Here is a 132,641-nt window from a genome sequence, read left to right as displayed (position 1 = left end):
TAAAATGTCTTGAACAATTGGAGTAACATAAATAGTTATCCCCTTCGAATGCTTATTTCTCTTCACCATTATGCATATTAAAACAATTCAGACAAACTGAACCAACGAATTGTGTTTTTTTCTCAAATACACTTTGTTTACTTTCGCTATATAACATTCAAAAGTGTCTGGGTTATCTGAAAAGTTCGAGTTTTATTCTGAGAATGTGTGTCATTTAAGTAAGTTTGATCGAATGGCTTGTAATTACTCGCAACGAAACATGGACTTGTGGAACTTGGACATTTCGTACCATGAAACTTTATTACCCAGAGATAGTGTGGACGTTGTTTACGAATCATACCAATATATTTTGGACAATTCGCACAATGATCGCACATTATTCATCAGCATATATGATGGAACATTTAAGGACCTCTGAAAATATGTCAATTGTATTGACATATTGCGAACTGACCCTCCAGGCAACATCTTGTTGCAGTACTGAAAGTACTTTGATTAAGTTTGCAAACAGTTTGCAATTGTTGCATTATTATGCAACAAACAATACATTCAAAAAATGTACTTTTCAAAAGACATTCCGGCTGGTGCTAGCTGCATCAGTCATGATTAATAATACTTTTTGTAACAAGTCAAAGTCCCATGAAGTTGGGCGTATATTGAAGTCCTTTTGGACAATTAGATATTACATACACAACATTTTTTAAATAATTTACAAACATATATGGACAGGCAAAGAGGAGGTGGAGTGGTCTCGTGGGAAAATCGACAGCGAGTTTGCGATGGGCTGTCAGAGTGGGTTTGGAAATAAGAAAGACCGTTATGAGCAGGTTCCGTTGCGCTGCGGCTCTCTTACACTGATTTATAGCGCAAACAGAAGCCAAACACTGTTTTGCCTCTCTGCCTGTCCATGACCTATGTAAAAATACAAAAGTGAATAGAATAAATCAATTAATTTGGCATATAAATTATGTTTTATATTTGCGCTCTCATATGCCTATGGGCCAGCGTATTTGATTAAAAAGGAATAGTATTTATTATGCTTGTAGTAATTCTAAAAAAACAACATTCTCTTCTTTTGTAAATATCTCAAATGTATGTAATGTTATTATTTTGTCTAACTGAGGTCGACCTCACGACCTCAGCAATATTTGTGATGTCAAGGTCGACCTCAGTGATGTTTGTGATGTCAAGGTCAACCTCAGTGATGTTTGTGACGTCAAGGTTAACCTCAGTAATGTTTGTGACGTCAAGGTGAGCCTCAGTTATGTTTGTGACGTCAAGGTGAGCCTCAGTAATGTGAAAAATGTCAAGATAAATTTCAGTAACGTTTATGAGGTCAAGGTCAACCTCAGAAATGTTTGTGATGTCAAGATCAACCTCAATAATGTTTGTGATGTCAAGGTCAACCTCAGCGATGATTCTGATGTCAAGGTCAACCTCAGTGATGATTCTGAAGTCAAGATCAACCTCAGTGATGATTGTGAAGTCAAGGTCAACCTCTGTGATGATTGTGAAGTCATGGTCAACCTCAGTGATTATTGTGAAGTCAAAGTCAACCTCTGTGATAATTGTGAAGTCAATGTCAACCTCTGTGATGATTGTGAAGTCAAGGTCAACCTCTGTGATAATTGCGAAGTCAAGGTCAACCTCAGTGATGATTCTGAAGTCAAGATCAACCTCTGTGATGATTGTGAAGTCAAGGTCAACCTCAGTGATGATTCTGAAGTCAAGATCAATCTCAGTGATGATTGTGAAGTCAAGGTCAACCTCAGTGATGATTGTGAAGTCATGGTCAACCTCAGTGATGATTGTGAAGTCAAGGTCAACCTCTGTGATGATTGTGAAGTCAAGGTCAACCTCAGTGATGATCGTGAGGTCAAGGTCAACCTCTGTGATGATTGTGAAGTCATGGTCAACCTCTGTGATGATTGTGAAGTCAAGGTCAACCTCAGTAATGTTTTTGATGTCAAGGTTAACCTCTGTGATGATTGAGAAGTCAAGGTCATTACACGCCCGTATGGACGCGTATATGGTATATACTGAGGATGTGATCATGAAGTCATCTTGATTTGTTTACGTCGACTTTGTGAGTTATATGTTGACCTCTTTCACTTATTAACTGGATATGATAACATTAGTGTTGTCGACAAATAAGGTTAAACTGTGCTATTGAGTCACTTACAAGGTTGTTCAATACATGTGGTTATACATTTGAGTTATTGCTTCTATGGTCAATGTTTGTTTTCTATGACTATACGGGAACTCATATATGAATGTAATATATGGTGGTGAAAAATTAGGGGTTATTTGCTCAACAATGTGTGTTTAACTTGATGAATGTCTCTTGTGAACAGACATAAAGTCATATGTGATAAGGTTGAAATATTATCCAGTAAGAGCCTGGCAATGGTCATGTCCATATAGGGTTCCCTTCAGCTAAAATGAACTGGTCGACCTGTACCAATACAACTGCAATCTGGAATAATTTAGCTACAGATTATAATAAGTTTTATTGTAAATTGAGATTTATTGTATTCGTATAGCCAAAAAATAATTCACTTTACCGTTAGATGACATGTTTCCATATGATAGTATAGTCTTATTTGTTTAAGAACACAGTTATTAAGTATTCGGCATACATCTGTTTCATTAATACCTATACTTTGTAAGTTTGATCCGTGATGTATCAAATGTAAAGGTTTTCAATGTGAGTTGTCTTGTTCACACCACAAAGCATTACAACGAGCTGAAATTGTTCATACAATACCTACAACATTATTTTATAAAACGTCTTTTAAGGGCAATTTTCTATATTCTAAGATAATATCGTTTGCAAGTCAGTTTTACAAACTACCTATTTTATAGGGGAATGTAAGTGTATAATTAAACATGTGTCTAAAATATTTAAAAACAGTTTGGTAAGTACATGCTGTTAATTTCAAGTGTTTAAATCAACAGTGATACAGAAAGCTTCCCTAGACAACATGTGACCCATAACAGAATGAAATCATCCGAAATATTGGCTTTAATCGCCGGATGCACGGAAACATTATTCAGCAAACTCCGCACAACTTTAAATAATGGAACGTAGTTAATCTCTTTTAATACCACTTTTAGGCATAAAATTGTTTTACAATGTAACGTCGCATGCTCACTCGATGAAATATATTGCGATCTAAAACAAACGATTATCTCCTCGTGTGTGTCCGAGGTTAGTTTAGTTTGGTTTAGTCCGTTTGATGAATCATTTCAATATGCTGTTTACAGGATTCGCCAGCCTAATTCTCCGAATGAAAGAAGGCACTTAGGACACCCCAGTCAAGTGCAAAGTAATGACAATGATGACAGCTCAACAAATTTCATATGATTCAAGTTCGGGTGAGAAGACAGTTCAAGCTGAAATCAATAATTTTACCACATAATAACATGAACGATTTAACTATTAAAAAAAAACCTTAGATACTCACGCTGCAATGTCTCCAAATACTCACACTACAATGCCTCCAAATACTCACACTCCAATGCCTCCAAATACTCACGCAGCAATGCCTCCAAATAATCACACTCCAAGGCCTCCAAATACTCACACTGCAATGCCTCCAAATACTCACACTCCAATCCCTCCAAATACTCACGCTGCAATGCCTCCAAATACTCACGCTGCAATGTCTCCAAACACTCAAACTTCAATGCCTTCAAATACTTACGCTGCAATTCCTCCAAATACTCACACTGCGATGCCTCCAAATACTCACACTGCAATACCTCCAAATACTAACACTGCAATGCCTCCAAATTCTCAGGCTGCAATGCATCCAAATACTCACGCTGTAATGCCTCCAAATACTCACACTGCAATGCCTCCAAATACACACACTGCAATGCCTCCAAATATTCATACTACAATGCCACCAAATAATCACTGCAATGCCTCCAAATACTCACACTGCAATGCCTCCAAATACTCACACTGCAATGCCTCCAACTATTCACACTGCAATGCCTCCAAATACTCACACTGCAATGCCTCCAAATACTCACACTGCAATGCCTCCAAATACTCACACTGCAATGTCTCCAAACACTCAAACTTCAATGCCTCCAAAAACTCACACTGCAATGCCTCCAAATACTCACACTCCAATGCCTCCAAACACTCAAATTTCTATCCCTTCATATACTCAGGCTGCATTTCCTCCAAATACTCACATTGCAATGCCTCCAAACACATTAACTTCAATCCCTTCATATACTCACTCTGCAATGCCTCCAAATACTCACGCTTCAATGCCTCGAAATACTCACACTGCAATGCCTCGAAATACTCACACTGCAATGCCTCCAAATACTCACACTGCAATGCCTCCAAATACTCACACTGCAATATCTCCAAATACTCACACTCCAAGGCCTCCAAACACTCACACTGTAATGTCTCCAAATACTCACGCTGCAATGCCTCCAAATACTCACAATGCATTGCCTCCTAATACTCACACTGCAATGTCTCCAAAAACTCACAGTCCAATGCCTCTTTATACTCTAACATCAATGCATCCGAACACTCACAGTCCAATGCCTCCTAATAATCAAACATCAATGCCTCCAAACACTCACAGTCCAATGCCTCCAAATACTCACAGTCCAATGCCTCCTAATACTTAAACACCAATGCCTTCAAACACTCACAGTAGAATGCCTCTTAATACTCAAACATCGATGCCTCCAAACACTCACAGTCTAATGCCTCCTAATACTCTAACATTAATGCCTCCAAACACTCCAGTCCAATGCCTCCTAATACTCAAACATCAATGCCTTCAAATACTTACACTTCAATGCCTCCTAATACTCAAACATCAATGCCTCCAAATGCTTACACTTCAATGCCTCCAAACCCTCACACTGCAATGCCCCCAAATACTAACACTTCAATGCCTCCAAACACTCACATCGCAATGCCTCCAAATACTTACACTGCAATGCCTCCAAATACTCAAACTGCAATGTCTCCAAATACTCACACTGCAATGCCTCCAAATATTCACACTGCAATGCTTCCAAATACTCACACTGCAATGTCTCCAAATACTCACGCTGCATTGACTCCAAATATTCACAGTCCAATGCCTACTAATACTCAAACATCAATGCCTCCAAACACTCACAGTACAATGCCTCCAAATAATCACAGTCCAATGCCTCCTAATACTCAAACATCGATGCCTCCAAACACTTACAGTCCAATGCCTCCAAATACTCAAACATCAATGCCTCCAAATACTCACAGTCCAATGCCTCCAAACATTCACAGTCCAATGCCTCCTAATACTCAAACATCAATGCCTCCAAATACTCACAGTCCAATGCCTCCTAATACTCAAACATCAATGCCTCCAAATACTCACAGTCCAATGCCTCCAAACATTCACAGTCCAATTACTCCTAATACTCAAACATCAATACCTCCAAATACTCACAGTCCAATGCCTCCTAATACTCAAACATCAATGCCTCCAAATAATCACAGTCCAATGCCTCCTAATACTCAAAAATCGATGCCTCCAAACACTCACAGTCCAATGCCTCCAAATACTCAAACATCAATGCCTCCAAATACTTACAGTCCAATGCCTCCTAATACTCAAACATCAATGCCTCCTAACACTCACAGACCAATGCCTCCAAATAATCACAGTCCAATGCCTCCTAATACTCAAACATCGATGCCTCCAAACACTCACAGTCCAATGCCTCCAAATACTCAAACATCAATGCCTCCAAATACTCACAGTCCAATGCCCCCTAATACTCAAACATAAATGCCTCCAAATACTCACAGTCCAATGCCTCCTAATACTCAAACAACAATCCCTTCAAATACTCACAATCCAATGCCTCCTAATACTCAAACATCAATGCCTCCAAACACTCACAGTCCAATGCCTCAAAATACTCAAACATCAATGCCTCCAAATACTCACAGTCCAATGCCTCCAAATAATCACAGTCCAATGCCTCCAAATACTCAAACATCAATGCCTCAAAACACTCACAGTCCAATGCCTCCAAATAATCACAGTCCAATGCCAATTAATACTCAAACATCGATGCCTCCAAACACTCACAGTCCAATGCCTCCAAACACTCAAATATTAATGTCTCCAAATACTCACGTTGCATTGCCTCCAAGTATTCACAGTCCAATGCCTCCTAATACCCAAACATCAATGCCTCCAAACACTCACCGTCCAGTGCCTCCAAATACTCAAACATCAATGCCTCCAAATACTCACAGTCCAATGCCTCTTAATACTCAAACATCAATGCCTCCAAACACTCACAGTCCAATGCCTCAAAATAATCACATTCCAATGCCTCCTAATACTCAAACATCGATGCCTCCAAACACTCACAGTCCAATGCCTCCTATTACTCAAACATCAATGTCTCCAAACACTCACAGTCCAATGCCTCCAAATATTCACAGTCCAATGCCTCCTAATACTCAAACATCAATGCATCCAAATACTCACAGTTCAATGCCTCCTTATACTCAACCATCAATGCCTCCAAACACTCACAGTCCAATTACTCCTAATACTCAAACATCAATGCCTCCAAACACTCACAGTACAATTACTCCTAATACTAAAACATCAATGCCTCCAAATAATCACAATCCAATGCCTCCAAATACTCAAACATCGATGCCTACAAACATTCACAGTCCAATGCCTCCTAATACTCAAACATCAATGCCTCCAAATACTCACAGTCCAATGCCTCCTAATACTCAAACATCAATGCCTCCAAACACTCACAGTCCAAAGCCTCCTCATACTCAAACATCAATGCCTCCAAACACTCACAGTCCAATGTCTTAAAATACTCAAACATCAATGCCTCCAAACACTCACAGTCCAATGTCTCAAAATACTCAAACATCAATGCCTCCAAACACTCACAGTCCAATGCCTCCTAATAATCACAGTCCAATGCCTCCTAATACTCAAACATCAATGCATCCAAACACTCACAGTCCAATGCCTCCTAATACTCAAACATCAATGCTTTCAAATACTTACACTTCAATGCCTCCTAATACTCAAACATCAATGCCTCAGACACTCACAGTCCAATGCCTCCTAATACTCAAACATCAATGCCTCCAAATACTCACAGTCCAATGCCTCCTAATACTCAAACATCAATGCCTCCAAACACTCACAGTCCAATGCCTCCTTATAATCACAGTCCAATGCCTCCTAATACTCAAACATCGATGCCTCCAAACAATCACAGTCCAATGCCTCCTAATAATCACAGTCCAATGCCTCCAAATACTCAAACATCAATGCATCCAAACACTCACAGTACAATGCCTCCAAACACTCACAGTCCAATTACTCCTTATACTCAAACATCGATGCCTCCAAACACTCACAGTCCAATGCCTCCAAACACTCACAGTCCAATGCCTCCAAATAATCACAGTCCAATGCCTCCTTATACTCAAGCATCAATGCAACCAAACACTCACAGTCCAATGCCTCCAAATACTCACAGTCCAATGCCTCCTAATACTCAAACATCAATGTCTCCAAACAATCACAGTCCAAAGCCTCATAATACTCAAACATCAATTCCTCCAAATACTCACACTTCAATGCCACCTAATACTCACACTGCAATGCCTCCAAATACTCACGCTGCAATGCCTCCAAATACTCACACTACAATGCCTCCAAATACTCACACTGCAATGTCTCCAAATACTCACACTGCAATGCCTCCAAACACTCAAACTTCAATCCCTTCAAATACTCACTTAGCTGTCGCCAAACACGCACACTTCAATGCCCCATAATGCCTACACTTTAATGCCTAAAAATACTCACGCTTCAATGCCGCCAAATACTCATACATCTGTGCCTCCAATAGCTCACATTTCAATGCCTCTAAATTCCCGAACTTCAATGACTCAAAAACTTAACCTTAAATGCCTCCAACTTCTTTCACACTTCTATTCAGCAAATATAGTACTCACGCTGCATATCTCCAAAAAATTACACATTACTGCCTCAGAATACCCACACTTCAATGCCTCCTAATACTCACACTTCGATGCCTCCTAACACTCACACTTCAATGCCTTCAAACACTGGAACTTCAATGCCTCAAAATACGCTTCAATGCTGTCAAATATTCAAACTTCAATCCCTCAAAATCTCACATTTTGATGCCTCAAAATTCTTAAACTTAAATGCCTCCAATACTCTCACACTTCTATTAAGCAAAATATGGAATGCCACCAAATGCTCAAACTTCAATGCCTCAAAATAACCACTCTTCAACGCCTCAAAATTTTCAAACTTCAATTCATCAAAATGAACAAACTTTGCTGCCTCAGAATACACATGCTTTAATGCCTCCAAATGTGCACACTTCAATTTCTCAAAACATCAGAAGCCTCAAAATCATTTCTCTTCAATGCATAAAAATACTCACACTTCAATGCCTCAAAACGTCTCCCTAATCAATGCCTCAAAATACTCACACTTCAAAAACTTAATATACACACAGTTCAATGCCTAAAAATACTCACACTACAATGACTCAAAATACTCATTTTCCAATGCCGTCAAATACTTCATTTTTCCAAACATTCAGTGCCTCCGAATGCCCACACTTCAATGTCGCAAAATATCCAATGCCTCCACACGTCAATACTTCAAAAACCTTTCACTAGTTGCCTCAGAATAGTCATACTTAAATGACTCCAAATACTCACACTTCAATGCCTTCGAATACTCACACTCCAATGCCTAAAAGTACTCACACCTCAATGCTCAGAATACGTACACATCAATGCCTCAAAAAACTCAGTAGGCTCAAAAGTCCCCCTCTTTAATGCAACTAAATACTCACACTTCAATCACTCAAAATTCTCTCTCTATAGTGCCTCAAAACACTCACACTACAAGAACTAAAAAACTCACACTTCAGTGCCTCCAAATGCTCACGCTTCAATGCCGCCAAACACTCACATTTCAGTCCCTTCAAATGCTCATTCTGCAATGCCTCCAAATACTCATACGTCTGTGCCTTCAAATACTCACGCTGCAATGCATTCAAATACTCACACTTAACTGCTGTCAACCACCCTCACTTCAATGCTCCAAATACTCACACTTTTCTGCGGCCGAACACTCACACTTCAAAACCGCAAAATGCTCACACTTAAATGCCTCCAAAACCTCACATTTCAAAATGCTCAAACCTCAATGGCCCAAATACTCACACTTCAATGCCGCAAAATACTCACACGTCAATGCCGCAAATAAAACACTTCAATGCCGCCAAATACTCACACTTCAATGCCGCAAATACTCACATTTCATTGCCGCAAATACTCACACTTCAATGTAGCAAAATACTCACACGTCAATGCCGCAAATACTCACACTTCAATGCCACAAAATACTCACACGTCAATGCCGCAAATACTCACACTTCAATGCCGCAAAATACTCACACTTCAATGCCGCCAATAGTTACACTTCAATGCCGCAAATACTCACACTTCATTGCCGCAAATACTCACACTTCAATGTTGCAAAATACTCCCACGTCAATGCCTCCAAAAAACTCACACTACCATGCCGCAAACACTCACACGTCAATGCCGCAAATACAACACTTCAATGCCGCAAATAATTACACTTCAATGCCGCGAATACTCACATTAGTAAAGTACATGTAGACGATAGCGAGTCGTTTTTGTTCGCCGCTTCCACGTAAACGCTCTGTAGACTCATAGTCTAGTCCTAGTCAATCAGTTGCTTTTTCTGTAAGTGGAAACACAAACAGATTGAAACTAAACTTTCGTTCGGAAAGGAATTAGTATAAGCAATTACATTGCTTGTTTTCCGGTCCATTTCATCATACTATTGCTGTACTGTTATTTTTGTATATATGAACTGAATAAAATATGTTTAAACTAAACTTTCGTTCGAGATAAGACTTTTTCCTACATAAGACAGAGCTTTTGATATTTGAAAAAGAGCAATTTCGACGTTTTTATGCGTTGAATTTTTATTTGTTTTGACAATGTTTTAATTTAATAACAAAATGTATACTCAATTACATGGTCTCAAAGATCATTGACATGGTCCGTTGATGACTGTTTTACTATTTAAGAGGATCTGTCAGTAGGAGTAGGTGGAACGTCGTTGTATCGCTTGCATGCATTTAACTAATGCGAGTACTTAAGATTGCCTATCTGCAATTTTATTGGCTAAAAATGTAAGCTGTATTCTAGTGAAGAATACTATCCTAATATAATCTACTAGCATTTACTGTACATATTGTGATAGATTTGAATGTAAGAAAACTCACTTCTTCGATAAAGAAAGATCCCATTGTCATAAAGATTACAGTTCCGGGTTGTGTATATATAGTGCAACTTTCAGTGAATTTAGGACGAGGGACTGGGGTCTTAAATACCATATTATGTTCTTCATATCAAAATAACCATATGAGTCTCTAGAATCTCAGCTAGTGTGTGGTTGATTAAAAAGAAAACCATTACTAACGGTCATACGACTTCCTTGTCAGCCAAAGCGTTATGAAATTATGACCAAACCAAGCTATCGATTAGTATTAACAACACTATAACGATAGGTTTTTTTAAAGCTACTGCTATGCAGTTTAAGCTGTCAACATTATAGGATACCCAACGAGAAGGCAGAATTTCGTTTTCAAATCAATCAGTAACCAGCCGATATGATTTTAATCAAGTTAAAGCGGTAGATATAAAACAGTGGCTGGCCCAGCCTGTGCTTAGTTCAAAAATATAATGTATACCACTAAATAACATAAAAAAAATATGTACTAATACAATACTGAATGGAATTTGCGAGCAGAACATTAACAACTCAATGACTGCTTAGAAGGACTCGTTCACTGACGTTTTTGCAGGGCCAGATATCGGCGAAAATAAATTTGTGTGAAACGTGCGAAATATGTTTGGTTCATTAATGAAATGATAACAAAAGTTTAAATTGAAGTTCCACTATTATTTAAAAAAATGAAAATGTGATAAAATATTCTCTTTTTTGCCGAAAAGTGTTAGTAATGGGCAATAACGCTATTGAAAATTGACATCGATTTTAGACTTGACTTTACGAAATTCTGTTCAGTTAGATATGTGCCAGTTGCCGTCTGCTCAAATAAACAAGTAAAATATCTCAATTTCAACAAAATTTGAAACAAATCGTTGCAAATATCAAATCTGTCAACGAGTCCTTTTGAAGGGGCACACTATAGGTTATACTTGACTTGTTGTTGTTGTTGTTGGTGGTGGTGGTGGTTGTGTCGGTGGTGATTGTGGTGGTGGTGGTGATGATTACACTTGATAGATGCAAACACCCCAAAGATTTTTGTTTTTACCATTAAAGCCAAATGGGTTAAAGATCACAATGCATTCAAATCATAAAAACATACATGTGACAAGTGTAAACCTATATCTGTCCCCCTTTGTCCTTTATCGACATGATGGCAACCAACCTATATCTGTCCCCCTTTGTCCTTTATCGACATGATGGCAACCAACCTATATCTGTCCCCCTTTGTCCTTTATCGACATGATGGCAACCAACCTATATCTGCCCCCCTTTGTCCTTTATCGACATGATGGCAACCAACCTATATCTGTCCCCCTTTGTCCTTTATCGACATGATGGCAACCAACCTATATCTGTCCCCCTTTGTCCTTTATCGACATGATGGCAACCAACCTATATCTGTCCCCCTTTGTCCTTTATCGACATGATGGCAACCAACCTATATCTGTCCCCCTTTGTCCTTTATCGACATGATGGCAACCAACCTATATCTGCCCCCCTTTGTCCTTTATCGACATGATGGCAACCAACCTATATCTGTCCCCCTTTGTCCTTTATCGACATGATGGCAACCAACCTATATCTGTCCCCCTTTGTCCTTTATCGACATGATGGCAACCAACCTATATCTGTCCCCCTTTGTCCTTTATCGACATGATGGCAACCAACCTATATCTGCCCCCCTTTGTCCTTTATCGACATGATGGCAACCAACCTATATCTGCCCCCCTTTGTCCTTTATCGACATGATGGCAACCAACCTATATCTGCCCCCCTTTGTCCTTTATCGACATGATGGCAACCAACCTATATCTGTCCCCCTTTGTCCTTTATCGACATGATGGCAACCAACCTATATCTGCCCCCCTTTGTCCTTTATCGACATGATGGCAACCAACCTATATCTGTCCCCCTTTGTCCTTTATCGACATGATGGCAACCAAGCTATATCTGTCCCCCTTTGTCCTTTATCGACATGATGGCAACCAACCTATATCTGTCCCCCTTTGTCCTTTATCGACATGATGGCAACCAACCTATATCTGTCCCCCTTTGTCCTTTATCGACATGATGGCAACCAACCTATATCTGTCCCCCTTTGTCCTTTATCGACATGATGGCAACCAACCTATATCTGTCCCCCTTTTTCCTTTATCGACATGATGGCAACCAACCTATATCTGTCCCCCTTTTTCCTTTATCGACATGATGGCAACCAACCTATATCTGTCCCCCTTTGTCCTTTATCGACATGATGGCAACCAACCTATATCTGTCCCCCTTTTTCCTTTATCGACATGATGGCAACCAACCTATATCTGTCCCCCTTTGTCCTTTATCGACATGATGGCAACCAACCTATATCTGTCCCCCTTTGTCCTTTATCGACATGATGGCAACCAACCTATATCTGTCCCTCTTTGTCCTTTATCGACATGATGGCAACCAACCTATATCTGTCCCCCTTTGTCCTTTATCGACATGATGGCAACCAACCTATATCTGCCCCCCTTTGTCCTTTATCGACATGATGGCAACCAACCTATATCTGCCCCCCTTTGTCCTTTATCGACATGATGGCAACCAACCTATATCTGCCCCCCTTTGTCCTTTATCGACATGATGGCAACCAACCTATATCTGTCCCCCTTTGTCCTTTATCGACATGATGGCAACCAACCTATATCTGTCCCCCTTTGTCCTTTATCGACATGATGGCAACCAACCTATATCTGCCCCCCTTTGTCCTTTATCGACATGATGGCAACCAACCTATATCTGCCCCCCTTTGTCCTTTATCGACATGATGGCAACCAACCTATATCTGTCCCCCTTTGTCCTTTATCGACATGATGGCAACCAACCTATATCTGCCCCCCTTTGTCCTTTATCGACATGATGGCAACCAACCTATATCTGCCCCCCTTTGTCCTTTATCGACATGATGGCAACCAACCTATATCTGCCCCCCTTTGTCCTTTATCGACATGATGGCAACCAACCTATATCTGCCCCCCTTTGTCCTTTATCGACATGATGGCAACCAACCTATATCTGCCCCCTTTGTCCTTTATCGACATGATGGCAACCAACCTATATCTGCCCCCCCTTTGTCCTTTATCGACATGATGGCAACCAATCTATATCTGTCCCCCTTTGTCCTTTATCGACATGATGGCAACCAACCTATATCTGCCCCCCTTTGTCCTTTATCGACATGATGGCAACCAACCTATATCTGTCCCCCTTTGTCCTTTATCGACATGATGGCAACCAACCTATATCTGCCCCCCTTTGTCCTTTATCGACATGATGGCAACCAACCTATATCTGCCCCCCTTTGTCCTTTATCGACATGATGGCAACCAACCTATATCTGCCCCCTTTGTCCTTTATCGACATGATGGCAACCAACCTATATCTGCCCCCCTTTGTCCTTTATCGACATGATGGCAAACAACCTATATTTGTCCCCCTTTGTCCTTTATCGACATGATGGCAACCAACCTATATCTGTCCCCCTTTGTCCTTTATCGACATGATGGCAACCAACCTATATCTGTCCCCCTTTGTCCTTTATCGACATGATGGCAACCAAGCTATATCTGTCCCCCTTTGTCCTTTATCGACATGATGGCAACCTACCTATATCTGTCCCCCTTTGTCCTTAATCGACATGATGGCAACCAACCTATATCTGTCCCCCTTTGTCCTTAATCGACATGATGGCAACCAACCTATATCTGTCCCCCTTTGTCCTTTATTGACATGATGGCAACCTACCTATATCTGTCCCCCTTTGTCCTTAATCGACATGATGGCAACCAACCTATATCTGTCCCCCTTTGTCCTTTATCGACATGATGGCAACCAACCTATATCTGTCCCCCTTTGTCCTTTATCGACATGATGGCAACCAACCTATATCTGCCCCCCTTTGTCCTTTATCGACATGATGGCAACCAACCTATATCTGCCCCCCTTTGTCCTTTATCGACATGATGGCAACCAACCTATATCTGTCCCCCTTTGTCCTTTATCGACATGATGGCAACCAACCTATATCTGCCCCCCTTTGTCCTTTATCGACATGATGGCAACCAACCTATATCTGCCCCCCTTTGTCCTTTATCGACATGATGGCAACCAACCTATATCTGCCCCCCTTTGTCCTTTATCGACATGATGGCAACCAACCTATATCTGTCCCCCTTTGTCCTTTATCGACATGATGGCAACCAACCTATATCTGCCCCCCTTTGTCCTTTATCGACATGATGGCAACCAACCTATATCTGCCCCCCTTTGTCCTTTATCGACATGATGGCAACCAACCTATATCTGCCCCCCTTTGTCCTTTATCGACATGATGGCAACCAATCTATATCTGTCCCCCTTTGTCCTTTATCGACATGATGGCAACCAACCTATATCTGTCCCCCTTTGTCCTTTATCGACATGATGGCAACCAACCTATATCTGCCCCCCTTTGTCCTTTATCGACATGATGGCAACCAACCTATATCTGCCCCCCTTTGTCCTTTATCGACATGATGGCAACCAACCTATATCTGCCCCCCTTTGTCCTTTATCGACATGATGGCAACCAACCTATATCTGCCCCCTTTGTCCTTTATCGACATGATGGCAACCAACCTATATCTGCCCCCCTTTGTCCTTTATCGACATGATGGCAACCAACCTATATCTGTCCCCCTTTGTCCTTTATCGACATGATGGCAACCAACCTATATCTGTCCCCCTTTGTCCTTTATCGACATGATGGCAACCAACCTATATCTGTCCCCCTTTGTCCTTTATCGACATGATGGCAACCAAGCTATATCTGTCCCCCTTTGTCCTTTATTGACATGATGGCAACCTACCTATATCTCTCCCCCTTTGTCCTTTATCGACATGATGGCAACCTACCTATATCTGTCCCCCTTTGTCCTTAATCGACATGGTGGCAACCAACCTATATCTGTCCCCCTTTGTCCTTTATCGACATGGTGGCAACCAACCTATATCTGTCCCCCTTTGTCCTTTATCGACATGGTGGTAACCAAGCTATATTTGTCCCCCTTTGTCCTTTATCGACATGGTGGCAACCAACCTATATCTGTCCCCCTTTGTCCTTTATCGACATGGTGGCAACCAACCTATATCTGTCCCCCTTTGTCCTTTATCGACATGGTGGCAACCAACCTATATCTGCCCCCCTTTGTCCTTTATCGACATGATGGCAACCAACCTATATCTGCCCCCCTTTGTCCTTTATCGACATGATGGCAACCAACCTATATCTGTCCCCCTTTGTCCTTTATCGACATGATGGCAACCAACCTATATCTGTCCCCCTTTGTCCTTTATCGACATGATGGCAACCAACCTATATCTGTCCCCCTTTGTCCTTTATCGACATGGTGGCAACCAACCTATATCTGCCCCCCTTTGTCCTTTATCGACATGGTGGCAACCAACCTATATCTGCCCCCCTTTGTCCTTTATCGACATGGTGGCAACCAACCTATATCTGCCCCCCTTTGTCCTTTATCGACATGATGACAACCAACCTATATCTGCCCCCCTTTGTCCTTTATTGACATGATGACAACCAATAGCTTTGAATTGTCCTTTTATATCATTTTTGATTGGACTTGGACTTCGGAAATTGCCTGATGTTCTCATGAGAAAAGTCGGCCGATTTCGTAATAATATCACCTGATCTTGATCTTGACAGCGTTGATAAAATTGTATTGCACAATATGTCATTCATTGATAATACGTCTGCTCTCATCACATGATGGTGAACCGGTTTATAATCAGTTTCTCTTTGTGGTCATGATGGATGGCCATGCTCTTCTTGAACGACCAATTTCCAATTAAAAGCATGACAAAGTAGTTCGGAATTATTGATTACGAAAATTATATATATTCGGCTTTAAGGCCGTCTGAAATTACTATGAAATCACTATGAACTGAGTGAAATGTTTCATTGTTCATTATAAACCTTGGAACTAGAAATCCCATTAAAGGCACTGTAAAACTAGTCAAACAATATTGGAAACGAGCTCTTTAGATCTCCGATTGTTTAAACGTTGAAGAATTTAATTTCCCCGCGAACGATTTTTTCCATAAAAGTAAGACGCATTCTCTTTTAAAAGTAAACTTCACGAGTAAAACGCTAAAAATAGTTATACCCTTTGTTTTCGGACTTGATTGTTTTTGGTGTAATACAGTCCTGCTTTGTTTTTCCTCCCTTGCATTGAAACCGTCATTTCGGGTCTTACTAAAGTGCTGACCAATTAACTGACAATATAGAGTTAGAGGGATACTGCTGACCAATTGCTGACCGTAAATATAAAGAAGGAAATTCTTACTCCTGAACTGAAAGTAGTAATTTTATGTTTCATTATGTACTATAAGTTCGTGAAACATTAATTTTATAATGAGATTTTATTTAAATATATTATGAAAGTTTTAGTTGCAAGCCACAAACAAACTGGCGCACTACATTCAAGCTCGATCATTATGGTCTTAACGAATATTCTCATTATCTCAGTTCCTGTTGGTCATATAAATTGACACCTTGCAATAGATATGTTACTAGATAACATGGCGTTTCGTTACCTTTGTAGGGATGAAAATTGAAAACATTTCTGTATTGATAAAAACAAACATGGCAACATTCTGTAATACTGTATAATTATGGTTATGATATATCGTTCCTTGCAAATAGATGCACTGACTCGAGATTACCCAACAACAATTAAACCAAAAACAGTCTCTATTACATGTCGAACATTCAAACCAATCGGACACTTGTGACAGGCAATTTGGAGCTAACATTCCCCGCTAGATTAGGCAAAGTAGATGGCATGGCAATAACGTATGGAAATACTCTAACCTAAACACGCAATACGGATACAGAGTGGTGGAGGGATGGATATATATATATATATGTTGCAATAATAATATTATGTAAATTGTTCCAAGTGTAGCACTTCTATTGCTATTATATTGTAAGTGTATAATTACCTATATAGTGGACCACGCCTTGTTAATCTAGATTTTCGTTTTCGAGTTAGGTTAACTACAAGAAGTGTGTGTGTTTTGCCTTACCACCCGTACAGATCAAATTCTTTTAGTAAGTTTTTTTTATATTATCGGGTTTGTCAAATTATGCTATTCTTGATGTATGTAATAATATTATGTTTTAGACATATACATTTTCTGCACATATGCAATTCAACTCTTAGGCAAAAAAAGAGATTTTGTTAGGGTTAAATCCTTTCCAAAAACAGGTAGGGTTGGTAGAATTTGTTTGTTTTTTTGTATTAGATTTTATATAAGAACGTTATTTTCATCATTGGAGAATGTCGTTAATGTAAGCTTCTGTATATAGCATTAAATCTTTAAACTAAAACAAGAGGGCCCTGAAGGCCCTGAATCGCTCACCTGATCCAATAAAGATCATCAACAATAACATTCTGATCAAGTTCCATGAACATATTGTCATAAATGTGGCCTCTGGAGTGTTAAAATACTTTTCCTATTATTTGACCTGGTGACCTAGTTTTTGACCGCACATGACCCAGATTTAAACTTGGCCTAGAGCTAATCAATATAAACATTCTGACTAAGTTTCATGGACATACAGTCATAAATTTGACCTCTAAGATTTTGACCGCACATGACCCAGATTTAAACTTGACTTAGAGATTATTAATATAAACATTCTGACCAAATTTCATAAAGAAACATTTATAAATATGACCTCTAGAGTGTTAACAAGCTTTTCCTTAAATTTGACCTGGTGACCTAGTTTTTGACTGCACATGACCCAGATTCGGACTTTGCCTAGAGGTAATCAATATAAACATTCTGACCAAGAATCTCGATGATACAGTCATTAATGTGACCTCTAGAACAATTGACATAGATTTAAACTTGACTTAGAGATTACTAATACAAACATTCTGACCAACTGTCATTAAGATACAGTTATAAATGTGACCTCTAGAGTGTTAACAAGCTTTTCCTTAAATTTGACCTGGTGACCTAGTTTTTGACTGCACATGACCCAGATTCGAACTAGGCATAGAGCTAATTAATATGGACATTCTGACAAAGTTTCATGAACATACAGCCATAGATGTGACCTCTAGAGTGCTAACAAGCTTTTCCTATGATTTTACCTGGTGACCTAATTTTTGACCGCACATGACCCAGATTTAAACTTGACTTAAGGATTATTAATATAAACATTCTGACCAAGTTTCATGAAGATACAGTCATAAATGAGACCTCTAGAGTGTTAACAAGATTTTCCTTCAATTTAACCTGGTGACCTAGTTTTTGACAGCACATGACCCAGAAACGAACTTGGCCTAGAGAGTATTAATATTAACATTCTGACCAGGTTTCCTGAAGATACAGTCATAAATGTGACCTCTATAGTGTTAACAAGCTTTCCATTAATTTGACCTGGTGACCTAGTTTTTAACCCCAGATGACCCAATATCGAACTCATCTAAGATTTTATTGAGAGTTACATTCTGACCAAGTTTCATTAAGATAGTGCCCAAATTGTGACCTCTAGAGTGTTAACAGTCAAATTGTTGACGACGGAGGACGACGACAGACGAAGGACACAGGGCGATCACAATAGCTCACCTTGAGCACTTCGTACCAAAAGTAATACAATTGTCTTAATTTACCAAATAGGATGAATAAATATCGAAAACAATGGTTCTAATACAGAAAACTGTGTTTAGAAAGGTGATTGATTTTGAATAAGAGTGTCACTTTAAGTTAGGATCAAAAACTTAAGAAGCTTTTGTCCGCTCATCACCAAATTTAGACAATATGTCTATGGGAAGAATATCTTGATCAGGTTGATTATCTGCAACGTCGTCTGAGATATCCGAGGGTTATAACCCTCGAATAGGCAAAAACACCGGTATTTACGGTGTCCGACCTCTAAATTTGGCTAGCATACAACTAATAATCACCAAACTTGTCCTAAAAATAGGTCGGCTGTAATTTGCGACATTTGGCGCTCTTGTAACAGAATCGGCTATATTTGATACCTTTCCTTATTACTTAATATAACGCATGCACTAAACTGGACCTTGTTTTGAAAAAAAAAAATCTAAATTAGTTACCGATTTACTTAGCACTTTTTTCTGTGTAAAAACAGAACATCAAATCATATTTTATACGCTAAAAAGCTCGTTATTACAATATTGAAATATATTTATGAATCTGCTTTCGCTTTAATGCAATTTCATTGGTGTTAAATTTCACTATTTGTTTGAATGGTTTTTTTTAAGATATTACAATAGATTTTATATAACGCGCTAAGCTCTTACAAGTTGGAACAACTCGTGAAATGTTATAAAAAAACCCTCAACTGTTAAAAACTCTCCCTTTTTTGTAAAACAATACAGTCATTTGTTCAACTCATTCAACAAGTATTATTTGTAAAAAATGTATATACACCGATTGATGAACCTTAATGTGTTTTTACTCAGAGTTGATTTTTTCATGCCTTATTCCCTAATCGAGGTGTGGTACTAGCTTGATAACGATCTTATCAAGTTGAGCATGACTGATGATCAAGACATGTGAAACGTTGCATGTATATGCCCAGAAAATGTGAAGCAAAATGCATGTGAAGTCTCCTTTCTTCAGTTCGTCTCCAATGGTTATTTGGGTTCACAATGTTACATGCAGGGGAGTTCATCAATATTTTACACCGCCTACAGGAATGACATTATTAATGCCACTTCAGAAATCCAACAAGTTTTTGACAAGCATTAAAAAGGACTCCTTAACTGATGGCGTGTCGGCAGTTTTCTTCTATAATTTGTTGAATCGAGTCATTTTACACACTTTTATGAATACAAAAGACACCGTCTCACCAAAGAAACTATCTTTAGTGTGTGTGTTTTTAAAATAAAATCATTGATAACCATTTTCTTGCCCATATTTACATCTCCACCAAAACAATTACACATGTAACTGTGCATTGGATGTTCAAAACAAATCATCTATTTTTGCTCTATTTTATTATCTTACAAGTGTATTAACCAATACAAATTAAAATATATTAACCACTCAAAATGTTGGACAAGATATCAAATTATGTTACAGAAACTGTTCGGAAATATGTTACCTTTATTAATACATAACCGACTAAAGCTACGTTACAAAACTATTCATAAAATGTGCAAAGTCTGGAAAACTTTCAGTGTAGTAGGCAGAATCAATTCAACAGATACATTGAGAAATTTTCCAGCGTGGTTAAAGCTTACATGAGGTGTTGTCAGATGAAAACTGATCTTCAAAGATGTTACCTTCAGGATATTGTATAACTGACTAGTAAAACACTAAATTGATTCATAATTGTTGGCATGAATTTGGATCAATGAAGCAATCATCAAAACGATAAGTATATATGTGTGATTTGAAAATTGAACGCATACAATGTTTCTGTGGGGCTAAGGTTATTATGGTACGAAATTGCTACAGCTTCTATGTAATGTAAATACTAAAACAGAACGCGAATGAAGATCAGAACATCTGGCAAAGTGGTTGGAATGTTTTAGGACAGAATGAAAATGTCAATTTTCAGTGGTGTATGATTTTACAGAGCAGTGTAACACAAGCCAACATTTTGTGTCGAAAACAAAATTCATTACAAATATTTTATAAAATCTTGCAAGGTTAAAATCTATTAAAAGTTGGAATAAAAACGTGCACCTCAACAGTCACACAGTAGAGAAATAACGATAATTATCAATAATAGACAAAGGATATTTTCTATAACAAATCATGTGACAGACCTAAGCTATTCTAAATTAAACAATTGAAATGAAATCAGTGGGCATGTCAAAGTTGAGCGATGAAAATAGAATGAAACATAGTTTAACAAGCATTTCATTTAAAAAAATACAATATATACATCACTGAACAAATAATCCTGCCTATAGCCATGCCACATTTCTGAAGGATTTAAAACAATAAAATGAATCTTGTGTTTAAATCCTTCCATTTAGCTCTTTATGTGATTTACAATTCATCTATCACAGTTAAGTATTATTTCAACCTTTTCATCCCCGATCCAATCTCTTAAGCAGGATGGCACCAATTAGTTTCTCACTCCGTTAATAGCCCAGGCTGAACCCCGGGACCTGGGATCAAACACAGCAATGTTCACAAGCCGTGCTTCGAGCTTAACGTTCCCTTTGAGATTCGATATGTTTTTGCCGTCTACCAAATAGCTACCATCTCTCTTGAAAAGTTTTCATTGACTGCATGATCTTGTATGAAAGTAAAGTGTCTAGATGCTTATTTGAATAGCTGTGCTCAGTATGGTATAAAGCACAGTGTGTACACGGATGGTAATTGTACACTAGACTCGCATGTTGCCGATGGTATTGCAACTAACACTCGCATGTTGCCGATGGTACTGCAACTAACACTCGCATGTTGCCGATGGTACTGCAACCTATTTCACCCCCATAGGTGATAGTTATGGACATATGGACTCGCAGAAATAAACACAGTCACTTTACTCAAGCCAATTGTATGCAATCTTGATAACATTCCATCTTTCATCATCATGTACTAGCAAATGGACAGCTCAGACAAAGTCAACACACAAAACCATTGCACTCTTGTAGAAACCAGTTACAAAATTAAAATTCAATAAATTGTTTGTGTATAAAACATGTTGTAATTCCCTATTGCCAAATCAACTCAAAATGTGACAATGAGAAAAGGCTTCCCAGTCTTCATTTTTGTGACAACTTGAATACAATTTTATTAAAATACAAAATAAGCTGTGCATTTTGTGCTGGGCACAGTGTCGGTTTTTCTTGTATATACCATCTGGGCCAGCACTATCCTTGTATGAAAGTCTTTTTTCTTGGACATTTGTAAATTTACATATCTGAAAAAATACAGGGAAAATAATTCAATAATATGTTAAAATTGAAAAGCAAAGGAATATGCCTTCAATAGGTATTTTTGTGTAAATTAATATATATTCTTCGTAATAGAACATGTGATGTTTATTCTTTATTAACAAAGGGTGTCAGTGACCAAGCCCTACTTAGATTTTGAATTGTATATTCTAAATTAGATTGGAGCATGATTTAAGCAAGCAGGGAACTAAATTGTGAAATCACATCTATCAAAATGTTAAACTGCATTTCATAACAATTTAGCGAGGTACTTTTTTAAGCAAACAGACTATTTCAAGGAGTGGAAAAATAAGTGATCTTCTAACCTTTTTTATGTATCAATCTACCCATTATCAATATTTCTAGACAATTAAAAGAAGTTCATCTAAAGAGAATCTATAGCTGCTTTTATCTCAATGCATGATTTTCATGCTTAAATGTTTGTAATCCTATACAGTACATTATGTAATCCTATACAGTACATTTTTCCTGCCTCACATACCTAAAACATAACGGCCATCAATAGTATGTTTCCCTTTCTACCCAGCCTCCTGGATTGTTTCTCAATATCAACTTCCTGCACTCATCGTAGATGAAGATAACAATGCTGAACGGCAATGCGACGAACCACCAGGTGGCACGCAGGTTCTGCATTCTCAATCCCTTCTCCAGTCCTGGACAATATGTCAAAAAGGCAGCCAGGGCAGTCTCGAAGAACAGACCAAAGGTAAGGTGATGGTTCCTGGAATGTAAACATGGACAGTTAAGATTTGTTCAAAAGGTTTTTATCTATTATTTTTAATGTAGTATAGAATTTCGTGACATTCAAGTCATTTTATTATATTACAGTAGGTGATAATTGTAAATAACATTCAGCAAAGTTGTATTAAATCAGACTCCATTTGCTATTTATCAGATCAATAAAGGGGAATTCAAACTCACTTCATTCCCTGCTGGAAGAGGGAGAGTTTCCTGGTCTTACAGATGATCAGATCGGCCCACTGCACAATCACAATGGACACAAAGAAAGCTGTGTGGCATGTGAACTCCAGGCGCTTCCTCTGGGCATATGTCTGAATTGGGAAAACAAACATATTGTGATGCTACACATTTCTAAATAAACACATGCAAAAGAAAAAACACCAACTCATATCTGTGTTTGTACTGAACAGTAGCTCTAGTGCTACAAAACCTGCATCTTATCTTGCAGGGCTTGATTAAAACAATACCAGATTCTACTTTTATATCAAAGGTCTTAAATATTCTTGAAATCATAGATGTTTGAAAAATAAATTTAAAGAATTGTTATGGTTGTTTTAAAGAGAAGATGAAAATGCTTGCAATAGCTTTATACATACCCATTCTTGGCCGTAAGAGTCCTGCACATCGTTGACACCACGTGAGTCCCACTGTTCACGAAGACCCAGCAGCTTTGTTGCCCAGAACCCGCTCTCTCCCATAATTACAAAGTATGTGAAGAAACCAGCTGAGGCCTGGATCATACCGATCTGTCCGTACGCCATACTGATCAATCTGAATAGGTGAATAGTGAAGGCTTTAGTATCATCCACATATAAACTTGTACAGCAATTCCAAGAGTGATAATTATACACTTAACAGCGGTTAAAATAAGTACAAGCCCAACATTGGTAAAATTCCCCCAGACTTGATCAGTTTCTAAATCTTTAATACAGAGCAGGGCTTTTTGAATATTTTTTATACAAAGCACTAGTGTTAGAATTTAGGCCGAAACAACCAAAGTTTTGTTCATGACCATTAATCATTCCACAAGTTATTTCTTTAACACTATATTATGAAAAAGAAACAAGCCAAGTTGTAGTGTACTGGGAAAATGGTCGTACCTTTCATTTACAAGCTTGTCGTGGAGTGGGTCACGGGGCAGACGCTTCATGATGTCGTTTTCAGCCTGTTCATAAGCCAGAGAGATAGCCGGTACCATGTCAGTTCCCAAGTCAATACAGAGAATGGTGATAGTTCCCAGGGGCAGTGGAATGTCCATAAGAATGAAGAGCAAGAATGGTGAGATTTCTGGAATGTTGGATGTCAGGGTGTAGGCAATGGACTTCTTCAAGTTGTCAAAGATAAGACGGCCCTCCTCTACACCGGTTACAATGGAGGCAAAGTTGTCGTCAAGCAAGATCATGTCAGCGGCCTGTTTGCTCACGTCACTACCAGCGATTCCCATAGCAACACCTGAAATGTTGAAAGATTTTTTTTTTTAACTATTTCAAAAAAATTACTTTTCCTCAGTCAGACAAACGATTGGACCATAAATATTATTTAGCACTTGATCTTTCTAAGATCTTAATACCATTCATATCACAACTAATATTACAGATACTAGTCTATGATGAGAATTCTGAATGCCAGGACTATCAAGGTAAACTAACCAATATCAGCCTTCTTAAGTGCAGGAGAGTCATTGACACCATCACCAGTGACGGCCACAATCTGTCCCTGTCGCTGGCATCCCTCAACAATGATGAGTTTCTGCTGGGGAGAGGTACGGGCAAACACGATCTCAGCATGGTTGTTCAGGATCTCATCTATCTGGAATGGGGTCATGTCTCTCAGGTCCATGCCATGGACAACGCACGCCTTGGCTTCTCTGTAAATAAAGGAGGCAATGTCATAAGTAATTTAAATTAGCTTGTTTGATCATCTACATTTCTTACAGTCAATGGTCAATGGATACCTGGTCTAAAGTGATCTTTGATAAAAAACTTAAAACCTACATTTCTTATCACTTGACTACTGCAATATTACAAATAATGCACCTGTTTCTTACACTTCATACTTTCGCTGTATTTATGTCAAGTGCTCTCATTATTCAATAGAACTCATTACTGAGAGTTAAATACATGAGTGATGTTGATAACTTACGATGGGTCAACCTCCTCAACGGGGATTCCTCTCTGGCTAGCAATATCGTCAACTGTTAGACTTCCCTCCGAGATGATACCAACACCCTTGGCAATGGCCTTGGCTGTGATGGGGTGGTCACCCGTTACCATAATAACCTGGGCAAGAAATGAAGGGGAAATATTACAAGTATGTACAGCATTGTAAAAATTGTGTTTAAATGACAAGAAAACACAGTGTATCAATCATTTCAACTTGGCTACTAAATCTGTATTTGCTCTCAGAATTTTCAGGACAACCATATTTACAGTTCAGGGTGCAATCCAGGTTTCTAGTAATAGGCATGTTTAAGCTATTTATTTATTATTTCCCGCTTCCTACCTTGATACCAGCACTCCTGCATTTTCCGACAGCGTCAGGTACAGCGGCTCTTGGAGGGTCAATCAGGGCCATGAGTCCAATAAAGCGCAGGCCGTTAAGTGGGAAGTTGGGATCTTCAGAGTCATACTGGTAGCCTGGTGGGTACTGCTCAGTTGGCAGGACATAGTCACAGAATCCTGAAGTAAAGCATGGTTCCTTTTAAGATAAGCCTAAATTTTCTTCATATGGACCACATATTTAGCATCTATTCCATTTGTCATTTCGCCAGTGTGGACTTCATGCATATGTTCTAGATACAAATGAACACTGAACTTGGATTTTAAGATAACAAATCAATGGCTACAAAGAAATCAAGCTTTAGAAAACATAAAAAACAATTGTTGACTGAATAATTTTGCATACCAAGCACACGCTCTCCGAGCCCTCCAAGCTCCATGTATGCGATGTTGAATGCAGTCTTGAACGGTTCATCAAGGGGATACTCGCTGCCGTCCTTCATATATGTGGAACACATGTCAAGGACCCTCTCTGGGGCTCCCTTCATCACCAACACACAGCGAGGGTCGTTGGGGTCCTCAGTCTCATGGATAGACACCTTGGAATGAGAAACAGGTGTTATAATATTTATTTATACCTTCAGCTTACAGATAAAATAAAAATCATTCAAGTCTGTCAATTATTTTTTTCTGACCAATTTCGACCAAAATTTGACCAAATCTTTTGCTTAAACATCTATTTTTTCCATAAATTTCAGAAACCAGACTCCAAACAGTAAGTAGCAATTACCCACCTGGTATTTGTTGGATGAGTTGAATGGAATCTCGCAGACCTTCCTGTTTCTCTTCCTGAAGTCGGTCACATGGCCAATAGACAGCTCAACACATTTGAGCAGTGCAGACTCTGATGCATCACCGTTACATTCCCTAAAAAAATAACAGGTTCTTGTGTCTTGTTGTCATTTAATATCAGGTTGATATTTTGTTCTTGTTACAAAAACTAATACTTAAAAGCTTCATAAAGATTGTCGGCAGCACTCTCAAAGAAAACATCAACTTGATTATCTATATGAACGAGTTGGGACAATGTTTCAAAACAAAATGTTCAATTATGGTCAGGCCAGAACTGGCTATGTCATCTTCCAGTTAGTCTAACACACTAGTGAACATCTTGTAACACCTTACCTCTTGAGGACAGGGACATTTTCCTGGTCTGCCTTGAACTCTGCCCTATTACACAACATGGCACAGCGAGAGAGAGCCAGCCACGAGGGGTCAGAACGGCCATAGGTAGAGTCTGTAACAAAGAGATCATAATTATCCTCCATATATGTACCTCTGGATGTGTGGGCCTACTGACATTTAAATTTAATCGTACTTAAGATTAAATTACCTTTTATTCAAGACATAGTTCAAACAAAATAACATTTCATAAATTATAAGAAAAATACCTTTCTACAGGCAATGCAGTCATTTTAATAATGCATGTTTAAACAGTCTGGGTCAATGGGCAGTTTTGATAACTTTATAATATAAGTAATTTATGTTTTATACACAATCTTTATACCATTCGAGGTCGGTATTTTTGAGGCCAATTTTGAGACTTCAATGTTGAGATCTGTTTTTATTACCAGTCAATCACCCAACATGTTAAAATACCAAAATTCCTTAGCTTGCATAATTTCATTCTGTAAAATGATGCAATTTTCAATCTCTTTCTGAATTCAAGCACTTTTTTTTGAAGATTTGGAAATGTTTACTTCTCAATAACCATTTTCTTAAATCAAGGAAAATAACAAAATTGATTTCAGCATAGTAAGCTTTCATTTGTAAAGCTAAATGTAAATTATGAATACTGCTAAATATGAAGTGCTTATTGTAAAAGAATTTCTTCAAATTGCAGTGCAAATAATTTCTTGGAGTGCAGTTTAATAGTGAAAAGTCAACAATATTTATAACTAATATAATGAATGTGAACAATGGTGATATTTGGAGTTCACAAGATAAATATGAGGTGTATATTTAAGACACTTAACTAAATTAAGTGCAAATAAAAATATATTTTATATTCATGTCTTACCACTCACTATAGACAACACAGAAAAACAAAACATTAGTTGATTAAAACATGTAACAAATACAGGCATTGGGTTTAGAGTGTATTAATTACTATTAGGAGTAAGACTGAGAATTCTTAATAAAACCCTTCCCAAATCGATTTTGTATAATAATGATAGTAAGGCTTAAACATTCAGACCACAGATGAAATAGACAGATGACTATTTATTAAACTTGTCCATACGTCACATAACAAATATGAAAAATAATTTTCATCTGGCACCTTTTTGTGAAGCAGACGTGCAGGGATGTTAATAATTGTGGCTTAATAGACAAAAAAGAATCAAGAAACCTACTAGATTGGTCATCGCTGGTGTCAGCTTCCACAATCCTTCCATCAAACCACATGTGGGCGACAGTCATTCTGTTCTGTGTGAGGGTGCCGGTCTTGTCAGAGCAGATGGTTGAGGTAGAGCCCAGTGTCTCCACAGCTTCCAAGTTCTTCACCAGGCAGTTCTTCTTTGCCATTCGCTTAGCGGTCAGGGTCAGACACACCTGAGATGAAAATGGGTTTAGTTAATTCCAGAATACCTTCATGTGTGGGATGACATTTTGCTCAAGTATTTCAAAAAAGTTTTTCTAAGGTGGTGAAAACACTTACTGTGACAGTAGCCAGGAGACCTTCAGGTACGTTGGCTACAATGATACCGATCAAGAAGATGACAGCATCAAGCCAGAAGTAGCCAAGTATGAAGGCAATAATGAAGAACGAAACTCCAAGGAAGACAGCAACACCGGTGATCAAGTGGATGAAATGGGCAATTTCCTTGGCAATTGGCGTGTCACCAACTTCAAGTCCAGAGGCCAGGTTAGCAATTCTGCCCATCACAGTGCGGTCACCAGTCCTGATAACAATACCACGGCATGTTCCTGTAACACAAAAAACATTACCATAAATTCTCTTAAAATTCCACAAAGAAAGAAAAATAGTTTGGAAACTAGGCTATATCCTTTATATGAAACACATTTAAATAGTTAACTTTAAACTACAGACATTTCATAAGGATAATATACACACAATTTGCAGCAGTAAAGTACCTTCGACAGCATTTGTTGAGAAGAAAGCGAGATTCTTGGTTTCCAGTGGGTTTTCGTGTGTGAACTCACTGCCTCTTGAACAGGGCTCAGATTCTCCTGTGAGGGAGGAGTTGTCAACCTGTAGGAGAATGACATGTAGAATTTTGGGTGAACACATCAGTTTTATAGTTTATGATAACATCACTCAACATGAAAACATTTCTTAACCTGCTGGCGCATCGAGTCGTGATCTTGACAGGACGAGGGCAAGTAACACCAATTCGGAAGTGTTATTTTATGTAACTTTTCATGTTGAAATTGTTCGGTTGTGATATTTTGACATAGGCTATGAAAAATTTCAAACTCAAAGTCTTATTGGTGATGATTCTGATACTTAAAATTTGCACACTGGTGTCTGGGTTTAAATTATGGAATTTTTACCAGCTGCTAGATTTTGCTGTCAAAAAAGTGTCAATTCATAGAGCTGTAAAAGACATCAAATTAGCTGAAACCCACAAAATTGAGCTCTGTTTACATTAGGGCTTGAGGATTGCAACTCAAATTCAATGGCTAATAAAACTGATCACGCAATTCTTTACATATTTGTCATGATCAGAAAATATGAAAATGTTTCCAAATGAATTAAAACTATAATAATGAATGTTCAAGTTCTTTGAAAGACAGGGTTTGGACCCCTTACCTTGAATCCATGGGACGATATAACTCTGACATCAGCGGGAAGCCTGTCTCCGAACTTTACGTCAACAATGTCACCAACAACCATCTCTGAAGCCTTGATGTCCTTACTGATGCCATTACGGATCACAATACCGTACTAAAAAGGGTTAAATAATTAGTTATTTTTTATTACCAAGTTACCAGTAAAAAAGTTAGGATTAAGCAGAATCTCGAGCAATAATAACCCAGGTACCATCTATCATATATATATGTGTCCTTTAGTATATTCCTTTCTATTAATTTTTTGTCTTAAAAGAGACGGGTTCATTCCTTAATTTCTTTCTTGGCTTCGTACCTGAGGGACCATGTTCTTGAATGAGTCCATGATTCTGGAGGATTTGGCTTCCTGGTAGTAGGAGAAACAGCCTGTCACAACCACCACAGCTGTCAGCACAACGCCAAGATACAACTGAAGTACAAAACAGATGGTGATTGAAAAAAATACAAGACAAAGGGGACTGTTCCAACATCATGATTTCTATCCAAAAAACCAACACATTTCTTCACTTAAAAACACCAATTTGAAAAGACAATACAGAGAAAAACTGAAGTAATGATGGCATATATTGTCAATAGGGACATGCTCCCTTTGAAAAATGGCCAAGGACAGATAGGCTTATTGGCTTTATATTAAGTAAGGCAAAACAGTTTACATACGTTATCACCAGGGACATGTTCCATAGCAGAAGCCTGGATACTGTAGGCAATGAAACACAGGATGGCTCCAAGCCACAGCAACAAGGCGAAACCACCAAATAGCTGCTTGCAGAACTTGAGCCATTCTGGGGTCGTCTTTGGGGGCGTCAGCTCATTGGGACCATCTCTTTCTAGGACTTGAGCAGCCATTTCTGGTGTGAGACCCATGTTGGGGTCAGTGTTAAGTCTGCTGTAGAGCTCCGTGATTGGAATCTTGTGCTCGTCCATGGTCAGCTCCTGTTTGAGCTCGTCCATGTCGGCCTTGCCCTTCTTCTTGCCTTTCTTTTTACCACCCTCATCCCCCGGTGTGACTGCATACCGGTAACTGTCCTGCCGGGGTCCCTAAAATATAACATTAGTTTTAAATCAATTGTATTTTATTGTCATATTTTAAATAAACAAGTCAACATCTGTGATTTTTTTTGGTGCAATTTACTGCCTTCTAAAGGCTGTTTTCCCTTGTGAAATAATGTCCATTTTTCCCCAAAAATTTACAATTCTTTTCCCAATTTGATAAATGCAGATTATTTTGATGAATAAAAAAGCAATGAATTTCATGAAAAATAAATAAACTCTTGACAAGACTAACTCTTTCACAGCATAATGTATTTATAAAAGGGTAAAAACATTTATATTTGCAATTAAATTTGCTATTTTGTTCTGATTTTGTGATTTTCCCAATCTCAATTTTTTTCCCCAAATTGCAAGGCACAGGCAGTAAAAATATAAAAAAAAACACACACTGAACTTACAGATCAACATAAGCTGTATATATCAGTTTTCGGAAAAAAAAAAACATCATTGGCATTACAAAGAGAGTAGATGATTGTTACAATACATCTTTAAAACTTTAAAACATTCAAAATCGTTTTGCCCAATATTCTCAATAAGAACTAGCACCTTAACTCAATGGACAGTTCAAATGGCAATAAGGCCAGTTTAAATTTGTAAAAATGAATGAATTTTAAGTAGTTGTAGCTGGTCAGTTACCTAACTATTTGGAACGGTCACCAAAAACTCATTAAGACCCTTATAATCCACCAAAGCCCATGTTTCATTGTGACCATATTAATTATTTGGCATATAACTTTTTGTCAAGAAACTGTTATTTACATGTTTACCACAATAAACAACTCGGTCCAAATCTTCAAATTTCTTTAACTGGTGGGCATGCCTTTCACTGTTAAATAGCTAGAATTCTCGATTCAAACAGTTTGCCAAAAAATGATGCAAAGCACAAAGACATTGTAAATGCTAATTCTGGATTAAATTAGCAGTTTATAAAAAAAATTCATGCCAAGCACCAAGATTTGGGGAATGCCCATTTGAATTCTAATATAGTAGACTGTTTAATGGTCTCTGCTGATTCTGTTTCATCGTATCAGTTAATTAATTGTAAATATTGGAGACCACAAACTGATTCAAAATTATCCAGTGGTATTATCTAACAGTACGTTTTTTAAAAAGGAGGATTTTCTTTAGGATTAAAAAAAAATCAAAAAAGTTGAGAAATATCAAATGAGTGGATTTAAAAACTGTTGTTGAGAGACAAATTATTTTTTATTTCATTCATTTTATCTTTTGTTCATCACTTTGATTATTTTGGCAGTTGACAGGTATAAAAATAAAACATTATTTAAAGAAATGTCAACTATGTAAGACAGGACAAGTCCCTTCTCAAAGCAACTTCAAATGACATTTTTATGTTAGCATAATCAACAATGTCAACAATTGCAGACTGCAAATGTCAGATAACACTTATTTAGCCCAGTGTAAGGAGCACAGAGAGCCCCAGGTGGGACAACACTATCCAGGGGTGATAGAAGGTTATGTAATATCAGCCTTTGTGATGTAAGATTGTGACAGCATCAGCCTTTGTGATATAAGATTATGTAAGATAATGTAACATTTTTGACAGTTGTTGCAACTGCACAATGCCTGTGCCACTGGACTGTGACCTTAAAATGAAGGATTAAGTTTGTCAAACTAATCTGTTTAATTCTTCAGTTACATCATCCTATAAGAGTATTCATCCAAATAAAATATTATTGATAAAATGTATTGCAACTCTTACATTTTTTGTTCAATAATCATTGACAAAAGCAAAAAAGTTGAAGGTCATATGTCCATTGTTTTGACACAACTTTCAATGCATTTGTACAGATAATGTAGCTTATCTTATTAATTTCCTATCATTTCCTCAAAATCTAGTTTATTATTGCAATTGTATGTATTGTCACAGAATGATACATGCTTTAAAAATATAAAGACAGTATACCCTTTTGCAAATTTTACTGCTTGATTAACTTTAATCTTATTTCAAATATCAATCAGCAAGTTAAACAATCATATATTTAAGTGTTTGATTTTTTTTCTGAAATGGAAAATAGGGAAATTACCTTCAATTATATGATAAACAGTACATTGAAATATAGGTTACAAGAGTAATTCATTATAGCAAGTTGCAACAATTTTTTTTCTTTCCCAGGCAAAGAAGTGTCAGGCTCCAACATACTAACTTGTTCTCACAACTAAGAGATAACTCGGGTGTGAGAACAAATTTATATGTTGCGGTCGCTACAACAAAGTTTTGTCCAAATAATTGTACGTTGGCGGATTTTTTTTAGATTTTTGATATGGCAAATCCTTCACGTACAAATTGTTTAGTATCAAAAGTGGGTAGTTGTTCCAATCAGGATTCCGGGTTAAAGCATATAGCGTCTATAAAATATCATAAAAACAAGAAATATTATTTTATATTAGTTCCGTAAAAAAATAAAATAAATATCCAACTTATAATTATGAGTTTGACGGCTTTTTTTCCATTTCATTCTGTCAAAACATAACGATATATACATGAATGGCACCTGCAAGGCTTTAGGGCACAGTTTTAAATCGCTCAGAACATTTCAGCCATGGCCGAGTTGTTAAGATTGTATAACAAGGTCGATCTCGAAGCTTTGTCAGAGGAGGCCGAGCTATTACGATTGTATCGAGTTGTTCCCCTTCGCATAATTGTTGTCAGTGTCAGTCAACTTTCGTTTTATTGGAAAGGTAAACAACTTGTTTTAATGCACTAAATGCTTGTTTAGTGCAAAATAACATTTCACTTACATGGTAAAATATGAATATAACTCTTTATGATCAATTTCAACCATAAAATACTTTACTTAAAACAATTTCAATATTTTTAAAACACCCCAGTTTTTTGCACATTCCCGTTTAGACGTTAGGGATTGGAAGAATTCCGTATAACACGTCTATTATTTTAGACTACAACAAAGTTCTGAACATTTTTTCTATATTATTTAAATAATTTAAAAAATATATATCGTTAAAAGTATGTTTTGGACATTAAATAAATGAAAATGTTCACAATATTATTAAGATAATTGATATGAAAAGTGAGATACTTCACTAAGGATAATGACACAAGATGCTTAAAGAATACCTGCACAGTGCAATTTCAGAAAAAAATGGATCTGGAAATTGATTTATCGTAAAAAAAAATGGCCATTAACATATATTATTATCAGCCTACTATAATGTTATAACGATTTTACCAAATATATACTCTTGAGACAATTCTATACATTTCTTCCAACGAACGACATAGCGTCAGTCATCCATCTCATTTTTATTCCATTCGACCTTGCGTGTTTCAATGTCAAAAAACAAATATTCAAGTCTAGCGGATCTTCAAAAGCAAAGCCGATTTTCCGAGCACAACACGTTTAAATATAAAAAAAAGAATGAGTACTGACAACAACTTATATGTCTTAAACGTATACTTGAACTGGTATCTCATATTTTTCCGTTGGAAAAATACAGCCGGCAGGCCGCCATCTTTAATCATGAAAACATTTAATTTAAACCGAAATATTTCACTTGCAGTAATAAATAAAGCGTCAAATTCTCAAACTAAAATATATGCGATAAATCCGTGGTAATTGTATTTTAAATCGTATGAATTATTTCGTGAAATAAATGAATTACCTGTTGGGACGTTTTCACCTTGCTGGACGCCATGTTCTACACCAGTGATCGTAAAAGAGGTCGTGACGTATGTAGACTCTCTCCAGCTGTCAATCAGCTGACGTCACGCGCACCTTGCAACAAAATAAGTTGAAATTTACTAATTTTATCCGTTGAATTGCTGTAATATTGCTTTAAATGAAAACAGCGAGTTGCATACTTTACGAAATAACGTTTCAAACTAATTCATATATAACATACCTTCGAATTTCGAAATACAAGTTGACACAAATTTTCAGTGGAAGCCCCGCCCCAAGTTACCGGTCGATGATTTCGCAATGTGTCGAGAGGGGGCTGCTTCAAAAAGAAGGAAATTTTGCAACATACGGTGTTTTATACCTACATGTACATGTGAAGATTGTTATGCCTGTCAGCCTGACAGCGGCCATATATTAATGCAATTGTTTCAAGTATAGTAACAACCGGTGCTTCTTCTTTATACCAATACCGTATTATCTCTAATACTTTGCCTACTATTAGATATATGGAAATATATTGGTGTACATAATTTTATATCTCTTATTCATTAAATTGATTAAAGAAAATGATTATGAGACCATAACTTATACATATTAACGAACTTTTTAAAACAAGCGGATCAGTTTATAGACAAAATGCATGACAGTGATTTTTGTAGAAAGGCCGCGTGAACGGCAATGTTGCCGGGTTACTTGGATGCCTATATAGATGATTAATAAAAATAAGTAATAAAATAAGATTAAGATCATTATTCTTAAGGTTTGGGTATTTATTATGCTTCTATCAATTTTGTTATGTGACGCTTGAAACCCAGTATAGCCTAATTAGTCAGATATTTGGCATCCGAGCAAATACATCGGAAACTTAATTACATTCTAACGTTCGAGTGAATAATTTGAAGAACAAAAGACCGAACGCTTGTGTCGAACATAGTCATACAATCTACAAAAGTCGATTTTAAAGCTGCACTCTCACAGATTGAACGTTTTGACAACTTGTTTTAATTTTTGTCTTGGAACGAGCCAATTTATGCGAAAATGAATGGGGACCATGTATATAAGACTGCTGACAAAAAAAAGATCGCTGATTTTTATAATTAAGTTCAAAATTGATGTTTTATGCATTTTTCTTAAACCGTTAGTAAAACATTATTTTTCGAACGGAAATATGAAAATCTACGATCTGATCTATTGTCAGCAATCTTTTATCATTGGTTTGCAGATATTTACGCAAAAATTTGCTCTTTCCAATACAAAAGATAAAAAAGTTGTAAAAACGGTGTATCTGTGAGAGTGCAGCTTTAAGTCGCTAATCCTATCATTTATGTGTTAAGCTATTTTTACGAATGTGCGGTCTGTTTGTGGTATTATTAAATGCGTTTTATCTTTTGGCGGCCCTTATACTTTGTGGGGTTTACCTTATAAAGAATTGCTGATTACTGGGCTCGTTTTAAATAGTCTTTGTTTCATGGACAGGTTGCTGGAGGAAAAAAGGTCACCGAATGACACTAATATGAAATGCAACAGACATCTCTAGAAAAAAAATCGAACATGTCACAGTTATCAGTTTCGGTATCTGAAATACAGACGTGAGTTCAAATTATTTTTCGGTATAAATACTTATTTTGTGTTGACCAACTTCCGCCCGTGATGTTTTGAACATTCAGAATTATGCTTAGATCGAACATTGGTCATGATCATTTTGAAACATTTACTGATGTACGGACCTAAAACCCACAGAAATAGCCGTCGTATACTCTAAAAGAGTATTCTACATAAGTGATGTGCCGGGGTCGACATTCGGCGAAAATATCTAATACTTGAATCAGTTAGGTTGGGAAATCATGAAATAAAGTCATTGTGTTACGCCTTATCATTAGAAATCTTAGTGAATATCATGAGTGTGCAACATTTTCGATTAAAACGTTCCGAATAACTTCAGTTCTAAATCATGAATACGAGATTTAATCTAGTAAACTTAATTCGCTACAAAAATAAATTCTGTCTTCCCAAAATATCACAGAGCGTAGCCTGAAGGCTCACTTGACCTAAACTTGTCACGGCAATGACAATAAATTGTAGCTTTCACCGATGTTGTAAATCATCGCATACATACAGGTGCGTATCCCGACCGAATGTCCGGGTTTATGTAAATTCGACTCTAACGAAATTGATGGATAGTATGAACTTGTTGAAAAATGGTTAGGAAATAGGTTTTTGATATCTATAGGAAGAACTTTTATGATATAAAGTTCAAATTGGTTTACAGTTATATTGTAAATAAAATTAAATACGTCATGGAATGAAAATTTGGTGCTGCATTTCTTATTATAACTGATGATATCATTGTAATACCCTGACCCCCTACCACATAATTTCGTGACGACAAGTTACAATTATATTAAAAATACGAGAAGTAGATAGTCATATGCCGACATGCATCGCTATGAACAAAAACACAAAAAGTACACCCATGACAAAATGCGAAGCATGAGCGTTATGTTCTAAATAAAAACAACAACAAAAATAAAACAATCTGTTCAGTTCTGATCTATTTTATTCTGTTCATTAAAAGGACGCTGGTTTAATAATCTGTATATGTCGTCAATGAATAATAGGATGTAGTTGTATAATTCATTAACATTTTGCTGAACTCATCTACCAGGTGACCAGACGGAGAGAGGCTCATCGGATTCGTGTTATTTTAATCTGATGCCACATTTGCACAGTTTTATCCTCAAGTTAATGGCACGTGTCTATGCTCTATACCACGGATGTCCGTGTCTTCATATCTACCCGATCACCAATAATTTAACATGCGTTTGATGTAGATCCTATTCAAGCTGTTGCATACATTGTAACCCGAACTAGTAAATAAAAAGAGTTTTGGAGTGGAGTTGAGTTGACTACATTTATTGTGAATACACCAGACCCCAATTTCGCAAAAAAATGGTTAAGCAGTACCTTATAACAGGATCAAGCTCAACACACTATTTTTGATTTGGTATAAATTATATAATATTCTCTTTTTAAAGAGTTTTGAGCCTTTTAAAGAAAATTATGTTTGTGATGAATAATGCTCGCCATTTGTTGTTTCATTAAATCATATTTATGTTAGTAATATTGCTAAATTCAATTACGGTAAGTTACGCTTATTTTTTTCGAGAAATTGAGGGCTGTCCTTAGTAATTCATGTATGCACGTGTTCAGTTAAGAGAGAGCATGATAAATAGAACCCCGTTGCTTCCTGGTTACATGAAGTATTGTAACTGGTCGTGAACTATATTCAAGAAGTACGCTACGCCCGTGTCTACCATGAATGTGCTTTGTAGGTGACATTGGTGGCTACAGCCTTATAAGGACAAGCGCTCGTTCGTGGGATGTTCACGTGAAACAGAGATGTGACTTGAATATGAGGCTGCCTAATTAAGGTGACGGACCAACAATTGGCAAACATGGGCTGTCAAAGTGCAGACACAACTTAAGCGGTATATACCAGTATATATTTAATGCTACAGGAAATAGCAGTCGCTGACGTGCATTGTAACGCTAAGCTCTAACCATCATGTCGTATTGTGAAGATTGAATACATTATGCGGTTGATCCTGTTTAGTTCAGACATTTTACTTCAAAGTTGCGGTTTGAAAACGTAGAACATGTATCTTTAAGTTTCGAACATTTATTTGTTCAAAAATGTCTAAAAACAACTGTCTCTGAATTAGAATCTATAACATAGCTGTTAACAACAAAACTCAGTCGTTTGTTGTTCATGATAGGTATTTTAATTTTCAGTATAACCAGCATATCACGTGTATGACAACATACACATCCTTCATTCTTCATTGATTTCATTTTGAGGTTTGTAAGAAGGTTTCTGCAGTATATGTATATTTTTTCTAAGTACTTATTGAAATTCGTGAACATACATTTTTTTGCTATTCACTACGCTTCCGTGAAAGGTTCTTGTTCATGCAAGAAAGCTGTTTTCTTTATTTAGATCATAGTTTTTGTTTGGTAAAGACTCGCGCCATAAACGGGTTATTTGCTGCAATTTTTCATCATGAGAGGGAACTATCATGACTATGATTATGGGCCTATTCTAAGTTCATATATTATCAGTACTAAGATTTTAAAGCTTCTGTGTTTGAGTAAGACTTTATCAAGATCAAGATTAGGTACTTAATTATTTATGACAATTGCAAACCAAGTCGTGACAATCGAAAAAGAGATGCCGGTACACATTTCTTCATAAAATATAGGCTTTGACAAGACTGTGTAAAAAGGTGAAACATGTCTATACAATCGTATAAGACCTCCACATTGTCAGTTAACAAATTTGTCAGTTAACAAATCTGTAATTAAAATCACCAATTAGCATCACATGAACGAGTTTGGTCATCAGTTTTAATCAACCGTGGGTCTGAGACTTTCAAATTGGGTTTGTCTGATAGTTAAGGAAGTCCATAAAGACATGATAATACTAGAATAGACCCCCGATATAAAGAGTAGACGAGTCCTTTGTAAAGCACCGATAGGCGGTACACTGGACAACTTTCTGGGTTTCTGTATCTGTTCAAATATGTAGAAGGGTCACTTCTGGCATATGTATCTACGGGGGAGGGGTTCTACATGTAGTAGCGCAGCCTCCGTCGGACTGTAGATGCGCGCACAACACTGTCTTCCAGTTGGTTCCACGAACAATGAATGTGTATCTGTGTATTTCTTTTTGCTTTTATGCAGTGTTTGTTTGATTGTTTAGTCAGGTAAAGATCAGGGTCCACTGCCGGCACCATATACCCCCTGCGATATTGTAGAGCGTCATCAGTTTGTTGAATATACAGCGGTCTTGGATAGAGTTCCAGTGTGCTAAGCATTTCTGCCACACATCCTTCTTTCTTTCTCTTGTAGTTCTTTAGGATGAAGCGAGCACCTATGCGTTTTTTTTCCAGTTTATCTATATAATTTTATTCAAGTATGGGTCCCATAAAGTTGAACCGTAGTCTAATTGAGATCGTACGAGTGCGATGAAGGCGGTTTTTCCGCCATTCTAGTGGTCATTATTTCAAGTTCCGTCGGAGGAATCCAAGTGAAGTTTGCCTTTTTGCAGATTTTTGCTATGTGATTCGACCATGTTAAGACATTTGATATAAGTACTCCTAGGTAAGGGTTTGAGTTCACGTGTTTCAGTATTGTATCAGTATTGTATTGTCGAGTTCATAAAAGTGGGTTGATTCACTTTGATATTTTAAATAAAACTGTTACACTCTTTTTGCATTGAATTTCATGCCCCATATAGAAACCCAGTGCCAGACAAATCTTTCTGAAGTTTATGTGATCTGAGGTGTTCTTTATCTGTCGATACAGCAAACAATCATTAATAAAGATTCGAACCTGTGAGTTGACACTTATTGGTAGGTCATTTATATGGCAGAAAAACATCAAAGGACCTAGGACTGTTACTTGTGGTATTCCGGAGGCTACGTGTATGCTCCTTGAGTTTTCACCTTCCACAACTACATTCATGGACCGGTCTTTGAAGGAAGATGACAACCACGCCAGGAGATGGCCTTTTATCCCGCAATGCGACATCTTCTGCAGTAAGCGAGCATGGGGTACAAAATCGAAAGCCTTGCTAAAATCTGGGAGTAGGATTTGGTGCCAGCTTAAAGGAGGGTACCCAGCAACTTTTTTTCGGTAGAGAATCCAGATCTTAAAGCATGGTTAAGTGATGTCAATGACATTATGTTTTGAAAGTATTTCAATCGGTAGCGCCACTGATAATGTGTTTGATAATAGTTTACAGGTTACAGATGTTAGTTCTCATCCGCAGTGTATATGTTTGTCGTCCTTCTTGAACACAGGTGTGATATTAAAAACAAAGTTGTTTTAACCAGTTCTGTACGGAATAGTCAATATTTCCTAGTTCTACGCTCTTATACCAATCGCGAGGAAAAAATAAGGGCTTACTGGTGCTAATGTTTAACATATTTCGTCTCACCTCTGTACAGATAATCGGAAGCCGGATATCCGTAATAATTAACATTGATATTCCTTTTGTGTAAAGATATTTACGCCATTAAGAGCCCCAGATATGAAGTAATGAATGTATCTATATAAAACATGGAACAATTTCTTTGAATTTGACAGTAACCGGTAGAGCTTATTTAAGTGTAGGGGTAGTCTGTAACGGATAAGTTTACTATTGGTCAGTCTTATCTCTAATTAATACATACACATGTATAACAAGCGTAAATTATGAATGATAAACCTTTATCTACTTACTAAATAATGCATTCATGAAAAATATTAATTACTGATAACAACATTGCAAACGTGTACTTACAGTGATTTTTGGTGTAATTTGCTGCTTTCTAAAGGCTGTTTCCCCAAAATGTTATATTTTTTTCTTCCCAATTTGGTAAATGCAGATAACGTTGATGAATAAAAAAGGAATGAATTTCTTGAAATAAATAAAATATTGACAAGACTAACTCTTTCACAGCATAATGTATGCATAAAAAAGTGTTTTTTATATTTTTCCCAAAGTCAACTTTTTTCCCAATATGCAAGGCACAGGCGGTAAAATAAAATCGTTGCATGAGGTAGACATATCGTGTTTTCTGCACTTTTCTTTCAAATTAAACTCGGTATCCTTCATAAGAACTATTGTTTTCGACATTTATTCATCATTTTTATATATACTGTATATTACAAAAAAAATATTAATTTTAATAAATCTTATTTGGGAGTAAGAGTGCATCTTTAAAGAAAAAAAACACACCAATAGACAGTAGTAAACTAGGTAATTATTGGCGTTTGTCCACATGCTTTTCATAATTAACCCATTAACGATATGTTTGTACTGGCACCGGCATAACTTGTCACAGAACTCACTACGTAGGAGTGGTAACTGTTGTCTGCTCCAAATCTGGCGCGCGGAAGAGAAATGTCAAGGCGAAAATACAGCTTTTATGCGTGACATAAGACATAATATACAAGATGGGAGTCATATTTTCGAGATTTCGGGTAATTTTATACAACTGGTCATTTTGTTCTCGATTTTTTGCAATTTTTTACTAGAATCTGTAAATTTACAACTAAGTGAGTAATTCGGACAAATTTTCGGATATTGTCAATATGGGAGTAGTGCACTCCACGAAAGGTGTGAATTTTTTTCAGACCAGCTTCTCTTAGCAAAAGTCAAGAACACAATTTAAATGTCTTTTTTTATTTTAAATCCTGCAAATATGCCTTTTTGTTGTGCTTGGAGGGTGATTATGTCCTGATTTTAAAAGTTTGGTGAATGGTTGTGAATGTAGTGTCAGCTTTACAGGGCTCTTCCAACAGCCTCGCTGTTAAGCAGCTAGCTTTTATGGCAATGCGGTTGTAGTGTCAGTAGGTTGTAAGGTACGGGGTACAAACCCCTGCCTGGGCATACGCTCTTTCTTTCACAATAATGGTGTCAGAAGTAATTCGGTATCGCCTGTGAATGTAATTGGGGGGGGGGGGGTAATGGAATCTGTACAGGTCTGTACATCCAGCTTTAGGGGGTTCCGGTCCAGTCCCAAAAAAGGTTAAAAGAGGGAGGAATGAAGTGTCAGCCCTATAGGGCACTTCCAACAGCTTGCTGTTGAGCTTGCTTTTATTGCAATGCAGTTGTGGTGCATACATGCCATATTTTTTGGAGACCATTCCATGAGATTTGGTCAAAAGGCTTAAAATTTAGGGGGATTTGGAAAGTATTCCGGGGGATTTTATATCGAAAGTATAAGTTCACGAAATATCAATTTTTTGTATTTTATTCACATAATTATATAAAAATATTCATTCAATATTGCAATGACAACTGAACTAACATCAATTCATAATATATTATGCATATAACACTTCAATGTATTTATATAAAATGTTAAATAATAAAAAAAGTAAATTTTTACAAAAAGCACTACTAAAAAAAATGAATTTTTAGGCACTTCACAGAACTAAGTAAGCACTACTAAAAAAATTCATTTTTAGGCACTTCACAGCACTAGGTCCACATGACAATCAGGATAGCAAACACATGCACAATTAATTGCATGAATTGGTTGATTTATATAGCATGTCCTTGGAAGGAACAATTAAATGAGCTGCAAATGTTATGTTCATTAAACTTTACACTCAGCAGATTGTGAATTGTTTCTGAAGTCAATCTTGACCTTGAGTCTGTCTGAATTTTTCTCAATATGCTGAAACAACGCTCAGCTCAGCGTTTCAGTTTGATGGTGACTGTACTGATATGAATTTAGAATAATCCATCATTATCAGAAACACTACAGTATACCGTAACATTTTCACACGTCGGAAAATTGTCCAATAGTTGCGTGTTAACATCTTCATTTGTAATTTAATGTCAACACCCTTACAGGGTTAAAAACAAACAAACAATTAGTGACACCTGTACAAATTTATTGCGACCTTTCGATCGTATAACGCAGAGATCAAAGGCGCTATTATGGCACACTGTGTAACAATCAAAACATGTACCCTACTGATTGGCAGTTTGTGCAAGGCTGTATACACACCATCAATCGATAATCCAGATGCAAAATACAGCGCATCAAATTCCTTACCGTAAACACGCGGATCAAATCTCGGGTAATAAAACCAGTGACAACACGCTCGTAAGCGGAGGTTTAAAAAAAAAAATCTTTTTTTTTTTGGAAATTCCGGGGGATTTGCATCTCCCGCCAGGAGACCGGGGGATGGACCGAAATTCCGGGGGATTTTTTCCCCCTCCGGGGGATATGGCATGTATGGTGGTGCCAGCTTTAGGTTGTAAGGTGTTCAAACCCCCCGCTTGTGCAAACAGTCTTTCTTTCACAATAGAGCACTGTAACTAACAGTGAAATTTTAGTTATGTAGTTGTTTTAATATTAAAACAATCAGTTATGTAGCAAGGCTATTTAGAAAGATGCACTTGTGTGTCATTATCATCAGTTTGACAAGTGAAAGTAAAGTTTTGCAACAAATAAATGATAAAAGGAGAAAAATGTGGCCAAATATCTTGTATGTAAAATTCAAAATAGTCTAACTTTGCTCCTGAATTCCATCTTCAAAAAATGTTATTATTTTAATTTCTCACATGTTTCACAGTGGATATTTACTTCTTTCAGAAAAAGAAAACCACCATTCAAAAGTTGGAAGAAATTGATCAGGTATGGTTAGATAACATGTCATCCCATATGGTTATGGGTACAGATATCAAACAAAGTATAGCATACTCAGGTTTAAGGGAGAATTAAATACTGTTAATTGACGAAATGAAATATTTTTAAACATAAGTACCAAGGAAACAGTCATTGGCAATCATTGGTGTCACTAAGGAAACAATGTGCAAAAGTTCTTCATGACTCAGGCCATAAATTCTTGAGATTCTTAAGCATACAAGCTTAAATTGCTTATGTTATTAAGCTAAAAGTAAACAATCTATCATTATTATAGAGATAATTTCGTTTATAAAAGATAAATATCACACAAATTATACCAAAACAAAAAAGTGAGATTAGCATAATCTTGTTACAAAGGACTTAATATGTTGGGAGAAAGTGGAGCCAGATCTTCATGACCAAGTGAGGATCTTGTAAAGTTTCAATTTCCTAAAATCCAAGAAAACAGTGAACTTCAGTAATGTTAGTTTCTTCTAATGACAGTGCTGTGTTTGGCTCACTTGGGTGTATTTAGTTATTTTCATAATTCTTGTTATTAATCTTTACAGGAAGTAACCAGACTTGAGAAATTCAAACGACAGAATCAAGAGAGACAAAAATGGTTTATAGCCAAATTGCTGCTGTACTCAATATTGTCGTACATTGCTGCAGCCCTCGTGTTCTACTTCTACTACTTCCCAGACAAGTGGAAAGATCGACTGCTCTACTCCATTCCTCTTTTGCTGTTTCCTGCTGTGTATGTAACTTCACTGTACCCTTTAACTTACTGTGCATTCAGGACATTTTGTCTGACATTTATTTTACTTAAGCAGGCCCAAATTTCTTGGAACTTCTTGACTTCTTAAGTAACTTATTTCAATGAGCATAAATACATCCTTAAATTGTATGTTGATAAATAAAAATGGTTTATTGTGATTATGATAAAGATAATTTCTGTTTATATTCTAAAAGCTTTTAAAGAAATAGATATTAAGGAAATTGTAGACAAACAAAATAAATGATCTAGCTCAATCCTGTTATAAGGGACTGAAGTTATGAAGTTTCAAGAAATTAGGGCCATGACAATTTTATGTCAAATAGGGTATAAAAGAGTTCACACCTTATATATTTAGGGACTTCATCCAAGACTGCATCTTTAATTCACATGAATGAATGAAGCACAGAATGAGTACATTACAATACCTAGTTCATGCTCAAATTACTAGTATTTGTTGTTCTCACAATTTGCTGCCTTTTTACTATGCCCTGTCATGCCCTTTTGTTTGACAGAGCCCTCTTTAATGATATTATAATTGATATTTATTGGTCAATGTCAAGTAAAATTTTTAGAAATAAGTATAAAAATTACAAATATACATTATTTTGACACTTGTAAGGATAACAGCTTACCATAGTAGTTATTCATATCGAACTACAGTGGAAACTCACTAAACCGGATCTCCACAAAACAGGAATCCTCGGGATACCGGACTTTTTTCAGAGTCCCGGTTTTCCCCTTCTATTTTCAATGTAAAATAATCCCTACAAAATCGGAACCTCAGAATTCCGGATACCAGACAAAAAATCGAGAAAATTTGTTAGTTGTCAACGTAATTTTACCTCACAAAACCGGACATATATTTATTCAGACATGTCAAAATGATTTTGTGTATTAGGAATTCGCGAATCGCGTGTCACTTTGTTTTGACAGCCGGTGGTCGTTAAATATTGCACCTGTGATGTTGTGTTAACTTGATAATCGATAATGATGACTGCACTGTGGATTGACTGCCGCGCGATAATCAAACGATAATCAAACTTGTGAAAAGAAAATTGATTGAAACATTTATTTGTTTGTTGCAGAAATTAAAGAACTTGAAACGGTTATTAAGTTATCATTTTGGAGGGTTGTTTTATCTAAAGACTTCTATGATTGAATCAAATTAGAGCGGTGCGTTAATTAAACTATCAAACATACTTAAAACAAGCATTAAATTACGTGAGTTGTTTTATTTTAAGACTTGGAAAAAAAGATGATTATAAAAACGCAGAAATGTTTAATTATGTTTACCACTTTTGCATGTGCTTTAATCATGTCTCAACCTCCGTCTAAACGTCAACTTTCCTTTAAAGGTTAACTCAGTTAATATTTTGAGTATAAAACTTACTCCGTACATCAAATCCTCACTAAACCGGAATCCTCACTAAACCGGAAATTTTGCCCAGTCCGGACCTTGTCCAGTTTAGTGAGTTTCCACTGTATAAGTAGTTATAACAGTTACACAATATGAATTGAACATTGACCGTTACAAGTCCCCATAAAGGCTCATTCAATGCACATCAAAGTGCCCTTTCTGACCAAGCACCCTGCCCTTTTCAAATCCTGACATGAGCCCTGCTTCATATATGCTTCTATTATTCCGATGTTGTTGTGATGAAATTTGTTCAACTATCATGTATTTTTCCATTGTGTAACATTTGATTGTTTGTTTATTGATGTATCATATTATTTCAGAATATGGCTCGTGAAGAAGGTTCTACACTGGTACTTCATCAAAAGAATTGCTAAGAATGGTACTGTTTTGAATTATTTGATATTTTAAGTATTAAATAACACTTTATATTGAAGGGTATCATCTGTATTACCGGGATATTATGTAACTAAAAGCTCAGAAAGGTAGCTGTGAAAAAGGTGTTGAAATTTTTATGTTTATGAAAACCATATAAGAACAGGATTTTGGAGGAATTAGAAACTTTTGGTAGGTCATCACTAATGGTAATCATGTTTTGGGGTGATAAACACCAGAAAAGTTATAAATGAAAATTCTAACAAAATCTTGCTTTTCTCAATAAATGTGTTAGCTTAGCCATATTTTGATTAATTAAACCTGTGAAGAAATTATTGCTTGATTGTCATCCAAATTTTTGTATCATTTTTTACTTAATATTGATGGTTTTTGCTAACAAAAATCTTTTTTTTTTTCTTGATATGGTATGTCTGTTACCTGGCCATGGGTAGGGGATTTCCAAATAAGTTGAAACAAATGTTCGACATAAGAAGACAATGTGTCATGTGTTAGACCTATGTCTGGTAGGGTTTTATGAGGGAGTTATTGAAGGGTGCAACACCCTGTCCTTTTCAAATCCTGGCTCAACTCTACAGTAAAGGTCTAAAGTTCAAGGTCATACTCATTTGACTCATTGGTCAAATACACGTTGGTTTTGGTTTGTTTAAACTGCACTGTCACGCATAGCCCTCGACTACGACAATTAATTATCAGCGTCAAATAGCATTCTCTCTCCAAACTGTTCCATGATTGTAACATTGGCGGGCTCGACATTGTTGGCAATTTGCTAACAAACATTTAAGAAAGTCCATTTTTGATGACTGTTTAATGACTAATTGTTAGTAGCTCAGTAAAATCATTAATTTTGTACTAAATTATTTAAAAAACTTAGTCAATAAAGAACAGTCTATTTTACGAGAGTTTTTAGAAGTTTCATTTCTATTTCAGATATTGCATTGGAAGAATTGAGAGAAAGGAAAAAGCAGATTGTAAGTCTTCTTTCAAAGTGACTCAATCACCGCTGTCATGGAGGTGACATTTCTTTCAAAAACGGTTTAAAATGAGTGATTTCATTCTTTATAAATTAAGACCAAAGACCAAAGACCAAATAGCAACTGACACTTGTCTTAACTTATTTATTTTACAATAATTGTGATACAAGTTATAACAACGTGTAAATGAATAAGAAGTCGTAAATGCCAGCCTAAAATCTTTCAATTTTCATCTTTGTTGCTTTATATGCTTCTCACCATCTGAAAACATTTTCTGAGACAAACAAAAAATATGGAGTTTGTTCACATAACAATATAAATAAACATACAAAATTTATTATTTCTATGTCCAAAAGAGTTTCTTTAAGAAAAGTTCAGTTCTGTTTATAACAATGTGTATAAGGCGCACAATTTTATGTAAGAAGTCTGCCTCTCACTCCAGAGATCTGGTGTTCAGACCCTCGACAGGGTTTTGTTTTTTTGGGTTCTAAAAATGGAAACTGACTACTTGTTTCTACCCTAGCCTGCGTTTCAATGAAGATGGGAAAGCTTAAGATGGTAAATTTCCAGGCTTAACCTTGATTTATGGCTTAAACTGCTTCAATAAAAATATCAACAGAAAATTTATCATATAAATATAGATTATTCACATAACTTCACGAGTATAAGAGCTCTCATAAACAGCAAAAGGTTTCAGACTAAGAAATCTTATTGAAACCGGGTCCCAGGAGGAGACTGGTACAAGTGTGATTGAAGGTTTTATAAGCCATTTCAACAAATCAACATAACATCATAAATAACATATGCAATCTCTTTTATTAAAGACAAACGATTGTATTCAAATGTAGACCAGTATAGATTACTCTGACTGGTTTATTTTGTCTACTGACGAGGGATTTATTCCCCTTACATTGTAATATCGACTAAGATGGGATTTTTTTGCCCAATCATTTGATAGGGATGAACTCCTGCTTTGGATTAAACATACTTATTTCATGAAAATATACAAGTGACAACATATATTACATTCTAAATATTTAAGACTCCTGCTTTGGTGTCATATAACCTGAAATACTGTTTAGTGAAAACTCTGTTATATTAATATGATATATATAAATAAATATATATATATATATGTTATAATATCGAAAGGCCTACCGGTATCTATTTAGGCCTTTTGAGATTTTCTGACATTTTTAAACTGTAGTAATGCATTGTTATTTTATGCTAGATCCTTGGTAGGAGTGACCCCTTTGATAAATCTGAAGAAAATAGTAAATAATTTTAGGTTAAATGCCACTAAATGTATTTAAGGTCGTAAGACACCAAAGCAGGAATTGATTCCTATCAAATGACTGTGATTTTTTGGGCTGTAGGCAGACAGAGTGAGAAACCAGTATCTGATTTTTTTACTCAAACCATGGATGTGTCTCAATACTTTGACAGGAAAAACAAACTTGTCCAATCGGGCCCATGGTAACGAGTGAAGACCCGGACACAGAAAAACTCTCTTAATAAATTGCAAAGAATCATCTATATCATTGCATCATTTCAAAGAGTTATAATATTCAGCGAAATTTGTCAACTTAATTAAAAGGAAATTACAATTAAATGAAGATTTGCATGATTGTTTGCCACTTGGGTCTCTTCTAATAGTTGAGCAGTTTTATACACAAATAAAATATGAAGACTGCATGAGTCTTCAAATCAGAACTCAAAATGTTAGTGACTATGGGCCCAAGAACCTTTATATGTGAAAAATCATGCCTATGATATGATACAATTCACAAGACATTATATTTTGTGAACAGGAAATGGTTGGTAGCTTGACAAAAGATAAAAAAAACTTTTATTCAAAACATATGCCTATAAATGGGTTGTTTTAATAGGGAATTTCTCATAGACAAAGATAAATGTATCAATATAATAATTTTAATTGTTGTTTTTTATAAAGGTTTCTTTCACCTTGCAAATTTAATTTAAATCATGGTTAGACCTCAGGCATTTTAATTTCAATTGGATGTTCAACATTTTCAGGAAAACCATGATTTCAAAGTAATTTTCAGATGAGAAGATTTCTCTATTTTGATGTATTAGGTTGAAATCATGCTGTCATGTCATGTCAAGCTAAAATGCTTGGGTCTTTTTTAATTCAGTTGGAAGACGTGATGGAGAAAGAGACGTACAAGAAGGCTAAGGAAATACTTGAGAGATTTGACCCTGTCAGGTTTAAAGAGCTAGAGGTGGGTTGGCGAGGTTTTGAACTGTGTTTAGAATGTAAACCTTTGTATAAGATAGTGAATTAAATGGCTGTGTAATGGATTTTACCAGGCAGGCTACAGTGTGAAAAACTTGTGTGAAATAGAGCTACAAATAAGGGTTGTACTAGATATGCTTTTAAAGGAGCCAGTTACGATATATAATCATACATCTGTTTTAATCATACATCTGTTTTTATTAGTCATATACAAATTGTTATAAAGGTGTACAGTAACTATGATCAATTAATGAATGTTTCGGAACAATCATTAAGACCTAATCAAAGTGATTTCCCTTATCTAGCATTGCTTTTTTATCACGTAGAGGGAAGTAAGTTCTGTACGGTGTAAATAATCGATTAAGTTCTTCTATTAGGAGCCTTTCATGTTTTAAAATCACCATTGCACATAAATTAATGAAACCAAATATATGGGTGTACAATGCACTTAAAAAGTTATCTATAGTCCTTGTGAAATGTCGGCCGCTGTTGACACGCAAATGACATAAGGTGTCTTTAGTATCGTCATGTATCATAAATGAAAAAAGATGGAAAAAAACTACTGAGGTTTTATTGTTATAAATGTTAAAAAGTAGCTTTGTAAAGAAAAACTATCCATATTTCATCTTTAATATATCTAACATATGTAACCTATTCTTCTTGTCGTATTTTCACAGATGCCCAAGGTGACTCCTCCTCAAGTAGGTGTCACACCTGGTACAGGTCTGTATCCATGGCAACAGTATTATAATGGTGTTTGTATGGGCATTAACCAGGGCAATATTGCCTCATATCTCTGACATGTATTATACAGTTTTTCTGTTCATTTTTAAGCGTTTTAAATCTCATGTCTGAATAATGCTGGCGAATGAAAGGGAACATTTAAGATTTTTTTCTTTAAAAATCATGAGATTTGTGCCTGATTATCTTGCATACAATTAATTATAAAAGGCATGCCAACTGTACCTTATACTGACATTAGATCTTTGAGCTTGACTGTTTATCAGAAATAAAGTCACTGTATTGTAATAGTCCCCTAATGAGTGTTGGCCTTCATTCCAGGGCATTTTTGTGGGCACTCTTCCTTAGCCTGTCTGATCTGGGGCGTTATTCATGAAAACATCGTATAAGCATGTGTCTATTTTGAACTACATGTAATTGGACAGAATCCTTTTCAGTTCGGTGTTATTTGCTATTTTAGTATACTTCTTAGAATATGCTTAGTTTCAGATTATTTTCTTTTGAATATTATCAACAACACTTATTTTATTTGTGTGAATTTAATTTCCCTCCCAGAGATGAGCAACTTATGATGCCCTTGAAAAATTGGTAGGCCTTCTCATTTTGTAGTCTTGAACTCATTTATGCATGGTATATGGTATGTGCCACCCCTATCTATAGAAGTGTATGAGCCAGAGGTTTTGGTTAAGGTTTTGCGTGTAAGCACACATAGGTTAATGTCTCAGCAACTACATGAGGTATTGCATTGAGACTTTATACAATGGTAGTCAACCATCCAACCTACTTAATTAACCAAGTAAGATAACTCTAGTTTGCATTTAATGCAAAATAATTGCCCTTTAATATTCAACTTAGAAATTCTTGTTAAGGTTTTGCATGTAACCACATTTAAGTCAATATCTCAGCAAATATATCATGTATTGCATTGAAACATTAGATATGTATTCCCAGATAACACTTTTTTGAATATAATGCAAATTATGGGCCTTTATTATTTGACTTAGAAATTTAGGTTAAGGTTTTGCATGTAAGCACACATAGGTTAATATCTCAGCAATTACTTGATGGATTGCATTGAGACTTTATACAATGGTACTCAACCATCCAATCTACTTAAATAACCAAGTAAGATACCTCCAGTTTGCATTTAATTAAAATAATGGCCCCTTTTTTATTTGACATAGAAATTCTGGTTAAGGTTTTGCATGTAACCACTTTTAAGTCAATACCTCCGCGAATACATCATGTATTGCATTGAAACTTTACACACAGGCTCCAATCTATTTAACCTTCTAATTAATCAAGTAAGATAACTCTTATCTTTTTTATAATATATAATTTTTGCCCCTTTATTATGTGACTTAGAAATTCTGGTTAAGGTCTTGCATGTTAGCACACATATAATAATATGTCAGCAACTATTTGATGTATTGCATTGAGACTTTATACAATGGTATTTAACCACCCAACTTAATTGAATAACCAAGTTAGATAACTCTTTTTTGCAAATAATGGCCCTTTATTATTCAGGGATGTGATTTGTCCGCGGATTCGCGGAAATCCGCGGATCTTATTATTTTTTATTTTTTTTGGCTGATTAAAAAAGTTACGAGAGTGCTTTTGGTTGTAAGAGTTGATATTCCTGTGTGCATTAAATTTCAAGTCAGAAGAACCCTCAAAAGAGCATCTAAAAAGCCAGTTTTTCTTCTAAGGCAGTGTGCTTTTGACATCAAAAGTGCCATAAGAACCCATGGCCGAAATGGTTTCAGCCCTTCAGCTGCCAGGTCAATCACATCACTGATTATTAGAATTCTCGTTAATATTTTGCATAGAACCACATTATGATAAAATCTCAACACACCATGTATTGCATTGAAATCTAATCTAACAGTGATCCATGCATGTTTCTCCAAAACTTTTCAATCCTTACATTGAAAAGTGGCGGAATAGTCGAGCGCGCTGTCTCTGTGACAGCTCTTGTTCTTTTAATTGTTCTCAATTACTCGACAGTGTGATTTTTGGTAATGCCTTTTTATCCCGGTACCCTTTTTTTTTGCAAAACTGGTGTTCAATTTTGATACATCTTATATTGTACTGGAGTCTTAGAAACCATGGTGGCCTCATTGTTGGAGAACAGTTCAACTGAAGGGTTTTTTTTCTAATTCATATTTATTCATGACTATATGAGAAATATTACGTTATAAATCTTATCTATTTATGAGTAAAATTTTATGCCCCTTTAAAAGTTATTACCTTTTCCGCGAAGCATGTTTGATTTATTTTACATTATGTGAAAGGGTTTTCAAATATCATGTCATTATTAAAATGTTTTATGCAGTTTCTCCATATTAATAATTAATATGTTACTAAAATGGAATTTAATTTGAAAAAAATGGCTTAAAACATCAGCTACAGAAAGCTCATACAAAGTAACATTTGTTTTGATTTTTAGCTCACCTGAGCACTAAGTTCTCAAGGTGAACTATTGTGGTCGCCCTGTGTCTGTCTTCCCTCGTAGTCGTCGTCCGTCGTCAACAATTAGACTGTTAACACTCTAGAGGTCACAATTTGGGCACAATCTTAATGAAACTTGGTCAGAATGTTACCCTCTATTAAATCTTGGACAAGTTCGATATTGGGTCATCTGGGGTTAAAAACTAGGTCACCAGGTCAAATTAAAGGAAAAGCTTGTTAACACTATAGAGGTCACATTTATGACTGTATGTTCATGGAACTTGATCAGAATGTTATTCTTGAGGTAGAGTATGAAACTGGTTAATCAGAGGTCAAAAACCAGGCCACTAGGTCAAATCATAGAAAAACTTTGTAAACACTGTAGAGGTTACATTGTCTCTTTGATCACCATGAAACTATGTCAGAATGTTTGTGTTTATGAAGTCTATGTCAAGTTTGAAACTGGGTAACCTGAGTTCAAAAACTAGGTCACAAAGTCAAATCATAGAAAACATTGTTAAAACACTGTTGAGGACATATTTTCTACTTTATCTATATGAAACCTGGTCAGAATGTACTTATTACAGCAAGGTAATTGAATTGGATCAGGTGAGGGATACAGGGCCTTCAGGGCCCTCTTGTTTTTTTAAATGCTTTCATTTCCATGGTGTCTGTTTATAGTGTGAACACTAATTTCTTGAACGTTGACCAAACTCAAAATTGGTTCAAGGTACACATATACACACAAGGAAAGCAAGACCCATAACTGAAATAATTGTACAGTTATTCCCCTTTCTTCAACAGTGGCATTCTTTCAGTGGCACTCGTTTTTTTTTATTTTGCCTCATATTTGCTCCCTATTTTTTTCTGCCCAAATCCATACAAAAAAATATATACTAGTGTGGCCTAACTGTATGATCAAAATGTTATATCTTTTTCTCTAGAATTGCGACAGAGACATGTCCCTCAGCAGCGATCTCCCCCAGGATCCCAGCTACGCCCCATGACTCCTGGGCACCCTGCCATGACACCTATGAGGCCCCAACAGGGGGGCCAGCTGAGACCAGGAATGACCCCATTTGGGCCTCGTAGTGGGAGTATCCAGGGAATGCAGCCCCGTAACCTGTTAAATACTCCACGACAACCAACAAATGGTTTGTTTGCAAGGCGTTATAAGTTGTACATTGATTATTTAATCTTTTAGGTGTCATAAACAGACATAAATATTTTTTATTATAATAAACGAAACACTCGTCTAATTAAAAAGAAATCTATTAACTATTGTGGATAAATTATGACAGTAGCTTAATACTCAAGTGTACAGTTCAGGGATTTTTTCTGTTCTTGTACTAAAATATTAAAAAAAGAAAAATTTACTTACTTGAAGTATAATTATAAAAACAGGTCCTTTTTAAATAGCAATTCAACATTTTGGAATAATAATTGTGGATTATTCTTAGAAAAATAAATATTTTCATTAATCTTCTGTTGAAATTTCATTAACTTGCTTGTATGATACATTGCATTTTTAACCAGGTTTTTCTTCATTACAAGCTGATGTGTCACATGTGACAACTGTCATGGTTACATTTAAGGCTCATTGGTTAAAAATCTTTGTATTTTGGCTTGTCCAATTAGTAATGTTGCCATAAATTGTGGGATATTAAAACTACTTATCACAAAAGTTCACCTTGACACAACGGTGTGTGTGTCACTTTCAAATTCCATGTTTATAGGTCAAAGATCAAGGTTACATTTAAGGGGTCATTTGTCAAGGTCACATTAAAGATCATCTGTCAAAAATGTTTATAATTTGGCCTGTCTGGGCTATAATTTGTCCATGTTTTGTGAGATCATAAAATGAACCTGGTATTAATGGTCACCAATGAAAGCTGACATGTTACATGGGAAAACCATGATAGTAGGTCAAAGGTCAACAGGGGCCGACACTTAACTATATATGGAAGCTTCAATTGCAAATCAAGTATCCCTACCTGAAGTCTGGTGCCCCTGTAAATTTGTTTATGTACTATGTGTATGGGCTTTCATATACATGATTTATGGAGTTTCATGTGATGTGTGGTCAAAAAGGGCTCTTAAATATTTTAGTTATTTAAAAGTTTATATATAAAGCTGCTTTAAGCATTTTTTTCACAAGACAGTTCATTCAAAGATATGGATGAAATGCTGGTACAAATCCTGTGTATGGAACATAATGAGTATGCAACAGTTGTGGTGTCATTGTTGGTAATTTCTGGTGATTTCATCTTTATTTTGCATGCTTGAGAGGTTAAAATCTAGTGTATGCAGATCTGTTTTATTCCGAAATATAAGAAGCGATCTCATCTATGAACGAAAATGAAACCTGAAGTTGACTATCAAAACCAATTGTGTGCACTTAATTACCTCATGCACTAAATAATCTGAAAATATATTGCTTTTCAAGTTTTAACATGTATTTAAGGTTTCTATCTAACTTACTGCAAAACATTATGGTATCCTGTTCAGACACCTACCTAGCAGGTTCTGGAGTCCCGGCATGAAATTTAGTGTCCTTGTGATCCCAGGACACAGTTAGTGTGAAAAGGCTGGGTCAAGGTTACATTCAATAGTCATTGATTAAAATCGATGTATTTTGGCTATTCCTGACTGTAGCTTTGCCGTGATATTCGGAGCTTTTAAGATTACTTTGCACCAATTTTACCTGTGAGAAGCTGGTGTGTCAAGGTCAAGACCCATGTCAATAGGTAAAAGGTCAAGGTCACACAAAGGTCATTTGTCTAAATTCTGTAATTTGGCCTGTCCTGGCTTTATATTGGCCATGCTTGTTATATTTTTGAAATACCTTGGCACAAATCTTGGCACCAAATGCCATGCCTGCCACCTGAACTAAGCCAATAAAACATGTATATATAACAACACATATTTTATTCATGATATTTATTCAGCACTTTACTTGTAAACAATTTGAATGGCATATGGTAAAATTTCAGACAAATTTAATGAGATCATTGAGCAATGCACTACGAATTCCTAAGCCACCTGAACCAATTGTCTTGATATTTTACTTTTGGGGGAAAAAAATGAAATTTCAGTCAGCAGATTAGAGCGTAAATCACATGTAAATAGTACTTGTTGGCAGGTTCATTTTATTTTTACCAGGTGTGTGGTCTTATAAATCACCTGTATTCCATGCCACATGGTGGGAAGGGTAAATAGAAATGACCTTGCTGGCCAGTCCTTTCAATTGTCAGCTTGTCTGTTTTTTTCAAAGAAAAGAAGTCAGTTTATTTTCATAGCCTTTGTGCCTGTGGTTAGGCCAAAAAAAATAAAAAAAAATGTTTAGGGTAACCTTCCCAAATTTTCTAGGTAGGGTAGGTAGGGATTTTTTTAAAATTTTTTTTTCTCAAAATCTCATAAGTTCAGAGTGTTTTCTTGCACATGGCAGTCTTTCGTACATTACTGTCATTGCCTGACTTTGTTTTATCATATAAACAATAATTCTGATTAAAATCTGCATTTATCCGCCCTATGTAACTCTCTATTCGCTAACGAATATTTTTTTTGCTCAGAAACGGAAAAAAATAGTTAGGGTCGGCGCATTTTTATAGGTAGGGTCGGGTTACCCAAAACGGACATATTTTTTTTTTAGGCCTTATAACTTAACACTTGTTCAAAATATTTAAATGAATGTTGGTACACATGGTGCCAGAGACATGTATAGCAAGGCATAGTAAAATTGTTGAGCTACGTGCCTTTATAGACTGAAATACATCAGGCAAGTGTTGGCATTGGCTTATCTGGCCCCAATTTCTCGATACTTCTAAAGTCCCTTATAACAGGATTAAGCTAATCTCACTATTTTTGTTGTTCTATAAAATGTTTTATATCTACTTTTTCAAGAATTTTTAGAAATTATGTAGGAATAATCTCTATGATTATCAGAATAAAACACTTATCAAAATCCATTTTCAGTATGTATTTTGGCTAATTGAAATAAGCGACTTAAGCATGTTAAGCTTAAGAAGTTTCGAGAAATTAGGGCCAGCGCTCTAGTTTTAAGTATGTTGGTCAAATTTATCAACATATCTAACAACTAGCGTAAGATATTGAAGGAACTTGAAGAAGGTCTAATGTTCTGCTCTCAAAGTGACATGCAGAATACTGGTTGGATGTATACTGTATATTACATTAAGAATGCTGATTGTCTTCCTTTTTTACACAAGTTCCTGTGTGATTTTTTATGTGACTTTAAATAATTGACTTTTCTTATGTTATTATGTACAGTTCACATAAATAAAATTCCGATAATCGTGCCAACAAACATGATTATGAAAATAATTAATTAATTTGTTTCAAGAATTTTTGTAAAATAAATCATTTTAAACCTTAATTCTCACCATGCAGTGTCTAACATTATGATTTTGTTCCAGGTTCATTGCAAGGCCCACCATTGCCACGCCCGATTTTACCCCGGGAGAGAAGCACAATGGACCGCATGTTGGAATACCTTGTAGGCGACGGCCCACAGAACCGATACGCCCTCATCTGCCAAAACTGCTTCTCGCATAACGGCATGGCCATGAAGGAGGAGTTTGAATATATAAGTGTGTCGTTTATGGCTCATCTGTTAATTTAAGACAAAAAAATTGAGGTCATTGATGGAGGCATCATCAAAGGGCAAAAATCTAACCTCGCCCATTAACTCAAAAAACAATGAAACTTGGTACACATTCTGCCAGAGACAGCATACACATGTTAACAAAGCCCATAAATATTGCTTGAATAATAATTGAGTCATGCCATTGTTTACTAAAAAAAGAATATGTTATGAAATTGGGTTGTCAGAGTTTAGAAACAAAGTTCAATGTTTTATACTTTAGTATCGCTGTACATCTCATGAAGGTAAAACACAACTCTGCCCAATGAACAAAAGCCAACAGTTATAATAAGTTCGGCAGAAGGCAGAGGCTTACATTCATTAGCAGCTCTGAGTATCTGAGTAATCATAGTTTTTTATTTAACAAGGTTTTAACATAGTGAACATTTCACTGACTTGCTTGTAAAATCCATAGCATTTTTAACCATGTGTTTCTAGAATAAGGTACATTGTTGTTCAGGTGGGTGGATACTGGTGGGTAGGCAGGCTGGCAGTTGGACGGGTGGTTTTAAACTGAGTAGCTTTAGTTAGGGTTGACATATCTTGACCAAACATTATATATAGGAAGAGATGATGGAGACCTTTCATGGGATTGCCTTTGGGGCATCTAGGGTCAAGGTCACTGTTACTTAAAATCGAAAAAACTGAATAACTTTTAGTTTAGTTAGAGTTGACATATCTTGACTGAAGTTGGCATAAAGGCAGAGTTTATGGTGGCTGTTCATAGGATAACATTTAGGGCCCCTTGGGTCAAGGTCAATGTTACTAAAGTTGTAAAACATTAAGAACTGAATAACTTAAGATGGGATTGACATATGTTGAAAAACTTATATTAAGGAAGAGTTTTTAGAGACCTTCCATGGCATGGGGTTGAGTTTGGGAAGTTTGACCTAGATAAGATCAGTACAACCAGAGTTATTGTCCATTAAACGATGAAATACTATGTTTGTCCTTTTAAACTTTGTTTCTACTGAATATAAATTTATGAAGCTAATATCCATCCAAAGTCTTGACCTGTTTTGTTCTTTAACTATGTAACTCAAACCCTTGTTCTTTTGCAGCATTCTGATGCTGTTACTGTAATACGAGAAATCCCTCATAAAAAAATGTTCACCTTCAACGAAATTAATTCTTTTAATTTGCTTGCAGCTTTTAGATGCTGTTACTGCTATACACCTAATCCTGCACGGAAAAAGCGTCCTTTTGCTCCAAGAATCGAGCCCATAGCAAAAACTTCTACTCAGGGTTGGTGATATTTTCAATTATGGTATTAAATAACCTGTTAAATATCAAACTATTTGTTTATGTCCAATTTTCTATGTCAGGGTTGTAACTTTGTCACGCAGGAAGGAATTATAAAATAACTGGCACATGTATTAAGTACATGAAGGCTGTGTGCAAGATCCACATCCCTATTGTAAAGTTCAAGGTCACACTAAGAGCTTAACCATTATTGAATGCTGCATAGATGCACATATAAAGAGTATATTCGGTCGTGGGCTGTAGCTTTGTTATTCACGTAGATACTTGAAAATCATTTTGATAATGTGTTTGGTACATAAAGATGAAGTGAAAGATAAATGTTCCTACATCTTTTGCATCACCCCTCCACACTTGTCGTCAACCATCATAAGGTTGGCACATGTGTCTGGTACATAAAGGAGACGTGTCTGGAGCAAGACTGATGTCAATACTCCTTAATGCATCACTCCTTTGCACTTGATGGGCATATGCTTACAGTTTATGATATCTCTTCCTGAATGTAAGCACTTGGTGTCAATCATCATTGGGGACCTCATATGCTTATAGTTTATGATGCCTCTTCTTAAATGTAAGCACTTGGTGTCAATCATCATTGGGGACCTCATATGCTTATAGTTTATGATACCTCTGCTTGAATGTAAGCACTTGGTGTCAATCATCATTGGGGACCTCATATGCTTATAGTTTATGATGCCTCTTCCTGAATGTAAGCACTTGGTGTCAATCATCATTGGGGACCTCATATGCTTATAGTTTATGATGCCTCTTCTTAAATGTAAGCACTTGGTGTCAATCATCATTGGGGACCTCATATGCTTATAGTTTATGATACCTCTGCTTGAATGTAAGCACTTGGTGTCAATCATCATTGGGGACCTCATATGCTTATAGTTTATGATGCCTCTTCTTAAATGTAAGCACTTGGTGTCAATCATCATTGGGGACCTCATATGCTTATAGTTTATGATGCCTCTTCCTGAATGTAAGCACTTGGTGTCAATCATCATTGGTGACCTCATATGCTTATAGTTTATGATGCCTCTTCTTAAATGTAAGCACTTGGTGTCAATCATCATTGGGGACCTCATGTGCTTATAGTTTATGATACCTCTGCTTGAATGTAAGCACTTGGTGTCAATCATCATTGGGGACCTCATATGCTTATAGTTTATGATACCTCTTCCTGAATGTAAGCACTTGGTGTCAATCATCATTGGTGACCTCATATGCTTATAGTTTATGATGCCTCTTCCTGAATGTAAGCACTTGGTGTCAATCATCATTGGTGACCTCATATGCTTACAGTTTATGATGCCTCTTCCTGAATGTAAGCACTTGGTGTCAATCATCATTGGTGACCTCATATGCTTATAGTTTATGATGCCTCTTCCTGAATGTAAGCACTTGGTGTCAATCATCATTGGTGACCTCATATGCTTACAGTTTATGATGCCTCTTCCTGAATGTAAGCACTTGGTGTCAATCATCATTGGGGACCTCATATGCTTATAGTTTATGATGCCTCTTCCTGAATGTAAGCACTTGGTGTCAATCATCATTGGTGACCTCATATGCTTATAGTTTATGATACCTCTGCTTGAATGTAAGCACTTGGTGTCAATCATCATTGGGGACCTCATATGCTTATAGTTTATGATGCCTCTTCCTGAATGTAAGCACTTGGTGTCAATCATCATTGGTGACCTCATATGCTTATAGTTTATGATGCCTCTTCCTGAATGTAAGCACTTGGTGTCAATCATCATTGGTGACCTCATATGCTTATAGTTTATGATACCTCTTCCTGAATGTAAGCACTTGGTGTCAATCATCATTGGTGACCTCATATGCTTATAGTTTATGATGCCTCTTCCTGAATGTAAGCACTTGGTGTCAATCATCATTGGGGACCTCATATGCTTATAGTTTATGATACCTCTTCCTGAATGTAAGCACTTGGTGTCAATCATCATTGGTGACCTCATATGCTTATAGTTTATGATACCTCTTCCTGAATGTAAGCACTTGGTGTCAATCATCATTGGTGACCTCATATGCTTATAGTTTATGATACCTCTTCCTGAATGTAAGCACTTGGTGTCAATCATCATTGGGGACCTCATATGCTTATAGTTTATGATACCTCTTCTTGAATTGCATTAATCACTTACTTTGACAGCTTTTTTTATAATGATTTTAAAATTACCTAGTGGGGACTTGTGTTTACACTGCTTTCAATAGCTATTAGAGGTAGACCCAATTTCTTGCAACTTCGAGTATATGTATTTGTTAAATATTTCAGATGAAGAAAGCAAATCCGAAGAAGAAGATGAAGAGGAGGAGGGGAGCAGTGAGGGTTCACAGGGCGCAGAGGAGGGGCCAGGAGGGGCTCCACAAAGGGAGAGAGATGCGGCCCAAGCTGGGCCCCCACAAGGGGCAAGTGGAGAGGGAGAGAAAGGTGGAGAGGAGGAGATGGAGGTGCAAGAGGGGGGAGATGAGGTGCCACAGGGGGAAACTGAGGGGGGTAATAAAGGTTAGAAGGGAAGGAGATTCTACAGTTGAAAACTGAGAACAGAAATAGGGGGGAGGTAGTACTACATATGTGTTTAGTCATGTAATCAGCAGAAAGTCTGGATAAAAGTATTAAAACACTAAACTTGGAGCATCAGGGTTTTATTTAGAGGGATTAAATTTGATGTGTGGGGATTGAGGGTGGGGGAATTAGACATGGCATGGAACACAATCATATCTGGTTAGTTTTTTTCAAGGGAGGGTATTGAATATTGATAAAGTGTACATAGTAAATGTATTGAGTCCATTCCATGGTAGTTTTGTTGATTTAAAGGGTTAGGCATTTACAGATATATAGATTACATTGAAGGATAAAATTGTTGATTCGTAGAATAATTATGTTTCATACTTTGTGTTTAGTATGTATAAGACATGTACGGTGTGTTATTTATTTATTCATTGTGATGTAACACTATTGAAGCATTGCAATTTATTGTTATTTTATTTTTTTCTGTTTGAAGCCAATGACTTTAGTTTAATGTAATTAATACATTGTGTTATATGATATTTATATGTTTTGATATTTGGCATTTCAATTGAAGCTATAATCAATGTTTTAAGTCCCAGAAGAAAATCAGACTCATCCCTGGCAATAATGCTCTTAATTGGAAACAAGAATCAACTCAGATTATGGTCAGTTATCATCCAGATTCTAATATGGACTGTCCTTGTATCTTACTTGTATCTTACTTGTATCTTACTGACATACGTTCTGTAATGTTGATCCTACCTTGTCAGTTTATGTCTAGCAAATTTTAGAATTTACTTTGATACCTGGGGCGGTATTCATAGAACATCTTAAGTCATTTGTCATTCCTTAACTTAAGTCATTTTTTAAACTTTTCATAGTCAAATTAAAACAATGGTATAAAGGTTTTTAAAATAGATATTATGTATATTAAGTAAAATCAATGACAGTAAAGAATTTCTGATATTATTTAGGAATTTTATGATATGATCATTGAGATACATAACTTAAGAAAAGTCTTAAGAGTGGAAATGACTAAAGATTTTTTATGAATACGGCCCCTGTTTTCATTTGTCTCTGTTCTTTTATTCAATTGTCTTAGTAATAAGTATTTGTTGGCTTTATTTGATTAAGTTGTTTGTTGGGTGATGGATTAATTTAAAGTCAATGGGTCATTTTTTCATAACTTTGTTAAGTCAACAATGTTGTTAACTGCATCGTTGTCAATTTTAAAAAGTGGAACTATTTTTTAACTTTCTCATATATTAAGATAAATCAAGTTCCGCTGAAATAGTTTTCTTGGACATTGTTATGCACCAGTCAATTGTAACCACGCCCCCCCCCCCCCCCAGGTCCGGGGAATAGCGGGGACTTTGACTTTCGGTCAATCCAACCCCGGCTAAAATCCCCGCCCTGTGGGGATGAACAGATGGTAAAATCCCCGCAAAATGCCCCTGCAACCCAGGGACCCTAGGTAAGGTCCATTCCCCGCTATATTTAAAGCGAAGACAAAACCACCGCATTCACCTTGCACTGCGGGGCCACCTGAAAGGTAAAAACACGGCCCATTTCCCCGGCTATCCCCGGTATACCCCCGGACCTGGGGGGGCCGTGGTTACAATTGACTGGTGCATTACAGATACTGCAGATCACAAATGTGTCCTTTCAGTATCAGAGCAATCAAGATCTGAAAGTTAACAACAGTGACCTGAACAACAGTGTTAACGTTAACAAAGTGCTCATTAATGAACCCATGGTTTATTTGTTTAATTTTTATATTCATCTCTAATTGATTAACTTATATTGGCAATACTTGTATAATCAAAAACAATTAGCATTGTTTTATTAGAACATACCAAAACAGTCACACTTAAACATAAAATAATAAGAATAAGTGAAAGAGAAGTAATGTTTATTTGATAGATATTGAAGACTTCCATAATTGGTATCATGTGAACAGTTTGCTCAAGATAATTTAGAATTACCAAACACTGATGACAGAATTACCAAACACTGGTGACAGAATTACCAAACACTGGTGACAGAATTACCAAGCACTGGCGATAGAATAATTAAACACTTTTGACTTACATTTATCACCCTATGATGGAACAAACCTATAATAACCCATGTTGCATGTTATCTTGAGTGAACAGTGCATTGGAATTATAATCGAAGTAAAAATTGGCATCATTGTATATAACTTAACAACAAAAGGTGTACATACATTGATAAGAATAAGATAATAGTACATATATAGGAAATATATTAAATTGTGATTTTTACGTATACATGTATTATCAAAGACTGCATGAGATCCATTGTGATAATGTCCCTAGAATAATATAGTGATAGCCCCTCTGATTTTCATAGCCTTGGTGTTGATGTCGCCTTCTTGTCATCATTTTTAGCTCGACTATTCGAAGAATAGGTGGGCTATACTACTCGCCCCAGCGTCGGCGTCGGCGTCTGGTTAAAGTTTTAGGGCAAGTTGGGATTTTCACTTATAAGTCCAATACCCTACATTTAATTGACTTAATACTTCACACAGTTGTTAAGGGCCATCACATGATGAGGTTAGATAACTCCATATTATTCTTTACACAGATTATAACCCCTGATTGACTATGGAACTTGGGTTAAAGTTTTAGGGCAAGTTGGAATATTTATTAATAACTTCTATATCCTTTGTTCAATTGACTTAATACTTCACACAGTTGTTCAGGACCATCACACAATGAGGTTACATAACTCCATAGTATCCTAAATACAAGTTATGGCCCCTGATTGACTTAGGTTAAAGTTTTAGGGCAGGTTAAAGTTTTAGGGCAAGTTGGGATTTTCACTTAAAACTCCAATACCATTCATTCAATTGACTTAATACTTCACACAGATGTTCAGAGCCATCACATAATGAGGTTAGATAACTCCATATTATCTTTTATACAAATTATGGCCCCTGATTGACTATGGAACTAAGGTTAAAGTTTTAGGGCAGGTTGGGATATTGTTTAATAACTTCTATACCCTTCATTCAATTGACTTAATACTTCACACAATTGTTCAGGACCATCACCCAATGAGGTTACATAACTCCATATCCTTAATACAAGTTATGGCCCCTGATTGACTTAGGTTAAAGTTTTAGGCAAGTAAAAGTTAAGGGCAAGTTGGGATTTTAATAAAAAAAACTTCTATACCGTTCATTAAATGCACATAATAAAATTCAAAATTATTTGCGACCAACTTACAAGAAACATAAGTCTGTTTTAAGCCTAAATACAAATTATGGCCCATGAATTTTTTTCTTTTTTTTTTAAATTTCCTTTGAAAGGCATATTTGTATATTCTAAACCACATTTTCATAATGGGAAATCAAGTTATTGCGTCATTGTTTGGGCGGGCTGGTGGGAGAGCAGCATCAAAGTCACCTTATGTATTGAATAATTTTAGTTAGGTTTGACATAAAGAGACCAAACTTGGTATTATTACATCGTTATTGTATTCTAAGTCAAAGCGGCGTAGTCTAGCGCGCTGTCTTAAGACGGCTCTTGTTATCTTTAACCCTGGTCATAATTTTTTTTTCTAAAAATTCAAATAAAACTCGGTACACATGCTGCGAGAGAAGAATATGCACAATTATAGCAAGGGACATAACCCAGGTTTTAATTTATAAGTGAGTTATGCCCCTTGTTTTGCAGAGAATAAAATCAACAGTCGAGCGTAAGCTCTCACTCTTCACGCTCCTGTTTGCATGTATACTGCATGTCAGAATCAAAACTATTCCCCTCATGAATGTTTAATCCTCGGGCTTGCTTTTCACTTACATACGTGTCTGCAACTCTGTTAGTAGAACATTTTTTTTTACATATATTTTTTTTTGTTAATCTTGGCTTTTGCAAGTATTGCTGTTTTTTTATACAAAACTATGGATATATTGTTACTATATATTTCTAATAATGCTCAGAAAAGCTTGCCACTGAAGGTAATTGGATTCTGACATATTGCCTGTTTTCTTACGAAACTCTGAAATTGTCTTGATGGCCATCCTTAAAAAATACTTATTTGCGGTTACCCAACCAGCTCAGTATAATCCTGATAACTATTTTTGTTACCGTCTGCAGTGTCAATTTATTTTGTCTATTTTGTACAGAGGGATGTAAGTAGCCAAAAGTTACATCGTTCTGGGAAAATGAAATTATTAAAAAAAACACAAAGAAAACCTTACTTCCTGCCCACTCCCAGCATTCACTGCAAGCAGCCATTGTTTCAGTTGTGATCCAGCCATAATATTGTGTGACAGATGTGTACTGGTAGTCATCCCACTAAGTTATTGTAGCACTTCAGCCAGTCTAGTGTACACGTAAATCATTCAGGGTGTTGTGGTGGAGGGAAAATAATTCACTGTATGTTTTACAGTTTGCACCATATTTTACAGATTGTTACAAAGTCGTTATATGTTTCACTGTAAAACACCAGGCCCCAATATCATGAAAATACTTAAGTCAAATCTCAACCTCAAACTCGACTCATTTTACCACATAAAAGCATAGTAGGTATTGTTCAAAATCTTGCATGCTTTCTGAAAACATATTTTCTCATAGAATGTGTAATTGAAAGATATTTTGCAATATTTTAAAGAAAACTTATTTTAAAGCAAAGAATATACTTGAGTAATTGTTAAAAGGCAATGAATTGTACTCAAGTACATTTTGGGCTGTATAATATTTTTCCATTGGAATCTAGACCAAAGTTTTCAATCAACATATTCAATGATAGAATGTGGTTTAATAAAATATATTTTTTCAATATATTTTTATGTTATATGGTAAAATTAGTTGAGATTGAGTTTGAGATTTGACTTAAGTATTTTCGCTATATTGGGGCCAGAAGTCATTAATAGTTCAGTGCAATAAGCATGGATAACTTATTTAAGTAAAATAAGCTGATTCTGCTTTGCTTTAAGTGGTGAATGTAAGTTGTCAATGCAAGTGGTCAGTGTCAGTAGTCAATGCAAGTGGTCAGTGTCAGTAGTCAATGCAAGTGGTCAATGTCAGTAGTCAATGCAAGCGGTCAGTGTCAGTAGTCAATGCAAGTGGTCAATGTCAGTAGTCAATGCAAGTGGCCAGTGTCAGTAGCCAATGCAAGTGGTCATTGCAAGTGGTCAGTGTCAGTAATGAATGCAAGTGGTCAGTGTCAGTAGTGAATGCAAGTGGTCAGTGTCAGTAGCCAATGCAAGTGGTCAGTGTCAGTAGTCAATGCAAGTGGTCAGTGTCAGTAGTCAATGCAAGTGGTCAGTGTCAGTAGTCAATGCAAGTGGTCAGTGTCAGTAGTCAATGCAAGTGGTCAGTGTCAATAGTCAATGCAAGTGGTCAGTGTCAGTAGTCAATGCAAGTGGTCAGTGTCAGTAGTCAATGCAAGTGGTCAGTGTCAGTAGCCAATGTAAGTAGCCAATGCAAAAGCGGTCAGTGTCCATAGTCAATTCAAGTGGTCAGTGTAAGATGTCAGTGTAAGCAGTCAATGTAAGTGATCATTGCAAAGTGTCAATGTAAGTAGTCATTGAAAGGTGTCAATGTAAGTTTTCTATATAAGTGTTCAGTGTCAGTAGTCAATGCAGGTGGTCAATGAAAACAGTCATTGAAAGAGGTCAATGTAAGTAGTCAGTGAAAATAACCATTCTACGAGGTTAATATAAGTAGGCAATGTAAGTGATCAATATGAGTGGTCAATGTAAGTTGGCAATGTAAGTAGTCAATATAAGTGGTCAATGGAAGTGATCAATATGAGTGGTCAATGTAAGTGGTCAATGTAAGTAGTCAATATAAGTGGTCAATGGAAGTGATCAATATGAGTGGTCAATGTAAGTGGTCAATGTAAGTAGTCAATATAAGTGGTCAATGGAAGTGATCAATATGAGTGGTCAATGTAAGTAGTCAATATAAGTGGTCAATGGAAGTGATCAATATGAGTGGTCAGTGTAAGTGGTCAATGTTACTGGTCAATTCTAACATTCATGCAAGTATCAAGGTATCTGAGTTAAATCATTTCAGACAAGTCTTTATTTAGCCAGTCATGTGCCTTTTCTGGAATACAAATTACATCATAAAATGAGCATACCACCCCCCCCACCCCCCCCCCCCCCCCCAACACACACTAGAAAACAAGGTTTGATTTGATTTCGTGTACCCTCTCATAGCTTTAGAGCCTACATAGGGTGTGAATATACTGTTAAACTTTAGACATCCATATTCTCTTTGTCACTACCCAGTACATTTGTTTATTAAGATAAGCAACCTCAATTTATAACATTTCAACTAGCTTATGTTGAAAAAATGCATACATGTTAACATGTAAATTTTTAAAGCAGTTTTAAGGAACAGATATTACTTGGACCAATGTTAACTGTCAGTATTGTTGATATATGTGGTGTCTTGTATTTGTTTACCGAGCTTCATGAGTGCTTTCTGTATATTTTTATATGAATTTGACATGTATATATTCTTTGATTATTTAATGAAATATATTGTAAATTTCAATTGTTCATATCACACTTCATGTACATTTCTATAAATCCTTGTGCCTTAAATGTGTAACTCTTGCTTAGTGAACTTACTGCCATTTAAGAGAATATTTTTTGTGCTAGTTTATACATTTATATTATCAAATGTTAAATGGATTTAAAGGATATTTTAGGTAAGGCCACAATGAAAAAACAGTTAGTTTGGCTTTATCTGACTTGTTCTTAAATTACTGACGACAGCCATTTTGTTTTCTTAACTTCTCCAGTGGGTATATTGTTTTTCTGTGTATTTTTTTTTCAATGGGTTGTTTAAACCAAAAAAACACACCCTACCTACCCATTCTTTAAAATGTGGGTCAGGAGGGGTGCACCTAGGCAAACCTAAGTATACTCGGGTATACAAGTCAAGTTTGGTTCCCAAGAAAAGTAAAGTGCTGAACAATCAAAATCATGGAATAAAAATTGAAGGCTAAGTGGGTATATGTAAATGCAAAGTTTAATTGGTTGCAGTTTATTGCAATTTCTAAATGTTGGGTGTTCAGAAAACTTAAACATCTTTATTTATAACTGTAGTTTCCCAATGGATGGGGACACTCCTCCAGCTTCAACCGATATAACATTTTCTGACCACACCATTGAAAAACCTTGAAAAATTCATGGCTGACTCAATTATACAGGGGTACAATTCAAAATGCTTCAGGTATGCCTCTGGTCAGGTGAGGCTTCAGGTATGCACCTGGTCAGATGAGGCTTCAGGTATGCACCTGGTCAGGTGAAGCTTCAGGTATCCACCTGGTCAGGTGAGGCTTCAGGTATGCCTCTGGTCAGGTGAGGCTTCAGGTATGCACCTGGTCAGATGAGGCTTCAGGTATGCACCTGGTCAGGTGAAGCTTCAGGTATCCACCTGGTCAGGTGAGGCTTCAGGTATGCACCTGGTCAGGTGAGGCTTCAGGTATGCCCCTGTCAGGTGAAGCTTCAGGTATGCCCCTGTCAGGTGAGGCTTCAGGTATGCACCTGGTCGGGTGAGGCTTCAGGTATGCACCTGGTCAGGTGAAGCTTCAGGTATGCCCCTGTCAGGTGAGGCTTCAGGTATCCACCTGGTCAGGTGAGGCTTCATGTATGCACCTGGTCAGGTGAAGCTTCAGGTATCCACCTGGTCAGGTGAGGCTTCAGGTATGCACCTGGTCAGGTGAGGCTTCAGGTATGCCCCTGTCAGGTGAAGCTTCAGGTATGCCCCTGTCAGGTGAGGCTTCAGGTATGCACCTGGTCGGGTGAGGCTTCAGGTATGCACCTGGTCAGGTGAAGCTTCAGGTATGCCCCTGTCAGGTGAGGCTTCAGGTATCCACCTGGTCAGGTGAGGCTTCAGGTATGCACCTGGTCAGGTGAGGCTTCAGGTATGCACCTGGTCAGGTGAGGCTTCAGGTATGCACCTGGTCAGGTGAAGCTTCAGGTATGCACCTGGTCAGGTGAGGCTTCAGGTATGCACCAGGTCAGGTGAGGCTTCAGGTATGCCTCTGGTCAGGTGAGGCTTCAGGTATGCACCTGGTCAGATGAGGCTTCAGGTATGCACCTGGTCAGGTGAAGCTTCAGGTATCCACCTGGTCAGGTGAGGCTTCAGGTATGCACCTGGTCAGGTGAGGCTTCAGGTATGCCCCTGTCAGGTGAAGCTTCAGGTATGCCCCTGTCAGGTGAGGCTTCAGGTATGCACCTGGTCGGGTGAGGCTTCAGGTATGCACCTGGTCAGGTGAAGCTTCAGGTATGCCCCTGTCAGGTGAGGCTTCAGGTATCCACCTGGTCAGGTGAGGCTTCAGGTATGCACCTGGTCAGGTGAAGCTTCAGGTATCCACCTGGTCAGGTGAGGCTTCAGGTATGCACCTGGTCAGGTGAGGCTTCAGGTATGCCCCTGTCAGGTGAAGCTTCAGGTATGCCCCTGTCAGGTGAGGCTTCAGGTATGCACCTGGTCGGGTGAGGCTTCAGGTATGCACCTGGTCAGGTGAAGCTTCAGGTATGCCCCTGTCAGGTGAGGCTTCAGGTATCCACCTGGTCAGGTGAGGCTTCAGGTATGCACCTGGTCAGGTGAGGCTTCAGGTATGCACCTGGTCAGGTGAGGCTTCAGGTATGCACCTGGTCAGGTGAAGCTTCAGGTATGCACCTGGTCAGGTGAGGCTTCAGGTATGCACCAGGTCAGGTGAGGCTTCAGGTATGCACCTGGTCAGGTGAGGCTTCAGGTATGCACCTGGTCAGGTGAAGCTTCAGGTATCCACCAGGTCAGGTGAGGCTTCAGGTATGCACCTGGTCAGGTGAGGCTTCAGGTATGCACCTGGTCAGGTGACGCTTCAGGTATGCACCTGGTCAGGTGAGGCTTCAGGTATCCACCAGGTCAGGTGAGGCTTCAGGTATGCCCCTGTCAGGTGAGGCTTCAGGTATGCACCTGGTCGGGTGAGGCTTCAGGTATGCACCTGGTCGGGTGAAGCTTCAGGTATGCCCCTGGTCGGGTGAAGCTTCAGGTATGCACCTGGTCGGGTGAGGCTTCAGGTATGCACCTGGTCGGGTGAAGCTTCAGGTATGCCCCTGTCAGGTGAGGCTTCAGGTATGCACCTGGTCGGGTGAGGCTTCAGGTATGCACCTGGTCGGGTGAGGCTTCAGGTATGCACCTGGTCAGGTGAGGCTTCAGGTATGCCCCTGTCAGGTGAGGCTTCAGTTATGCACCTGGTCGGGTGAGGCTTTAGGTAAACCCCTGGTTGGGTGAGGCCATTTAAAACAATTAATTATTGTGACCTTATGAAATTGTTCTATTTTGACTTTAATAGAATTGTTTGAAATCTAATAAAAGTATCTTATGGCTTCTAGTCTTCTAATAATAAGTAAATTAGATTTGCCTTGTTTTATAATAATGTGTAAGCTGTCAAGTAACTGAATTGTTATAGAAGTAACTATTGATGTAGTTGTCTGAGGCTTAACTGTAAGGATTAGCTGTAAGGATTAGCTACAATTTAAAATTTGGGTTAAAAGACAATAAGTACAAAGTATTTCAAAGTCAAGGTTTTATGTCATTTTAAGGTTCAGCTTTCACAAGTTTATTATTAACGTTCTTTAAGGCAATGTCAGGTGTTTAAAAGAGCTTTGCAAATATTATGAAAGAAGATTTTTATCAAATTTGCCTCAAAAACTCTTTGCAATTTTTAAATATAAGTGTTACAGATATGAATTGGTTCCAGGTGCAAAAAATATTATATTTTCACTATATCATCAACAATGTTTTGTGGCTGCTTTGAGGTGACTAGCTGCTTCAACTTGAATAGAGAGATTTGCATTTTATTTCCAGGAAATTGAATTTCGGACACTTTTCAATATGATATTAATGATTTTTATTATTTGAAATGGTATCATCATAAAGCCACAAGGCATTGCTGTTCAGACAGTCAGGAACATTTTTACAAAAAAAAACAACATTTATAATATTGTAGGAAGACTTTTCCAGAAAAAGGCAACAGAGTTCAACAATTATTTGAAAAATTATTCCCGTGTAAAATTTGCTCAACTCCTCATTACACTAAACAAGTTGTAAAAGAAGTACCACAAAAAAACATAATTATTAATAATGACATTTTCAATGAATGGCCTTCCTCACCAACATTGGTATTGTGGAAGGCCCTGAAGGATTTACATATAAAATTAAATACATATAACCTATATAATGCATTAGTCAGGCTTGAATTTCTCAAAGCTTGCGATTCTGGTGTTTCAATTATTTAAATTATATTTTCCTCTGTAAGAGTTTTTAAACTTTATTATTATCACAATAAACCATTTTTCATTTATCAAAATCAAATTTAAGTATGTATTTATGCTAATTTAATTTAACTTCTCTAATCAGTTATGTTTAGGAAGTATTGAGAAATTGGGGCCTGTAGATTAAGTTTAAACAAAATATTCTGACACTCGTTTAAATGATATGTTCCAAGTGTGTTTTCTAGAGCAAATATTTATGGCTTCGGTGTTTACTTTCAAGAGCAGCCAGTATCTCCTCAGGGCACATCCAGGCCAAACTCAGTGGTCAATTATATCAATTAAATTTCAATTTATATCCTGTAACCTGTCATTGACCTGTCATAAAGTCCCCACTTCAGGGTCACATGTATGTGCATGCTTCTTGCTTACAGCATTATTTCAATTATAGTTTACAATATACACTTGCTACAGTCGATGTGCTAAATCTGTACCATTTTTATATGTATTGATGTTGACATGTTCTTTCTTATAAACTACATGTATCTTTTTTTGAAGGAAAAATGTATTGTCAATAACTTGGTGTCTGTGTTGGCGTTGTTGTCCTGGAGCCAATGATAGTGGCCATAATTTTATAAAAATTTCAAGGTATGAAACTTGATAATCACAATACAGCCCAACCCTGTTGGCTCGAACTCACAGGGACCGAACTCACAGGGACCAGTGAAAAAACCACGAGCCTCGGAGAATTCGAGCCAAGCTGTATTGTTTACCTTCAGTATGAAGAAATTGGTCCTATACATCTAGTTGAGTCAACAAGGTGTTTGAGTCAAGCTGGTTCGGCTGTATATATATTGGCAATATGTATCATGTGCCATTTGTCAGCTTGAAATATACATGCTGATTAATTCAGGAAAATGGACGAGCAGTAATGACCACTTGGTGTGCTCTTGCTTTCTAGTGGTTGGCACTCTGTCTAAAAAGTGTGTTTAAGATGACATTTGAGATTGTTTAGTGTTCTAGTCTGTTTGATATGGTATTGTTGTTTGCCAATCTGTGACTGCTGGTGTTAATTCTGTTCAAAGTTTTAAAAAACTCAACCAAAAAGAAATGTAACAATATATTTCTGTAATATAAGAAATATGTTTTATTTCAACCAAAATATTGTATGTTTTTGTTCACCTATTTCTCTCAAAATGCTTTGTTCATTCCAAACGGTTCTCAAATATATGATTTTTGTGACATACATGTATGTACAAGCTTAAGTATTAAGTTATGGTGCACAACTGCTTCTATGCAAAATACATGCATTCTTAGTAACATGTTGTCTGCCGCCGCTGGCTCACAGTGCTAAAGGATTATATGACATTGTGTTGCCATAGGTCACATGTTTGATTGAATGTTTAATAATTTATACATTATGTTGGTTTGTTGTCTTGACCATGTCTACAAAATATTAAATTATTTGCTACTCATTGGTTTTCATTTTATTTTACCACCAGGAATAATTTGAACACTTAATAAATATTTCATGGCACTTAACGCAACATGTACACTTTTAATGTGCCTTTGTCCAAAGGAAACTAAGCTAAGTTATTTATTGCTTTGAATACGTTTGAAGTGTTCATTTCATTAATAAATTGGAGTAAGTTGACCGGTTAAATTGTTTGACCTATGTCTGAAACAAATATAAAGACTTCACCCTTATCAGAATGATTTCACGTGGAAACTAACGTTAGAGATGTGAATAGATTTACTTTGACAAATATAAAATATTATTCTTGAATAATTCTTGTCAGCCCATTTGAAAATAATTAACACATTATGCTGTATATCTCAGCCAAGTACATTAGCCAGTCGGTCCCGGGTTATTCTTATTCTATACTCACAATTCTTAGTTATGTGTGCGTTGGCTACGACAAGTCGTTGCAACGAGGACTTGTAAGGCAAACAACATCTTACGGAACGTAAAAACATTTCGAAAGAAACACAAGACATGTTGCCAGTAATGAGCGATTTTATTGTTGTAATGTGAATACACAATGACGATGATACATGGAAGTGACCAAACTCCGCCGCCATCCGACTTAGCCTGTAAATAGAAAAAAAAATACATTGTGTAATGATTAAGATCAAGATTTTTATACTGGACAGTTGTGCATCTAACCTAACAATGTCTTGCCCTTTAACCCCGAGGTGTCTGCCATAAAGTGACTGGTTCCAGCACTGGTGCGCCCGCCACCATGGATTTATTTTCTGTTTTTGATGCCTGGTAAACCGACGACCGATAACACGCACCCATAAACCCATCCACCCCCTTGATTTTGACAGTTTTCTCTGATTTTGGATTTACCGCAACATGCCTACTCTTGCAGATGTATGACGTTTTTTTAAAAAATTACAAGTCGAAGGGCCTTAATTAATATGGCTACAATAATTTTTAACATGAGTTATATACATACAGCATTAATTGGTACTCGAATTTACCACTTGCCAAATACTCTTCACCAGGGAATATGTTCTATAAACGTTCAGATTGAGATATTTGGAATACATTGCCTGATGTAGTTTGTATAAACATAATAACTTGGTAAGTTACTTACCAGCGTTGCCAACACCAGTGAGGTTGATCGTGTTTGTGTTGTTGCGATTGAGGTTCAGCACTGCGAACAGAACCACCAACGTGCCGATGAGGACCAGGACTGGAACACGGAAATATAAGACATCAATATTTGGTATAACTGTTAACTGTTTTGAAACATTTTGGTGTTCAAGTATTCAAGTAAAAGTAAGTGATTTGGCTAGTTACAATTGAAAGGCTCAAGATTTTTCAAGAAACTGGATAGAGGGCAGAGCAGTATTAAAACATCTTGAAAACATGTTGTTTTGGAGACAAAATGCAATGATGTTGTTCATCTAGACACGGTCGTTCTTGGCCTAAATATGCGTCTCAAGTTAATGATGCTCGCTCGACATGTTTACAATGTATATTCTATCATGACCATACGGTGATTTACTTCTCCGACACTGCATTACTGTTTCATTTTCATCTCTTTGTATACTATGCTGGTGTAAAATGATGTTTTGGTACCAATAAATGCATTGCTATGAGAATTGACCAATGACCGTTATATCTAGTTTATACCACCGTGCAATAACAGCAACAACAACAACAAAATAAGCAAAAAAGCCCCAATCCAAGCAAAGTAACGTACACATGTTGTTGTCGATACCAGCTCCACCAGCGCCATATTGGGGCACGGCAACATAGCCTCCTCCGTAGCCATAGCTGGAACCATATCCGGAGCCGAAATAGTCGGCTACCGCCACGGACACCAGACAGCACAGGGCAAGGGCGAGAACTACGCTACACTTCATGGTCTGCAAAGAAAAGGGATCGTGAAAATAATAGGCTGAAATGTACTTGTATTGCTACCAAAATGATGTTAGTGAACTATTTCAAATATAAACAAATACTCCTCAAAAGGTATTTATGATAAACCTGGACGTTTCATGAATGAAAAACTGATACATTGAACGCCCTTACCCTATAATTTGTTGGAATAAATGCATTTGCATGTTGACCCAGTTGAAATGAACACGTAACAGCTTGGGCGTTTTTGTTCTCAAGAAACACAAGTTCTTAAGCTTAGACCGAAAGTCTCGCTTTAATCTAATTTCCATGATATTCGCAATCATATATTTAAAGTTTATTAAGTTTATTTCATTTGTGGAACAAGATATATACTACTCTTAAAATAGCACATTTACAGAAATATTACATGTTATTGTTGTACTATAGTACAGTTTGAGATGAATTACAGTTCTTATGAATAACGGTGTGTTTCTCCATCAGATAAAGAACGTATAATTAATGATGCGCTTTCTAAACTTAATATTTTTTTATTCATTCCCATTTTGAAGAAGTTCTCTTTACGACCGTTATCAAATTGAATTAAAAGTTCTATAGTACATATATCATTTCATGGCAGACTAAAGAACATATTATTATTTTTAATACAATAAAATGTTGTATTGAAATTTTATCTTTAGTATCACTAGAATACCAAGTACAATGAATAATTTTAATATACCCCCCTCCCCCCGTAAAACTTGCTAAATCAAATTAAAATCAACTTACCAGAGTGAATTCAGGTATACAGATGCGATAGAATGAAGAAAATCTTCGCATTTATTGAATACCCGGGTCAGTTAGACAGGAAACGTCATGTTAAACTGTATAGTGGTTTGCGTAACGGACGTTCGTACCCGCATAACGTTAACGTAATAACCGCGGAAGGCGACATAACGTTCAAGGCGTTCTGACCGTATACACGTTAACGTACACGTTAACCGTCAGATGTTATGGTTTCGATTGATTCTAAAAATATGATTTAATTTTGTTATCATTTAACCAAAAGAAAGAAGATTTTATAAGGGGATACGATGGACCATTTGTCATTGTATTGTTATATAATTGTTACCCATTTAACTTTTATTCAACACATTTTTTCATACTTAACATTTTTGCAACAGTTTTTTAGAGGTTTTTGTTTTTTTTGTAACTAACAAATAAGAATATATTTAACATACTTTAAGCCTCAGCCATATTTAGATTTAATACATATTAGTAAATTTAGAATCGCTTTAGCAAAATTACGAGTTTCCTCACATAGACTATGTATAGAGACTGGAAGATGAGCTAGACCTGTATCAATACCCGTTCATAAGAGAAAATGTATCGAATGTAATATTTTAAAAGACGAATACCATTTTGTTATTGAATGTCCATTGTATAATGATATTCGAAACTCTTTATTGTCATCCTACTATTTACGACATCATAGTATGCACAAAATTATAGAGTTAATTAACACTACAAATGAAGGAACATTGAAAAATTTGAGTGTATTTGTTTACAAAGATTTTCACATTATGTCAAATAGACATTTTGTAACAGTCTAATACTATAGCCATTGTCATAAAATTTATTAGTTAATAACTTAATATGTTACCGCACAAGTACATATTATTTATATTTGTCACCATTGCGCACTTTATGCCTCATGGGTCTGCGACCTTCTGGTTTATTATAAATAAAACTTAAAACTTAAAACTTGAAACTTGAAACTATATTCTGTATTCTCACTGATGATATGTCAGAGTTGCTTGGCTACAAATAGTTAATTTACAATCAATAATTTCTTCAATGTTTTTGGTTAGGGAGTTTTGTTTCATTATTATTAGTAATTGAGTAAATGTTTGGCCATGATTTACCATCATATTTAAATGGATTTTTGCCCATTCAATTGTAGTACGCATATAATTACCCCTGATTATTATATACTTCAGTGCAACATCATTGTTATGTGATAGTTTTTATTTATTTTCTGTTTGTAACATATTCCTTATATGCGTTTGTGTATTTGATCTCAAATGCATACGGTAGCTCTATTTAAGTTAAATGAGAAGAACAACTCCAAACTTTGATATACTATATATAATAATGCATTATATATAATGTATACAATATAATTGTAGATTAGTGTGTATATACTAAATAAATTGCCAACAGCATGCAGCAGAACTGCTTGTTATTTAAAATGGGGTGAAAGACTTCCACGTTTCATTAACATATATGAAAAAACGTTTCCCTTTCACTCCTAGTATGTTTCACTTATTCATTATGTAAACTTTAACTTCAACGTCTCCGGCAATAAAACTTAAAGCCCGTAGAGGCAGCGTTTTAGTTCATATTATTACATAGTATTATGACGCTCGCTTTCTGGTTGAACATGTTCAACGTAAGCGCGCGTAGCATGGGGTGACCGTTGTCAACTAGAAATCATATATCTTCCGTCAATGTAAGCGAGTGTAGCATGAGTGACCGTGGCGTCTGAAAGTCATACATCCTTTGTAAAAATGAGACTTTAACCCTTTGCATGCTGGGTAAATTGTCGTCTGCTCAAAAATGTCGTCTGGTTTATTCTAAATTTCTTTCAATTTACTTAAAACTTTGGGGATATATTGACTGAGTGGCAAACAGCTTGGAACCTGACCAGGCGCCGAGTTACTCGGCGTCTGGTCTGGTTCCAAGCTGTTTGCAAAGCCTTTAAAATCGCCATCAGCAGCTTAAGGGTTAATAACAACAACACGGTCAGGTGACCAGGGCGTCTTTGCCGACTTTGCTATGTGACTTTAGTTGCATTTTTGTGAAACCAATGCCTGTTTCTTCTATATTTTCTATAATACAAGGCCAGCTCGTTAGCCTCGGAGCTACCTAGCCATCCCGTAAGGAGCGCCGCCTAGCCAGCCCGTTAAGAGCAACGGCTATCCAGCCCGCTAGAAGCGCCGCCTGATCAGCCCGTTAGGAGCGCCGCCTCACCAGCCCGATAGGAGCCCCGCCTAACCAGCCCGATAGGAGCGCCGCCTAGCGAGCCCGTTTGGAGCGCCGCCTAAAGAGCCCGTCAGGAGCAACTTCTTTCCAGCCGGCTAGAAGCGCGGCCTAGCCAGCCCGTTAGGAGCGCCGCCTCACCAGCCCGATAGGAGCACCGCCTAACCAGCCCGATAGGAGCGCCGCCTATCGAGCCTGTTTCTTCCGTTTATGCGTTGATTTTCAACGCATTAACAGGGCGACCACGTTTATGCGGCGACGTTCAACGCATATAGCCGAAATTGCTTATATGTGGCGCAACTGTGCCTTTTCGCCACATAAAGAGTATTAACTAAACCATTTATTATAAAGCTAAAAATAGAGTTCTCATATGATGATGATGATGCTGCTGCTGCTGATGATGATGATGTCCGTCCGTCCCGAAATCTTGTGATATGGGAGTCTCCAGAGTCACTTACATTTATTCATAGGTGTGTGAAGCTGTGTACTTGCATTAAAAAAAATGTTCCAGTAACGACTTAATTATGGCCCTTGATTCTGTCAAAATTGAGATATTCTTTTCAGAATAATTTTAGTTCTCGTATAGCTCCTTACCTACCACACATAGAGTCACCAAACTTTACGTCATACGACGATTCAATTTTCTGATTGTCCCAAATGACGGTGTTGTGCGTTGTCGTAACATATATTCCCGCCTTTAGTCGGGCCAAACGTCATTTCAAACGTTTTCGCAGAAAGATCAATTGGTTTGGTTCAAATTTAAACCGATCTTACTAAATCTTTGTCAGAATTTACGTTTCTAAAAGTCTAGTTCAAAGCTTAGTTAAATGGAAACAAAAAACTCCGTCCGATCTTGATCAAACTTTATCAACCACTATTGTACTAGTATGTGTTTTAATTGTTTTTGTTTTATGCGGCGTAAGTGTGCCTTTTTGCCACATAAGAAAGTCCTGTTTATGCGTTGAAAATCACCGCATAAACGTGGTCAATTTTGTTTATGCGGCGATGCTGTTATGCGCCGTTACATGGCATACATACAATACAATATCACTACGGTGGCATACAGACCATGTCATTACGGTGGCATACAGTCCATGTCATTACGGTGGCATACAGGCCATGTCATTACGGTGGCATACAGACCATGTCATTACGGTGACATACAGACCATGTCACTACGGTTGCATACAGGCCATGTGACTACGGTGACATATAGACCATGTCATTACGGTGGCATACAGGCCATGTCACTACGGTGGCATACAGACCATGTCATTACGGTGACATACAGACCATGTCACTACGGTGGCATACAGGCCATGTGACTACGGTGACATATAGACCATGTCATTACGGTGGCATACAGACCATGTCACTACGGTGGCATACAGGCCATGTGACTACGGTGACATATAGACCATGTCATTACGGTGGCATACAGGCCATGTGACTACGGTGACATACAAACCATGTCATTACGGTGACATACAGACCATGTCATTACGGTGGCATACAGGCCATGTCATTACGGTGGCATACAGACAATGTCACTACGGTGGCATACAGACCATGTCATTACGGTGGCATACAGGCCATGTGACTACGGTGACATATACCATGTCATTACGGTGGCATACAGGCCATGTCACTACGGTGGTATACAGACCATGTCATTACGGTGGCATACAGACCATGTCATTACGGTGGCAAAAAGACCATGTCATTACGGTGGCATACAGGCCATGTGACTACGGTGACATATAGACCATGTCATTACGGTGGCATACAGGCCATGTCACTACGGTGGCATACAGACCATGTCATTACGGTGGCATACAGGCCATGTCATTACGGTGGCATACAGACCATGTCATTACGGTGGCATACAGGCCATGTGACTACGGTGACATATAGACCATGTCATTACGGTGGCATACAGGCCATGTCACTACGGTGGCATACAGACCATGTCATTACGGTGGCATACAGGCCATGTCATTACGGTGGCATACAGATCATGTCATTACGGTGGCATACAGACTATAGGATATTGGACATAGGGATTATAATAAGTTAGTACGGTGATTACAATAGTTAATACAGTTCATCCTTTTTTTCTTTTCAGTTGATGATCATTGTTATGATTGAACAGTATAAAATAGATCATTCAACAAAAGGACTTGAGTTCTGATTTACAGACCATGTCATTACGGTGGCATACAGGCCATGTGACTACGGTGACATATAGACCATGTCATTACGGTGGCATACAGACCAAGTCATGACGGTGGCATACAGACCATGTCTCTACGGTGGCAAACCGACCATGTCACTACGGTGGCATACAGACCATGTCATTACGGTGGCAAACAGACCATGTCATTACGGTGGCATACAGGCCATGTGACTACGGTGACATATAGACCATGTCATTACGATGGCATACAGACCATGTCACTACGGTGGCATACATACCATGTCTCTACGGTGGCAAACAGACCATGTCACTACGGTGGCATACAGACCATGTCATTACGGTGGCATACAGACCATGTCACTACGGTGGCATACAGACCATGTCATTACGGTGGCATACAGGCCATGTGATTACGGTGACATATAGACCATGTGATTACGGTGGCATACAGACCAAGTCATTACGGTGGCATACAGACCGTGTCTCTACTGTGGCAAACAGACCATGTCACTACGGTGGCATACAGACCATGTCATTACGGTGGCATACAGACCATGTCACTACGGTGGCATACAGACCATGTCATTACGGTGGCATACAGACCATGTCATTACGGTGGCATACAGACCATGTCACTACGGTGGCATACAGACCATGTCATTACGGTGGCATACAGACCATGTCACTACGGTGGCATACAGTTGGCATGTGGGATTTTATTTTATCTCGTGGCCACGACTTAATATCTCGTTCCCACGACTTGATATATCGCGTTCACGACTTATATTCTCGTTCACATGACTTAGTTAAATTCAAGTCGCTGCCACGACACACTAAATCTTTTGAACGAGTAAGGTAGTCGTAGCCACACCATAGTTTTAGGAACGAGAAAGTAAGTCGTTGGCACAAGACTAAAAACAACCCACCCACCTGCCACCTCTTGACAACCGTAGGTCACTGATATTTTCAAAACAATTTATCTAATTAAGCGGCTTTATCATACAGCCTTTAAAAAACAACCTGCATATTTCACATTAATGCATTATCATCTTTAACTGATTTGATTTTCACGATAGAAAACAACACATACATATGATTTATATTTTCTTAAATAAATAGCTACGTGGCCACAAAACTCACTTAAACATCGCTAAAAATGTTTTTATCTCTACTTAAATCGTATGCTTTTTTATCATTTAAGTCAAATGAGTTAAATACGATAATGCAGTGAAATTTGTGTTATATTGTGCGCCTTTAAACTAGTGTCAGTAGTAAAAGGTAGCATATACTTGGTGTTTGCATTTTTGTGTGGGCCAATGACAATCGAAGATTCCCGGTCAGTAATTTTAAGTAGATCGATTCTGACGAATGCAACAACAAACACCAAATAATAAGAGTCCAATTCGATCTTCAGAAAACAGAGCGGGCTATTAATCACGTTTCGAAGATTAAATAAGTTTTAAAACAATCTAAGATTTTCTGTTTTGTGAAATTCAGATTTATTTCATGGAAGGATTACACAGCTTTAAGCAGTATACTTAAACCATTGTTATTTTTTCACAAACCATTTAATACTTTTTTCCTTAAATGTTCGTTTGTTCTTCAAAAAATACTAAGTTGATACAAAAGGGCATTATATATATCAGATATAGACCCCAAAATAGAACGTTTTAAATTCCTTCGACCGATCTCAGTTTTCTTTTTCCATATAATTTCATTCCTGTCGACACTATGCTGTTTAACTTAAATCACCCATTCGAGGTCGCCTAGACTTGATTAAATTAATCAGACAATAACAATAGAAACAACACCTGGGGTATGTTCCTTTTATGTAAATCATAGTTGCACAAATTACATTTTCAAACAAATTGTATTTATATTTTCAACATTAAATAACACAACGAAAACAGGAAAGAGTAAAATACAAAGAAAGTAATATGCACACGACCTCATCTTGCCTTGCCGCAGCGTAGAACACGAATCACAAAATAGACCTGAAAGACAAAACAAAAACATGAGCGCATTGTAATTGTATTACATATGGAGGGCTAAAGGCAAGACTGTTGTATCGCTTTCTATTTAAATGTTTAGTTTCAACCGTCTTGCACACAGCCCGCGTGTTGTGACAGGTCAAAGAGTAAGTGAGTTTTCCGGGTCTGCTAGATGTGAGTTATCCGGGTCGAATAGATGCGACTTATACGGGTCGGCTATATGTGAGTATTCCGGGTCGGCTGTATTCGAGTTATCCGGGTCGGCTATATGTCAGTTATGTGAGTTATCCGGGTCGACTCGATGTGATTTATGCGGGTTGGCTAGATTAATCCGGGTCGGCTAGATGTGACTTATGCGGATTGGCTAGAGTAATCATGGTCGGCTAGGTGTGAGTTATCCTGGTCGGCTAGATGTGCGTAATTCGAGTCGGCTAGATGTGACTTATGCAGGTAGGCTAGAGTAATTCGGGTCGGCAAGATGTGACTTATGCAGGTTGGCTAGAGCAGTCCGGGTCGGCTAGATGTGACTTATGCGGGTTGGCTAGAGTAATCCGAGTAGGCTAGATATGAGTTATGCGGGTTGGATAGAGCAGTCCGGGTCGGCTAGATGTGACTTATGCTGGTTGGCTAGAGTAATCCGGATCGGCTAGATGTGACTTATGCGGGTTGGCTAGAGCAATCCGGGTCGGCTAGGTGTGAGTTATCCGGGTCGGCTAGATGTGCGTAATTCGGGTCGGCTAGATGTGACTTATGCGGGTTGGCTAGAGTAATCCGGGTCGGCTAGATGTGACTTATGCGGGTTGGCTAGAGCAACCCGGGTCGGCTAGGTGTGAGTTATGCGGGTTGGCTAGAGCAACCCGGGTCGGCTAGGTGTGACTTATGCGGGTTGGCTAGAGCAACCCGGGTCGGCTAGGTGTGACTAATGCGGGTTGGCTAGAGCAACCCGGGTCGGCTAGATGTGACTTATGCGGGTTGGCTAGAGCAACCCGGGTCGGCTAGGTGTGAGTTATGCGGGTTGGATAGAGCAATCCGGGTCGGCTAGGTGTGCCTTATGCGGGTTGGCTAGAGCAACCCGGGTCGGCTAGGTGTGCCTTATGCGGGTTGGCTAGAGCAACCCGGGTCGGCTAGGTGTGACTTATGAGGGTTGGCTAGAGCAACCCGGGTCGGCTAGGTGTGACTTATGAGGGTTGGCTAGAGCAACCCGGGTCGGCTAGGTGTGACTTATGAGGGTTGGCTAGAGCAACCCGGGTCGGCTAGGTGTGACTTATGAGGGTTGGCTAGAGCAACCCGGGTCGGCTAGGTGTGACTTATGAGGGTTGGCTAGAGCAACCCGGGTCGGCTAGGTGTGACTTATGAGGGTTGGCTAGAGCAACCCGGGTCGGCTAGGTGTGACTTATGAGGGTTGGCTAGAGCAACCCGGGTCGGCTAGGTGTGAGTTATGAGGGTTGGCTAGAGCAATCCGGGTAGGTTAGATGTGAGTTATCCAGGTCGGATAGATGTGAGTTCTCCAGGTCGGCTAGATCGTTTGGTAGAACGCCTTACTTGCATGCAGTGGGTGCGGGGTTTTAACCCCTTAAGAGTGACATGGATAACTCTACGGTAAATGAATGCTTAAGGAGTCGTCTCTTACCAAATATACACGTCACAAATATGTAACTTATTTCTAAGGCCAATCTCATTCTTTGAAAATACTAACTGGATTTTTCAGCAAAGTGTAACGAGTGTTTGTTCGTTAAGATTTTTTATCTAGAAGCCAGTTGCCATGCTTGTAAAAGAATATTAAAAAGATGAAAACACCCTCAAAATCAATATCAATATACAATGCAATGTATTTGCAGACGCTAACTACATTATTGTGACATATTGCACAAAATAACCCTTCAATATAACATGATATTTTAAAAGATCAAAAGTTATTGGCGTTTTAAATTGCCCTCATTCGTTCATTTAGCAGTCTTGGAGTTAACCGTTTTTATCTTTAATACCTTATATGGAGAAAATGGGCCTATTGTTCAGAACTTAGTTAAAGTTCTGAACAATCGAGCCATTGTTTTGTCATTTATGCTGTTAATACATCCAATGATTTTTTTTCGTCCGTTATGGATCCTGTTAAAAAGATAGAACATATAAGGTTTGCTGATTGAAGATCTAGTCCATATAAACAGCCGCTTCAGAGTAATTGACGATTTTGATCTGGCGACTCTACGCGTGGATATCCAACTTGTGGTTTTCCTAACCAAGAATGACAGAACCCTGCGCTTAGTATGTTGAGCGGAAATATATCTGCACCTGCTATAGATGGTTTCAAAATGGCAATGCTTTATTGACAGAATTCTTCCTAATTAAACTTATTATTTGTGCTTCATTACACACTTAAGTGTAATAAGTAAAAGGTATTGGCTAAAATAATTTAAGTACACCATTTGTGTTTTTATTTAACAGTGAAGAGTTAAGTATTGTGGAGTAATAGTTGAAGAATATATTTTGCATTGGTATGGATCAGTCGACTTGTGGCGTTTAGGGAACAAAATGTTTATCCAAATGCTAAAAAAATGCTAAAAAAGTTCCTTAAATGCGCATAATTGTTGCTAATTGAAGATCCTGCACCCACTGTTCCTGTCACCTGACAGTCTCATGCACGCCGATATTGTATTTTTCATACGTTGAACGTTTTATTTGCACACAAAAACTATTCCTGCTTGCTTCTAGAACATTTGCCCGAAATAGGAACTCTGTAATTTAGTCATCTTTATTGCATAAAACAATCACAGCAAGGAAAGGCTCTTAAGTGTATGTGGGTGTCTTGTTACACAAATGAGACTATCTACGAGCGGAACGCACTCAGTGACTTTTCTATTTCGATGAACCGTTCCAGGGATCCATAGGTCGCAATATAAAACAAGTATGCGTATATGCAAGCATATGATATTACTTATATCATTTATTTTACAAGGAGCGAGAAGAAAGTTACAGATGTGCCAAGTAACTTGGCAAGATGTTTTGGGAGTGCATGGTCTTGAGACGACATTTTTTTTCTTAGCCATAAAGCCGTGTTAAATTTATATCACGAAATATTTTTACAGAAAATTCGTGATTTAAACAGTGTGTTGATGCAAAGTATGATGTTTACTAAAATACCAGCGTGAGCATTACTCAGCACAGAATATCCCTGAGCGATAGCCTTAAATGTTCTGTTAGCCTGTTAGGACCTCATGTGAGTCTGTAAATCTGTGAGAAATGTTTCTTACCACTGCGTCTGTATGGCCATTCCACTTATTTTCTGGTACTGAACCCAGACTGGTTAACGATGTTAATTCTGGAGCGTGTGTCCAGTCCGAACAGGATGAACATTAAAAACAGGAACCCGATCAGCGCTAACACTGAAATTTTAAGGATAAAAGATATTTTCAGTTACAATTTCCATATTCATTAACGGCATATGTCTCAGTGTTGTCCGTATTGCAATGTACATAAATTTTAGTGTGTCCTTTCGCGCTGGATTTACACAATTTTTTAACTGCACGCATACCTGACGTTGCGCTAAAATTATATACAAATAGTAAAATATACCCACATATTGCTGACGTAACACACCAAAAGTAGTCCTCGCATATACGTATACATCCTTTGATAAAAATCAGGATAATGGATGTAAAAGTAAGTTAGTAAAACAGATGTTTTGTAATAAGGTTGGAACTACTTACATCCCCCGCTGGACCCGCCGGTGTTTTGATCGTAATAAGGGTAGTAGTAACTCGAGTAATCGGAGTACGTGCACATGACGAACGTCAGACTGGCCACGGTCATTACAGCCACGCACAGAATGTTGGACAACCTCATCTTGCCGTCCTGTAATATTGGTTACCATTAACACAATACTGGTATATTATATTGGCTTTAAATCTCAAGAATTTTGGGTGCCAAATATATAACTAAAATACAAAAAAAAAAAAATATACTTAATATTTTACGTCTTTGTTTGTCTTTTACCTTTCAGAGACAAACCTACTAATGCAACACGAACCATACAAGACACACAACAAATCATATAGCAATCGAGTTATCATTTGTGTTTTGTGTATATTTCTTGTTTGTTTTATACGTTACATTTTTGAAGGTAAAAACAGTTACTTCGATAATACATGTACTGCCAAGAATAAGGACATTAGGTCGGAATATATCAATTTTTATATCAAGTTTGTCTGAATATGGAATTCTATCCAAATTTTAAAACAGGCCATTTTGTCTGGGTCAGCTTTAACTAATGCGCCCTTTAAAAATAGTTCCTTTATGCGTTTTTTCCGGTGCAATAAACTACCGAAATATGAAAAGAGTAATTAGCGGGCTGATCAAATTTAGCCGGTGGCAAATACTAAACAAATAAAGTCGGTTGCAAAAATAGGGTCGGATGCAAAAAAGGGTCGAGAGAGAAAGCGGAACTAATTTTTGTTACGCCAGTTTTTATTGTTTTGGCTACGAGTCATGTAGGGTCATTAATAGTTAGTTTAAGAATTGTCCGAAGAAAATTGAAATTATATGTTCTCTGTCAGGTTGATATTATGTCGTTGTGTTTAGAGTCTGGCCCCATTTTCTCGAAATTTCTTAAGCTTTTTTCATCAATCAGCCAAAATACTTTTATTGAATTTTGTTATGAAAAATGGTTTCTTGTAATTATTATAATGATAGTTCATATCTTAAGTATAAAAAACCTCTTAATGAAGTAAATATAACGCACATTATTGAAACACAAAAATAGCGAGCTTATCTTTATCCTCTTATACGAGATATATAATAAGTTTCGAGAACACGGGGCCTGCTGGGCCTAAACCGTGCGTCTTTAAACAGGGCAAGTCCACACTTCCCTTTTCCAGTGGGCATTGAAATGGTTTTTTTTTTAACTTCCAAACGCTTTAATTAAAAATTATATGACCACCGAATACTCTTTAAAAAACAGGTGCGGTTAGTTTAGTCAGGTGATTGAGAAACGCAAATACAGACTTAAATTAATTGTGTTACCATCGCTATATTTCCCGATACTGGGCTCGTGTATTTTATTGTATTACTATCAAAGTGACTTACTAAAGTAATCAAATGAAACTATGGTAACAGCTGGAAAAACGAAACATTAATTTCCAAGGATTATAAAATAAACAAGAAGGTGGACAATCTTTGAGTACTTAGACCACAATTACTAATGTATTACTAATTAACACCACAAGAAACATCAGCCGCTTGACAAACATACTTGTTATAGTATTGTTATTTTCTTCATAAATTTGTCTAGATAAAAAAACACAACAGGTTTAGCAATTTAATTCGTAATGCAAAAGTAATCTGCAAATTTGCTCCAAACAGGAACATAAACAATACTTACCAGACAGATTACCAAAGTAAAGAAAGAACAATATTCCTCTTATTTTAACGAACCTGCTTTGTAAAAAACTCACCTCCCGTCCCGTGTTTTTGCAAAATTTATACTGACATGAGATTAATTCACACACATATGAAAAGCCAAATTACAAATATATGGAACGTAAATAATTTTAATTCACAATTAATTCACAATTAAAAACTCTATTTAACGGGCTCATGAATTTGTGCTCATAGCAGAAGTATATCAATACTCCAGCCTGCCTTACCTTGTGACAAAGTTGACCTGCGAAGCACAAGTGACGGCTCTCACATTAAAACCTCGTCCGGCCGCCTCGTGGACGGGCCGCCCAGAGCACCGGAACTTCGTATTGTGACAGTTACTGCGCTCACGTGGTGCGCCGCGGTTTGCCCGGAAGTGATGGACATGACAAAGAAACTGATAAGTTATGAAAACGAAAGATCCATACTGAAGTCATTAATTCTGTGGTTTAGTGATAATATCCTTGAACGACCATGTGAGTGTTATATTTTGCTACCGAGCTACAGATTATACGCTGGCTATAGGTGATAACATGGCTCGGAGATGTGTTGATGTAACCATTTACAGTTTCTCATAATTATATAAATAATTATTATGTATACAATGGTATGTTAAACATATATCTTCACCATTTCTGACTCACAGCCCGACCAATGACCCTGACCATGTATTGGCTTCATTAATAGTTCTTGCAAGAAGACCAATGCGATCCATCTGTGTTCTTTTGTAATCAAAACACATCATTGAGTTATTTTTCAGACAAAAATCTGAGTAATGGCTCTCAACGTTGATGAAACAGTGGTACGATTAACGTACAGTGCTGTTGATGACCAAACAATCTGCCACACGTGCCCAAACTTACATTAAATACACGTATATGTTGATTTTGCTTAAACATACAGAGTCTGAATATCGACTAAAGTCAAAACCTTTTCAGCACCCCCTCTAATTCGCAAAATGATAAGGGTTTTGCAGATTTCGTTTCGTAACTTTTTCCGCTACATAGCTGCCTCTGAAGCAATAAACATATTTTCGTTAAAAGTTTGATTCATGGTATTAACTCGCTTTAAAGTTAACGGTTTCTTTTACCTGAACTATCGACTGTTTGTCCATTTTAATGTTTGTGCCTACAAGGGACTTGACTGACGCATTTAAATAACCCTCATAGCGAAGGTAATAGGAAATCAACATTTAATTAATCTACGACCCAGGATCAGTTTGGTTAAAGTTTGTTTTATTTTAAAATAAAGTAAACACACGTAAGTGCGTATCTTTCCAAAAATAATGAAGTGAATTTCAGCTCCATGTTTATATCATGTTTTTAATTGTCTTCCCATCTTAGATAAGAAAGTTGCTATCGGCTTGTCAAATAAGATAAGAAAATTGCTGCACTACATGCATTTAATCGGCGTGTCATTTTATATAAGAAAGTTGTTGCACTACATGCATTTAATCGGCGTGTCATTTTAGATAAGAAAGTTGCTGCAATACATGCATTTAATCGGCGTGTCATGTTAGATAAGAAAGTTGCTGCAATACATGCATTTAATCGGCTTGTCATTTAAGACAAGAAAGTTGCTGCAATACATGCATTTAATTGGCGTGTCATTTTAGACAAGAAAGTTGCTGCGGTACATGCATTTAATCGGCGTGTCATATTAGATAAAAAAGTTGCTGCGCTACATGCATTTAATCGGCGTGTCATTTAAGATAAGAAAGTTGCTGCAATACATGCATTTAATAGGCGTGTTATATTAGATAAGAAAGTTGGTGCGCTACATGCATTCAATCGGCGTGTCATTTTAGATAAGAAAGTTGCTGCGCAACATGCATTTAATCGGCGTGTCATTTTAGATAGGAAATTGCTGCGCTACATGCATTTAATCGGCGTGTCATATTAGATAAGAAAGTTGATGCGCTACATGCATTTAATCGGCGTGTCATTTAAGATAAGAAAGTTGCTGCAATACATGCATTTAATCGGCGTGTTATATAAGATAAGAAAGTTGCTGCAATACATGCATTTAATCGGCGTGTCATATTAGATAAGAAAGTTGCTGTGCAACATGCATTTAATTGGCGTGTCATATAAGATAAGAAAGTTGCCTCGCTACATGCATTTAATCGGCGTGTCATATTAGATAATAAAGTTGCTGCGCTATATCATTTACTCGGCGTGTCATTTAAGATAAGAAAGTTGCTGCGCTACATGCATTTAATCGGCATGTCATATTAGATAAAAAAAGTTGCTGCAATACATGCATTTAATCGGCGTGTCATATTAGATAAGAAAGTTGCTGCGCTACATGCATTTAATCGGCGTGTCATTTTAGTTAAGAAAGTTGCTGCACTACATGCATTTAATCGGCGTGTCATTTTAGATATGAAAGTTGCTGCACCACATGCATTTAATCGGCGTGTCATTTTAGATAAGAAAGTTGCTGCACCACATGCATTTAATCGGCGTGTCATTTTAGACAAGAAAGTTGCTGCAATACATGCATTTAATCGGCGTGTCATTTTAGACAAGAAAGTTGCTGCGGTACATGCATTTAATCGGCGTGTCATTTTATATAAGAAAGTTGTTGCACTACATGCATTTAATCGGCGTGTCATTTTAGATAAGAAAGTTGCTGCAATACATGCATTTAATCGGCGTGTCATGTTAGATAAGAAAGTTGCTGCAATACATGCATTTAATCGGCTTGTCATTTAAGACAAGAAAGTTGCTGCAATACATGCATTTAATCGGCGTGTCATTTTAGACAAGAAAGTTGCTGCGGTACATGCATTTAATCGGCGTGTCATATTAGATAAAAAAGTTGCTGCGCTACATGCATTTAATCGGCGTGTCATTTAAGATAAGAAAGTTGCTGCAATACATGCATTTAATAGGCGTGTTATATTAGATAAGAAAGTTGGTGCGCTACATGCATTCAATCGGCGTGTCATTTTAGATAAGAAAGTTGCTGCGCAACATGCATTTAATCGGCGTGTCATTTTAGATAGGAAATTGCTGCGCTACATGCATTTAATCGGCGTGTCATATTAGATAAGAAAGTTGATGCGCTACATGCATTTAATCGGCGTGTCATTTAAGATAAGAAAGTTGCTGCAATACATGCATTTAATCGGCGTGTTATATAAGATAAGAAAGTTGCTGCAATACATGCATTTAATCGGCGTGTCATATTAGATAAGAAAGTTGCTGTGCAACATGCATTTAATTGGCGTGTCATATAAGATAAGAAAGTTGCTGCGCTACATGCATTTAATCGGCGTGTCATATTAGATAATAAAGTTGCTGCGCTATATCATTTACTCGGCGTGTCATTTAAGATAAGAAAGTTGCTGCGCTACATGCATTTAATCGGCATGTCATATTAGATAAAAAAAGTTGCTGCAATACATGCATTTAATCGGCGTGTCATATTAGATAAGAAAGTTGCTGCGCTACATGCATTTAATCGGCGTGTCATTTTAGTTAAGAAAGTTGCTGCACTACATGCATTTAATCGGCGTGTCATTTTAGATATGAAAGTTGCTGCACCACATGCATTTAATCGGCGTGTCATTTTAGATAAGAAAGTTGCTGCACCACATGCATTTAATCGGCGTGTCATTTTAGACAAGAAAGTTGCTGCAATACATGCATTTAATCGGCGTGTCATTTTAGACAAGAAAGTTGCTGCGGTACATGCATTTAACCGGCGTGTCATTTTAGACAAGAAAGTTGCTGCACTACATGCATTTAACCGGCGTGTCATTTTAGATGAGAAAGTTGCTGCACTACATGCATTTATTCGGCGTGTCATTTAAGACAAGAAAGTTGCTGCAATACATGCATTTATTCGGCGTGTCATACTAGATAAGAAAGTTGCTAAGCTACATGCATTTATTCGGCGTGTCATACTAGATAAGAAAGTTGCTGCGCTACATGCATTTAATCGGCGTGTTTTATTAGACAAGAATGTTGCTGCGCTACATGCATTTAATCGGCGTGTCATTTTATATAAGAAAGTTGCTACGCTACATGCATTTAATCGGCGTGTCATATTAGATAAGAAAGTTGCTGCGCTACATGCATTTAATCGGCGTGTCATATTAGATAAGAAAGTTGCTGCACTACATGTATTTAATCGGCGTGTCATATGAGATAAGAATGTTGCTACGCTACATGCATTTAATCGGCGTGTCATTTTAGATAAGAATGTTGCTGCGCTACATGCATTTAATTGGCGTGTCATATAAGATAAGAAAGTTGCTACGCTACATGCATTTAATCGGCGTGTCATATTAGATAAGAAAGTTGCTGCGCTACATGCATTTAATCGGCGTGTCATATTAGATAAGAATGTTGCTACGCTACATGCATTTAATCGGCGTGTCATTTTAGATAAGAATGTTGCTGCGCTACATGCATTATTCGGCGTGTCATTTTAGATAAGAAAGTTGCTACGCTACATGCATTTAATCGGTGTGTCATATTAGATAAGAAAGTTGCTGCGCTACATGCATTTAATCGGCGTGTCATATTAGATAAGAAAGTTGCTGCACTACATGTATTAAATTGGTTTTCCGTCTTAGATAAGCAAGTTGATGCGCTGCATGTACGTAATTGGCTTGTCATATTAGATCACAATGTAGCTGCAGTTTTGGAAATGGTGGCCTTCAAAGACAATATTTGAGCATACATCAACATTTGTTGAAGGATTCCAGCTGTCAGTATCTTAGTTTTTAACACTCACGATGATTTAAAACACTTTATTTCATATTTAAAAAAAAAAAGTAATCCGTTAAAAGTGCATTTAACAAACCACCAGAGAGTACCTTTAAATGAATCACCTGGGGCCCGTTTCAAAAAAGATCTTAGTCAATGTTTGTCGTGAAATAAAATCATACTAATATTATTTTTATTACTATTTTGCTAGATGTTTGTGTACATTAAGCTTAAAACAGTAACAGAAATGAACAATTGGGAAATAATTATTTCTTTAATAATTTTGCCATTGTATACGATCAAATGGACTTCAGATTATTGAAGTACATACGACATTCTTTAATAAAAATATACACCTGACCCCAATTTCTCAAACTAACTTTTTTAAAACAGGATCAAGCTAAGGCCACGATGTAAGTTCTGCTATAACTTTTGTAATATTCTCATTTTGAAGAGTTCTAATAGAAATTATCTTTATAAAAGCAGTTCCTTTATAGTCGTATATGAAACAGTTCACTAACTATTTTGTGTATATTTATGTAGTATTTTGTACTTGTCATCTGTATACTTGTGTACTCCTCATTGTACTAGAATATGTTTTTCTACAATGGTTTTTGTATTGCGGTATTGACAATACGACTTGTAAACATATGGCCCAAATGTATTTATATACCAGGATATACCAGGTATCCTTAAAATACTTAATACTTTCTACAAGAAATTACTCTACTGCATGAAAAAAATGCAACATCAGGCCATTGTATAAAGGAAATTTTCCAAATAAATCATCTAACCACAAGGGATAACGATATTATATCATATCTATCAAAAAACATTTTTAAATGAAAGACTCCAAAAAATATTTGTCACTAATGACAAAATAAATAGATCTCTAATTGGTGTTCAACCCAAAACAAGAACAACTGACCTCATGTTTGGTTAAGAACCCTTGTCGAAAATAATTAAATAATGGAAGAATGTTTTTTGCATGTTTTGCAGATTTTGTTTAGGCGCTCGACACGGTAATTTATTCAATACTTTTCAACATATAATGTAGGAATAAGTTGTCCTTTCTAAAACATTATAAAAAGACATGAACACTAATAACTATATGCATGTTAATTTGGTGATAGCCTCACTAAAAAATATTTTCAAAACTATTTCTTAACAATTTACCACAGCATGACATAGATGACCAGATTTCCATTAATAATTTTAACTTTTGTTCACTTTTTGCCGATGACCTAATCCTATTTATTTTCTATGTGATGTCTTTTGTGATTCACATGCCATACTTCAAGTGACCCATGATTTGAAATTAAATTCATCTTATCTTATAACATGGACTTTGTTTAAAGGAAGTTTTAGTAATTTAACTAAAACCTTGTTACGCCGAACAATTTTCGAGAAATTGGAACAGAAGTAGCGCTTTTAGCCATTAAACATCAATTTTCGAATGCGATCGTGATTTTTTCAGCCGTCTTAGATCACTATTTTCCAGACGTTTACGCAAAAACTAGCTCATTCAAGGACATAAAATGTTGTTTATCTGAGTGTGCAGCTTTAAGATGTAAAATGATTACTCACGGCGACACATAGAATATGTACAAAAAGCAACATTGAAACAAATTAAACATGTGCTGTGTGGCAGACTACAAATAATCGCACTTCATTGCTGTCTTGAGACTTGACATTGCAACTTTACTGCACTCCGTGTGTTTAATTTGCAAAAGCGTTTTTCTTTGACAATACTTAACATGTTGCGTTTGCTTGTCAGTACACAGCAGCAGTACGTGCACGTTTTTATACTGATCTAAACATGGTATTTCGTCAGAACCGACTTAGCTTTAAAAGATACGGCCATTTTCAGAGATTTTGTTTCAGGAAGCAATTCCATACAGTATGAAGACTGTAATAAATTGCTGTTATGCAAGCTCAGATTTCGTTATGAGCAAGATGCATTCACTGCGTATATACAATACTTGTGTTTGAATAATACTGAAACTTTGGCATTTGTGCATGCATTACCTTAGCTAATTATGTTTATATTACATGATCATGCAATCGTCGTTACTTTGTCAGACTTGAACCCATGGTGTACGTTTATGTATTATTCACATGTTACTTTATGAATGAAATACTTATGTGAAAAACTACAGAAACAAGCTCAGAAGCAAAAAGTTTAAACATAAACCCGGTTTAATGGCACTGGGTAAACGCCAAAGACATAGAACACAAAAACAATACATCACAAACAAGAAACATGGAAGAACAGCACAAAAGAAAGACTATTTCTTCCAACTTGTATAATCATGCTCATATATATCATATTGCGTTCAAATCTTCCTTGCAGTATATATATTAAAATAAATGCAATACATTTATGTATATTGTTTTATTTATATAGCAAATTATCCGTCTATTTGGTAGAATTATTTAAACAATAGAAATTACACCAGAGTTTAAATTGAATGCACGTGACGAAACAAAAACACGATTTTGATAATTCAGTACGAAGAAACAACGCCAGAATAATTGAGATACGGGAAAAATAACGCCAAACAATGGAGTTTTGGGACAGATTCCTCGTGCAGAATTGTCCAAGCAGCACAGAAAATCATGCGAGAATTAACCTCGAACCTTTGACTCATTTTGATACTATTTCTCTGTCTGCCTTTGGCCAAATACTGACTGCCAACAAATTGGAAATTTCATCTGAGAACAAACTAATATCTCGAACAGACTTAAGTCCCTTATTACAGGTCTATTTTTGTATAACATGTGCTATTTTCCCCACATGCAGAGTTATGAGACTGGAGACGAAACGCAATAAGGTTTATGATAACCACGATATGCGATGTTAAGATAAGTCATTTTGCTAAATGAAGTAAGCAGGCGTAGGCTTCAAAGGCGGTAATACCATCGTTCAGCAGTAAAGCTATTTTGATACGTGTGTGGACTGTCTGTAATGTTTGTACGTTAGAGTTTGGTGTCGTTTTGGTCCTTATCTTGTGCCTTTGAACAGTATTGTATATGTTTTACTACTGGGCTTGTCCCTTGTATTTTTACTTGCATTATTAAGAGTTTCGAGAAATGAGGACCAGTTTATTAACACTAAGCACGCAAATGGTGATGATTTAAACCGTGTTTTTTCCCTGGTGCTGATTATTCTAGGGGAAATAAATTAATAATTTATTACGCTCGGTATTCAATTGATATTAAATGTTACTATGATTACTCAGAGCTGCATATATTTATTAGGCTCCACCTACTGTCTTATGTTATTCTTATTACTGCTGCAGGCTTTTGTACATAGCAGAGTTGTTTTTACTATCATGAGATGTATATCGTTATTAAAGTACAAAACATTGAATTGTGTTTATATACACTGACCACCCTATTTCATAACATGGTGTCAGAAGTGATATTCACTGCCATTCAGAATGGGTATAATTAGATAAAAAAAATGTATTATATTCAGTACTAATAAACTTGCTTTTTTCTGCACCAACGAATTAAACTTTCACGAATTACAAAATGAACAAGTTTCATCCGCCGGATAATTTTGAATTTTCATCACCGACTTAATGGGAAGATTGGAGAGACGGTTTTATACGTTATAGGACAGTTACCAAATTGCACAAAAAAGAAGAGGTGCAAATTTCATGTTTAATCTACTCCATGGGAAAAGACGCTGAACATTTATTTTAAAGTTTTGGACGTTCGGCAGATGATCAAAAGTAATTTGATACCGTGTTTGAAAAAGTCACGGACATTTCACACCGAAAAGGAACATTAACTCTTGAAACAGCAAAGTTTTATTCTCGAAAACAAACAAAAGAAGAATTGTTCGAATCTTTCACCGGGAGTCTTTACGAGTTGGTTGAGAGCTGCGAGTTCAACGCTACCATAACATCAAAACAAATCCGTGATGGCATAGTAGTCGAAATTTCGACAAAGAGTTGTCAGAGAAAATGCAGTTAGATGGCAATCTAACATTGGAAAAAGCCGTCTTAACGGAAATACAGAGTGACAAAACGTGTAAAGGGACGGGTTCGAGCACAGGTGACTGGGCCTGCCGAATTGGATGAGCTTAAAGGAGCAAAGTATAAGTCTGGTGGCGGGCGTGGCCTGCCGAAATCCAAACAATGTTTTCGACGTCAACGAAGTGATGAAGCTTTCACAATACCACAGTGTTCTCGGTGCAACCGTAGGCACGGTTCGTCGGGGAAACTGCCCAGCGAAGTCCCAGTAATGCCGGATGTGTGGAAAAGTAATCATTCTGTAGCGTGCTGCAAAAGTGTTAGTGAAATACACGTAGTATCAACTATGAACTACACAAGCGACAACGAATAAAATGACCAAAGCAATAACCCAAAACAGTGAGTACTAATTGATTCAGGGTCAGACGCTACAATCATTTCTAAATACACTTTCAAATCTTTGAAAAAGCGCCCGGCGCTAAAGCCTTCGTCTTCGGTGCTTCGAGACCCAGGTGGTCAAATTGTTTGTAAGGGTTACTTCATTGCTGATATGTACAGAGATGGTACAACAGTTCTGTTTCGCGTGTGCGTGGTCGCAGAAAATCAAAATAGTCTACTAAGTAGAAGGCGAGGGCTATGATTTTACTACAGAGTTAAGTTAAATTAAACAAAGCATATTTGGAACCGAAGGTACCATGAAATGCGTGCCGGTAAAAATATAGCTCGAACCAGATGCACAGCTGTACAGTGTGAATACAGCGCGTCGCGTACCAATTCCACTTTTGCCGAAGTGTGTAAAAAGCACTAAATGACATGCTAAATGACCGTGTCATAAAGAAAGTAACGGAAGCGACAGACTGGTGTGCACCGATTGTTCCAGTAGTTAGGCCGAATGGAAATGTAAGAATATGTGTGACTGTCGATCTAAAAAAAGCTAAATAAATCCGTAAAACGAGAACGCTATATGATACCAAATCTTGATGATGTTTTACCGAAACTTGTGAACATCAAAGTCTTTTTAAAATAAGATACAACGAATGTTTTTATCAGTTACCGCTTGATGACAATAGCTCGCGATTGACGACAGTAATTATGCCGTTCGGGATATCTTCAGCACCAGAAATATTTCAAAGAGAAGTGTCTGAGCTTTTAGATTGTGTGCCAGGTGCTGATGTCATTATGGATACCATTGTCGTCTAAAGTAAAGACGTACAGGAGCATTATATAAATTTTGGGTAAAGTCCTGCAAAGGATAAAAAGTCGGACCTGAAATGAGACAAAAACTGATGTTTGTTCAGACAGACGAAAAAAGGTCTAAGCAGTAAAGGACCTCAGTGGGGCAAACAATGTCGCGGAATTGAGACGCGTGGTAAGAATGACTAATTATCTAGGCATACACGCCATATTTGTCTTTAATCATGAGCCCGATGAATGAATTGTTGAGGTCAAAATCTGTTTGGCAATGGGGTGTTCCGCAGATAAAGCCGTCCAATTTTTTAAAGATTTGTTGACAAACGCGCCGACTTATGTGTTTTTGACAGATCAAACCCTAATTGTTAGCGCGTATAGCAGTCGGTAGCATATTGTTCGAGAACTTTGTCCGACGCAGAAAAGAAATACGCGCAGATTGAGAAAGAAATTACCGCGTCGGTATGGACATGCGAAAAGTTTGAAAAATATCTTATAGATTCATTTGTCATATTCAAATATTACAAACCGCTGATATCGCTTATCAACAAGAGGGCATAAACAAAGCACCTTTAAGATGTCAGAGACTACGGGAAAAGAAATGGTTGTGTCAGATACCCTCTCTTGGTCTCAATTGAATGAGTTTGTTCAAATTTTTGAGAATGTAGTAAATACATATATAGAAATGGTCACTGAAACTATTCCTTAAAGTAATATTCGACTACAGCAAATAATACAGTCACACAAAACGATGAAAACATTCATTACAACAAGGGTTATTACGTTCACAAGGCATGGATGGCCGGAAAAGGAAAACTTACTCACACAGGAAATAAAGCCGTATTTACCATCACGAAATGACTATTCTGTGGTCAAAGATGTACTGCTGTACAGGAGTAGAATTGTTAAAACAGACAAATTACACTCAGAATTTTATAACAATTATATACAAGTCACTAGGAAATACTAAAAGTAAGAACCTAGCTAGCTTGACAGTTTGGTGGCCAGGAATATCCAAGGACATTGTGAAATTAATTCCAAACGGTCAAAATGCCAAGAAAACCAACAAAAAGTGATAACGTGGTTGGAAAATGTTAAACATGTTCTCACATTGTGGCGACGCCACAGAGCTAGTGACCGATAACGGTACACCCTTCACATTTGATAAGTTTACAAAGTTTATGGAAGCAACATAATTTAGTCCTAATCAGCTGATCAGGAATGTTCGCACGTTTCTTTCATGTATGCTGGAAATCACTAGACCATAATGGTATAGACGGTCAATTGTTCAAAGAAACGACAAGAAGACCAAAAAAAAAAAAAAAACATTTCTACAAAAAGAGATATTTTGCACATACATTGCCTTTAATGAATGTAGCTGTAGAAAATGGAACAAATACAGATATCGAAGACATTTACAACACATTCCGAACAGTGATTTTCATGAGCCTGACAAGTCAAGCGGAAAACAAAGGGAAACGTGTGTCACTGTTTCTTTTCAACAATCCAGGGAAACTCTGAGTGAACAGACATATACATGTATAAAGCACTAACAACAATCAGATTAAGTTCTACAGTTCCAGGTATGGCACTATAATGGCTTATTAAGAAATGTAGTAACTGGCAGTTTCGTTAATGTTCGTTAAGGTTAACAATTAATTGAGGGAGATATTTGGTATTCCATTCATACAAAATGTAACTTTGATCACTCGGAGCTGCTAATGAATATCAAGCTCCACCTACTGTCTTATGTTATTCTTATCACTACTGCAGGCCTTTGTACATACTAGAGTTGTGTTCACTATCATGCGATGTATACCGTTATTAAAGTTTGGAAAAAAATAATTGTGTTTATATACTCTGACCACCCAATTTCATAACATTTAACCACTATCCAATCCTCAAAAGAATATTTACTCATAAAAAAGTGAAAAAGTGCTTGAGAGCTGAGTTTATGTCACATAGATAAGAATTACAATGATTAATATGAAGTACAAGTGAAACAAGCTAACAAGATGAAACAGGCGAAAAGGAACAAAAATAAGTATATGAAAATGTCTGTTTTAAACAAGAAGGAAATTAAAGCCACATTTTTCAATATATGAAAGATATTCTTTGGAATTAAGTCTAAATATGTTTCACAATCAAAGGAAAGTTTAAAAATTCTATACATAATAAAAACAGAACTATTACAAATGTTTCCATACCATTCTTATTTAAATGTATCTATAATTCTACATTTAAATTCGTTTATAAATATATTATAACGTACACTATTTGGATTATTAAATAAATATGCAAAACCATAATCCTTTCAAAAAATAACCTTAGAAACCCATTTAATACGACCCTTATTACAGTCATCAATGGCCTGTTTATACACAGACTTTATTTTAATGTTATAACTGTTGTAAATTTTAAACCAGTATTTGATAATCTGACATATCTATTAATACATAAAGGATATCTACCTAGTTATCCATATACTGTAATATTACATGTTTTATTTTAACCTGTAACAATCGCTTACAAAACGTAAAATAAAAACGTTCTATTACTTTTCAATTTTTAAAACCCCAAATTTCACAGGCATAATTTAATATTGAGCCAACAAAAGATAGCCTTATGCGCTTTTACAACGAACTGCTCTTGATTCAATGTATAACTTCCAGTGTGATTTATCACAGAACCTAAATAGTTAAAATTATAAACAACATCGATAGTACGGCCATCATATTTCCAATCCACGTATTTTACCCCATTTGCGAAAAACCATTATTTTTGTCTTTGATGTATTATCTATAAGCCCCATGCATTGTTATATAAGTAAAGATTGTTTAATTATGGTTTATGACTTCACCGGGCGATTTCCCTCAAATGGCCATATCATCTGCAAACAGAGACATAATCAGGCCCCAATTTCTCGAAACTTCTTAAGCTTCGCAGGCTTAAGTAGGTTATTTCAATTAGCCAAAATACATACTTTAATTGAATTTTGATAAATGAAAAATTGTTTAATAAAATGAACATATAGATAATTCCTATCTAAACTATAAAAACTCTTAAAGAAGTAAATATTATTCAAATTATTGAAAAACAAAAATAGTGATTTTAGCTTAATCCTGTTATAAGAGACTTAAGAAGTTTCGAGAAATTGGGGCCAGTACAATATCATCAAAACTTGCATATATAATTCTAAGTCCTCTATAAATAGGGAAAAACGAATTGGGGATATAATCTCCCTTTGACACAGGCCTACGGCATAACTTAAGTATTCTGAGTAAGAAGTACATGATTTCACAAAAGTTTTAACATGTTCACACATATCTTTCACTATTCTTAGTAATATACCAGCTGTATACAGTTTAAGCCACAAAACATTGCCATAAATACTATCAAAACACTTAAGCATGTCGGTATAACTAACATATTTTTTTCATTAATATATATTTTTTGCTAAATAGACATTAAAATGTAAATTGCGTCAACTTTCGAAATCCGAATCTCGCATTCAAAATAGTAGCATTAGATTCACAAAATGACTCGATGAGCTTATCTAAAATTATTGTAAATACTTTTTAAAAAACAATAACAACCTATGTAATTATTGATATCATTAACAGAATCTTTTTTATAAAGAGGAATAATAATACTTTCTGTCCGCTTTTCTGGAAAGAAAGCCGACCGTAAAATGGTATTAAATATATCACAAAAGTTGCTTGGTAATGTGTCAATACATTCAATCAAGTACTCATTTAAAATACAGTCTCTACCAGCCGATGTATTACATTTTAAATGCTTTATTGTACTACGTACTTCAATAACAGAAATAGGTTGGTCTAACTCTGGAAATGTAGCATTATCTTCATTAAAATCATGACTTGAACAAGATTGTTCAGCCTCATCGTTATTGCAATCAAACGTATTGATGCTTAGAGTTTCAAAAAATGTTTTAAAATCTTCCAAAGAAATGTTACAACTTTTTATTATTTAAAAGGTTTATTTTTCCTTAAATTCTCAATATTCTTCAATTTTTATCGATAAGTTTTTCTTTTTACGAATGATTTTTTTTTACAATACTTCCTTTGTGCACACACAGCAGCTCTATTAATACCTGTTTTATCCGTATTAAAAATACATGTTTTATTATCGGAACTGATAATGTTAAATATAGCTGTGAGGTATATCTTATAGGACACTGTAGTTTCTGTGAGTTTTACGTACTGAAATATTTCGATAAGAAAGCGGGGTACAGTGAAATTTGTCTCTTTGTAAACTAACAGCGTGTTTTTCTTTGTTTGTTTTTTTTTGTAATTATTGGTTAAAAAATAACATACAAATATATTATTGTTTCTGTGTTATGAACGCATATTTAATTTTCAGTTTGGTATTGTCTGTGTTACCAACAGAAATAGTTCAACGCACAGAAAACAGTCGCTTTGGTTTGATAACACGTGTAAGCAACGTAAATTGGATTTTTACAATTGTAAATTGCTGTATTCTGAAAATCCTACACTTAATAACAGATTATTATATTTGAATGCTAGAGCTTTGTATTGTAAATAAAGCTAAACAAAGGTTTTCATCTATTGAAAAATGTACATTAGCTACACTTAGCAAGACAAATGCTAGATCATTTTAGAAATATATTAATACGTATAAAGGTAAAAAAAAATACAAATTCTAATAACACGTTTTGATGAATTTGTTCAGCATTTCAAAAATATATCAAATACACCCCATCCCAGCAATTTCGATTTAATCGATTATCCTGATTCTGTGAATACTATTGAAACTAAAGAATTGGATTGCGACTACTCTGTTGATGAGATATGTAAAATCATTTCAAGTCTGAAACGTAATAACGTGACACATCTAATGTTGTTGCTATTTTTTCATAGATTCCAAAGAATTTAATGCTCCTTATTTGACAAAAATATTTAATTACATATTTCAGAAGAGTGTCTACCCAGAAGCGTGGAGTAAAGGGTTTATTGTCCCAATTTTTAAAAAAAGGTGATCGTTCTGATCCGGCAAATTATAGAGGAATAACTTTAGTTAATATAACTGCTAAGATGTTTTCTTGGTTCTTCGAAATAGAATTGATAAATGGTGTGAGAACAATCATGTATATAATGAATTACAGTTCGGATTTACATGCATTAATTCAGAATACTATTCTAAGCAAACATAAACTATATTGTGCATTTGTTGATTACGAAAAAGCGTTCGATACTGTTATCCATGATGCATTGTGGGTAAAATTAGTACAATCTGGAGTTAGCTCCAAGATAATAAATATGATAAAATCTATATATAGAAGTGTTAAGGCTTGTGTTAAGGATGCTAGTAATATGTCCTACTCTGATATGTTTGATATATCACTTGGTGTTAAACAAGTGGAGCCATTATCCTCCCTTTTATTCATTTTGTTTATCAGTGATGTTAAAGACTCTGTTGACTTTTACAATTTAACTGAGTCAGACATTGATACACTATCTATTTTTATGCTGTTTTTTGCGGATGATATCACATTATTTACCACTGATCCTGTAAGTTCACGGCATCTTCAAAATTCTCTATATATGTTTTCATGCTACTGGGGTTTAAAAATCAACATAAAAAACTAAAATATGAGTGTTTGAAAGCAGGAAAGCCAATGTAATTTAGATGGACAATTAATGACGAAACTGTTGAAGTGGTGGATAACTTTTGTTACTTAGGAATTAACTTTTCTTATACTGGGGAATATGAATAATGCTGTAAAATTTCTGAATGAACAGGCTTTAAAGGCATACAACCCTCTTCTATCTGTTTTAGTAGATTAACACTAGATTTTAAAACTAACCTATCGTTGTTTGATGTTCTAGTTGTACCAATTATTTTATATGGATCGGAGATTTGGGGAGCTTATGATCATAGCGAGGTAGATAAACTTCATTTAAAGTTTTGCAAACATATTCTTGGTGTTAAACAACAGACATCCAATACCGCCGTTTTAGGCGAGCTAGGACGGTTCCCATTGTCAGTTATATGTAAAGAAAGGGCATTAAAATATTGGATACAAATTAATATGAATCCGAATTCATTAATGTACCGTGTATTCAATCCAATAGTTATCATAATAATAACATACGTCTTGCTAGTAAAGAAATATGGCACTCAGCGATGTCTGATTTGTTAAACAGAATGGGTTATGGTAACTTGTTAGTTGATTTTAATATCGATTACAATTATTTTCCTTTGTTAACCCAACGAGTACGGGATCAATATGTTAAAACGTGGTATGATAACATAACATTTCAACCAAAATAATAAATGGAATACCATTGTAGATTTAAACAAGAATTTTTATTTAACAATATTTAACGTGTGTCAAAAATGATAAACACCGAAAATAATTATCAAGATTAAGAATCTATCTATCTATCTGTTCACATAACACTGTGGAGTCTGAATATCATTTTTTATGTTGTTGTGCAGCCTATCAGAAAAAAATATCATATTATATTTAATTGGCCAAATATGGCTAAATTTAAATATTTGATGTCAGTAAAGAGGGAATTATTTTTACAAAACTTAGCTAAGTTTATATATAATGCTATGAAATTAAGACAAGAAAAGCTAGAAGTTAAGCTGCTTCTATTGGTTATATTTTCGTATATATTAATAGGATATTGCTTCTGTATGTTATGTTATCACATAATTGCTTTATAAATCATTATTCTTTTGTGTCTTGGCCATAAGTAGATAGTTTGTAAATGGCCAAAGGCAAACATGCCGATTCGCCAATAAACTCTTGAAACTCTTGAAACCAATGTACGAATGGAAGCTTATTCGCGTAGAGGTCGCATTGATTCCGGACATTACTACAATGCTGAAGCATTAAACACTGTGTATCGGAACTTTGAGCCATTCACCATGTTATGGCTAATCAGGGAAGCGGTGCCTGTGCGGAAGTTATTGATAACATTTGCACAAAATAAAATTTCTTTAATCGTAGTGCATTATCACATGCTTTATCAAACAAAATCAAACAATGGTTTATTACTGTAACTACAACGTTTAGAAAATAACGGGTCCGCGACACTGCAGATTGTAGCCGTAAATCTTTCTAAAACATCATTCATTGACAATCTTTTTGAATAGTTAACAATATCATTGAAAACAGTGCGAAATTGTTCACGTGGAGTATTATCCCAATTAAATTTAACATCAGTGAATGTCTTGTAACTAGTTGAAAAAATGCTACAATATTATCAAAAAGGTATTGGGCGTGATCGTTCCATTCATTGAAATCGTCAATAGTAAAGTTGGATATCATTGGAGAGTTACATAGTTTATTAGTAATCAATAACAGAAGATCTGTATTGAAAATAAAAAGTATGTTTACAACTGTCACCTGCTCTAACATGTATAATGCGAATTTACAAACATCAAGCAATTTAATCCCATGGCTATTATGTACATTTTTTAACAGAGGCCCTAACAGAGGCATAATCGTTATACACATGATTAACATTATCATGTGTCAGAAAATTACATTTGTTGTCGACCCGACTATTTAAGTCACCAGATATAAATATTTTACCAAATTCAGAAAAATATGTGAAATCATTTTGTAGGATATAAAAAAGGTCTACATTATATGTATGATAGACCTGTGAACCTTCGCCCAATATATATGATGCACAAATATACATCCTTCTCAATATTAAAGAAAGTTCGGTCTAATTTTAACCAAATAATGCCATCATAATGTTTTTTACAATTTGAGTGCAGTTAACTAGATGGTCTTTAAAGTCAATAACACTATCACCGCTATTTCTATGGGCGTATATGTGTTGACAATTTCTGTAAAAGCTATACGAAATATAACCGTTTAAAATAACGTTACTAGATAAATTGGTTTAAGATTCATATAAAAAATAAATATCAAATGGAGTAATCAGAATCGCTCTTTTTACAATCAGTTAATATATATGCAAAAAGCTACAGAAACATGCTCAGTAGCAAAAAGTTTAAACATAAACCCGGTTCAGTGGCAATGGGCAAACGCCAAAGACATAGAACACAAAATCACAAACAAGAAACATAGAACAGCACAAAACTCTACAAACAGCACAGTGCATAAATACTATATATATATATATAAATAATTGGTATGTTTATCAAGAATTGTTAGATACCGCCTTGGAACGGTCAGTAAAATGTAAATTTACTGGGGGTTTAAACCAGTTTATGTGCACAAACCTCACTCTTATCCCAACAATTATTAATAAAGATAAAACGCAAAAGGTAAATCTTATCAAAGTATGCATTAACTTGAGGAAACTTATCAATAAAACAAATAATAATAATAAAAAACGAAAAGGTAAACCCCAAGTACTTCAATGATTAGAGATTCCAACTCTATCTGCAGACGGAGGGAAACAATTCAGAGCACCTAATGCAAATACTTTTCAAAGATACGATGCAGTCATCGTTAGAAACCAAAAACATCACATACAATCTGCCTTATAAAATAAAAGGTTTAAAACTGTGTGATCATAGAGTTTCATTATAAAAAGCATCATTGTACTAAAACTGGGAACAAATAAAGAAAAACATTATTAAAAATAAAAGCGACTTGTATATGTTATTCTCTCCTTCCAAATTATTTGAAAACGTAAAATATTTGAAGAAAATTAAGTCACAGCCAAAACACTCGGAGTCAGTAAACACGTGTCTGCCAAAAAAAGGTTTTAAAGATAACATGAATTAGCAAATTCTTTATAAAAGTCAAAGCACTAAAAGTTTAGTTATGAAAGGATGCTATATTCAACCCAATTTTTTGTTTCATGTATTCATCTTCAAAAACAAGAAGGAAAGTGCTCTTCAAAATATTGCCTTTATATCCACGGTTTAAATAAAATCCAAGTAATTCATTAAGTCTATCTGCCCAACTACCTGCTGGAAACATTTTAATTTTACGAATTTTCTTTAAAACATCACCATAAAAATCGGGATGAGCAATACTATCAGCAATGAGCGATTTAAGACTACTATTGTACTTTGATATGATATTATAATGACCATTAACAAACTTTGAGAAAGTTTACCTTAATTTAAAATATCGGAAACCCTGTTTTAGAAGTTTTTGCGTCATAAGTTTACTGCGAGAGCTGAATTTCTTTACATCTGTACATATTCTTGCAAATCGTATAAACTGTGCAATAAAAACACCATATGATGGTGAAATAGGAACATCACCATCTAAAGAAGGGTAATTTATTATTTTAAAATTAAAATCATCACGTTTATCATAAAGATTGATGCTCAATATATCTTCCTTTACTTCTAGTTGCAAATCTAAATAGGATGCTTTTAAAACGGATGTATTAGATTTATTAAGTTGCAATTGTGAAGGGTATATCGAATGAATGTTATCTGTAAACACAGGATTATCTAAACTTAGAATATCATCAATATATCTAAACGTGCTATTGAATTTATCAACAAGAGCTAGATCTCCAGACTTAAATAATTTTAACATATATTCACTTTCATAGCAGTATAAAAAGAGTTTTGCAAGTAAAGGTGCATAATTGGCACCCATTGGGATTCCAATGGTTTGCTTATATAAACATTTACCAAATTTAAGAAAAGAATTATTGAGTACAAAATTTAAAACTTCAATGACATCTGTGCATGTCCAATAGATATATTTATCTGAGCGATCATTAGTAAAAAAAAAGCCTTTTTAACATTAACTGCCATGTAAGTAGTTTTCTCCCTCGCAAAAGTAGTTTTTTCGATAAGAGGAGTCAATTTGTTTGTACATAAAGATTGTGGAATAGATGTTTAGAGCGTTGAAAAGTCATAAGTATTAAGTGCTGAGACTTAATACTGTCTATTTTCAAAATCATTTACTAAATCTAAAGAATTATTGATAGATCAAACGAGATTAATTCCAGAATTCTCATAAACTTTACTACAGTATTTTTTCACATGAAACTTAATACCAGTTAAGCAGGATGTAAGTAAAATTGAAACTTCCCTTATGGACCACACCTCGGATAGCCCAAGGACAAACCAGCTGCGGTAAATGTCACAACACTCTAAGTGTAAACCATTGCAACATTTACCGCCACCGTCCAATGTCCTCAAACCAAAAACAAAACAAAAAAGTAAATATTTTTTGGTATTAGCCTAGTGGGTGCAACAGACCGGCTGAACATAAAAGAACGGGCAAATGTAGTATGAATGAATCAAACTATATGTAATACTAAAATTCTTTGCCCTTATAGTCCTAATGACTTAGACACTCTTAGTCTTTCTTCTATCGAGTCTTTAATGTAACCATCTTTGGCATTCTCAGACCGCCATCTGCCATGGCGCTTAAACAATATATCAGGTATACCACGATTAGAAGCAGATGTAGCACCTGCACTCCTTAGAGAATGTAAACAATATTGACTTATATCCTTAACATGAGGTCTTAATGCATCTTAAAATAAACTTTAAGGTTACTGTATGCCAAATGTTTACTATCATTTCTAACTTTGTAGCCCGATTTAGTTGCTTTTAAGTGACAAAAAATAAACGTATCGGAATCACAATGAATGTTCGCCCATGAAAAATATCTTTCTAGATTCATAACTGGGCACAAAATAGTTCCTGTTCTAGCAATAAGGATCCACGCACCATCGTGATATTTATCGGTTTTACTAGACTCTATGAACACAACATCGTGTCTACGTAACTGAAACAGTTCAGCGCTACGTAAAAAGCCAGCATACGCTAAAAGAAATGCACAAATTGTCCTCTGATTTTTAACATTGCCCTCCGCAAATAATGTTTCAGAAATCTTAGTTAACAAATCAATAGTAACCGGCTCTTTTTTAATAACTGGTTTAGCAAGCTTCCGCTTTGCTGCTTCTAGAATGTTTTTTACTAAACTAGAATCCGTTGGAGAATGGAAATCAAACAGATCATGAAACCATTTTATACTATAGTATGCTTGAACAATCGGACTAGGTGTATTTGCTGACTGAACTTAAGAAGCTAAATATAAAGCCACATGAAACGTCTTAGCAGGCAAGGTCTTCTTACTGTTAAGTCCGTTACTCAAAGCCCATTTTGTCCAGCGTTTAAAACCTCTAGTGTAATTGGAACACGTATTTCTTGCTCGAGACTCTTTGAGTAAATCCGGCAGCAAGGAGATCTTGTCCACCAAGACGTCAGGTAACCCTTCAATATCTTCAGCATAACAAATAAATGTAAAAAAGAAAAGAAACAAATTAGTATTTCATAGACGAAATTAAGAGTTATACATTATATGTACAAAATGTAATAATATCAAATTAAACAACTGTTTCGCTTTATTACACTCATTACTTTATGAATAATTCATTATCTCAATACAATGCATAGATACCCATAGAGCCAGTTATCATGGCGCCCCCGCCAATTAACAGTGCAGAAACGCCCGCTCACGGCCAAACAGCTCCAGAACCGCCGGCCCAGCCCTCCGGAAATGGTCCCGCTTAGGACAGACGGGGTTCAGTGACCAATGAAAGAAACTATGAAACATTGTCAATAGGATCTTTAAATGTGTGTGGAATTAAATCAAGATTGAATTACACGGAATTTACAAATTTAATCAATATCCATGATATATTTTGCTGTACTGAAACTATGTTATCAGATTTAGATATCATTAGCATTGAGAATTATGAATTTTTATCACAACCTAGAAAACAGAATGTTTTAAAGTAATCAGGAGGTATTGGATTATTTATAAAAGACAAACTTGTCAAGCACTTTAAAATTCTAGAAACTCAGTCTGATTATATCATGTGGGTAAAGGCTAATAAGGGATCTCTGTCCATAGATAAAGATGTAATATTGGGTATTATTTACATACCTCCTGAATCTTCCAGATTTTTTAGCCATGATGAAATGCTTATTTTTGAAAATGAAATAATTGATATGTGTAATAACCATGACAATGTTATGCTATGTGGTGACACTAATGGTCACACTTCAAATGCAAAGGATTTTGTTGAAAGCGATGATTTTATCGCAGATTTATTCAATTTTGATAAGGAAATCTTAGATTATTTTAATCAAGTTCGAACACTTGATTTATATAAGCAGGTTTCCGGAAAAATCATTCCACCTCGGACCATATTTTACCTTTCACTTTTTAACAGAATTATTAAGATTACAGAAACAAAAGCTTGTTGGGTACGTCGATTTTAAACGTTGTTTTGACTCCATCCCTAGAATTGAATTATTCCAAAAATTAATTTCAATGGGCATAGACGGCAAGATTCTTAGAATTGTGCGAAATATGTACTCGAACATCAAATCTTGCGTTCAACTAAATGGAAATAGCTCCGCAACCTTTTCTTGTAACATAGGCTTACGCCAAGGAGAAAATCTTTCTCCAATACTTTTCTCCTATTATTTAAATGATTTATACGAATTTCTGGATACTAGGAATAATGATGGAGTAACGATTGAGTATTTAGTAGAAGATTTAACGAACTATTTAAAAATTATTGTCCTTTTGTACGCCGATGATACAATTATACTGGCCAGATCACAAAACGATTTTCAGAAATGCCTTAGTGATTTTAACGAATATTGTCAGCATTGGAAGCTCGAGGTCAACATAAACAAAACAAAGGTCATGATATTTGGGGCGAACAGAAGATCGTGGAGACGTTATAGATTTACACTGAACAACGAAGAGCTAGAAATCGTTGATAACTATAAGTATTTAGGAATGGTATTTAGCCCAACTGGGAAATTTAATAAAGCCAAAGAACATTTAGCCCAACAAGCAAAAAAGGCTCTTCATTTCCTATACAGAAGAATTAATAAACTTGACTTACCAATTGATCTCCAACTTAAACTATTTGATCATACTATTGTTCCTATATTAACTTACTCTTGTGAAATCCTAGGATTTGAGAATACCGAAATTTATGAAAAAATTCATCTAGATTTTTTAAGGAAAATAACAAATTCAAGGAAAAGTACACCTGCATATATGTTATATGGCGAGCTTGGCAGAGAACCGCTTAAAATTGCAATTCAAAATAGAATGATTGCTTATTGGAGCAAACTAGTACTATTTGAGGACTTATATGCATCAATTGTTTACCGCTCGATGCGACTAAGTAACCTAAATTTTAAATGGCTTAATTATATTAAGTTTATTTTTGACTCCACTGGTATTTCAAATTTGTTCGAATATCAAATAAACGTAAATGTTAAGTTCACAAGTTATAGTATAACGAAAATATTAAAAGACCAGTACTTACAATTTTGGCACGAAAAAATGAGATCGTCCAATAAAGGAATATTTTATAATAGCTTTAAGCAAACGATTACACAAGAGAAGTATTTAACTATCCTTCCACTAAATCATGCTTTAAATTTATACAAACTTAGATCATGTAATTTTAAATTTCCAGTTGAAACTTTAGCATGGCAAGGAATAGAATACGCGCACAGGCGGTGTCCGCTCTGTCAGTCAGACATTGGCGACAGCTACCATTACATATTAACGGGCACATTTTTCCAGGATCAACGAAAAAGCTTCATTTCACGATATTATTGGCAGCATCCAAATATGATAAAATATAGCGAGCTCCTACGTACAAATAATAAAAAAACTCTCGTTAATCTGTCAAAGTTCGCCAGATATTTGATTAATCACGTGAAATTTTAACAATTATTAATAACTCTACTTCTTACCTCCAGGCTTATATTCCAAATCATGCAGCGATCATTATCTCAATAAAGTCCATTAGTCATAACTAGTTAAATCTAAATAATCTCATATTAAATTTGTAGCAAGTCCAAGACCACTTACACCATTCGTGCTTTTTGTACCGTTAGCCAACAAAACGAGGCGAATTTCCATTCATAAAATATCCCGAGTTTAAGGGACTTGTTTTTACTACAGATCTGTTAGTATACATGCCAAATTCTTAAGCTGTACAACTTTGTATTACATTGATTTCCTTAATGATGCCTGTTAGCGATTTGGCACTGTACCCGGTGGTAAAATTGCCTCAATTGTTATTTTCCGTCATGTTGTTTACCCAATTGCCTCTATATGTTATTACATGTCTGTTGTAACGATATGTTACCGTGACCAAATAAAAAGTGAATGTGTGAATGTGTGTGGTAACTAACTAGATCCGTTACTTCGTCTGTAAATCGTGTATTTTGGATTTTTATAAAAATTTCCGATTACTCGAGTAGTGATTTGATACTCGAGTACTCGGACGTTCGATCGAGTACTCGGGTACTCGTTGCCATCCCTAATTTTTAAGTAAACTATCATTTCTAAACTCTATAACGGACTATAAATGTTATTTCTAATCACCGTTTCTAAGTAATCTTCCCCGTTTGCATCAAGATTCAACGACTTATAACTTGAACATAACCATAACCATTTATCCTTTATATAAACAAAACTATAAATACAGTCTTAATGTTCGTAATATAAATAAGGAATCGAGTTAAAAACGTCTAAACTATTGTGTATCTGCTATTTGAAAGTTCATTATAGGTATATATAATAAGGAAACTGTATCAGAATAATACGTCACCATAAGGTTTTAATGTGTTTTTCCGTCCTCCAAACATCGCGGCATTATATAAATATCAGATGCCATGGAGGGTGATAGCATTCAATGTTAAATGTTCATAAACACGACATCAGCCAATCCGTAATGTTATCCTGACAACAATTTTCACCGAGTAATATTATAATATGACCCTCGCATTTATTTTAAAAAGAATTGATTTACTCATTATTTATGTGTTGAATTTCTTTAAAAATGTACCAGTGAATTTGTTAAATTGAAAATCCGTGTTAGAAGACTTTCGAAAAAAAACAAAACGGTTTATCATACTGTATGAAGTAATAATAACGCCGAGAAAAATAATCACTTCATTATCATAGTTGATAATTATGTTTTTGTTGACTCCATGTATTTGCAGACAATTGTAGTTGTTTGGTATAATAAAATATAATAAAATAAATATACATATTGTTAACCCTCGAAGCGGTAATATCAACCTCGGCTAACGCCTCGGTTAACATTATATGCTATCACCCTCCATGGCATCTGATATTTATATAATATTGACATTGCATGGAATGGTTAAGAATGTATGCAGGTGATATCTTTATCCGTTCGTAGACTACTTGGAATAACTATATCAGTTTATATGTTATTTTTTGCTATAAAGCATTTTTCTCAAATTGTTGCTGGCTAATATTTCATTTTTGAGATTGGTAAATGTTGCGACAAGTGTCGGATTATGGCCATCGAAACTAGTTTAAATTCCAAGAAGACTCGTGTTCCGGTGAACTCGTGTTTCACTTCACATGGTTATAAGCATTTTGAGAAGTGTGTGATCTGTCTGTGGTGTGTCACATGTGTATGTTTTGTTTATACGTGTGTCTGTGGTGTGTCACATGTGTATGTTTTGTTTATACGTGTGTCTGTGGTGTGTCACATGTGTATGTTTTGTTTATACATGTGTCTGTGGTGTGTCACATGTGTATGTTTTGTTTATACGTGTGTCTGTGATGTGTCACATGTGTATGTTTTATTTATACGTGTGTCTGTGGTGTGTCACATGTGTATGTTTTGTTTATACGTCTATCTGTGGTGTGTCACATGTGTATGTTTTGTTTATACGTGTGTCTCTGGTGTCAGCGTCAGTTAAGCCCTTGTCTGGTGCCTCCAAACAGGGTTTGAATTATAATGTTGACCACTGGGCTTGTCCCTGTAGGTTAAAGTAGCAAATTGTTTTGTAAAAGGAGCATATAGAAGACTATTGGTGTTCCAGCTTTTAGTATCTTAGTTTTAACACTTCTATATTTGCCACTCTTTATTCCGTGATAAAAAGAAGTGCAATTAACAAAACATGAGCGAGTCCCTTAAAACTGTACATAGTCCTTTAAATCATCGTGACCAATAGATGAATGATTAAAGGCTTCCACAGTGCAAAAATTGTTTGAAAGACCAAAACATAAAATGTTTAAAAAAAAACCCATTTCTTATTTAGTTATTAAGTTCAATATTTAGCAAGCATAATAAATATATCCATGGCGACATGTGTAGCTGTAATAAGGTGTTGAGCAAATTTTACGAGGAATGTTTTATCAGATTTCTAATAAAAAAGCATTGCATTTTCCGGAAATGTCTTTATACAAAATGAATATGTTTTTGCACCAATTAATCAGTTCTACTCAATCAACAATGTCTTGGGGCGTTGTGGTGATTGCAGCTTTTTAAAGAAAGATATTTGCATTTTTGTAATCGGGAAAGTAATTCAATGCACCATTTATCATTATTTTATTAAGCATTTGTAAATATATCAGCAGGAGCTCTCAAGACATTGTTAATGATGTAGTCTTGGGCATTTTGACACAAACACTTAGTGATATTGTCAACAGACCTTTCATATTAAATGCTTGTTGGTCCAAAATATGATAAAACATTATTTCGTAAAATTTGGTCAACTCCTTATTACCCGAACACATGTGACAGAGTCTGATTGTTTAACTCCTTAAAAAGATTGTTCTACAAAACGAAGTAAAACATGAGCTTTTAAGTTTGTTGCCTTCCCCACCCAGTTGGGCTCGGTGGAAGGCCCTTAACTTACACTTTTGAAGTGGTTTTCAACGACGAGAGTTTAAAGCATACATTTACATTACTCTTTTAATGACAGGAGTTTCCTTAAGCTAGGGTTTAAAGTCATTTGTCTTTAACACGTTTTCAACACTTTTTTTACTCTTCTTGCATCTCTTGTTGAAATGTTCAATGAAAAATTCATTCATATAAGAATTGACGATTACATTTTCCACAACTTCTCCTACACATTAAATTCAATTTAACAATGCTTAATATGCTTCTAGAAATTTTCAGTCGTGATTAAAAACAAAATTATATTATTGACATAAAGGTTTTGCAATATCGCGAAATTGTTATTGCAATATTCCGATAGATAGATACCATAACGTACACTTGTACTGGTTTTGCTGATTGTGAAGACGAAGACCCGCGCGATATTCCGAATGACGAGAGGGATAGAAATACTCAAAGTAAGGCAAATTAGCGCTTGTTAAGAGGTTATCAAATAGAAAACTATTCTTTCATTAAAATTAACAGTACCAGGACAGTAATGACAATGATAACTAGCCATTATATCTAAACGAACAGTGTCAGGACAGTTACTTCAATGGTTACCAACCATTTTATCTAAACTAACAGTGCCTGGACAGTGACCTCAATGTATAACACCATTCTATCTAAACAAACAGTGCCCGGACAGTTACCTCAATGTTTACCAGCCATTCTATCTAAACAAACAGTGCCAGGACAGTTATCTCAATGTTTACCAGCCATTCTATCTAAACTAACAGTGGCAGGACAGTTATTTTAATGTTTACTAGCCATTCTATCTAAACTAACAGTGGCAGGACAGTTATCTCAATGTTTACCAGCCATTCTATCTAAACTAACAGTGGCAGGACAGTTATCTCAATGTTTACCAGCCATTCTATCTAAACTCACAGTGGCAGGACAGTTATTTCAATGTTTACCAGCCATTCTATCTAAACTCACAGTGGCAGGACAGTTATTTCAATGTTTACCAGCCATTCTATCTAAACTAACAGTGGCAGGACAGTTATCTCAATGTTTACCAGCCATTCTATCTAAACTCACAGTGGCAGGACAGTTATCTCAATGTTTACCAGCCATTCTATCTAAACTCACAGTGGCAGGACAGTTATCTCAATGTTTACCAGCCATTCTATCTAAACTCACAGTGGCAGGACAGTTATCTCAATGTTTACCAGCCATTCTATCTAAACTCACAGTGGCAGGACAGTTATCTCAATGTTTACCAGCCATTCTATCTAAACTCACAGTGGCAGGACAGTTATCTCAATGTTTACCAGCCATTCTATCTAAACTCACAGTGGCAGGACAGTTATCTCAATGTTTACCAGCCATTCTATCTAAACTCACAGTGGCAGGACAGTTATCTCAATGTTTACCAGCCATTCTATCTAAACTCACAGTGGCAGGACAGTTATCTCAATGTTTACCAGCCATTCTATCTAAACTCACAGTGGCAGGACAGTTATCTCAATGTTTACCAGCCATTCGATCTAAACTCACAGTGGCAGGACAGTTATCTCAATGTTTACCAGCCATTCGATCTAATCTAACAGTGGCAGGACAGTTATCTCAATGTTTACCAGCCATTCTATCTAAACTCACAGTGGCAGGACAGTTATTTGAATGTTTACCAGCCATTCTATCTAAACTCACAGTGGCAGGACAGTTATCTCAATGTTTACCAGCCATTCGATCTAATCTAACAGTGGCAGGACAGTTATCTCAATGTTTACTAGCCATTTTATCTTAACTGATAGTGCCAAGAAATTTTCTTCAATGTTTGGTTGCAACGTGTCGCCAGTGTCTTCTAAGACGAACCATTACGTTATTATTATTATGTATTAGGGCTGGGTTTTTTTGGCGTGTTTCTTCCGTGCCATGGTATGAAATGGGTTCTTTGCCTATTTATAAAGAGATTTATTTCCAAGTTGGCCTTTCGTTTAATCTATCTTAACTTTCCTGTGACAAGCAAATTGCACTGAATTGTTTTTACAATTATAAAACCAACACGCCAGACATTTGCACAGCAGTCAGCGATTTTAGCAGGAAAATGTTCAGATGCCCAGGAATCATTCCCCTGTTCTAGTCAAGTGTTTCGTACAATTCATTACGATCAAAGGGCCAAGCCCAGTACACATTTAGGTATAAAGGGTCCAGAAAATAATAACGACATTGTGGACAAAGTACGGCAAGTTATGGCAAGCTCTGACCTGGCGTACTGTTTTATTCTACTCGGTTACTATATCGGGATTGGCTGGCCTTCGGAACCAATGTTTACACTAACCTAGGCAGATACACTGAAATTTGACGGACAACATTTTATGGTAAGTTTTGTTAGGCTCGTTTTCCAGATGTCTGTGTAATTTAGGGTGATATCGGAAATCCGGAGCTTCTTTTGTTCCCTTTCCTACTTTTTGAAATGGCCTCCTATTTTTTTCTTTTTCTTGTTTAAACATCCTACTATTCCTATATGTGTGGAAAATGCTGATTTATAGATCCGTTTTTATCTTCATACACGAAAATTGTTGCATTGTTCAAGAAACCTTTCCGATAATTTTTACACTGTTTTTGATCACATCTTTACAAAAGAGAATTTAAAGACCAGCACTTCTCTCCATTTAATTTTACAGCTATGAAAAAAACATTGAGTTGTTAGTCAAAATAGTGTACCATTGAAGTGAACTATTCCGTCGAACGGAAATAAAAGATGGTTTAAAGGCCAAAACTTCTTTGAAACTTAATTTTATTTTGAGGTACACTATTTTGCATGCGTTTTATAAAACATGGGATTTGCTATTATTCTGCTGATAACAGTTTATTTAATTTTGTTAAAAACCAATTCGTATCCAAACTCGGAGTTGTTGTATGTGCCAACAAGGTTGAAACAATTTCACATAGCAACAATGTCATATTCCTTTTAGATTTTTATTTCTGTTTGAAGATATTTGTTGTCACATGTAAATCAAAGTAACTACATTCCATATCAATGTGCGCAATACGTATTTTGAATATGAGTTGTATGTAAGCATACTTTCGTATTCGAAAGTTTGGGGCAATATCGCGAAATAAATGCAAAGGGTTTTAGATTGATACGTCATTAAAGGAGCACTTGTAATAATCGGAATTGATCGCCATGTTTTAATCAAAAGTTCATGATGTCATCATCATAATTTAAATACGTCATAATTAGGTCACGTGTTTTGTCTCCATTAGGACCGATCCGGGTTGGCACCACGCTGTTAAAAGCAGGTACATCAGTGATTTCCTCCGGAGCTGAAAAGTTTGCAAATAAGTGTAAGATATGTAACTATACTCTGCCTATGTATATATTTAGAATAAACTAACTGGATCGTTCCCCAGCCGTTAAACTACGTCCACTTGTTTGTTAGATGTATTGAAACTTTAATATTGTAAAACAAGGTCATGGAGTGTATTAGTTTGCAACACATCCAATCAAGGCAAATCATACTGTAGAGTATCCGCTACCAATCGTAGCCATAATGAACTTACCAAACGTTTCGAGACTTATTCGAAGATCTTTCTTTTGGTTTGGTCGTAGTATGTTCCGTAACACGTTCGTGTTTTCCCTGCCAAAGTCGTATTTCCGGTAGTTTAACGGCTGGGGAGCAATCCAGTTAGTATACGTAGACACCGGAAGTAAGCGTTTACCTATTCTTGGGTAGTCGTTATCTTTACTGTCTGTGAAAAACATGGCCACTGTCATGTCAATGAACACTATTGAAGATATGTAGCAGATAAGAACAGTTTTCCTTGCCATTTTTGGCCGGTAGAATGTGAATCTCTCCTTAAACTCTCTCCTTAAACGTTTACTACAAGGTCTTGGGGTCTCAGCTATTCAGAAGAGAAGCCTGGAATGAGAAACAAGTATGTTTCCGGTTCCGTTCATACAGCGCAATCATGCATAAAAATGACAAACACACAGGACGTCCTTTAAAAGGTAGAACAAAAAATTGCTTCTCTTCACGAGAATTGTGTTTATCCTGAAAAAAGTAAATTTAGGTCGCTTTTGCTAGATTAATCGAATCATTTAATGCGTTATCATATGTTCACGTTGGGGTTTCCCTAAATGATATTTTTAGATGCACAGTGTTTAATTTTATAAATAAGTCCGTGCATAGCAGTTCACCTTATGTTAAACCAGAGTATGTGCTATGTAGAAGTAAATTTTAAATTTACTATCAAATATACCTTTGGTTCAGTTGTTTGAGAGGTTTGTTTTGGCACTGATGTTGAAGTTTCTGATGATCTCCCTTTAACGTTACTTGCTACATGAAGTACATGAATTGTTTTCAGTTCTAAAAGTTTGTTTAGATGGTTTGTCACATTAAAGATTATAGTAATGGTATGTAGTATTAAAGAAGAGAGATATTTCTTTTTTTTACTTACTTTTTAAGTAATTCAAATGCAGGTAAATCTGTCAGTAACATCACTTTTCGCTGGATATGAGACCCACTTTTGAAGTTCCATTCATAAATATAAAAATGTCCATGTTTTATAGCACGCTTGTTCGACAGTAGACAAAGAAATTAACTTCAAACATAATATTGAGAGCTCGATTCAGCTGATATAAAATACGCTTGCCACTTAGTGCTTTTTCTATTAATTTTAATGGCAAAATATACAATTAATATTGCTCTTTAAGATGTTCGTATTATTGTGCCATTTTAATGAAGAAATAAAAGGACATCAATATATGTGACCTTTTACAGCGGAAGCATGCGCGAAAAAAATAAATTACAGAACAAACCAGGCATGCACACCCATCCAATAAAGGCGAAAAGAATATGCAAATTAGATGGATCCATGAGAAACTTTGAATGTTACATTTCTTCTAAAGTTGCGAACATAACAAACCTTTCAGGCACACCGCTGTTGTGGATTGTTATTGGTCTATTTCTTATCTTAAGCAAATCAAATTCAAAGAGTTGTATATTGTATGCAACCTTTCGTACGGTTATTGGTCAGCTGTATAATGTAATTGGTAGATCATTTGGTCGATTATACATTTGTTAATTATTGATTATTTGCATTGTAACTTTTACTAGTTTTAGGCCTATGATGGAGAAAATCTCAAAATACACTATACATAAATACGTGTCATAGGAAGACAGTTCAAGATAAATGAAATATAAATGATGGCTTTCTATAGATGAATGAAATATAAATGATAGCTTTCTATAGATAGCTTTCCATACAAGGACGTTGTTTCATGTATGTTTTATAGTAGTACCTTTGACAAACAAACGATCAATATCGGTTCAGTAAGAATTCCCATCGTTTTAGTATTCACTTATTTTCTTCACTCATGGTGTACTTTGCCGTCCCATTATGATTGACCTTTGAAGTTGTTATGGCAAAAGTTGCCCTCTATAATTCTATAATGAACATGCAATTTTTTTGAAACTGAACTGTATCGGACACATGAAGTTGCAAATAGCATCCTTTGAAAGTCACAGAGCATGCCCTACATAACAGTTATAATTAAGACCCCGCTAGCCTGCGCGATAGTACTGTTTACAGGGTGAAGAATCACGTGACTTCAAGGGATTCTCGCAAATTAACGTCACCTACTTGTTCATTTACATCGGTTGTGACCGTGATGACCCATGTGACAACTACTTGAAGTCACGTGATTCTCCTGGTATAACCGTAAACCAACTGTCAAAAGTGTAAGCCAAGTCTTTAGCCTAACAGAAAGACTCACATCATGACACAAGAAACACAATGTGACACACAACGTGACACACAACGTGACACAAAACGTGACACACAACGTGACACAAAACGTGACACACAAATAGGCTCACGACGCTATAAAAGAGCATACAGAGATGACACAAATTTAAAAATACCGTTGAAAGTAGTCTAGTATACAGAACCCTTTTACGTGCATCGTTTCCTTTCTTTAAAAAAATAGTTTTACTCTGAATAATAAATGCAAAAGCGTGTAAAATACATGTATGTTTCTGCTTCGAAGCTTTGATTCTTTAACTTCTCGAGACGTTCTCCGGGTAATTCAGTCTTTAACACCGAACGTGTCCCAACGAGACTGACGGAAAAAAGTACAATTTTAAATTTAATTCGAAAAAAATACTTCCAAGACATTTTCTTATAATGATTCAAATGACATTCAAATACTTGGAATGTAGTGGGTACGTTTGTAATAAGTGATGTCCATATGTTAACGGGACTTGAAGTGTTAAAGAAAATTATTCCAATGTAATTTTCATATCTTATATTCAATGTGGATGTAGAACACTTCAAAGTGTTACTCGTATTTAAACATACACATGTATAACAAAAATAATTTTTGAGTGATAAACCTTTTACTTCTTACTAAATAATGCATTCATGGAAAATGTTCATTACTGATAACACGATTGTTACCGTGTATTAAATAGCTGAAAACACACAAATATTAAATGATTGGTGAATACTAAAAGATTGACAGTGATCAATTATCAACTCATAAGGTAGAAACCCCGTTTTTCTGCACCTTTCTATCAAATTCAACACGGTATCCTTCATAGGAAACATTGTTTTCGAAATTTATTCATCCTTTTCAATAAAATAAAACAATTGTATTAATTGAAGTACACCTTGTTTGGGAGTAAGAGTGCATCTTTATAGAGAAAAGAAATCAAATACAATGCACGGATACTACAATTGAGAGTGAAAGAACAGCCGTGCAGCATGCGTAACGATAAATGTTTAATGTCTTAAAGAACACAACGTCACTATACAACAAAGACGGATAGAATATGCCCTGATACCTTTATAAATAAATATTCAGTGTAATAAGGAATCATAATTACAATATAAAAGCTATTTACAATCGTCACGCTTTCTCCAATAAAAGTAACTATGATTAACACATACCTTTGACTTATCCTAAACACGTTCTAGTTACGTAGTTGGCGAACGAGCATGACACTTTATACTTGTACTTTATCCATAGTACCGCCTGTTGAGGCTCAAGTCCAATAAATATTCTATGTATGAGTCTACAATAACTTAATATTAAAAATTAACATTACGCTAGCATCCTAATTACAAATTCAATTTCAATTTCAGTTCAACACTGCGAGTGTCGAGTATTTCTGAGCGTGAAATGTGAGGTGACAGAGCGCCTCTGTTCATATTTATACAAAAACTGCGCCACTATAAAGAACGTGACAAACGGTCGCAATGGTAATATGCCTACCTTGTGCGATCTTGGCGTTCAACTGCGACGTAATTTGTTTTTTACTGGGGGTGGATTGGGAACGGCTAATAAGTGTGAACAAAATGCGAATTTCCATGGTAAATTATGAATGCTCTTTTTGCTATTGGTGTTTATGTGAAGCCATGTCTTTTTAATATGTTTCTCTTTGTTACGCATATACAACTGTGGGTGTCGTATAATTTTAAAATGCTATTACTCTACTTACGACCAACACGGGGAAAAACATGTGATGAGCTTCTATGATTCAATCCAATGACGGAATGCGTGCAATTTGAACGTTACACATTTTAAATGGACTGTCTCATAGAGTTTAGGCTTGCTTAGATATATTTCAACTTTATTCAAGTTGAGTCATGTACAGAATCCTGTGTGGGCCATCACGCATTCGTTCATCAACCCTTGAAAATACGTAGTGTTTGTTTGTTGCATTCTTTATCAATTTGTGCAATAAATCACTCCAAAAATGCATGAAAAAGACGCGAGATATCATGTTAAGTTCCGCTTATCTTTTCAAACTTTTTTTCTTCTTTTGATAGCAAAATGTGCGAGGTATGATTTGAACTTGGTCGCTTACAGGGGGTCCAACGTGTTTTATGTTGGCCGAATTTTAAGTGAGGGAATTGTGAGAAGCGGAATAAAATGGCGGTGTTCGAAGATATTTTGGTGTTTTGGTAGGATATTTTTACCTGGTAAGTAAGTGTTATCACTTTTCTCGCAATATAAATACGCCTACCCGGTGGCCACACGTGTAAGCTTCTCTCAGTTGTTAAACCTATCTTTCTAGAGGCATTAACAAAAAGTTATTGAATGTACAAGCTGAGCGATTAGTTGTTTACAAAGTGAAAATAGATAATTGCGTGACTTGAAACTGTGTTTTTTTTATTCAAAGTGCACCTTTCTTGTGCCTATTTCAGCTATTTTTTCGTTGAATATTTGCATATTTTTTATTTTCGACGGTAAGTGCACTTACATGGGCACTATACGGCCGATTTTTCTATGTTTAAACACCTTTTATGTTGGGCGAGGAAGTATTATGCAGTTTTTGTGTGATACAGAATCAGAATAAACGTGTGTTAATAAAAGTTTAATTAAATCACGAGCTGTAAGACATATTAAAATTTGTAACAAAAGGCAATTTGTTATCCAATAAGTATTTATATTGTGATAAAGGGATAACACTTACTTACCATGTGAAAATATACTCCAAAAACACCAAAATATCTTCGAACACCGCCATTTTATTCCGCTTCACACATTTTCTCACTTAAAATTCGGCAAACACAAAACACGTTGGACACCCTGGCTTCTTCGCTCCCTGGCTTCACAATCAGGTCTCCAAATTCGGTGATAATGTATAAAATTCCTCTACATATTGGTATCTGAAGTATAATTCGGTGGCAAGGAAACAAATATGTCAAGAAGTTTAAATCAAACCTCGCAAGCTTGTTTTGCTGTGAAAAGAAACACACCTATGTATAAAAAGATGCGCGCAACTAAAAAAGAAATCAAAGCACTGAAAGTGCTGAGGGACGGTGCCTCTGGTGTATGTGCAGAAAAATATACAGGGAGAGCTGCCTGGTTTCAAAATCGTGTCGTTGTTATCATCTATTGACAGTTATTTCAAGACCCAACTTTCGTCATGCATGACTATTTTTTTATGAATGCATGTTAAGCAAGGGATCATTTCGTACGAAGTTGCATGCGAAGATTTCTGCGACCGTTTTATTAACGCTTTCGTACGTAATTACTCTTCAAAATGGGGAAGGATCGGACGAAAATGTAAACAAACCGTAGATGTGAGTATACTAAAAAAAGTTCGCAAATAGTGATTTGATCTGCTTCGCTTTTCGAATAATCAAAATAGACATTTACTATTTATTTTGATAAATACAGTGGGTGGTAACGTTTTTTCGACTACGGTTGCTACGGCATGGTTTGACCCGTTTAAACAGCTGTTTCTTGTGTCACATTGCAATGTTTTCAGGTTATGACACATTTCGATACCAACTGTATTCATTTCTCATCGCTTGTATTGTGTATAATAATTGTTATGGCGTTAACATGTTAAATAATCACATCCAAAAAGGTAAATGTACTATTACATTCGTTAATTCTTTGTTCTATTCGATTGAAAACCCCGGAAGTACAAATTTAAGAAAGAGTTTAGTTAGCGAATATTATTTGAACTGTTTCCTTAAGGTATGTAAGTTTTCACACTCAAATATGTTTTAATATACAATTATATATACTAACCAGTATACAAATGGTATTTGTCATTACAAATAGGTAGACCCATTGTCAATTACAGTATCCTCTTTGTTTGTAATTGATAAGATTTATTAAGTTTTTCATTGCAGGCAATCTTTTAAAAGAAAAGCTCAGTCATATGAGATGCAGTGTTGCAGCACTGAAAAGCATTGGGTATGACTGTATATCTCAGCGTATGATTAAACCAACTATTGCAAAAACTATGCAAACAGTAATCGGGGAGTAGGATTATTATTATATTTTTTAGTGTTATTAGACCCAGTCTTTCAAAAACAGATGCAATTGCCATTATAACATAGTATGAAATAAGAAAATACTTGCTACTGCTTCTTGCAAACTACCGTTTTTTTACCAATATATGTAATCTGCTATACAAAATATCACTGTCAAGGCTGGCATTTCATTTGAATTTGAGAAATGGCTTTTACAAAACAAATTTGTACTGTAATGTTTTTTTTTATCTCTTAAGATAAATGTGTACTTTTACAAGAAATATTATCAAGAATTGTATTTGAAAAAAATGTTAGACCATTTCTTTTTTTATTTTACTAACAACTTTCACGTTTTATGGATAAAAGTAAAGATTATAAAGATCTATTTTACAGGTGCCCATCATAGAGTGTTTCTCTTTGCCCCCAATCAGGATACATCAACTGACCTTTGAACTGTGTTTTCCAACTTGGGATTCAAACACATGCCCTCTTGGGTAGGAGAAAGTCAGACAAACACCTGTGGCTATATCACTATACTTCTTCAAGTCTTGCTCTATGAGTGATCATGATGTGAAATAAAACAAAATGCAGTCATCTTTTTGTTATATTAAATAATTTATGAACAAATAAAATATTTCAAACATTTTATCAATTCGTTATTTTGAAAAACAGTATGAATAAACATACATGTATACCAATAGACAAACAAATAATTGGCAAAGAATGGGCACAGAAATATAAGAATATTGAAGTTGGAGATTTATTGTTAATATTGATTTTAATGTGACAGAAAATGCCCCAATTTGCCAAAAAGCATTGAATATCAATTGACAATGCTTGGATTTACAAAATTCTGCCCAAATGAGTATAGATCTGTGCTGTTTAGTATTTGTTGATAAAAGTCATGATATATAAATCAATGTTAAAAAAAAAATGTTGCAAACATAAAACAGCGGAGGATCTGATGTTATTTTAAATGATATACTTGTATAAGCTATTTAAACTGTATATGAGCAGATTCTTATGGAAATATGAGCTTTAAGTATTACTTTATTCCAAAATGGTGACCTAGAAGGTTTAGTTCCTTGTATTGGTCAATGGTATATTGTTCACTTAACAGCTTGAGGTAAATGCAAGATATAATACAGTCAAGTTCAGAAACTACTCAACAGTTATAATAATAAACCCTTCCTCTCAATATGGTGTACATTTGTGGGAAGTTATATCAAATCCTTCAAAAGGTTAAAGAGACATGGAGCAGACACAATTTGTTACAGATGGACAGACAGACAACTGAAGCTAAAACAATTAGTCTATTTCAGGAGGAGACATACTTAGCCAAATGGTTCTTGAGAAAAAGTCATAAAAATAATTTATAAAAAGTACAATAAACAGGCAGTGATAAAAGTTAACATGAACACTAACTTAGGCTTAGATGAGCTGGATGAAAAATGTCTTAACAAAATAATTGAAAAGTTGCCAAAAAAGTTACAACTACATGTAAGAAATGAGCCAAGTACCAACAAGAGATGTTTGTCAAACATTATGCCCCCACCTGAGCGCCATCTTGTCAGGATTATATGAACAATTGAATGAAATAAGCATGGACCGAAATGGCAGCTGATTAGTCACTGGCATTGGATGCCGTTGAGGATAGAGTGTGTTATGACCATGACCTTTGACTCTATGACCTCAAAATCCATATGAGTCATCAGCTGGTCTACAAAAATCTAAATGTCAAGTTTGAGGGACATGGGTTCAGGCATTGACATGTTATCACACAGACAAGCTTTTTTCAATCAATGTCACTGTGACCTTGACGTTTGACCCGATGACCCCTAAAATGAAAGGGACTCATCTACAGGCCAGACACAACTCCAAGTCAGGTTTGAGGGCCATGGGTACAGGCATTGTCAAGTTATCACTCGAAACATTTTCGCATTCAAGGTTACTGTGAACTTGACCTTTGACCCAATGACTCCTAAAAATAAGCGTCATCTCCTTGTCAGGACCAACTTCCATGTCAAGTTTGATGATCATAGGTTCAGGTATTGTTGAGATATCCCTGAGAGAGGATTTGTTATCTTTTTTGCATTAAAGGTTATTGTGACCTTGACCTTGGCTTGATGACCCTTAAAGTCTAGAGGGGTCATCTACTGGTCAGGCCCAACCTTTATGTCAAGTTTGATGACCATTCAGACTGAATGGCATGATTAGTCCAGAAATTGTCGAGTTTGCTTTCAAGATCACTTTGACCTTGACCTTTGACCCATGAAATCTATAGGGGTCATCTATTGGTAAGGCCCAACCTCCCAGTCAAGTTTGAGGGCCATGGGGGCAGGCATTGTTGATTTATCACTTGGACAACCTTTTACCATTCAAGGTCACTGTGACCTTGATCTTTGGCTCGATGATCCCCAAAACCAATAGGGGTCATCTACTGGTGAGGCCCAACTTCCATATCAAGTTTGATGACGAAAGGTCTAGGCATTGTTGAGTTATCACTCGGACAAGCTTTATAATTAATTTACCATTCAAGGTCACTGTGACCTTGACCTTTGACCCGATGAGCCCTAAAATCATCTTCTGGTCAGGCCCAACCTTCATGTCAAGTTTGATGACCATACGTTCAGGAATTGTTGAGTTATCACTCGGACAAGCTTTGGTTTACAGACGGTAGACGGTACCGACTGACCAACCGACAGGTGCAAAGCAATATACCCCTCTTCTTCGAAGGGGCGCATAATAAAAAATGTCTTATTATGCACAGCAGTAATTACATTGACAGAGACTTTTTTCCTTTGAAGTATTTATCAATTGAGTTAGTAGCTGAGTCCTTGGATGACATAACAGTGTAGAATGTTGGTTATAATATTTGTTTCCTTTTTAAAAGATACGCCAGCATGTATAAAGATGGTCTCTTCTTCCTGTATAGAGTCAACATCAAAGTCCACAGTAAATAGATTCATGTGAGTTGCACGAAGACAGAATTTTCAAGTTTAAACAATTTACAATGTTGAATTGGTGTAAATAGTTGCTCAGATCACAGCAAGGGTAAACTGAATCAGAATGAATCCATTGAAGGTGTTGAAGCAGTTTCTGTTTGACGGCTGTTCAACTCAAGCACAATCCTTTGATATGAGATGGTGGCATAAACTGTTTTGTGAATTCTGTCCTTGAAAAGTCTTTGGTAGTCTCAAGTATCACCTTGAAAAACAGTTAAGATGAATTTTGTAGAGATTGGAAAGTCTATTGCTCTTTCGGTAACTTTCATTCTAGGTTCTGAAGTATTTGTGACATGGTGCTGAGTCTCTGAAACGAAAAACAAAAATTATTTAAGACCAAAAAAACAATGATAAAAAAAATTGAGTACATATACAAAACATTTTAAATTTACACCTCTTAACAGTCACATAATATTTCACAGAGCCACTTGTAAAATATGTATAATAAAACATCAGTTGTTTTCTCAGTTAAATAAAGGGCACAAATCAAAATCACTTTAAGCCGGATTTATAGACCTAATAATTAGGACCTATACATCATATACAAAAATAATACAATAACATTAGTGTATTGTCTCTGACATGACAGATGGCTATAATGATACCTTGAATTTGGTTCTTTGACAACAGACTTATCTGCTAAAAATCATTGAAAACCCTTTTTATTTCATTTGTTTTCTTCAAGGCTGCACTCTTACAGATTAACAGTTTTAATAATATTTTATCTTTTGTCCAGGAATGAGCAAATTTTGTGTAAACATCTGAAAACCAGCGATACAAGAATGCTGACAAAAGATTTTATCACAGATTTTCGTATTTCTGTCGCAAATTAATGTTTTTGAAAAATGCATAAAACATCAATTTTTGAAAATAAATATGAAAACTTGCAATGTGATTTTTTCAGCAGTCTTATATCACTTGTTGCTACGCATTTTCACATGCAATGTTACATATATACAGTATCCAGTGATGAGGATCATTCCATATATATGCTGCACATCTTTAATATTATAATTATAGAATGGACATCAAACTATATGCATGATAAGCTGAAAAGTTTGTATTAAGTTGAGATTTGGTAAAAAAAAATGCTACAAACTGACTGTAAAAACATACATAATGCACGATTTCCACTTGATTCGCTCTTGTGGTGTATTTACTTTTATCTTGCTTATAAATAACACAAGTAAACCGGAAATATGGAAATTTAGTTACCCATCCAGAAACCTGCAGTTCTGTGTAACAATCCGTCCCGCTTAGTTACCAGCATCTTGGATCCATGTCAGGATCTGAAATAAAAAATGAATAATCTATTTATTTATAAACAGGCTGTTTTCTTTGTGAAGCTTAAAATATGGTTGACATTTTTCTTTAAATGCAAGGTGGTTTCTGTTTTAATAAAGCCATTGCTTGAGCTCAAGTAGTCATCAGTCGTGCGGTTCAAGATCTGAACCTGTCCCACTTTTGCACCCAGGTTTACCGTACTAATATTATACCGTTCATGGGTGTGTCCCAGTACTAACCCACAAAGGTCAGATTGTTTGCAAATTAAGTTATCAGGAACAGTTTGTCGAGCTGGTTGAAGATTTCAACTGCAAGATTTAAGTTATTTTAAGTTCTAATGGCCTGTGAGCCAAGTTGATAGAGCACAAACTTGCAAACAGAGAGTCCCCAGTCCAAGTCCCATTACTAGCTGCAATGTTTTCAGAACCGCAAGAAAATTGAAAAAAAATGTAGTTTGGGACAAACAAGTCTCCCAACTGTGACCAATTGACCCTTTTTACACTGTTCTACTTATCTCGGCGAACCTACGTCAGGGGGGTGCGCGCGCATATTCGCCATTACACGCTTAGCTAAACAACCGAATTTGCAAGTGAAAAACAAAACCAATACAACATGTCAAAGAAAATAAACCGAGAAAACGATGAAAAGGAATTAAATGTAAGCACCTTAGTTCATATTTTAAGCATCATATATTTATATATTTAGTTTATATTGCATTATATTTGTAAACAAACACTTCGCTTACTGAAAAAATTGGGTGGGGATTTTTTCTTACGAAGTCAACAGAATTATTCGAATATGTATCGAAATTATGTTTTTTATTCATATTCATCGAACTATTATAGTAATTAATCATGTCAACATTCAGGAAATCATTGATTACAATTTATTATATTGATTTCGACAGCCAAATATGAGATTGTAAATTAAAAGGTTTAAGTGTGAAACCCACGATTTTGGCCAATTTCTGTAGATGTTTCTCAGGCAGCCTGATTAAGTGTGAACTTTGTTGTTTAGGTACAATTCCAGTTTTGACCAGAATTCTGTGCACATGGCATAATTACAAGTATTACTATTATTATTGTAACATTGATCCAGCGTCCATCTGTTTACTGTCAATCAGGCATTGTTTGATTCGGTAATTGTTGAATGATGCATACTTTCATAAGTAGATTGTTTGACAATTTATGATTAATTGATAGAACATCAGCTAGCTTTATTATTGTGATAATGCCCCGGTGTTATGTATGTAATTGTAGTAAATGTCATCAATTCCATGTGGTTCTTCCTCAGACATTCCGGGAGATAACCCATCTGACCAACATAGAGTTGAATAGTCTTCTACGCCAGTTTGACCTTCCCACCAAGGGTAAACGCACCCATCGCTACACGATACTGGCCAGCTATCTAAATATATCTACAGCTGATGGAGGTGACAGTGATCCTTTCTTACACACCTTGAAAGAGATCTAGTCCTTACGCGAAGGATGGGTTAAGGACATTCGTCGAGTCCCGCATGTGACTCTGGAGAGAATTAAGAGGTATCTGTCAGCCTCTCATGACATCGCAGCAACAGTCACCGCTGGAGCGTTCGAGAAGTACACCGACGAGACACTCCGTTCCTACAAGGCCTTGAGAGCATATGACTTATGGGAATCAGGCCACATCAGTGGTTATATGTTCAATGGTTTAGACAATATTGACCACTTCTGTGCGCTTCAGTGCCTTGCGAATCCATCTGGGGATACTAGTGGTACACAATACTCTGTGACAGTTGTATTGAATGACAATGGTGCACCTGTGGGAGCAGGTTGTACATGTATTGCTGGATTGGGTGAGGCATGCACTCACATAGCTGGTCTGCTCTTCGGTATTGAAGATTTTGTAGCAAGAGGACATCGCGATCTACCAGATGATGAAGGACTTACAGAAAAACTGTGTCGGTGGACTGTTCCCAAAGGACCTAAAGTTGATCCCAAACCAATTAAAGACGTTGTTGTTAAAAAGAATGTCCCAGGAAAATTTAGACAGGATTTTTTTTTCAATATAACAGATTATGAACCTCTTCCTCCCGCAGTTCGCACAGTAGACTACGACAGTCTCACACTTCTGCATCACACATTGAGCTTGCAATGCCCTAATCTTCCCTGGGTGCAAGCAGTAGCACCAGCCATAACACAGAAGTACAAAGCAAATGATTGAGATAGACGTGTTATACCTAAAGGTCCCACATTTCTACCAGGCGTTGTATCTGATGACAATCCTGTGTTGATACCAACTAGAGACATTTCAGTCAAGACTGAAAACATCCCAATAACACTTAAAGACAAACTCAAACTGGCATCAACAAGTGATCTGGTGACATATACAACTGAGGAAAAAAAAAATCGAGGTCATTACGCGAAAGCAAAAAGAATCAGCACACTGGCTAAGGTATAGGCAAGGAATAATAACTGCTTCTAATTTCAACAGAGTTATGAGTCACTCGAAAAAATTGCGGAAGAAAGGCAAAAGCAGTGCGACAGATAACCTTGTGGACATGCTGATTAATGGGTCCAACTTCAAAGGTAACAAGGCAACGAGGTATGGGAACAGACAAGATCCACATGCAGCATCTCTATATGTAGAAAATATGACAACATACCATGTTAACTGTTCTCTTCGCACATGGGGACTTCACATTTGCAAGTCATTTGAGTATCTGGAAGCCTCGCCAGACAGGATTTTTAAATGTGCTTGCCATGGCAAACGGCTGGTGGAAATCAAATGCCCCTTCAGATTGGTGGACAAGTCTAGGAAGATAGACAGTTTAGACTTCATCACTAAAGATGAAAATGGAATCCTAAAATTAAAGACCACAGGAAATACATACTATGACCAAATCCAGGGACAGATGGGCGTCACTGGAATACACAAGTGCGACTTAGTTGTATTTGATGGGACTAACATTGTGGTGATAAAGGTTGAGTTTGATGATCCGTATTGGCAAAACATGGCGGATGCCCTATTGGATTTTTACATAGATTATGTGTATGTGAAAATGGCAACCAAGGATCCACTATGTGACATTCAAGCAGGCCGCAACAATGTCCAGTCAGCAATCAGTGAACGCACTAGGCGCTTTCCCTGTGGCAAATGTGGCCAGATCCTGGAAGAAATTGTATGCAATGACAATGAAGCAAGCATAAACTGTGAATGCCCATGCAAGTGTGGGAAATGGTTCCACTGGAAATGTGTAAATTTCTCTCCAGATCCAGAACTGGATATGGAACCAGCATGGTACTGCCCTCCATGTGTTCGCAACTGTGACATTGTCATGTGATTGCAATAGTGACCTCATCTTTTCATTTAAGAAATGGATGACATCATAAGATGACATGCGTTTTTAAGTGTAGTGTACAGAGACTGACAGTTTCATTCTGAAAAATGTGCTTCAATTTTGTTTCACACTTGTAATTATATTTCCATTTTTTTTTTCTTAACTATCAATAATATAATTCATAAACTTTGTAGAAGCCATAATTATATTGCAAACATTTACCATGTCTTTATTATCTTTTTCATAATTGTACTATTAAATAATAAAAAAATGAGTTTATTTCAATGCTTATTTAATAAAGATTATTTGACTGTCATTGCCTACTTGTGTCATGCTGCAAGAATTCTGCAAATTATACAACACTAACCTTGTACTTTTCTAAGATTCAGATAATTGACAAATGTATTTAAGCTAAATTTATGGTAATATCCCTTTGGCAATATAATATATATATGTACCAAGTTTCATAGGAAAATGTACAAAACTGACATGAATTTATATCTCTGTTTACAACGCCTGAAAATTGTACTTACTGGTGTATCACCAAACTTATGACTCAAGTACTTATTGCAATTTCTGCGTTTTTTTCCAATTTGAAAGTTACTGGGTTTATCTGCCACGTAAATAACGGCTTTGTATTGACAATTCTAGGATTGTTTTTTTCGAAACACATTCTGTATTTGCTGATTTTGGTATGATCTGGTGTCCAGTCCCTTCTTAAAATGACTATGTCTACAAAATTTCAGTTTTAAAGGGGCTGTATTCTGTATGATGATATAGCGGAAAAAAGAAAATTGTTGAAAATAACTGACATAAACTTGGTATAGATGTGTACAATGCCTTCAAACTTACTTACTGAAATACCACATAGTTTACATGATTACTAGGTATGTCTACCTAGTAGAATTCTTTCCTTATGCATGATTGGCTAGTCAACGTTATCACTTTATATTACCAAGCTAGGTATATAGCCTAAATATCCACTCGCATAGAGTAAGTCTTCGAAAGCATAGTGGATACAACAATAGACTGCAATTTTGACAACATGGGATCGAACCCGGTCTCCAATTCATTTTTTTTTTACATTTAGTTTATTTTTTACAATTAAGATATCAAAGAGATAAACATTATATTAAATAACTGTCCTGAGATTCGTTAGAGAAAAAAACATTTTGGTGCCAATCTGGTGTACAGTCCCTTTAACCTTGACATGGTTATTTTATGTACCAAGTTTCTCTTGAATATCATAGTTCTTAATGAAAGAGCTTTTAACCATGACATGGTCATTTTTGTGTGCATGTGGGACCTGTATTTATCTTAGCTCAACACTATTGAGGGGTCAAGGTCACCATCTTACACTTACAATTTTTATTGCGAAATCTTATGGACATTTGAACTAGGACTGGTAGAACTTGGTATTTCACCAATGTCTATGGAAATGTGCCACGGCAAAAGTCATATTAGTTAGTCATAAACTCATTTCAACACATGTATTAAAAACTTCAGTAAATAAATAAACTACAATGTACTTGGCCTTCAAATGGATCAAATGTACAAGAAAAACAAATATTTTTTG

The 132,641-nt window shown here is 36.2% G+C and overlaps 2 protein-coding genes and 1 pseudogene across 2 annotated transcripts; 1 reads left to right on the top strand and 2 right to left on the bottom strand.

Annotated features, from left to right (window-relative positions):
* Positions 1-20,468: 20,468 nt before the first annotated feature.
* LOC128235361 (sodium/potassium-transporting ATPase subunit alpha-like) lies at positions 20,469-34,545 on the bottom strand. Its single transcript, XM_052950170.1, has 19 exons — positions 34,450-34,545; positions 34,210-34,322; positions 30,175-30,555; positions 29,813-29,926; positions 29,480-29,614; positions 28,801-28,918; positions 28,364-28,632; positions 28,059-28,257; positions 26,830-26,941; positions 26,439-26,571; positions 26,051-26,243; positions 25,649-25,824; positions 25,289-25,425; positions 24,796-25,013; positions 24,247-24,598; positions 23,743-23,917; positions 23,327-23,457; positions 22,887-23,126; positions 20,469-22,371 (listed from the first exon to the last, which is right to left on the bottom strand). Exons 2-18 carry the CDS (start codon positions 34,240-34,242, stop codon positions 22,904-22,906), a joined length of 3,099 nt encoding a protein of 1,032 aa, XP_052806130.1. The 5' UTR covers positions 34,243-34,322; positions 34,450-34,545; the 3' UTR covers positions 20,469-22,371; positions 22,887-22,903.
* A 6,601-nt stretch (positions 34,546-41,146) lies between these two features.
* Positions 41,147-72,611, top strand: LOC128234587 (endoplasmic reticulum junction formation protein lunapark-B-like). Its single transcript, XM_052948887.1, has 11 exons — positions 41,147-41,252; positions 43,382-43,423; positions 43,984-44,171; positions 45,930-45,988; positions 46,930-46,970; positions 49,130-49,216; positions 49,908-49,953; positions 53,370-53,579; positions 56,859-57,032; positions 58,235-58,330; positions 60,651-72,611. The coding sequence occupies exons 1-11, from the start codon at positions 41,226-41,228 to the stop codon at positions 60,884-60,886; spliced, it is 1,206 nt and encodes a 401-aa protein (XP_052804847.1). The 5' UTR covers positions 41,147-41,225; the 3' UTR covers positions 60,887-72,611.
* Positions 72,612-89,167: 16,556 nt separating this feature from the next.
* On the bottom strand, positions 89,168-90,894 carry LOC128234371 (uncharacterized; annotated as a pseudogene).
* Between the last annotated feature and the right edge of the window lie 41,747 nt (positions 90,895-132,641).

Source organism: Mya arenaria, chromosome 5 (genome assembly GCF_026914265.1).
Source record: "Mya arenaria isolate MELC-2E11 chromosome 5, ASM2691426v1".
Taxonomy (NCBI): domain Eukaryota; kingdom Metazoa; phylum Mollusca; class Bivalvia; order Myida; family Myidae; genus Mya; species Mya arenaria.
Note: the sequence above shows the minus strand (reverse complement) of the source record. Positions and strands in the feature narration are given on the sequence as shown.

Coding starts and splice junctions, on each gene's coding strand:
- LOC128234587 (XM_052948887.1), top strand. CDS start 41,226: ATGGGAGTCATATTTTCGAGATTTCGG. Junction 49,217..49,907: donor TCAGGTTTAAAGAGCTAGAG/GTGGGTTGGCGA, acceptor GTATTTTCACAG/ATGCCCAAGGTGACTCCTCC. Junction 49,954..53,369: donor AGGTGTCACACCTGGTACAG/GTCTGTATCCAT, acceptor CTTTTTCTCTAG/AATTGCGACAGAGACATGTC.
- LOC128235361 (XM_052950170.1), bottom strand. CDS start 34,242: ATGGCGTCCAGCAAGGTGAAAACGTCCCAACAG. Junction 24,599..24,795: donor ACTTAAGAAGGCTGATATTG/GTTAGTTTACCT, acceptor TCAACATTTCAG/GTGTTGCTATGGGAATCGCT. Junction 23,918..24,246: donor GACAAGCTTGTAAATGAAAG/GTACGACCATTT, acceptor TCACCTATTCAG/ATTGATCAGTATGGCGTACG.